Source organism: Mchenga conophoros, linkage group LG7, assembly GCF_057382185.1.
Source record: "Mchenga conophoros isolate Kocher_MC1m ecotype Shallow Benthic linkage group LG7, M_conophoros_male_GT1.1, whole genome shotgun sequence".
NCBI classification, from domain to species: domain Eukaryota; kingdom Metazoa; phylum Chordata; class Actinopteri; order Cichliformes; family Cichlidae; genus Mchenga; species Mchenga conophoros.
In genome coordinates this window covers 44416437-44538366 of record NC_140532.1, presented here as the reverse complement: position 1 = coordinate 44538366, position 121930 = coordinate 44416437, and the positions used below count along the sequence as shown (strand labels likewise).

Below are 121930 nucleotides of genomic sequence, written 5' to 3'. Positions count from 1 at the left end.
GAAACAGTTTTATGCATCCTGATGTGCCAGAATCTTGAACCACAGTTCACAGACAGACAGTTTTATAGTACAGTGGTCCCTCGTTTATCGCGAGAGTTACGTTCTAAAAAAATAACCCGCGATAGGTGAAATCCGCGAAGTAGCCAACTTTATTTTTTACAATTATTATAGATGTTTTAAGGCTGTAAAACCCCTCACTACACACTTTATGCACTTTTCTCAGACAGACATGAACATTTTCACGCTTTTCCCTCTTGTTTAAACACTCTCAAAGTTCAAACCTTTGTAGAAAATTAAGTCCAGTATTATAGAATGAAACCAAAAACACCCGCAGGTGCCTTTGACGGTGCAAAAATGTTTCATCGACATTGTTGTGTTTGTTGGGGAGAAAACTTACAAACACACAGTACAGCACTTCAGAGTCACACTGCTAGCGATCAAAGATTTATGTAAATTTGACAAGCTGAACGCGCTCTGTACTGTGCAGGAGACACGCACGAGATTGATTGACAGTGGTCTACAGCCAATCAGGACGCAGAACACAAAGCGCTGTAAAATAAGGAAAGAAAGGGAAAGAAAAAGCATGAAAAATTGCGCACAAAATATCCGCGAAACAGCGAGGCCGCGAAAGGTGAACCGCGCTATAGCGAGGGACCACTATAAACGCAGTAGCTGTAAAACTGCTGTAGGGTCATGAGTCCTCCAGTAGAGGGAGCTCCGGCCTTTGGAGTTATCACACTGACGCACATTAATGACCAGGAAGTCAAGCTGGTCCAGTGGCCTCCTAGACTTCTTCAGTCTGCGTGATGTTATCATTGTGTTGATAATAAGTTATTATCAAAGCTGCCTGACCAATGTTTTTTAGCAATTTAGCAAAGTTGATGGTGGTGGTGTGTCTGTGTGAGTGAAAGACGGAGAGGGAGAGCGAGCGACAGAATTTCTGTTATAACCTTCATTTTATGGACGCACAGTGTGAGCACTCAGGTCGCATCAGAGCATCGGGCCGTATAGTGTGAGACCCTGCATCGTGACCTATGAACTTCTAACCCCTGCGAGTCAATCGTACAGTTTGAGCAGGAGCTGAATCGCGCGACTGAAAAAATCGCACAGTGTAAGCCCAGCATAATACGGCGGGGTCCCTGTCGGCTGGTAGCCGAAAAATAGCTCTACTTTGTTGTGTGGGTCAACTTTTCTTGCGACAGACAGAGAGAGGCGTTGAAAGGCTGCTCCAACGGAACTTGTTGTTTTCGGAGGAAAACACGAACACAGTGTACAGTCGAGTCTTAATAGCTTACTTACAACTGGGCTCGTCAGGCACTCTTCTTGGCTGCAGTGGTTATTATTATATTTACATGCTTCCAGCTCCCGTTTTTGCTCGATGACTGCTCGTACCTTTCCACTCCCCTTTTTCTCCCTCCTAGCGCTCACAGACACATAACGTGTATGGCAGTCCATTCTCCCAGCAGCACGGACTACACTGCCCATGATGCTACATTCTTTAGAGCTATGCTTGTAGCATTCTGCCTGTTAGCTTAGCACAACAACAACAACAACAACGAAAAGGCGCTCTCTCACCCAGGAAACACACAGTCGCAGAGAGAGAGAGCGTCGCCCTGTAACCATGGCAACCGTAACGCTGCCGCCTGGAGCAAAAGAACGTAGCTGTCAAACAAAACCGAAACAGTCCTGACCCGCGACAAAATGAAACAGGAAAGTACCCCAGTGTATTCCATTTATTTCAACAAAGTAACTGTATTCTGAATACCACCTTTTTAAACGGTAACTGTAACGGAATACAGTTACTCATATTTTGTATTCTAAATACGTAACGGCGGTACATGTATTCCGTTACTCCCCAACACTGATAATAACATATCTAAGAAAAACAGGTTAGAGAGTGGCTTAATTCGTATCTGAGACTGTATTGACTGAGTTAGCGTGCTGTAAATGTACTTCAGAACTGCGTAATAGCAGCATGTACTACATAAACATAATCTGCACAATTCATTGGAGTTTCCTCTGCTAGACTAAACCATAATCTGACAATATTGCCACAACAAGGATGTTTTAATATAAAGGTACAACATGACTGAGGTATTATAAATGTTACAGTCATGGCTTTGCACACATATATTTCTTTACTGTTATCAAGTAATTCTATGAATATTTTGTATATATAATACAGTGTACATACATGAATCTGTTTGTTTACATAGAGATTATTTCAAATCCAAATATCATGAACACGGAGAGCTGCTGACATTGTAAGTAAGAACTTTCTACAGCTAAGTTATTGGCAGCATTTGGGTAATAACAGAATATACTTCATTGTATAACATTTTAATGAAGATGCAAAAGTATAAAGTTGCCTTTAATAATGTAAATAGCCACTGAGCAGGATTACAGGGTAAGCATGGCTGTTGCAACTCTGAGGCTTAAGGAGCACCATTAATCCCACAGCACTGGCATCTTCATCTTGACTTGGTTTTTGTTGACTCCTAAAAACACAAAGAGCTCAGTCAGTTGCTCGTGTTTTCAGTAATAAGTTGTCATTGTCTGAATTACAGACTCACCACCATCAGATGGCCGTTCTTTGCCCTGTAGACCATCGACTCCTGGCCACTCTTGAAGTCGACAAACCCCTCTCTGCCCGGCTGAATGTCAAACCGCACGCTGCATTTTAAAAAATATATATATATAATTATTTATGATTATTTATGATTTTTATTATTTATGATTTTTACCACTTTCATATTTCAAATTCAAATATTGCCACACACGATGCAGACTCTGTACCTGCCCTGCACCACGTGGATGCAGTTCTGCTTGTTAACAATAACACTCAGCTTAGTCAAGGCTTCAAACAGGAAGTCACACTGCAGAACCAGATCACCCTGAAAGGACAAATCAGTGCTCTGTTAAACGTTGTGACTTTTCCTCTGGAATCTAAATGGCAGACATGAACTGCTTTAATTTATGGTCTCTCCAACAGTTTCTTTAGACATATTTGACGTACGCTATATGGACTAAAGTACCGGGCCACACCTTTTAATCTTTGAATTCAGGTGTTTTCAGTTCCTTTACCACAGTCAGCTTTTACAAACATTTGTGAAATAACAGGTTGTTTTAAAGAGCTAACTGAATTCAAGTGTGACACTTGTGTGATAATAGGACCCAACCATTGTAACAAGTCAGGTAGTGAAATTTCTTTCTTCCTAGATATCCCAAGATCAGCTTTATTAAGTATTTAAACAAAAGTGGAAGCATTTAGGAAATATGAATGTTTGTTTTTGTCACTGAAAAGTCCAAATTTCAGATTGTTATTTTAAGATTTTGACTTACCAATTCAAATTTAGGCTGAGTGTTGGGCTGAGAATTACTAACTCAAACTACTGAGAAATTTTTTTTAAACTGACCCCAAAAAACAGACAAAAACCATAAAAATTTGGGTTCTTACATTAAAATTATGAGATAGTAATACAAAATTATGACTTACTGGTAGGAAAAATGTTTTTTGAGTCAAAGAAAAAAATTCAGATGCAGAAACAAGCTTCCATAAGGATCAACAGTGACTCATCCATGACAGACTGTATTAAGTTACAGAGCAGGTTTGCTGGGGCTCGTGTTCCATAAAATTTGCCATTGTTCTCCTGACTCAGTAACTGCAACGCTCCAAACCTCCTCTGGGATTAGCATCAGCACAAAAACTGCACTGGGAGCTTCATGGTGAGGGTTTCCATGGCTCCTCAAGCTGTAATGTGTAGTTAGCCCAGTACTTTTGTACATATACTGGATATTTTTCATCTTAAATTTAAAGACCTGAAAGTGATTATTATAAGAAAAACACTCCAAAATGTTTTTAAATGTCCTTGGTGTTTTAATAATGGTGCCAGCGGTTGTGAAGTCCAGACACTAAATGATTCACATCATTTTCATATTTATTAAGCTATTTAGCGAACTCTTGTGTCCTACTGATTGAAGGCATTATCACGCTGGAAGAGACCACTGCTTTAGTACAGAAATGTTTGACCAAAGGGTAACAGTGACCACTTAGAACAACTTTGTACTGATTTGTGGTAATCCTTCCCTGGCCCTCCCTACAGCATGATCTTCCACATCCACTCACTTTAGGGTTTAACATTTGAGTTTTGTTTTTCATTTTATTGGTTGCCTATCTGTAGAGTATAAACGGTATAATGTTAAAACTTTTAAGATGGCTGTGGACAGCGGTGTGCAGGTACCTTTTGCTTGCTGTCATCACACGTGACATGAAGAATCAGGAAGTTGTCACTGAGGTTGCTGACTGACACACCTTGCAAAAACAAGGTTAACCTTAAAATACTGATAAAATAACTGTATGTTTATATACTGCAGATAACAATGTTTTCTTTGTTTTATCTCCTCACTTGTTACCTTTCAGTGAGCTGTAATCTATCCGCTGTTTGATCTTAGCCTCTTCCACCAGGTAGGCAGCTTCCTGGGTGAAGATGAGCTGCCGGAGTCGAGGTCTGAACCCGTTCCTGTCGTACTTCACCACAGGTACGCTGTACTGTGGAGGTCCCGCTCAAAGATCAGAGAAGGTGAAAAAACAAACAAACAGACAACCACACACACGTCAAAGACAGTGTGCTGACTAAATACTAATATTATAATTTACCTTGACTTTCTCATGTTGAATCATCTGAAGCACCTTGATGCTTATATCTTTTGCACCTTAACAAAGTGAGAACAGTGAGAACAGCAATCGCTCAGTCCATCATATATTTAGCAGCAGGAGAGGGTTTGCAGAAACAACAATAATTGCCAGTAAACAAGTCCATGCATTCGTCAAACTGTAGCAGATTAGTGTTATATATTCTGTCTTCCATTTCAAATCACATAAACTACTGTAGTCTTATCTATTTTATGCATGTAAGTCCACTTTAATGGTACTGTAGTCTTACAGATCCTGGTGTCTGCGAATGGTCTGCACACACTGAAGGGATAGTTTTCTTTTTTCCCTTTGAACAAGGCGCTGGTCTGTGCTTTTAACAGCAGCTGCAAAGAAGATGTTTAACAGAGAGTATTTTAAGATCAACCTTGGAAATCTGTTGCACAAACTGCTTCCAGAAATAACACATCATGTCATGATGTAAAGAAACCCAAGAAGAAATGAGAAACAAAGTCATTGACATGTATCAGTTTGGAAAGAATTACAAAGCGATATTTTTGGCTTTGGGACTTCACTGAACCACAGTGAGAGCCACTGCCTAACATGTCAACCTCTGGGTGGCTCAGAAAAGTAACCAAGATAAAGGTTTTGGAGTGGTCTAGTCAAAGCCTGAACCTTAATCCAACCAGTTTTAGGTTTGGGAGCAATGTCACATAGAGACAGGTGGATTTGGAGAGATTTTTTGCCCTAATAAATGAAAAAAAAAATGTATTTACTCAAGTTATGCTTGTCTAATACTAGGATTTCTTTGATAATCTGAAACATTTAAGTGTGACAAATATGTAGAAAATCAAGAAATCAAGAATGTAGGTATAAAAAACACTGGTGACAGGCAGAGCAAGTTTAGGTTATGTTATACATTTATTGAACTTCCTGCTCACGTACGACGGATTGTACCTGTGCTTTCCTTTGGGGAGTGATCCCTCGAACGTACTTCCTCACCATGTGGCGAATGTAGATCTTCTTCAAGACCTGGGAAACCTGGAGGATGAACAGGAGTGTTGAACGGGCTCTGTTATGTGATATTACAAAAAATGCAGCCTGACATTTAAATATCACTCACTTCCTGCAATATAGGAGGAGGAGTGAGCCAAGAGTCTTTTTCCAGGATGGTTTTGGGAAGGTTTTCCTTGAGCCGCGTGAGGTAGCTGTGCCTCACAAAGGCCAGGTACTCGCTGTTGTCAGTGCAGGCCGGTTGATGTCTATTCATGAAACCTTTAATGAACCTGGAACAAATCAATAGATCGGTAACCTCACTTAATAAAAGTTCCCAAATGGCTCTCTCACAGCCATTACACCGTCTTGCAAGCATCAGCAGCCATTTAACTGTCAAACATGTTAACTTACTTCTTGATGACCTTGACAGCCCATGCTCTCCTCTGACGTTCCCTCCTAGCCATCATCCCTCTCCAGCAGGTCTCAATCTTTGTGGCTATTTTGATTAGACAAGACATTGTTTGTTTAACGTGTTTTAAGTGTAGTAGGAGCTGATAAATCAAGATGGTTCTGGACCATTAACTAATAGGTTATAAACAAATGTCATGGCCTACCAGCCTCTCTCTGTTTTAGATAGTCTCCTTTCACCTTGTAGCCTTTGTACTTTGCCTGAATCCTTGTTGCTGCAGTAAAGGTTAAAAGGTTGAAAAGGTTGTTGATGTTTACTATAGAAACAAAAATACATTTTCAGCGCAATATCTCACCCAGCTTGTGTTTGCAGACTTGAAAAGCATCTTCTGTTGCAAACAGAGTTCTCGGGTGGCGGATAAAAATCTTTGTCCTTGCGATGAAGGCAAACAGAGAGATTTCCAAAAATGTCTTTTTCCAGGTTAGTCAGCAGTACCCATCTGAAATATGATACTCATCCGTTCTGCCTACCTTCCCATCTTGTACTCATCAGATTTATAGCCCAGGTGTTTGATCAGACACCTCACACCTTCTGCTGCAGTTCCTTTCCAGTTGGGCCAAGTGTCAGGACACAGAGGTTTATACCTGAGCACAGAAGGTTAGCAGAAGACAAAAGAATCCTGATTTTTGTTTTTGTTTTTCATTTTGCATGAAAAAGATTAACGTAACTAACTGAAGGTTAGAGGAGTGCCAGCGTGCTACCTCTGGAGAAAGATTTCATATTTGCGACGATAAGCAAAACCAGCACGCCTGACTCTCAGGTGTTCCATCAGTCCCAGGTATTTCACCTGATGCCTTACCAACACGTCATCAAAGTGTCCTGCAGGAGACACCACAACACTAAGAGGTCAGCAGCAGCATGTGCTGATTAAATCTAGACTGACTAGGATGTCTCTTTATTGAAATACCAGATTTTTGATACTCAAGGCCTCACCTGGCTGCTTGGCTTCATTGGGTTTAATGCAGCGGACGTACCAGGGTTCTTTCATCATTAGGATCTCAGTCAGACCCACCAGGCTATTCTTAAACTGAGTCACTACCTGAGGAGTCACAGGAAAGTGGCCGATTACTCCTAAATTCACTGACATTGGTGAGACACCGAGTTTCTATATCTTGTATTGCTCTTACAGTTTCAGGTCTCCTCTTGCTATCTGGTTCAGTAGAAGGAAAACAGTGTTTGATGATGGCGTTCTTGGACTGCCGCATAACCTAAGGAGAACAGGAAAACTGTGAGCATCTAAAAGGTTAGGCAGTTACACATTTGTAGGCATCATTTCAGTTCCTGTTTGCATTATTTAATAGGGTTACTAGAAGTCACGTTTTTTGTAATGAGGAATCACCATCCACCAAACTGTCATCTTTACTGGGTTAAATTACATAACAGTTAAATTACCTCTTTCCCATTTCGATACAAAAGATCATTGTTTTTGTCCAAGAATCCTGAAAGTTTAAAGAACAAAAAGAAGCTTCAAGAGTGAAGCTATTTGCTCTGTAGTACGTCTGTAAACATGTAGTCAGTTTGCCGGGTTTATGACACTATTGACGCATTTCAGCATTTTTCTGTTGTTACACTGACTAATTCAGTGGCATTATAACAGAAAAAAAATATCAATAGTATTTAACGTCTTACCAACAACACAGTATGTAACTTCCCCAGCGTAGTGGAGGAGGCGGAAGTCTCCTCTTTTCAGAGTTTTCCTCGTCTTTTGGTCTGCAAGTTTGTGTCTGCAGGAAATGTAGTTAGTGTAGATTTGTATTATACTTGTAGTTTGATTGTTTGTTGACAACATTAATTCACCACATGTCACCTGTAAAAACTCACGTGACAAAATGAGGGTGGCCACCAATCTTGTCCTCCATCTTTTCCAGGAAGGTGAGATCTGTGGCCTCTCCAGGCCGTAAACATTCCTCATCCTATGAGAGGACAGCGGGAATTATGGCATGTTTTGGTTCATCAGCACAGTATTTGATGTGATGCCTTTTTTTTACCAGTAAAGAAATGATTCCTCTGAATTTCTCCTCCACAAGATCACAGATGATCTTGTTGTTGAAATATGGCACAGGCTCCCACTGTGTAAAAGAGAGAAAAAAACAGAAGAACATTATTTTCTTCTTGTAAATCAGCTGTTCTTGAGCCCACATATGTGAAGCAAATTGACTGAATAATCGTATTACTTCGATTCCTTCCATCTCGTACTCCTCCTGCTCTGATTTCAGGGTCAGCTCGATAAAAAGCTGCTGCAGCTTCTCATTGCAGTAGTTGATGCAAAACTGTTCAAAGCTATAAAACAGAAATTAGTCATTGTCACTGTCTTTAATTTGACACCTTTTCTACTGAAGAATCAGTCTCTCTGTGCATGATCTCACCTGTTTACACTGAAAACCTCAAACCCATAGATGTCCAGAAGGCCAATCACGGTTTTCCTGGAGGAGTCCTTTATATAGAAGTGCACATATAATAGGACAGGGTTTTAACACTGAGATCAGACATGCTGTAGACAAGCACTTCTAAAGCATTTCAAGCTCATGTGCTGACTTTACTTTGAGCCAATAAAATTACACTGTGCCCAAAAAGACTGCCAGATATTCAAATCAGATGTTTGCAGATTCAAAATCTGTCAGTAGACTACCTCAGGACTGCTTCCTAACCTTGTTAGCCCAAATCACTCCCTCTTTCTGTGAGAACAATAAGTTGGGTTGCTTTGTTGCTCACCATGTTAGCTAACGACTCATTGATCTTGTTGACTAGCCAGCTGAAAGTGCGGCCGTAGATGGCTTTGGCAAGGGCGTCCCTGGCATACACTGCATGGTCCACAGAGAAAGGACTAAATACCTTTAAGATCAGAATAATGTCAATTAAGGTAATTTAGCATTTCAAGCAAGTTAAAATTATTTTATAAGTTAATGTATATGCTACCTCCTCTGATTTGGCTTCGATCTTTCTGTGGGTTAAGCCCTGTTGTAGCACCTGGTTAGGAATCCCCAGCAACTGCAACCAGAATAGAAAACCAAATCATGTGGCATCAAATTTCTTCGCGGTATCATCAGTAAGTTGCATGAAGGGGGACAAATTGTTTATACTACGTGCTGTTTTCTTGGATTTTACCTTTGACACCCATTGCATCTCCTGGTTGTTGTTAAGCATGGCGTATCCTCGAGCATCTGCCTCGAACTTTATATTTCCCATGTGGAGCACGCTGGCAATTATTCCAAAGAGGTTCTGTATGAAATCCAGAGATAAATGGTTTTAAATTAATCTCCAACACAAAGACTGTACAAAGACTTAATGTGCATCCTCACCTCAATGTCACTTTCGCTTAAGTCTATAACAGACAGGGCCTTCCGTACCGTCTTCCAGTCACTTTTATCATTGATAGAGCTGACTTTGGCACAATTCCCCTGAAAAAATCAATTAAAAAGTTCAGTAAAGATGTCAGCTTTTTTGGGGGGGGGGGGGTTATAAGCAGCATGAATGTAGTGCATTATTTCCCTGACCTGCACCAAGTAGCGGTAGTGCTTGCAGTTTCTCTCTAGACCAAGCCAGCGGAGCAGATCTTCTTCTCCTCCTTCCAGCAGCTGGTAGAATATATGGAAGTTTCTTTCTCCGTGGTTCTGGTGGACCACGCGGGACTTCTCCAGCAGGTAACTGAGAATGTGACCCCCAACTGCACCACCCTGAAAGTGAAAAGGTAATCTTTAACATGTAGTAAATGCCTAAGGTTTTAGACACGAGTTTTATTTTTTTTGTTTTGTTTTTGTTTTTTATAATTTGGAAGACTAAATACCTAAGGTTTCACCTTAGGCATTGCAACATGATTTAGATTTGTCTACCTGGTGGTCAAACTGGATGTCCATATATTTTCCAAAGCGGCTTGAGTTGTCATTCTTCAAGGTTTTGGCATTTCCAAAAGCCTGAAATTTGAAAACAAAACAAGGAAGAAATTGTGTTTTAAAAAAACTGCACAGGATCTTGCATAGCAGAAGCTTTACCACGCACATCCAGGACACTGACCTCAAGCACGGGATTGGAAAGAAGCAGTCTGTCACGGACATTGTTGAGGACTTTGGTACTTGGACAGCTGACAGCATAGAACTGAAGGATTTTCTTTGAGGCCTCTGTTTTTCCGGCCCCACTCTCCCCTGAGATGAGGATGAAGTGGTTGTTGAACTCAGACATCATTGTGCGGAAGGCATTGTCTGCCAGCGCATAACTGAAAGCACAGCGAGAGGTCAGAGGCTAACAAAATCACATTTTTTTATTTTTAAGATGAGGCAATCCATCAAGTCAAAGAGTTCTTTGAAGCTGAGCTATAATGCTTTTGTGATTGTCAGCATATTCACAGTCATATTGCTAACATGGTATTTCTACCAGTTACATGTTAACAGTGCTCAAGATTTCATTTTACCGTACTTGTATTTACTAATCACCAGAAAATGCAATAACTGAGGCTGATTTAGTCATATTGTATCTCACATTAATGTATTACAATCATCCAGTTCAGTCTTCTGGGGACCATCAATGTCCATTCGGTAATTGTCAAGATGGTTAAAGTCTATCAACCAAATGTCAACTTTGCGTGATCTACAGGTAGGTCAGGGATTTGCAAAGACAGTAGGATTCATTCATTTGCTAGGAATCATAAATCCATTTGTTCTTTTATTTGCTGAGATATTTTAATATGGAATAAAGGCATGCCAAATAAATCTGATCATTAAGAAACTGAATTTTCACACGAAGCTTTAGAACAGAATTAAACACATTTACAGCCTGGAACAAAAAATGGTTTGGGTTTCTTTCTTGTGGCCAGGAAGAGGGAGGTCTGGACTCTGTTTATACTGCTAGGCCTAGACAAGTGGCAGAAAATGGATGGATGGATGAACAGATGGATGGATGAACAGATGGATGGATGAACAGATGGATGGATGATGGTGGATGTCAGCACAAGTGACTAGCTGTTGCCTTCAGCTAAATGGAGCCACTTTACTGAAGCACAGCAGTGTTTGTGGTTTTGTGATAACTTTTTGAATACACAGTACCAGGGTGGATGAGTCCAAACTGTAACCTTAACTATGTGATAAATAGTATGGATTGCAGTTTGAAATGTCTGTGCTCCTTTTTTGTCATGAAGGAAACAATATCAGTTTACGACCCAGTCTACAGAAGCGCCTTGCTAACCAAACTAGGTAGCGTTAGCTGATCCCTTAAACACCACCCTGTTCTCTAAAACATGATCAAGTCAAAGTTATCAAAGGTCAAAAGGCCAATCTGAAGTTTCAGAGTGCTAATCCACAAACCACTGACGTCACGGTAGCTAAGTACATCTTTTATGTACAGTCTACACAAATGACATGCCAGAAACAACTCTTACATGTGAGGCGGCAGCTCAAAGAAGTTGACTCCCATGTAGGTATCCATTTGCTTCTTGCTGTAGATGTCTAACTCTTTATATGGGTTGACTGAGACGAGAAGAGTCCCGATGTAAGTCTGTGGAGAAAGACAAGGAAAATAACTTATGGTCTGCAACTCTTGCTTTTGATGATTGTTTTCCTTGAACATTACGTGACATTATGAGAAGATTTCCGGCAATGTGCTGTCCATGTAGCTTAACAATGATAAGTAATTTTAGCAAAAGAAATAAGTTCAGTTAATCACTTGTCATGACCCAGTGGGTAGCACTGACCTTTATAGTGCTCACTCTGCAAATGAAAAGAACCAGAGCTGCTGACTCAGCAACACGCAGAGCCCGATTCAGCAGAAGACAACGCAGCATTAGGGCGTTGTGGGGTTGAAGGTTGAGGGCATAATGTTTAATTAGAGTAAGCGAAAGTGAAAGGCTACCCAAAATGACACCACACAGGAAAGACTCACGTAAATTAGATTCTCGTGGAACCGTTTCCTCAGGTTGTCCAGGCAGGCAGTCTCACTCGTGTAGGTGTCCAGGAGAACAAAATCCTGGATGCCAACGCGATCCCGGGCTGTCAGGGAGGCCTCCATGTTTCTCAGGATACGATTACACCGTTCCTCCAGGCTCTAGGCCAAAGAAGCAACCCATCAGTGAAATTAGATACAAAAGGGGTATCATGCTCATTTTAGTTTAGTTTAATGTGAGCAAAAGCACCAATGCCAGTATTATCAAACCATTAATTTACAAAACAAATGAAAAACCATCTGCAATGTTTATCAGTCAGTTTACTGGCGCTTAGTTTCATGGCTTTTACTTGGTAGAAAGATGATGAGACAGGTGGTTAATGTCTTTATCAGTAAGAAGGCTATAAAACCGATGAAGATTCCCACATCTGGCTGTTTAAATTGACAGCGACCACAACCACTCTAATGACTGATCCATCTTTAATTTACAACAGAATGTTTCCTCATGCAAAATCGTGCAAAATCTCCCCCCTCGGGCACTGCACCTCTCACGCTTTGCAAATCCATCCAGCTGTCCTGACTGGCAGTGGCGTGTCCAGCGGGGTGGCCTGGGGGGGCACAGGCCACCCCCCCAACCAGACTGGCCACCCCAAAGGCAAAACAATAAAATTCAATCAAATATCAAATGTCCGATTATGTTTTCACGGTGAAGCTGAGATATCCGAGTGTAAGTGAATGCAGCATCGGCTTCTGCGCTACGTTCATCACGTTAGCAAAGGTAGGAGAGCCAAGCACGAAAGACGGCACTGCAGGAAACAATTTTTCGGTGAAAGAAAATGAGGACAGAATCAATGTCCCGGTAAGTAATATTAAGTTTGTTGAGTTTAGTAAACTTCGGTGAAATTAGAATACCAAGGAAAAAATAACACTTAAAGAATTATTGCAGCCGTCGAATATTTCAGACAGTATGCTACTGAGGGCAGCTAACATAAGAGTTATGCGTTATAAGATATAATCTAAGTCGTAACATTGCTGTATGGAGCTGCAGATTTGGTTGCAGGTTAACATAGCTGGACTGGCCATCGGGCATACCGGGGATATGCCCGGTGACTTATTTTTATTTATTTTTTGTAATGGCATGAACAATGAGAGGTGGTGGATTGGCCAGATGCAGGTCGATGTGTAAAAATAACTCAGTTGTTTGGTGGTGGCTATGACGGAGCTTCCACAGAGGCCAGCAGGTGGATGAGGGAAGGGGAGGCAGGAGGAGAGACCCGAGGCCGAGTGTCAGGTGAACTGAACTCCAGGTAAGAAGTTATGACCTGCAGTCTATCTGGGTCAGATATAAACCAAGTTTAGGTGGAGTTTATTTTCGTTGTGCTGACTTTTTACCGTCAGTTACAATAACTCGTACTGCGATCTAGCCAGCTTGACGGAGTTTTTATACAGCTGGGTGGGTGCTATGATGTTACTGATAGTGAACTTTATTTTATTCATAAGGTTAGTTAGTAGAGTTGCCAACGGCTCCTTAAAAAATGGAATGGTCCCTCATTCAGAGAAAATATTACACGTTTCGTATTGAGCTGAGAAGAGACGCAGTTTGTCCCGGACTTTCGCTATAATGAAAAAAAGACACAAAGGAGTTATTCTGTCGTTATGCTGCACAGCTGCCTCTTCTTCTCTCATTCTCTCCCCCTGCCTCCCCTGTTGCTACTTCAATCATTAAACTGATCAATGATCAGCTGATCAGCTCTCTTGTTTATTTATCGCCCACTTTGCGCCAGAAAGAGGAAACCAGCAGATGTCGCTCTAAACAACAGCAGCACGTTTAAGCTTGATCGGCTGTTGTTAGAATTTATTTAATATTAATTTCTAGTATCAGCTGATGTTTGCTGGAGCCACAGCTGTAAAGCTGCTGGTCATGATATCGGTTTGGTTATGTGATGAGAGGGAAACATGAAGATGAAACCAGGAGATGTCCTTACTGGATCATCAGAGCTGAACAGGTGATGGAGAAACAGGTTTACCTTTTAGGTGACATGGATGAGTTGAAGGGAAGTTGTGAACTGTTTCTGAGAGACAAATAACACCAGGATCCTTTTTTAAGCAGCTGACAGCTGGTAACTCTAAATCTTACAACCAAAGTTTTTATCTGACGTAAAATGTATAGAAATCATACATATACCAACAAGACTGTACATCACTGTCACAACAGCATTTGTTTTCATTCAAAGGCTTTATGGCTTTAATACCTGGTGGGCCGGTCTGTAGTCAAAATGCCCGATAAGGCAGCATAGAAAGTATTTACTTGCTTTCAGGTTTTATTCAAATGTTAGTCTTTTCATTTGTTTCTCCACTTTTTTCCTGTTTCAAAATCAAACACCAGTTTGTGAGAAGATTATCTTCTTTTTTTAACAGGCAGATAAAGTTTTACATTGGAATTGGCTAATTTGTCAATTGTTTGTTACAAATGTTCATATTTTAATATTAAAAATGTTTTTGCCCAAAACATATGTGCACTATATGTCAGTAAAAATACTATGCAAATATTGCTGTCCTTGAATGCTGAGTAAACACTGACAAAGCACTGATTGTATCTCTTGTACTTTATCAACGCAGTATCTAAAAACTTTGCACCGTAGTGGTTAAAATCTCATTCTAATAAGAGTTAAAAGCGCATTCAGTTATTAGGTTTACAGGATTATTGAATTATGGTTAACGGTTGGTAGAATTTATTTTTAAACATTATCTGCCAATTACATCTGCCACCTCTCTCCAAATCTGTGCCCCTACCTGGCCCCCCCAACAAAAATTTTCTAGACACGCCACTGCTGACTGGACAGTTCTGGCTTGTTGGCCAGTTGTGATCCACAGGCTGTATATTTGACGCAGCTGAAGTCAAACAACATTACAAAAGCTACTCTAATGTGTTATTATTATCCCTGCTGTTTGGATGGGATGGATGGAACATGTGCCCCACCTTTTTCCTTTGTGTCTTCAAAAATTATCCTGTTTTTGTTGAGGTTTTCATCAGTGAGGAGCACATGCACACACACATACTTACAGTCTTGTCAGCCTAGGATATATGGTAAATGTCCCAATGGGCACCTAATTTCCTGAATGTTTGTCCCTATATCTGTGACTTCCAGTCAGAGCCATTTCTGGCCTTGGCCACATCCTCTGTGCTCATGATAAATCTAAATTCAGCCACCACTATCTAATCTGCTGCTGTTTCTTTTTAAGAGCCATTAATCTTGTTCATGACAGGGATATATTGAGCACCAAAAAATCCATGTATCCTAAATAGTAAGCTGATAGTAATGCTAAATGCCTCTTTAAAAACACAAGACAAAATAAAAGAAAAAAGGTATTAAGCAAAAGTTGACACAAATATAAATCTGATCAACTTCAAAAGCCCACGGGTAGTAACATTTATTTTAGTATGCATAAATACAGGATATGTTCCGCTACTTAATACACAACGAATTTTATGCGAGGTAAAACGATCAGCAATGCACTTTAATTACGGTGCTGCGATGTTATGAAAGAGCCGTCCAGCACTGCGCTTCAGTAGTTCAGCTCTCATCACTGCCAAGTTGACCTGTCACTAAGTCAAAGTAACTGACACTGACAGTCTCCAGTGAAACAAGCTGCTGATCTACTGACCCAGCAGAAATTCACATCAAAATAAAATGAATTATGTAATTATGAGATCATTAAAACAGAGAAAAGATTGTTCGCATAAAGCTGCTTACCACTAAGATCCTCAGTGTGCGTGCCTCCAGGTACCTTTTCTGAACTGAGCTGAACATCTGGGTTTTATTGAAGGGAACACAGGAAACTCTGATAGATTACAGTCTCTGCTTCCTTCAATAGGAAACCATCAATAATATAGTGAGTGCGCAACAAAGGAAGCTTCGCTCCAAATATGTATCTGTGTGCGGGGGCATGTGTAGATAGATGCAACATGGGTGACAAATTAAAGGAAAGACTGAAACCCTTGACCCCGACAGTGTCAGGACCCAGTGTTTCTGTTATGGGGTATTTTGGTGATGTACTTCAGGTACACTTGTTCCCTTGAAGGGAAGTGTTACATCTTATTTTTGTTTTGTTTTTTTAATTTGTAGTCTCCTTCAGGATTAAAATGCCACATCTCTCCAGCAATCCATTGGGTAGATGCATCAAAATCAACCCAATTCAACAACTATGTGAGACTTTAAACTAACGTGTTACATACAACATTCCTGTAAAATCTTCCTTTAATTAGTCCCTCAGTTTTCTTGTACTACAAACTTGATTATTGCGTCCATCCTTTAAAAGAAATGGGGAAAAAAACTGCACAAGGGTATACTTCAGCAAAAATGAGGAGATACTAATCACAGTAAACAACATCCATTTAGCCATCCAGCTGCTTGTCCAGTTTTAAGGTGGCAGTGGTGCCAGAGCCTATTCTTGACGTCATAGGGTGAAAGGCTGAGTCATCACAATAACACAGGCCTAACTCAGAGTGACTATTAGAATCACCAATCAATCTAGCATGCATTTCACTGGACAGTAAGAAGAAGAATGAGTAACCAGAGAGAATCCACCTTAAGCAAAATAATGAATTTAAACTTAACCAAAGTCAGCTATATGGTTTAATGACTGCAAAGCATGTAGAAGAGGTTTTTTTAAATAGAGATTGACAAAATTAAGATAGCTGAAAAAATGTCTGCAAAACAGTTTCCAGTTTTAAAAATATATATATTTTTTTATCAGAAACATTTGTAAATATGCTTCTGTTTAGTTTCTATCAGACTCTGATTTAAGACAGTAGACTGAAATATAACAGCAGTAGTAGTAAAACCAGAAACTGCAAGGGCAGTCTCCTGTTGTTGGCACTCTGTAGGCATCTGTTATTGGATGTTTCACTGGGCAGCGAGTGCAGGGCAGGGATTTTCTGCCACTCAAAGGAAATCTGACCTTTGCTGAACACAAATCAGGCAGGAAAACCGAACTATGCTGCGAGAGGATGGAGAAAAAGCAAAGAGGCGATAGATAACAGGTTGGCTTTCTTGGCACACTGTCATCTGATTCAAACTGGACACTAAAAAAACAAAACAAAAAATGTGTAAACAAACAAAACACAGCAAGCTTGTATGAAATATGAAATGAGCACCTATTGTAAACATCACATTTGAACAGGAAAGTTTATCTGACTGGTTGACCATCACCCGAGAGGGCGCTCCATTGTCCCTATTTATCCAGTATGGTGCAGGATCCTGTTACCCAGCCACAAAGTGGCAGTTAGGGTCCTGAAAGAGATAGCACTCCTCGTGGGCCATTGACTGACACCGTGCATCACCCAGGGCAACACACATTTAAGGGGCTCCAGGTGTCTAAAGAAACCTGACCTTGAACAGGCCTCCACCACACCGGTCAAGTACTGTACCTCCTCTGTTGGTACTGTTTCACACAAGCAGCCGTAACAAGCCACAAAGCCACAGCGCTATCTTTGGAAACGTTCTTGCATTTCTGGCAAATAAAGATTTTACTAAAAATGCATTACTCATGGGGACAGTAAGCAAACCTTTTGTTTATGGCGGAACAAGTGAATACACAATTCACAGCCTTTTAGCCAACTGTTCACCTTGTCCTCTAACAGAGGAGATACTCTGTTATATTGATACGGATTAGCATATAGTGTCCAGTATTTACTGCCCGTATTGGTAGAGAGAAGAGCAAGCAAGTACTGCGTAGCTTTGATGCCTCTGATATTATACAACATATACAGCATATGGTTACAGTTGCACAGCATCATATTTAGTAATAATTTCTGGATTCTGTTCAAAACTGCATTAAGTTTTCTTTTCATCCTGTAACTTTAACTTTAAAACATGTCTTTACCCTTAGATGATTTATGTCTCGACACCATGAGAAATGCAAATGCATGAACACAAACACACACACACACATCCACCACATCTTACTTGAAACCTATTTTAGTCTTTTTCTACACTCCTGGGGGAAGTATCGGCCTCTCAAGGCACTAAATGTGCCACTTTGCTGAGGAAGTCTTATGAGGCGTGTTTAGAGCTTTTTTGCCAAAAAACAAAAAAATATTAGAAAAAAAACTGTGAACTGCTCCATCAGCTGAAAAGAAGATTAATACAGGCTGTGTGAGGGGGGGGAACAAAAAAACAGGGATAGCTATTACACCACCATATTCTGTGCCAATAAAATATTTGATATTACACAGTCGTCTTTTATTATGCTGGAGTGATCATAATAATCATAACACATCTTTAACCCTTAGAGAGAGACCATTTTTTTCTCATTTTGTCTAATTTTACTGCTCCAGTCATACAAACACTGCATGACTGTGGCTTTGACACAACTGCATCCAAGTTTAGTTACCTCCTTTACTTCCAAAGGCTTGTGCGTCATTGTTGGGTCAGTCTTTTGTGATGAACTTGATAAATCCAAATGTCACTGAACTTCAGTCCACATGTATGTAAGTCGGGCAGACACAGCCCAGGACAGCAGTTTTAGTAATTGAAGATTTCTTCCATAGTGCAGTTTCTTCAAGTCAGCACAGGTACGTAACCAGTAATAGATTCTCTGCTTTGATGCTCATTGGTCTCTAATCCACATACTGGCTTGGAGCTGTCCTGTTAACACAACTAGGGACAGACTGGCTTAAGAGGAGGAGGAGGTGGAGGTGGAGGAGGGTGGCACTGCTGCTTCCTGCAGGGCTGGAGTCCCTGCATTGTTGGTAATGAGGCCGTAATGAGCTGCCTGGCTATGGAAGGACTGGTCTACTTAAACTTTCATGGAGCAGGCAGCAAACACTCATTCAGCGCTTCACCTGAGTGTTGAACAGCTATGCTGTGTGTTTAAGGAAGATAGCGCATGCATGTAGATGCGTGTGTGCATGACTGTGTGTGCATGACTGTGTGTGCGTGTGCAGCTATGTAATACAAGGATGCAGTAACTTTATCCACCCAAAGACCCCTTCTCACCCTCCTCCCCACAAAATTACAGTGCAGGTATTCGATTACTGATCTTTGATTAGGCAGATGCATTTCAAACTAATTACTTGGTGCTCTATAGAGAGCGGATGATCACACCAGTTTGGAAAAAAGTTTTTAAGTTACACTTAAAAATTCTAAACTGATTTCACGTGATTATGTAAAGCAACGGCACTGATTTAATAAAGTTCCAATTACTTTTTGTTAGCTGTTGAAAAAATAAGGAGCCGAGAGCTGCAAAACATATCTGTAGTTAAATCTTAAACAAATATTTTAATGTGTTTGACCACTTTTTGTTTATGATTAAATTGACATTCACCGCATGTGGCTAACACACCGCTCCACCCTAAACAAGCCGGCAGGAAGGAGGTGTATGTGTATTTAATTTAATTTAATTTGTGCAGCACCAGGCTGACTGGAGAGAGATGATGCTGGAACTTGCACCAGTGAACATCCCCAAACTTTCCGATACACTGAGCAGTTTTATCATAATAGATCACATCTGCTGCTTCGGCGTCTTCTTTTTCCTTTGGGTCAGCTGGCTCGGTTGTGACACGTGTAACGTTGCCCTCTCATTCATTCTCTTTAAAATTTAACATTGCTTCCTCCAACCATCAACAAAGGCATCTTGCATTACTACCTGAAGATCGGAAGAATCGCACGGTGACATAAGAGAGCATTCTGGTAAAATGGCCATTAACATAATGTAATCCATTATGCAACAACTGAGAGATTTCTTTGAAGAGGATTCCTTATACACTATGCCACAGAGGCCATGTCTTATGGAAAAATGACAACTCCTTTGCCATTTTATTCCTGAAGTGATTAATTTTGTCTCACACACAATTATGGTTGAAAATATTTCTTTCAAATACTTTTTTTTTAGCATTAAATCAATAAAGAAGTGAGAATATGTGTTTGTTTTAAATTGGATGCCTGACATTTAAAGAGCAGTTTTACACCTTACAACAAGAAAACAGAGATTTTACACTATCTATCATATGTTGTACAAGCAGGAGCAGTTCTTGTTATTTAAAGTTGCTTACTGTTATTGCCAGTGTCATAGCTGAGTTATAAAGCAAGCCTTGTTGATAAGATTCATTGCATCTCTTCAGCAACTGAACCAAGGTGATAATTCAGAATGACTCAGATCTGGTTTCTAAAGATTTGAAGGATGAGTGACCTCAGGTATCCTCAAAACACTGTTTGTTCAAATAAATGCTCACACACTATTAAACATTCAGATAATTCCTTATTCGTGTAAACAGATTGCTGTGACCAGGGCAGGACTCTGAAGGCCAAAACCAGCTGTGAGGTTATCAGTTTTAGAAGAGTTGCCTTCAGTGACACAATAAGTGAGCAGCAGCAAACTGTTTAAGGTATTTAAACACGACTGACTCTGCTAAACTAAGCGCTCATAGATCTGAAATGTTTTGTCTTTTTCGTAGATTTCAAAGCTTACCTTTTGCTCCATGCTGCAGTTCGCTGTGCAAGTCAGAGAATCTCAGATGAGATTTTGTACTGCTCTGCGTGAGCCCGAGCACCCAGCTGACGAGGGGACAGTGTGGCACACTGTATATTCTACCTATACACTGTATTTACGGCCGTCCCATAATGCAGCAGCCTCAGCATGTCCTCACAGCGTCCTACTTTTCAACAGCTTTTATTTTCAGGTTGGCCTTATTAACTTACAAGGGTACTGAGAACTGAAGGAGTCAGCTACTCCCAACAGTCCGAACTATTCAAGAAGGTACTCTTTTACTTTTTAACCCAGCAGCTGTTCAAGTTTCACAACTAGTGTAATGTTTTCTATGTATGCATTTACATTTCAGCACTGTTATTTCAATCAAAGGTGATGAATAGTCTACTTAAACCTGTACTCAAAATGCAACCCTGAGCCCAGAGTCAGAGGAGCAGGGGGCCTGAGAAGTAGTCAAAGCTTCAAAAGCCCTTAGCAAGCCCCACAAGAAGATGAAGAAGAAGTCATAATTGGGTTTCTTCTCAGTGAGCTTCTGAAAATAAGCAGCATTATTTGACATGATGACAATGTGAGTGAACAGACAGCAGCATCCTTTCTATAGCATGACTGGCTTTTGGGTAGAGGGTGGACAGCACAACCTACTGTCGGCCACAGGTTATGACAGATACTCAGCTGCTAATGACTGAAGCGCAGTGCTGGTATAAATAAAGTTACTGTTGTAGGCTATATGATGTCACCTTCCTCTTGCTGAATCAAAGAAAGTCTTTGCCTGGCTTTTAGCTCCTATTCTTTCATAATAATAATAATAATATTAATACTTAAATACCACAAATTTAAATTTTGATGACCACATTAAAATCTATAAGTAGGCTATATGAGCTTTATTTTTCAAGTTTATGTGTTTGATTGATTGCAGTGCACTGTAATTATTTGCAGTAACAGGAAAAAGCCTGGCTCGGTGGTTTTATTTTTCTTTATATTATTACTTATAAGAAAATTTGCCGTTTGAACGAACTCCTGAGAACCGAGCTCTTGTCTGGGATGCACTTTTTAATTTCTCTGGTATAAATCTGAGATTAGCTGGATCTAATCCAAGCAGGAAATCGTTGCTTTGTCTTAAGTGTTTCCCAAAATGTGTTTATTTTACCTCACAATACAATAACATCAGCATTTCTTTCAACATTACAAATTGTATTGCATATAATCACTTGTTATTTATTTAAAGAAAACCTATCATTAATATATAATGTCATAAAGAACTAAGTGCTCTTTTTGCTATCTGTCCATAAACGGTCTGTACCACCGAGTGAGATTAGCATCAAACTAACCTGCTCTCAGGTTAACCAGCTCAGTTTAGACCAATCAGGAAACTTGGAGTCAAGCTCCTAGGGGATCAGTTTACACTAGAGTAAAAAACAAATAAAACAAAACAAATAGAAACTTTAAAAAAAACAAACAAACAACCACATAATGATGATATAGCATCAACTTGAAATGCAAAAAGATACTTTCATTTCCTAGATATGTTCTGGTCGATACCTTTTCTTTTTTTTTTAAATAAATTCTGCTTAGAACAACAAATAAGACTTCGTGGTGACATTAAAGTCTTGGAATATTTCTTCCGGTTCCTTTGACAATCTATTTAAAGATATTGATCAATTATGTGATAGTACTTCATTTTAATCCAATGGGGTCGCTTCTTTGACCCGAAGCCAGTTTGACAACACGGCACTTCTGCTTCCTGCTCTAACCCCTCCCCTCTCCGCCCTGCGGGTGTTGTTCTCTGATTGGGTGTCTCCTTGAAAACTTGAAGTGACTGCTCCAGCAGGTTTGTCCGCAAATCACCTGTGCGCTATGAGCTGGAACTCACAGCTCTCCGTGACGACAAAATGGACAACTGGCCCAAAACAGCTAAGATCTCTTACAAGCGCTGGAGAAACTCTGAACAGTGGTAAAGAGAAAAACACGAAAAATATGAGCGTTCTTGCTTTTGTAACCTCATCAAAGTTGTCTTGGCTGTTTCAAGGAAGGACCTGCTATGTTTACATACCGGAGTGTGAGCCACAGGGCTAAGTGCAAATGTATTTAACGACAAACTTTGGTATGTCTGAAAGACAAACTTTTTTTTCATGTCTTCTTCTTGTGTGATGGCACTTAGGGGTGATGCAGATTTTGTGGGTCAAACGGATGAGGACCAGGGCACAGACGCTGAGATTTGCACCATAGCTTCAAATTTTGACGCAGAGGCTACGCAGTCTTCATCCGCCTCTGGGTCTAATAAACCCGAAGGTGTGTACAATATAATTGTTATTTTGTTTTAATTGTTGTGTGTGGAACTGTGGCGGCGGTAAAGTAAGAAGGGCATTAGAAAGTATTAACATAGAAAGACCCTATGTAGCAGTGTTGATCAGCTGGATTGGATTTTGATAAATGTAAATGTGGATATGGGTTAATTACACATGAAAGTAGACTCATCTTATATTGGCCATGTCCTGTTTATAACTGGCCTAAAACATAAAAACAGAAGAACTGCTTTGTTTTAATCTGTTATGCATCAAATTTGATTTCTTTATTATATATTTTCACAAGGCAATGAAGTGTTAACGGTGCTGAAAAAACCTTGTGAATTTAGCACACTGTCCAAGATGTAAAATGACCTTTGAGTGTGTTATACTGAATAACATGCTAATGCCAGGTTTTGTTTCTGAGACTGATCATGCAGTGACCGATGTGTTTTATTAACAGAAACCTTTACAGTGGATGATGCATTGGAGGCAATCGGATTTGGAAAGTTTCAGTGGAAAATCTCTTTCCTCACTGGACTGTCATGGGTAATAAATCTTAAAATAAGTCCAAACAGCTTCATCAACGTGCAGATACTGCACATCTCTAACTGGATGCTGTCCCTCAGGTAGCAGATGCCATGGAGATGATGATCCTCAGCATCTTGGGGCCTCAGCTGCACTGTGAGTGGAGGCTCCCCAGCTATAAAGTGGCACTCATAACATCGGTAAAGTCTGTTTACCTTTTATTGCTTCACTAGAGATTTTTGATTATATAACATAGTCAATGACCTATTTATTTATTTATTTATTTATTTTTGTTGGAACAGGTGGTTTTTATCGGGATGGGGATCAGTTCACCGATTTGGGGAAATGTCGCCGACAAGTACGGCAGAAAAGTAGTGAGTCTCACATCTATGATTCTCATACATGATTTCATGAGGTTTGTAAATGATCTCATGTATTTCCTGTATATGTGTCTGTGCTAAACAGGGTCTGCAAGTTTGTATGTGCTGGACTTTGTACTACGGCCTGCTGAGTGCCTTTGCTCCAGCGTATGGCTGGCTCTTGTTCCTGCGCAGCCTTGTGGGCTTTGGTATTGGAGGAGCTCCTCAGTCGTAAGTTTGATTCTTCCTTCATGCATAACAAGATACATCAGTAGTTCCTCAATGAGCAATATCCAAGAAAACAATATGAACATAAATAAAGATTTAATCTTGTTTTAGGGTCACGCTGTACTCAGAATTCCTTCCCATGAAGGCGAGAGGCATCTGCATTATGCTGATTGCGGTACTGCGGTCATTGTCTTATAAACTCTCTTTTGACAATATTAGCTGCACTGCACTATATCATCCTAACTGTTTGTCTGCATCAGGCATTCTGGGCAATCGGTGCTGTGTTTGAGGTCCTCCTGGCCTTGATGGTAATGCCTGATCTGGGTTGGAGGTGGCTGCTCGGCTTATCCACAGTACCATTGGCAATCTTTGTTTGCTTCTGCTTTGTAAGTATGGCTGCGATGGGTAGAGGTCCGCCAAAATAGAAAAAAAGTTGAAAGTAACTCAGCTCAGTTTTCTGTGTTGCAAAGTGGTTGCCGGAGAGTCCTCGTTTTGATGTGCTGTCGGGAAGACGAGAAAAAGCCATGGCAACCTTAACGCGCATTGCTAAAGAGAATGGGAAGACCCTGCCTCAAGGCAGGCTGATCGCTTATAATCAGGTGGGGATGAGATTTTATTTTTTCTGGATATGAATCTAAATATATACACTGCTTAAATGTTCAAAATAAAATGTCTACTTTCTATTTTTGTCTTTAATTACTCAGAATGAACGTGGACGGTTCAAAGATCTCTTTGCTCCTCAGTACTGGAAGACCACGCTGCTCCTGTGGTTTATATGGTTAGCTTAAGTGACACACTCTCTAAGATAAGCCTTCTCTATTTAAAGGGAGTCATTTTTAAATCAGTGGTTACCAGCTCGGCATCGTGGCCTTATTTTATCAAGTTTTCGATTTTTGTTGTTGTTGTGGCAGTTATAGCTTTACCATTACCACAGTGACTTGTATACAGGTAACCAGGAACGATACTTAAAATCCTGTGATGGACTGTGATGTGATTCCTAATGCAAGGGGGAGTAACAGTAGTACCTGATTGACATATTAAATGCTTTATTTTCAACTTCTCACAGAACTAATGTTCTAAAAAAAATGATCTTTTTACTTTTGTCAATAGGTTTTCCAATGCCTTCTCCTATTACGGGATTATCCTGCTGACAACTGAGCTGTTCCAAGCTGGAGATTTGTGCGCGAGTATGTTTACAGCTTCCTTTGTGCAGAGCTGCTTTTAATGTTTTCAATTGTTGAATTACAACAAATCCCAAATGCTTCCTTATAGTGACCCAAGGAGCCAAGATTGAGCCAGACTGCAGTCTTGAATGTAGATATTTAACGTCAGCCGACTACAAAGACCTTTTATGGACGACCTTGGCTGAGTTCCCAGGTAAAATACTCGCTGCTTGCAGTCTGTCAGAGGCGTGGTGTGCAGTTAAGTTGAAAGTCTGACAGCTGACATAGAGAAAATGTCCAATTTGTTTTTGGTAATTTCCCATCAACTTAATAGTAGTTATACTGTGAAAAAGTGGCAAAAAAAAAGTGAATTTGAAAACTATTACTGGTTTTCAAAATGTCCCTGTAATACTCTTTTCTTTTAAACTTTGATAAAGAAATGTATGTTTTTTAATCCGTGTTTAATTGTGGGCGTGCACCTTTCCTTTTGTTCATGTCCAGATCAACATGCAGTGTATTGATTAGTGGCTCTGAGCTGCAAGAGCTTAACAGTTAATCAGCTGGAAGCATGAGCATTTATTACAGAAGTGATTTTAGACTTCAGGTACAAATTAAAAAAATAAAAAAAAGACAGCTGAAATTTAGGAGCAGCTGAATTGTGTGGCTTCATAAATAATTATAGTTAGAAATGAGACACAACACGACACCCTCAAGAGTGATGGGGATGGGCATGCATACGCGCTTCACTATATTTACTGGGCATAACATCAGTTTAGGCAGGTTGTGAAGTCTAGTTCGGCCACACAAAATAATAATTTTGTCTTTTTGAAAAAGACTGTTGCACTGTTATGTTCATTGTGAGGACTTAGACAGAGACAGCGATTATTCTCGCTTCCAGACACCACATGGGAGTGGTTCATCCTTATTCTACTTTTTCTAAATCCACAAGAGTATGTATTAAAGATAGATGAACCTACTATGACATCACTCATTTCTTAGGGAAGTCCCATTGTGAAGCTTCAAGATGGGCATTTTCTCTGTCCCCGTATTGGTGTTTTGAAACTGAATGTGAAGAGAGGAGTGAGAAACTGAGGAACACTGAACACTGGGCAATCTTTTCAAACGGCTGCAACATCTCCCTCTGTATAATCTGTGAATCTCTGAGATCCTGGACTGATATATCATAAAAATGGCGGTAAAAGCCGTCTCGACCGTACCCTGTAGTCTTCAACGGCAACGTCGCTGTTAGGCACCGCCCACATAAAAAAAGTATCCTGTATGATTAAAAGACGTGAAGCTAGCGTTTGAGCCCACAAAGTCATCAGGAAAGTGTTGACTGTGGATACAGTAAGAGTCCCTTGCCCTGATTCCCTCTAGATTTCCATGCAACTAGAAGTCTGTTTGCAACTACAGGAGGCATCCCCTGCTGGCCATTATACAGAATGCATGCTTAAACAATTCAATATCACTTTTCAGACCTCAAAGACAATCTTCAATACGCAGTCTACATACTGATAAAGCCTACTAAAGACAATGCTTTGACGTTTTTCAGTGATTTGAAGGTGGGCAGAGTATAGCATACAAACATGTACATTCTCAGAATAAAGAGAACGAGATACAAAAAAAGTGCTCTTTAAGAGAATGACTCCATCTTTCAGTGTTGAGTGCAGTCGTTGATCTTTTTTTTTTTTTTTTTTGATGTTGCTTTTAGGTTTTTTAGTCGTCCTTCTACTAGTGGACTATATCGGCAGGAAGAAAAGCATGGCACTGTGTTTCCTCATGTTTTCCTTGTGTATTCTACCGTTATACGCTTGCATTGGGAGGTACGTTTGTTTTTTAATATCATAGTACGACAGCAGCTAACCCAAACATGCTTGACATTAAAACACCCAGGCTGATTTGTAACTCTTTTTTTTTTTTTTTTTTAATTAATCCAGGATAGCCCTTACCATCTTCATCTTCATTGCCAGAGCCTTCATCTCTGGTGGATACCAAGTTGTTTTTGTTTACACACCAGAAGTACGTATCACTTTTCAATTTAGCAGATTTTGTTTGTTTGTTTCTTTTTTCAGACAGGTCAAATTGGACAAACTGTACTCACTGACTTTTCTTTCTTTTGTTTAGGTGTTCCCTACAGAAAACAGAGCTTTAGCAATGGGAACGTCAAGTGCCATGGCCAGGTTGGGTGCCCTGATTACACCCTTTGTGGCACAGGTATGAAGCAGTCTCCTGTTTTTGTGTTTTTGAACAAGCTAATAAAATGTTTTCGGTAAATTTTGTCCAAATCTATCTCCTAAATGAAATTCTTTTTTTTTTTTTAAGGTCTAAGATGTTAGGTTCTCTATTACATGTAACAGCAATAGTACAATGCATACATACAATGGCCATGTTGTTAAGTAAACCTATTCAACTATTTATTGGCATAAATGTCTAATCAGCTAATCATGTGACATGTAGGCATGTAGACATGGTCCAGATGGCCTGTTAAAGTTCAAACCAAGCTTCACAATGGAGAAGAAACATGATTTAAGTGACTTGACCGTGGCATAGTTGTTGGTGCTGTCTGTATAAGAGGAACCTACTTGTTTTATCTTCTTGTGTTGTGGTTTGTTTGATTAAGTGTGTAATAGCTATGGACGAGGTTGATGCAAATGGGTGTTCTTGTTTAACAAACAGAACAAACCATTTGTTACAACTGACCATTTCCATCCCTTTATGACCACACTGCCGTCTTCTGATAGCTCCTTCCAGCTGGGTAATGTCACCACCATGTTACAAAGCTCATCATCTCAAACTGGCTCCTTAAACATGACATTGAGTGCAATGTACTCAAATGACCTCAGCACCTTTTTGGATGTGAGATTCACATTATGGATGTAGATGCTGCCAAATCTGCAGCAACTGCGTCATGCACGTGCCAAAATCTCTGAAGAATGTTAAAGCAAAAGAAGGTCAAACCCAGTACAAGCAAGTGTATGTCCGGTTATTCTAAATTTTGAATCAGTGTGACCCGTTTTCAACTCGGCTGAATAATATTATTTGGCATCCAGCGTGGCAGCGATAATTTCCATACCTCATATTGGATATTAAAAGCATTACAATAGGCCTCTTAAATTAAACTGTGAATTGAAATGTCTGCTCTTACTGTTACTCACCAAAAGACAGTATCTATATCACTGAGGGCTAAAAACAAGTATCCAAGAAAAATAATCAGTGAAACTGTGTGAGGTGGGATTACGTAATGCATTGCTTACATGTTTGTGAATCTGCATCTGTGTCATTTCGACACACCCAAGTTTTGGAATTTTCTCCATGGTTTTACTAGAGTTCAAAAACCAACATTGTTGTCAATGATTATTTAAAGAATGTCATAAACTATATGATAGTTTGACAATATTGTGACTTGTGGTAGATTTAAATTAGTCCAGTCAGGCTCTTTATTATTTATGAGGTGTGTTTTTCTCTGTTTGGCCTCTCACTTTTTGTGTTTTGGTTCTAGGTGTTGCTCAGGACGTCTGTGTATTTGACTCTGTCGGTGTATTGCAGCTGCTCTCTGCTGGCTGGCGTTGCATCTTGGCTCCTGCCCATCGAGACATTGGGAAGGAATCTGCAGGAGTCCAGTCTCGACCAGGAGACTGCAGGGCAGACGACCTCCACCACCAGAGAGTCAGATAATACAACGGGCTCAGCGGACCAGTGACGGATGAGGCAGGAATATAATAAAAAAGAAAGTGTAAAACCTGTTCTCCCACCTTCCGGTCTCCTGCAGTTACGTTGGTTGTCAGTTTATGGGTAGACTCATCTGCGCAACGATGGGTGAAGAACAGCAGGGGGGACTCTCGTTACAGACGGGGAGTGACAATTGAGGCTTGGCCTAATGAGAGCGGAAGAACACTTGTTGGACTGGTTTGTTTACTCAGTCTTCCACTCAGGCCATAAGAGGCAACAGAGGGACATTCTGGAAATATTAATGGCTTGTCCCCATGCTGCCGATACAGGAGGTCTATGGCTTTACTCAGTGTGGGTTCAGATTTGCTCTTTGTATTTATTTGTGTGTAAAGTAGAATGTAAAAGGATGCTTTCTTCCTCACAAGTTCTAGTTGCTCACAGTTGTGATCTTTATAAAAGATTAATTATTTAAAGGAGGCACATTGAGCAAATTTAAAAACGTGTATGTCAGCAGTCTTAGATATAGGATTGTCTTTAAAAAAAAAAAATAATTAAATCGGCAGTGAAAATAATCGTGTTGCAACTCTAATTAGTTAACAATTATTCTAAAAAGTAAAATTCTTTTGAGCCCATTTTTAGTTGTAGTCTGGGGTGATGTGGAGGACAAAAACAGCTAAAAATAAATCTACATAAACAACTCCATAAATGGGTAATATGACATTGTATGTATAAAAAGCCATACATTTCATTTGTACCTAGTATCTGTTTCAAGTTTATATTTAATTGATTCATATTTAAATGTATTTATTTAGACATACTTTATCCTTTACTTCCCGCTTTCTAAAACCTAGCATCTACATTTTTTTCTTATAGATTTTTTTTTTATACTTTTGTTGCATCAGTATGCAAATGAGGGAAATACACTTCATTATTTGCAGTGAGAAATGGGGGGGAATAAAAATGTATACATATTTGTAGTTTTTAAAAAATAAATGGTAAACATGTGCATTTTTTTGACAAAAATTATGAAAAATTAAGCATTAATTTACTTGACATTTTATAAAATTAATATTCATTTTTATGTATTATTTTGGTACATTTTCTTACCAATGAATGCAGAAAGGTTTTCTGTAATATTTTCATCTATAAATATTATATAATAAATATAAAATTAATCGGTTTTTGTTGTCTTAAAAACGTCCTCTCACAAACACTATGTTTCATAACGTGAGCACATTTTTATAATTATCATTAAATATCGTGAATATTTGTTTTTGGGAGTTCCTAGTCTGGCCTGTCACCTTGACAACATTGGCCCAATGACAGCGCACACGCGAACTAGGCCAGCCAATCACAGGCATCCGGCAAAGCTGCATGTCATTTCTGCCCCGCTTGCAACCTGCGCTGTGTTTTTGTTTGTCTGTCTGCACACCAGCGAAGAAATCACAGAGTCTGCTGCTGCTGGCGCGGAACGAAAACCCAGGAACTCTCTCTTCTCTCACTTTCCGCCCATGAGGACTCCGGTAACCGCAGAGGACGCACGGAGCAGGACCGAAAGGGAGCACGGCCGGGGCAGTGGAGTCAGGTGCTGCTGCTGGATGAGAGTCTGACTAGGCATTTTCTCCCCGGTGACAGCGACAATCTCAGCGGCGCATCTTCCCGGATAGGCGCTCCTCCTCCCCTCCCCTCCCTTCCCTTCTCCTCTCCTCTCCTGCAGCTCACTGACCATGGCTCTGGTGACACTGCAGCGCTCTCCCACCCCCAGTGCTGCATCGTCGGCTAGCACGACCAACAGCAGTGCGGGGGAGGTGAGTGGAAATGCCGGGGGGCTGGGTCTTTGTGTGTGTGAGGGGGAAGACGCCAAGAATGCGCCCACGGGAGTGTGTAAAACAGGTTGGGTGGCGTTTGCGTTTGATATCCTGCAGGAAAGGGTTAACCTGGTTTCCGTCATAGTGCGTGTGTCCAAATGTGTGCGCTTGTGTGCTGCAAACTTGATATATTGTTACAACAGGGAGTTGTTTGTGGCTACTGTGGCAGGGGATTTGTAAACAAAAATCCTGCAGAGGGGGAGGGGACGGAGGGGGAAACGGAGGGGGGCTGTCGGATTTAGCTGTCAAGACACAAAGTGCTCGTTTTGCTGCTGCACAAACATTCGCAGGTCTCGGTGTTGCCGAGGTTTTTATTTGCGAGTAGTGCGGTCACCAATTTGGGAAGGAGGTCCTTAAATGTGGGGAGAGCGAGCCAAGTGTTTTTGCGAACTTCTAGAAATTTCAGAATAGCTCAGATCCATAACTGCACCGTGAAAATGCGCTTGGCCCTCACCGAGACGTCAAATCCCGCGCAGCACCACGCAGACAAACCGATAAGCTCCGTGCTCCTTGTTTCCAAGTTACATAGCAGGAAGAAGGGTTGTTGGTTCTAGTCGGGTTGCGTGGAGAAGTGATGCTGACTTAGTGGAGTTGGAGGCATTAAACCTCCACCTGTGAAAGCAGGGGCGTCGGTTAGAGATGGAGCACTGTTGGACGTTTTTATCCACGTGAAATCCTAACATCTGTGCTCGTGCGCCACTTTCTGGGTTTTCAGGAAAGTGGATTATGCGCTCAGAAGTAGGCTGAGGCACAAAAATAAGCAGTGACAAGCCTTGCTTTGAAGATAGGTGGGTGCTTCATCTCACCATCACTATTCTGCTAGAGTCAGCCGGCAGGAAGGAGGTGTGTGTGTGTGTGTGTGTGTGTGTGTGTGTGTGTGTGTGTGTGTGCGCGAGCGATGTCTGAATTAGTTTTTCGTTTTTTATTCCTGAAATTTGAAGGTGTCCTAAGGAGTGAGCTGTCAGCTCTTTGCAACTTCATAACAGATTAGTTCACCAGGCTGCAGAGAGTTGGCCAGCAGGTGGCGCAGGCATTCTTTCGTCCATCTCTGCATGGTCCTTGAGACGTTCAACTTATTTAAGAGCAACTGCAGCCAAAAATTCAGAAATTTCGAACAAAAAATGTAAAATCCTCTCAGTTGTAGTTGTGTGATATGTTTAGCAGGATACTCAAGCGTGTGGTCCATGTGTGTTTGGTGCCTGCATTTCTATTAATGCGAAGCACTCTTAACTTTATCCTTGTTATGAAATAGTTCTGTTCCTTTCCCACTGTTCCACTGTTCATGATCATCACAGTTTTTATTTTTTTTAGTATAAATATATTGTATGCTGTTTCAGATTCGCTCTTTTTACTTGTCTTTCAGGATTTCGGAAGCGATGATGAGAGGAAAAATAATCAGAGGTAAGACACTTTTTTTAGGTTTTTTTAACATATTTGAAGCTCTCTAGAGACGACATTTATAGCAGAATACAAAAGTATTGCGTTTCTTATAGTGGTCTTGTTTTCTGAACAACAATGCATATGGTAAATGGTAAATGGCCTGTATTTATATAGCGCTTTTCTAGTCCCTAAGGACCCCAAAGCGCTTTACATATCCAGTCATCCACCCATTCACACACACATTCACACACTGGTGATGGCAAGCTACATTGTAGCCACAGCTGCCCTGGGGCGCACTGACAGAGGCGAGGCTGCCGGACACTGGCGCCACTGGGCCCTCTGACCACCACCAGTAGGCAACGGGTGAAGTGTCTTGCCCAAGGACACAACGACCGAGACTGTCCAAGCCGGGGCTCGAACCGGCAACCTTCCGATTACAAGGCGAACTCCCAACTCTTGAGCCACGATCATCCCCATATCATACTGTTGTTATAATGAGATCTGAAATTGTAATACAGCACATAATTTTCTTTGTTTTTGGACCAATTAAAGGAGAATCGGGCTCAGGATAGTTCACTTCAGATGCATTTGCACTACGTGAAATAGAGTACATACAAGGCAGCAAACCTGACACTGACTTAACAGCTGTAATGATGGAAGTCAGCATCTCAGCTTTGTCCCAGGAAGCTGACAGGATAAAGAGTGGCTAACGTTCAGCTTCATTATGTACTTGCATTCGTACATTCACCTCCACTGCCTGAAACAAGCTGCTCTAGCACCTCTCCCTTTAAGGTCACCTTGTCCTTAAGCCAGCTTTTTTCCTATTGGCTCCCTCTCACAAACAGAAGGTATGAAGTGGGTGGATGGGGTTTCTGTGTACAAGCCAGGCTATTTGTCTGATATGGCCATATAAGGAAGTCCCGTTTGACATCATAAAGAGCCAGGAGTGTTTACTTGCATATACGCTGACCTTTGGTGACATGAGCAGCCTCCACCATGGCGATTATATTACTGTAAAAGATGTAAGGAGAAGCATTATAGGTGCACTTTAGTCACATGTGAAATACTTTGTATGCCTGTTTTGAAAAATATTTTAGAGATCAAAATTGGACTGCACAGAAACGCAGGAAGTAAACAGGTCTGATCGGAATTTGGGTATGTTTAGTGTATCTTTAGTTTTTTTTAATAGGTGCCTGCTGAATTTGACTATTTCTGCCAAATGCTTCTGTGCAATAGATAATATACTAGATGTCAGGAAGGGTTTGTCGGTATGGATAGTAAACATTAAAAAAAACATGTATACTTTCAAAAAAGAGAGTGAAAAAGGAAGGTTTTAAAAGATGAATGATAATTATTGTATTTAATAGTATTTTCATCAGGCCTGCAGTGGGAATATCTGCAGTAAGCGCAATGCAAAAGCGTTCCTGAAGATGAATTAATAAAAAGAGGGAGGAAAGAATTCCCACATGCCATGCATACTCAGCGTGTGACTTATGACCTTACTGAATAATTTGTTAACAAGCTGAAAATCCTTTTTTCTACGTATTTCAATTGTATATCACAGATTTTCCATCCATCATGGCGAACTATTTAAACACAAAAAAGTATCACTGCAGCGGCAAGATGATGCAGTAATGCATGAATACATTAGTGGCAAAATGAATGCATCTAATAGTTTTTTTGTGTGTGTCTTTAATGGAAACGATTTAAATAAAAGTAAATAAGCTGAACCAGGAAAATTAATGCTATTAAATTTTATACATTAATGTCTTTATTTGATTTTTTTTTCCCTGGTGGCCTGTGAGTCATAATGAGTCACATACTTATGTTTGATTTTTGGCCCCGGTTTCTCAGAGCTGTCAAGGAGAAAAATCTGCTGGACGAACAGTTGATTTAACTTGACAAGGCTTTAAAAAATGTTTCTCGCACTCCGTTGCATAACAGAGCGCATAAACCGCTGTCCCCGCTCAGTCACGAGGCTTTTCTTTAATCAACTTGACGTCACAAAAATCATGACTTGTGTCAGCAAAGCTTCGGCACAGACTGCCTTTGTGCTCGTGTTTGTGCGTGTGGGTTTGTCAGAGTTGAAACGGTCGTATCATGCTTTGAGCTTCTCCGCGGTTCGCAGATTCATCAGCGTGTAGTCTTAATTTAGAATTCTGCATGTCAAACTTGAGACTGACGCCAAGTAACAACCCCCCCCCCCCCCCACCCCCGTGCGCCCTCCCCTCCCTGGAATGAATGATGGTATTGTGGCCGGGCGTTGCATACGGAGAGCCGATTGCTGAATCACGAACTGTGAAAGAGGAGACGGGGGAGCCAAATCTGAACGGAACCCGGCGGCACAGATCCGGAGGTTTCAGGGTTTGGGATGGAAAGAAAGCTGAAAGGGGAAGAGAGGAAGGACAGGCAGGTTCAACCCAAACACGCTGTGCAGAGGTAGATGTTAATAAGAGGGAGGGGGAGTGGGGCGTTTTGACTGAGAGAAGATGCTTCTGGTCATAAAATCCTCAAATAAAGACATGCTCACCGTGCTGCCTCACTTTGTGGAGAAAGCTACTTGGACTCGGACGGAGATCTGCCGCATGTAAGTCTTCACAGCAGCACAAACAAGATCATTCTGTATACTAGATCCGTATTAGCAACAATCTGCAAACAGTGGCAGTATAGAATATGTGAGCTCTTTTACTTTAAAGTCATGAAAACATTTGTAGGAGAAGCAAGCGGCTTTAAAATCTACATCCTAAGTCTTATTCTGATGGTTGAGAATTGGGTTTTTCTTCGTGCTCAGTCCTTTACCCGGTCACGGTGTGAATTTGTTCAGGGATTCTGTTTTTTTTTTTAAAGCTAAATCCTCCGTGACTTCGTCTCATTCGTCTTCTACATACAGTTGAAGAGGATTAATGATAGCACGTTGCAGTGGAGCTGAAACAAAAGGCCTTGTGATGGCCCCACTCAGTCATACCAGGCTTTGTGTGTTTTTGGTCAAGAGAGGAATGAGACCGTGGTCGAACAAAGCTACACACTGTTCTGTGTGAGAAAATACGCTGAAGCTCTCCTCCTGCTTAGTGCAGCCTTCATAACAAAGTCATGACCCAGGAGTGCTTCATTCAGCACAGGTGGGCCGAGCAGAGGAAGTCTGAACGTTTGAGTGCATGTAGATAGCTGAGTGTGTGTGTGTATGTGTGAGGTGCATAAAGGTCAACAAACCCAATCAAGTGGAGTCTGGTCACCATTACTGTTAAAACTAAGGGCTGTTAAATGTGCTGGATCAGGACTCTGCTGACTTTCAGTCCCAGATGAGCCATCCGTCCTGCTCAGTGATCCAAACAGGACTAAATAAGAGAAGTACCTGCTCACGCTGTGTGCTGTGTCCCGACAGGCCTTTCATACGTTACTGGTGTGTGACTTCAGCTTAAATTTGGCCAAATGTGCAACACAATGGAGTATCTGCACTCACCTGTTTACAGGAGGTACAGCAGGTCAGTCAGTTAAAGCCAAATCATTGTTTTTTTTTTAGTAAACAGAATCACTTTGGACTTCAGGATTTTGTAATGAAATGAGGACCGTAAGGACGTCATTTCAGAGTACAGGATATTGTATAGAGCAAAAAAAGAAGTCTTTTCAGAATAATGGCTCATTGTGTGCACAGTTAGGGTTGAATTTTATGAAGTTTTATTTTTCAGCTTTAACAATTTTAGTTTAACAACCTTATCACCAAATGTTTACATTTATGTTTATATTTTGAAAGTACGCTGACAATTTTTGACATTGTCTTTTCTGATTTATAACTGCTATTTGTTATTCTTACTAAGACAAAGTTTAAAGTGTGTTTTCAAGCTGAACTGCATCGGTTTAAATCAGCTGATGGCGCCGAAGTAATGTCAGAGCTGAATTTTAGAAAATGTTTTCTTGTTTGTTTGTTTTCATTTGATTCTAAAGGCTGTTGGTTTAGTTTAGTTACATCTGCCAGTGAGGCTATGTGATTGTTTGAGGTTGTCAGTCTGTTGTTAGCAAGATTGAAACAGAGGTGGAGTTTGGCCCGGTGTGAGGGGGAATTAACTTTTGGGGTTGGTGTGTTTGCTGCTGTGAATTCAGGAAATTTTGAAAGGATTCTTTTACCATTGTAGACAAAGCCAAAAAAAAAAACTTAATTTACGCCATTTTGGACAAAGGTACTGGTCCAGCTGCTCGAACACCGTAGCCCATGCGATGAAGCTCCTGGCGCAGCACGTTTCTGTGCTGATGTTAATGCCCGAGGAGGTTTCTCTGCAGATGTTGAGTCAGCAGACTTTCATGCATCAGGACTCAGTGACCCTGCTCTTCAAGGGTTTGTGGTCTGCCACTTCATTGGCTGAGTTGCTCAACTTACAGTCAGTAGTGGATTAAAAAAAATCCACAAACTGACTTGTTGCAACAGCGGCATCGTGTTACAGTAACACGCTGGAATTCAGTGACCTCTTTAGAACAACCTTTTCTTTTACAAATGTTTGTAAAGGCAGACTGCATGGTTCGCCTGAAGATTTGTTTATATAATACATCTTCACAAATGCATATCAGAGTAAAATATGAGAAAATATATCATTTTGTAGTTCTCCAGAAAATAACTGAGTTATCCAAATCGTGACGTCCTTCTGGATCCAGGGTGGGAATTTATGCACGCTGTGGAGGGAATTCTCTTCTTCTGCTCTTATTTTGCTGTTTGAATTCACTTTCTTCACTTCGTGATTAAATCCTTCATGATAAAATACTGGAGGAGATGCCATTTTCTTTTTCTATTTCAGTCCATAATAATAATAATAATAATAATAATAATAATAATAATAATAATAATAATAATAATAAAGACTGAGAATGGAGTTAAAGTACAACAGATGTGATGTTTTTCAAGGAAGTGAGATTATTTAAACTTATTGCAGCTCAACAGATTTTCCACGAGGCAGTCCGTTCTTTGTGACTTTTAGCTTGGCATACGTGAGCTGGTTAGCTGTGAGCGCTACCATGCAGCCCAACTTGCTGCCATTTGATGAAAGTTCAGTATTTCTTGTGGTTGGATTTTAGGGTATAGAATGACAAATTTGGCTGCTTATGGCCAAAGTGTAGTTGTGTCCAGGCATCAGCATCACTGAATTCCTTTTGCACATCTACTTTTCAGCCTCAGCGAGAGCTTCTTCATGGTCAAAGGAGCCGCCCTCTTCCTCCAGCAAGGTGGCAGCACGCAAGGACCAAAGACCCCGACCCACCACAAACATGCAGGTGGGAACAGAGTCACGCAAAAACACACAAAGCTTTGTGTTTTTTCTCTTTTACCTATGTTCACTGCACAAACAAGACCCCAGACAAAAGCAAATGTGTATTTGCCGAGTCTTTTCTCCGTGTTTGTGGGTTTTGTTTGTGTTTAGTCTGAAGCATCACATAATTCGGTCTGACCCGAAGAGCCCTGCAGTTCAACGCCAGGCTTACATAGACTGTTTCATACAAGAGCACTCAGAGGGCACAACTCCCCCATAAGGCCAAGCGTTATGCTAAAACTTTGATGTTTTTATGATGACGCCAGCATTGTTACTATGGAAATCTAGTGCAGTATATTAATCTTTTTGTGTCATATAATGTTGTATGGAAAAACAACCTTATATTGTTTTAAAGAAAAAACAAAGTAAGTGCTGATGTCCCCCAATAAAAAATGAAAGTTTGGTTCAATGGAAAATGAAGCTTTTTCCCAATTCGTGTGGCCCTGACCTTTGACCTATGACCTGCTGCAAGGTCAAAGGTCAGGGCCTTTGACATTTTTCTTGGTCAAAGGCCCTAAAAATGTATTATTTTTATTATCTTTGATTGGAGCAGAATAGGCTGAAACGTTTGGCCTTTATAAACTGTAAAAACTTCAGACTTTAAGCTATAATAATGCGGTTGTGACTGAACCAGTTGCTAAACTTTATGGCGTTGTTGTAATGTTGTAGGGTGTGGTATTGAAAATATAAAAGCGGCATTGTACAGCTCTCTGCATGCTCTTTCATGAGATATATTACTCAATACAGTTCCTTTGATAGTTTTTGGGTGGGCGCCACTTTAGCTCAGTGGGTGAGCGTGTCCACATGCGGCATGACCAGAGTGTTTTCTCCCTCTCTTTCTCCCCAGTTTTCTGTCTTCACATTGCTATACTATCTAAAAGAGGCAAAAAAAATAGCCTTTAAGGATGATAAAATTTGACTGGGCACTAACAATAAGGTTGAGGGGAAATGCTTAGCTGCCTAGGTACTCATGTCCCCCAAGCTGTAGAATATTGTTGTGAAATTTGAAGACGATCCATAAAAACAATCGTGAGTGGCATAAAGTTTTTACTGATTTTCACATTTGGGGTGACCTTTACCTGCTTTAACCAAAGTTAAATCAGCTGTTGTTGGCATCTGCCATCACACAGAATTAGAAAATGATATCTTGAAAACTGTGGATGCTAGACCGCTAACAAACAGACCGACAGACAGACAAGCAAACAGTCGATTACAAACTCCGTCCCTTTGGGGGAAGAACGATCAAGTCTCAAACTGTGTGCTTGTGCTCATTTCCAGCTTCACCGTTTAATTATTAGACTCACCTAATAATGTCTGCATGCTCCATAGTTCAAAACAATCCTTTATGTAATTTATGTTTAAAATCTTTGGAAATGTGTTTAAAAACTGTTGAAATATGAACCTAACAGACTGAAACTGTGAGGTTGCCATTCAGCTCTATCAGTGACTGCCATTCGTGCTTGTCTCTCTGCCAGTCTCTTTCACTAACACTCTTTGGGTTTATTTTGTGTGTGTCTATAAAATTGTGGGCAAGGGCAGGAAAGGTCAAGTCAGTTTGTAAAAACCTCTGCTAAATATTTACTTCAGCACAGCTGGGAGGTTAAACGATTTGGATTTATCTTCATTGTGAGAAATGTGCAAAATTTTCCTCCCACTGAAGAAAACAATAGAAAAAGCTGAATGGTCAGTTTGTAGTTGACCTTCGGAAAGTCCAGAAATCACGTCTCTAAAGCTCATGTCTGATTAAAGTGTATATTATCTATATTGTTAGTGCGATCTTCAGTATGTCTGTCAGCTGATTATTGTTAGTTTCAGTTGTTATATTTTATGCAAATAAACATACAGAAGCATGAAATCCACTTCTTTGCCATGGTAACCAAGCAAAATCCTGTCCATATCAGACGACAACACTGTGACGCTGACCTTCAGCCAGTCTGGCATGCAAAACGCAGTTTAATCAGTTCCCACGTGAGGAAAAATGTGAATTATGTTAAAGGCATTGTTGTTGAATCATTTCACAGTCTGCGTTTCACTTTCAGGTGATTTGCCTCAACATCTGCAGGTCATGTTTAAGATTCTCCGGTCTGAAGATCGCATTAAGCTGGTCAGTACAAACATGTTGCCATGTGTTGCTTTGTTTTTGTTGCTGGAAGCGTTCATTTCATTTATTTGATTCAGCAAAGATGAAATCAGAGACTTAAAAGTAAAGACCTGCTCCACTAGTTAACTGAGTGTTTTTATAGTAATGTGCAAAAGTCTTGAGCCCAATAACCTGTCTTTATATTTAGCTTCAAAAGTTCTCCAGGCTTTCTGAAGGTCTTTCAAGGGTTATCTTTGGACACTGGCTGCTTTTCCATTCACTTTTAGTCCAGTCATTACACCTGATCATTTTCAGAGAAATCTTTTATAGAAAGTACATAATATGTTCCAATTTGTTTAGAATCTATGCATCTATGAAAAATGTCATGGATAACACAGTTTGACAGGCTTAAATTTGTATGTTTGTGTTAACAAGGTGATTCCCACAGAGCTATTAGCCAAAAACTTGTAGTGTCATGTACTGTTCACTACCGCCTCATTACAAATGGTCTCAGTGGTGGCTGTCAAGAAGCTATTCTTAAGGAAGAGAAACGGTAAAGAACTGGCGTGTAGATCATTGTTGTGATGGCAGATCCATCCATCCATGAAACAAAAAATAATAGAAGAGCAGGAATAGGCCAAACACCTGGGATTGCAAACATATGTAAAAACACAGATGTTGTTCCTGAGCTTGCAAAAAAGTTTCGTTTTTGAAAAGAGCTGGGGTTTTTACCCAATCAAATCTGCAGAATAAATCCAGAATGTGGCCACATTTTATTGTTATCCAGCAGTACTGCTGTAGAGTCCAGACGCAGTGTTTTGCAGTCTCTCCTTTTGTCGTGCAGGCTGTGCGGTTAGAAAGCAGCTGGACAGATCGAGTGCGCTATATGGTGGTTATCTACACCACTGGCCACCAAGATACAGAGGAAAACGTCGTCCTGGGAATGGACTTTACAGATAAGGACAGGTAATTAGTCTCTCTGCACGTGCACATTTTACCTGTTTTAATGAGATTTGTTAACCTCATGTTGTTGTGATCTACAGTAAGAATTGCTCTATTGGGATGGTGCTGCCGCTGTGGAGCGATACCAACATACATTTAGATGGAGATGGGTAAGTTTCACTTTGCCACATGCAGAGAACAAAAACACTAATGGATGTTTTCATTCTGATCACTTCAAAATATGAGACAAGGGTTTTCTAGCGAGGCTCATTTCGAGCCTATTCTTTAGGCTTTAGTGCCCACCAGTGGCAGTGGAGGGAGTTACACAGATTTTTTTTTTTCCTCTGTGTGATAACAGTTCTTGCTGACCTGTTAACATTGTCCCTGCCTCTGTAAGCTGGAGGAATGTTCCACTGTTTGGTGTCCTGAATAGACCCCATGGACGAGCCCTGTCCAGTCTGTGTTTACATCCCCCTCATTACTCTTCACCTCAGTCCAAACTAATCTCCTTCTCCGGCTTTTCTTCTTCTTCACTAGAGGCTTCAGTGTGAGCACAGCAGGGCGGTCACATGTCTTCAAGCCTGTGTCTGTGCAGGCCATGTGGTGAGTTCTTCATGTCTGTCTAGAAGTGTGGTTGTGTTAATACGCCGTTACCCAACATTTTTGCCAAAGTGATTGGGAATTGAATTTAAAATCAGTTAAAAATGTGTACATTTGTTTGTGTTAACTTGGAGGATACGGTTCGTGTCTTTGTGCAAGTTGTGAAGGTCTGTTACAGTTGTGCTCAGACATTTACATACACTCATCACAGGCATGGATGTCATGGGAATTTTGGGACTTTTAAGGATTTCTTGGAAATTAGGTGCACACATATCAACAAATATCAAATATAAGCAATGAAGAGCTTCAAAGAACTCTGTGAAGATCTAAGAAGGAAAATTGTGAATTTACACAAGTCTGTTGAAGCCATTGTTAAACATCTGCAGATTTTAGGATCATTAGTTCAAACAACTGTACATAAGTACAAGTTATTCAGATGTGGCATTGCTTTGCCGCAGTGTAGAAGAAGACCCAAACTGTCACCCTCAGATGAGAGGAAATTGATTAGGATGTTCAGGAACAACCCAGGAACCATCAAACCTCAATCTTGCCATGAACACTGCAGCTGTCAACCATGGTGGTGGCAGCATCGTGTTCTGGTCTGCCAGTGCTACTGTTATGTTGCACAGTGTGGATGAAATAATGAAGGAGGAGGACTACCTCCCAATTCCTCAACTTCATTCAAGGTTTAATCAACTTCAATCTTGAATCAGCAGCTAGACATTTGAAACTTAGACACAGTTAACTAGGTGTTATAACAGGATAATGATTCAAAACACAGCTCAAAACTGGTTTTGGAATGAAGAAAGCAGCGGATTACGCTTAAAACCGACCAATTTAAATGAACCAATTCTTGTACGTCTTGATGGTCAAATATTCACTCAGAATTATGTCAGAAGCTTTTTGATGGCTACCAAAATCTTCTGGATACATCTTGTTTAGATACTTTACCTTTTATATATTTGAGTCTGTTTTCCACTGATGACACTCCTACCACACTCTGTGTATGTGAGCGTTCACATGCCACCTTCTGGTCAGCTGACAAAATTACCAATAATGTGCAGGTTTCCCTTCTGTTCAATGGGGATCTTTAGCAGTTAAAAGTTTGCGTCATGTTCCTGCAGGTCCGCCCTGCAGGTCCTCCATAAGGCATGCGAGGTGTCCCGCCGGTTCAACTACTTCCCAGGGGGCATTGCTCTCACATGGATGGCCTTCTACGAGAGCTGCATCACCTCCGAGCAAAGCTGCATCAATGAGTGGAATGCTATGACCGACCTGGAGAGCACCCGGTCTGATTCTCCCACCATGTTCGTCGACCAGTGAGTACCCAGCATAGCAACTCACCTCATGTAATGAAGGAAAAACGGGCACATCTTTTAAGTCATGCAGTACTAATTAATTATCCTGTATTTTTCAAAGAAGATTTAAACAGATCTCATGCAGCCAAACAGATCATAGATCAAACGTGCCTGCGCCGTGTGTCTTTAGTCGTAAATTTATATGCTTTGGACACGAGCTGCTGTTCTTCTGTTTCTGGCCTTTGTCTTCATCAGTGGGAAACACTGTTATGCAAATTTTCATTCAGACCACAGCACTGATGCATTGACTCATTATGTGCAGGCCAACTGAGCGAGAGAGAACTGAATGTGCCATTAAAGCCAAACTACGCAACATCATGATGTTTCAAGACTTGGAAAACATCACCTCAAAGGAGGTACGTGCCGAATCAGTATTTGTCATTCAACGGGCAAGGAATGGTCTAAATTTTCTTTTATTTTCACGTTTTAGGAAAGAATACACTAATTAAAGATTCAAATTAGCTGTCTATAAAAGTTTAAGTGTGTTTTCCTCAATAACTAGTCACTGCCGATCTTTGTTTTTATGCATTCAGGCAAAAGGCCTTATTTTAATCTCTTCAGCACAAAACAAGTTTTTTGTTTGTTTTTTTGCATTTTTGCTAAATAAAAATTAAAAAACTATTTTCCCAGAGCAGGCAGCACTACGTGTTTTATTTGTCAGATTTTTACACTTTTACACTTTTTACACTAAGGGATTTGCCTCCTGGGATGAACCAGGGACCTTTTGTTTGTAGAACCTTTACAATATTAAATAAAGGTACCAATGCTTAACCTGTGGTTGGTAATGCATTTGGAAACCATGTTTTTAAGAAAGTGGGGGTTCATGTTAATTCCTCATCCTCAGATCCGTAACGAGCTGGAGCAGCATATGAACTGTAACCTCAAAGAATACAAGGAGTTTATAGACAACGAGATGCTTTTGATCCTGGGTCAGATGGACAAGGCTACACTTATCTTTGACCATGTCTATTTGGTGAGTTGTTTGCATCTTGTAGTATAATTTAGAATTCTGTATACCCGCCCTCCATACTGATAGCCAAATACTCTTTCACTGTGGTATATAGTTGGTTTAAATACAGTTATTCTGTGTAAGTTTCGGCCTTTCTTCCTCTCTAGGGCTCTGAGTGGAACGCTTCCAACCTGGAAGAGCTACGTGAGTGTGGGTGAGCTGAGAGCTTAACACTAACCAAAGAATCTAACCTATTTTTCTTGGTTTAATCCCACTTGTCTAATTCTCATTTATGTGTCTCTTGTTATTCCTATAGACATATAATTGCAAAGTCTGTTAAAATCAGACCAAATTTAAGTGCTTGACTTAACTTTGTGCTTGAAGTTAAGTATGAAAATATGCAGAGCTTTAGTAATAACCATAGATTGCATATAGATTATGAATATTGGCGTCATGCATTACTTAATGTAGTTTGGATTTGAGCTTTGTGGCCATGGCTGTCTTGGTGTTTAAAGACCAAACATCACAAGTGAGGCCAGGATCTGGCTGAGAAACTGAAGGAGAGTTCTCTTGTGGTAGAGATCTGTCAGTCACAAGGGTGCTATACCCTACACCTTACTGTTATTTCTCTACATTGCACCACAATTTACACAATTAACATGTTGTATTCAGTAAGAATTTAGACCCATCAGGAAAGTGTTTACTGATATCATACATTAACAGAGTAAAAGACCTCCCTTGTAGCCCATAGAAAATACAGCATGACTACTTTTTGCAACCAGAGGAGGCACCTCCTGCTGGCCATTAGCAAGTAATGCAGGTTTATAGCATTTGTATCTGACCTGAAGGCTACATCCAGTTTTTATATCCAGTCTATATGAACAATATGGTTCATGCTCAAACACCACATAGAAAAATAACTGCTCAAAGAAGAAAGTGCAAGAAGAAGAAAGAGAGAAGAGACTTTGGACACACGAAAGACTTTTTCTAAGTAGAATGGAGCCTTTTTGTCAAATCTAATCTTTGCTATTTGTCACAGCAAATCAAGACCTGGTTGTGGGTGAGCTCTTTCAGGACTCACTGATCTTTTTTGTTTTGTTTTTTCCTACTATGATAAAGGTCTGTGGGCAGAGGAGTAAATATTAACATGATGGGTTTTTTTGCAGAGTGGGTTTTATTCTGAACGTTACCAGAGAGATCGACAACTTTTTCCCAGGCTTGTTTTCTTACCACAATGTCCGAGTGTACGACGAGGATGCCACTGACCTGCTGGCCCACTGGAATGACACTTACAACTTTATCGTCAAAGCCAAGTGAGAGCAAAACAAACCAGTCATCTTGGGGGTGGGAGGGGGCTTGCTACTGTTGTCTAGATTCATAAAATGGGGTGAGAGTGATTTTTCTTTTCTCTTGATCCAATAGGAAGAATAATTCCAAGTGCCTGGTGCACTGTAAGATGGGGGTGAGCCGGTCTGCCTCTACTGTTATTGCCTATGCAATGAAGGAGTATGGCTGGTCTCTGGAGAAAGCCTACAACTTTGTCAAGCAGAAACGGAGTATAGCTCAGCCAAACGCCGGCTTCATGAGACAGCTGGCAGAGTATGAGGGAATTCTAGATGCCAGGTAAGCAGGTCTATGCTTTCATTAAGGTTTGCACTTTGCAGAGCCAACAGATGGAACCACTGTGTTTCATGAAGCTAATTAAGATATTATAACTCTGTGTGGTTTTAGTTATTCTAGTCACATTTAAAGCCTAATTCACCTTTGCAGCAAACAGCGTCACAACAAGCTATGGAGGCCTGGAGCAGATGAGGAGGGATCGGATGATTTGCAAGCCTCAGGCCATTGTGCCGGTGGAGGGGAAACACTCAGAGAAGAGGAAGCCTGGGGAGGCTGCGGGGCATCTCCCTGTAGGGGTATGGGTCTGGAGATGGAACCTCTAGACTCTCTTAACTATAATTATTACTTTAGACGTTTGTCAGACTCCGCACTTGACAGTGAGCCTTCCACTCCAGTTCGGGGACCCCCTCTGCTCGGTATGGAAAGAGTTTTTATTGAGATTGAAGATGTAGAGAGAGATGCCCTGCTGGAGGACGAGGGTTTCCCCATGGCCCATTTAGCCCTGCCTGGTGAGGGCACCGCAGCCCAGACCTGTGGACGCCTTGATCCCCTCGAGGACATGAGGCTGAGGCTCGAGTTCAGTACTTTGGAAGAAGAGGATGAAGAAGAAGCTAAGAAAGAGGAAGCTGAGATGGCAGCTTTGGCTCAAATGCCTGGAAATTCAGAGGGGAAGAAAATGGGGGAGGAGGATGAGAGGAGCGAGGAAAGCCGGTTAGGGTTAGCCAACCTGAACACCAACAACAGTAACCGCCTAGCAGCCAAGCGCAGCTGTCCTGCAGCTTTTGATGTGAGTTTAAAAAAAACAAAACATTTTTAGTTGAAAGATAAAGTCTTTAAGTTGCAATTTTAAACATCTATTTGTCGTAGAGGTAAATGTTGTAAAGTGAACATATTTAGTTTTCATGTGACTGACCATATGCTGCATTTTGTTCAATTTTTCTCCATTTAGGACAGTGGTAGCACAGGAAACCCTTTAAAAGTGAAGCCCTCCTATCAGTCCTGTAAGGACTGCATGCGTCTACCGCAAGGGCGGCGCTGTGACCGTCCAACAGGAGGCCGTCCCCACCGCCTTAACCCTTCCCGCCACTGCACTGTCCCTTCCATATGCATAGATCCGCCTGGAACGAATTTTGCTTCCACATCGAGTCTGCAGTCTCTTTCCAGCCCTGCAGTTGTACCACCTAACTTGATCCAGCCCTCTACTCAACTGTACCGCTGTTCCACCTGTGCCCCTGACGTCACAGCTGTTCCCCTAACCAACCACCAGAAACTGGCCTCACCCATGAACTGTGAGGAGGCGCCTCCTGACCGCAGCTCAGTGGAAACGGAGGACATGGATGAACCGCAGGGTGAACAAGTGTTAAGGGAGTGTACTGACGCCATCAGTGACGCTGAAGATTTAAAATTACAACCTGGTGGAGCAGTAGAGCTCCCGCAGCTGCAAATGCCAGGACTGGGGATAGAATTTGGTCTGGAACTGATGCGACAGAGGGCAGAGCAGCTTGAGAAGCTGCCAAGCATGGCCATGGAGGCCAGCTCTCAGTAGGACACCTGCCTTAACACGGTGGCTCAAGCAAAGATGAGATGGGGGGATGAGAAGTGGCTTGCCACTGTCTCAGTCTCTTTAATGGCTTTGAGAAGTTAAAACCTGCTGCTGTGGTACCACGAACAAAGCACTGTGCTGATCTCCACTCTAATGTCTCGGCTCCATTTAAACAAGCTGCAGAAGCTCAGTGCATTGACAGAGAGAGCTCCGTCGTAGACTTCCGGCATTGAGATCCAGATGAGGCCGATTGCTTTCACTATGTGCTTAAGGCCTGGATGCTTCAGATCGAGCCAGGGTGGAAGACTTTCCCGTGTGTTTGAGGCCGCCGTGGGCTATTCGAACTGCCTTTCTCACCACACGTGCAGGATCATCCCCTTTTCCCACTCCCCAGCCGAGACGAGCATTACGCCGCCATGTTGCCATCAGAAGACAAGTTTCAGTGCAGCAGTGGCAGTTCGTAACATCTAGTTGTGGTTCCTTTATGACTCCTCAGAGTGCTTTATTTAAATGTCGATGAAAAGAAAAATACAGAAGTAGCACGCTTCTGTCAGTGTACTCTGTTTCCAGTATTCATGGAGGAGCTCAATAAGTAATTATAGCTGAGCCACTGTTTCCTCATATTACTACAGATAACTGAACCATCACTGAGCTTAACTTATATTTTACCTGCTGCAGCTGCTTTTGCATCGTGAGAGAACATTTCATGTGAAAGCATACTAGTTTATATGAAAGAAAAAAGTGGATGTGACCGTAGCCTTTTTAATGCCTCTTTGTGAAGCACCGTACCTCGGGCCAGGAGCGTCTCAGACTGTTTTTGGTCAAAGACTGTTTTGTTCTTTCTGCTCAGCGGCTACTTCACCCTGACCTCCTCCAATAAAGTTAATCTAATCATGTACTGAAAGCGCTTAGTTTAGTCCACGCATGACTTTGCAGTATTACATAACATATCTCCAACACATTTACACACAAATGTATCGAACAACAACAAACTTCTACTTGAGTTTTTTAGCATTTGATTTTCTAATAATTGGTTACATTGTAAGTAACAACAAAAAAAGGTGCATTCGTTTTTCAAGTGGATGTTGAATTGATTCAGCCTAACCTGATCAATCATCTTATGCATAAGAGAATGACAGAAGATTGAAAGGCATTTAGACCCCGAGCAACAACCAGATCATTTCTGATGTAACCAAAGCTGTAACATGCACGGACACTCGGATTGCATCCACAGATATTTTTAAATTCACACAAATCACATATACAGTAGATTATGCAGTTGAGCACAACTCTAGTATCCATTCACACCATGCACAGTCATACGAAAACAGACCAGGAAATCAAAAAAATATATTTTTTAATCTCTTGAAAGTTTAAGGGATTAGTTGCGTTTGTTCGCCGTGTCAAGTGGAGCCCATCCCTGTGTAATGTATAACTTATTTGCTCTAATGATAACATTTGATCCACGTGTCAACTGGTTATGCTGTAAAAATTTGTTCATAATATACTGTGAAATTGAAAAAAGTAACTCCAGTCACTCCTATATGAAAATCAGATGATATTTATAACTTATTGTACTGGATTTCCTTTATTTTAAATGCAGAGAAGGTAATCTATGACATCAAGATGATTGCAAAGCTTAGCACATGCAGGTTTACACACATGTGTCCCAGGCAGTTATTTCAGAGCTTTTTCTAATTTTTTATTTATACTTTCTTTCTTTTTTTGTTCTTTTTTTTTTTTTACAGTGTCGCATAGCCTAAGGCTTCTTCTGGTTTGTTTGTTTTTAAAGCTGTTTCCTAAGTGGTGTGCCACAAATCCAAAGTTGCTGTGCCACAAGGTTTATTCTCTGTAAAATTCTCTGTTTGGTTGCTCTTGTGTCGATTCCCTTACTGGCGCGCTGGGTGTGCTGCTAAAGGATGCCTGTTTGTCTGCAGAGAAAGCGTGTGCACGATGTATTACTGTGTTTAGCACTTAAGAAAAATGAAAACTGTGCAAAGAACGAATGCAAATCATTTGGTTATCTTCAACTGTGCATTTATTCTTTATTTTTGTGGAAATTTGGTTTGTTTTTAATTCGATAAGTATGAACAACAGTGCAACCTCTGTTCCTTTTTCTCCCCGGACTAACTGAATCAGAGGGAGCTGCAGGTTTGCTCCACTAATTAGATTAAAATATTTTGGTGCTCAATTTAAGCTGGTCTTTTCCTTCACATGGCCATTTGAGTGTTACGTAACACAAGATGATTGAAAGAGCTTGCAACTGAACAACTTCAAACTGAAAAGAGTTTGAATTCAGAAATTGTAACAAGTGATGAACTTGCAAAGGTTTGTGAAAGACAGATTAAGGAAATATCATATGGAGCTAAAAAACTGGTATGCTTTAATGTAAGTATGAAGCTATAGCCATTATCCAGTTAGCTTAGGTTAGTGTGATGACTGGAAGCAGAAACTAAGTTTATGGGTCTCTGTGTAATCCACCAATTTATTTCACTACTTGACATATTATCTTACTTAAAAAATGTGAAAAATCTTCTTTTTTTGTTTGTTTTTGTTGTTTTTAGTTTTCATGCTACGCTAACTAGCTTCTGACTATACCAATCAAATGCCAAGGTGGTGTTGATTTTTGTCGAAGTAAGCATACTTTATCAAATTTCAAACTATTTCTTTAATGTATTAAAGGTGGGATTCCACGTTAAGCCAGTTTTTAGCATTTTAAAGCTCTTGGCACATGGACCTGATTAAGGTTGACAAAATTCCTGCATCCCTGCACCACAGCACTATGTTTGGCTGGTTTTGTCCCTTTTTTTTCTATTTAAGTGCCTTAACCTCAGCCTTAGCTCTAACATAAAGCATCACAGGCTTTGCAAATTTTCTGTGAGTGTGTTGATGGTCTGGCTTTTTGTACATTACTTAACCTCACTCCCAATAATAACCATTACCCTTTGCAATGTATAACTTAGCACATATTATAATGTATGCAAACACACTCGAGCTCATTTACAGCAGCATCTTCTCCCTCAACGCACTTGGTGGACTTCCATTTATTAATAGCCTCTAATAATGATGTAATTGTTTGATATTGTTGAGACTTGTGGTACATTGTATTGGTTCAATAGCTGAAGAACCTTATTTGCTGGAATGAGAACTATCATTTACATTAAACTGTTAGATAGGATGAATTTATCTTTGAAATTTACCAGTCTGTACATATTTTTCTCTACAATTTGCTATTTGAGTATATTAGCTTGCAGACATGGTCAATATTTAAGAAGAAAGTATTAAAAATGCTACTGTGTATTGATAAGTACTCATAATTAAGTTCTCGTGTTTGTACCACGCAAAATATTTTATATAATCTCTAATTTAGGCAGTTTTCAGGCTCTATGGAAAATGGCTGTGTTTGTTTTATTGCATTAGTCCCAGGCATCAGGCCTCAAAATGACAATCCTACTGAAGAGCCAAGCACTGAGGACGTTAAAAACACATTGTAATGTAGGGAGGGGGGGTTATTTGAGGTATTTGAGTGTATTTATAGAGCACAAGTCAGCCCCAAAGCACGTGAGCTTGAGTGGAAGATGTAAATAAGTAAAAACCTCCCTGAGAGTAAGATTTTGTTACGTTTGATGCTTTTTGTTAACTTTTGTGTACTGTACATTGCCAATGTTCATGTGTATGCACTTTTTTTACATTTTGTTAATATGTTGTCCAGTCTAATGTTTATCATGGAAATAAACTATTTCCTCTGCATTATCTGTGTAATCAGTTGGATTTTGCATGCATCCAGTGTAGACAACACACACTAGACTAAAGAACAACTCAGTTTAAAATTTTAGCAATGCGTGTCATCATTTGTGTAAACATATAGACTCAACAGCCACTTTGTTAGTTACATCCTTTCAGCTGCTTGTTAACACAAATATAATCAGCCAGTCACATGGCAGCAACTCTGCATATTTAGGTGTGAAGACATGCTTACGATTACCTGTTGCAGCTCAAACCAAGTATGAGAATAGTGGAAAAAAGGTGATTTAAGTGACTTTGGATGTGGCATGCTAGTTAGTGCCAGACAGGCTCGTCTGAATGTTTCAGAAACTGCTGATCTACTGGGATTTTCCCACATAATCATCTCCAGTGCTTACAGAGAATGGTCTGGGGGGAAAAAAAGAAAATATCCAGTGAGCAGCAGTTCTCTGGGAAAATGGAGTCTTGATTTCTGCTGTAACATTTGAGTGACAGGGTGAGAATTAGGCGTAAACAAGATGAAAGCATGGATCCATCCTGCCTTGTATTAATGATTCAGGTGGCTGTTGGTGGTGTAATGGTGTAGGGGATCATTTCTTGGCACTATTTGTACTCCTTACTATCAATTGAGTATCATTTAAGCACCATAGACTACCTGAGTATTGTTCCTGACCATTTCCATCCTTTTATGACATCTTCTGATGGCTGCTTCTAACAGGATAGCACACCCTGTCGCAGAGCTTAAATCATCTCATACTGGTTTCTTGTACAAATGGCTTCCACACCTTTGGGTGTGGTGGAACAGGAGGTCTCATCTATGATCTGCAGCATCTGTGCTATCATGTCAACATGGACCAAAATCTCTGAGGAATGTTTCCAACATCTTGTTGATTCTTTGCAATGAAAAAATAAGTCTGTTTTGATGGGAGTTCAACCTGGTACTAGTAAGGTGTACCTATAGTTAAAAATAAAAAAAAATTTCTTTAGATGCAGTCTAGTTATGTTGGTACGTTACTACTAAAGAGAATGTAAGGGAAATGAAGCAAATCTGACCAGCAAATCTTCTGGTCTTGTCTTTCTCTTTTAGTCAAATGGACAGAGCAGAAAGCACCCTTATTGAATTAGTCAAATGAAGACGGTGTGACATCACAGGGCAGGTGACTGCTGGAGGAGCAAAAAGTCCAAAGTCCTACGGGCGTGCGAAGCATCTGTTTGAAACATCACCCTCAGTAAGTAGCTTCCTCTTTCCATCTGCTTTCTGTAAACATTTTTAGTGTTTTCATGTCAGTGGTGCTTAGATAACATTCAAAACTATGGACAGTTAATTGCTCGAGGGGAATTCAGAATAGTTTCAGAAAGTATTCATTAACAGTAAAGACTACAATAGAAAGCTAGTAGAAAAATGTATGTAACTGCCTCATGACATTTAACAACATAAGAATTTTCATTCAAGCTTTGAAAAGCTCCATTGCTGTATCACCATCTACTATCATTAGATGTTTAATATGGATATGTAATTATATAATTACATATGTATGGTAGATGTTTAATGAAAATGTTTTTCAAGTTTAAGAAACACCTTATTGGAGCGTTTAGTTTATTTAAATCCATCATGCCACCTTTAAAATTGAAGGCCATTTACCTTTTTATGACCAGCCGTACAGAAAGCTATGGAAATTTTACTGTCAGACTAGATAATGCATCTGAATATCATCCCGTTGTACTGACAGTCTGAATTTGAATTTGAGCTTGTTACTTTGTGAGTTAACACTCTAAAGGAACAGTAATGTAGTTTTAACTGGAAAAACAAAGCCTATGCAGAGACCAGGCTAATAGTTTGGGTACTCCAAGTCACAAGTCTCTTATAAACCGTGTGCCTACTATTGAAAGCATGACAGACACATGAATGGGAAATGAAGAGGGGGTGGGGGTTTAAAAGTCAGTGTCACAGATGCCTCCACCGGCTGCCCTTGTAACACAGCCATCCCAAAATAACACTTTAACACTTTAGATACAGTAAAGCTGCAAGTCGAGCTGTTTTTAGCCGCATAACAGATAACCAGAGCTGGAGAAATAACAATGAATGATGAATTACATCCTACCTTCCCATCAGACACTCACAGTATTATTAAGAGCATTATTTATTTAATTTTAGATACGTATTTAAACATATTTTTGGATGAACCACCTTCCCATTGGCTATCACTTTAGCATCACTTTATTTAATAGAATAATATATTTTTACATTCAAACAAACAGAATTATTTTTTTTAATTGGTAAAGATTCGACACAATCTTTATCTTATGTGAAGGGAGCTAAAACAGGGGTCAAGGTTCAAAGATAACAGTTCTGTTTTTATCTTATTAGGTAGGTAGACAAGCTTAAAAGAAGTGATGAGCCACTTGGTGCTCCTCAGGCGTGAAATGGCTGAAGCAGAAGTACATTCATTCCAAATCCTGAAGAGGTTTGGTCAGTTTCCTCACTCCTTTTTCAGCCAGCAAAATCCGTATTACTATGGCGATTACTCAGTGAGAAAACTTCTCATGCGGCAGCTCATGATTTGGTGTTTGAAATGAAGTCTGTGTGTGCACAAAACTACCTCATGCAACAATACACTCTCCTTGCTTTGCACTTGGTTTGCCTGAAAGCTAAGAATACCAATTCCACATAACACTGAAGCCCGTTAAGCTGTTTTCCCCTTTGTAATAATGGACCTTACACCATCCATCATCATGTCTGTGGTTAAACTCTGTTCTCATCAGACCCTGGACAAACGATTCCAGCTGACCTTTCTCTAAACCCCGTCACCAAAACAATCACAAACATTTACAGACAGTCTGAAGGCAGGCACGCACAGCACAAACACGCCTTGTCTCAGAAGCAGTAATTGACAGCGCATGACGCCTCACAAAGGCACAAGCTTGACTAAAATGTATTTTCTTGCACTCACAAATTATACAAAACATGGATTAGATGCTACTGAATGCTTATTAATGTAGTGATTTAGGTGTTATGTGTTTATTCAGTGATATTAGATTTGTTCAGACTGCCTTGTCTGACCTTGGCACCTGGCAGCTGACCTCCTATATAACTCGTCGTGTTTCCTTTTTGGCCTCCTGACTCATTGGCAGCAGCCAGACCCACTTTAATTATAGCCGCCACAGCATTCCTCTTTGACAGAATAGGAAGAGAGAGAGAGAGAGGGGCCTCAGGAGGGCAGGTGTGAACAGTGCAGAAGATTATGCAAAAATAGAGAAAGACTCAAGATAGTTGATAATGGTAGCGTCTGTTGTGTGATTTCATCTCACTGGGATGGGCAGGCAAGCCATCCGCGTGACTTCATTATGCCATGCTGAATCTTGAAGTGTCCCTAACGCTCTTTTCCTAATGCTAAGACAGAGCAACAGCCATGGGCCAGAAGCTGGAGAGGCTGTCGGAAAAAGACGAAGACTCACTTGATAACTCTGACTGTTCAGAGCAAACCGGAGATACACAGCAGACAGAGGTAGCAGAACAAGACGAGGGCAAACAGCAGGATGATGGCAGCTTTGTCACCCCGCGGGGTATTGGTGAGATTAGTGGGATCAGTGGCAGCAGCCTAGCCACTGGGAAAGCATGGGAGCACACAGTCACATCTCCATGGACAGACCCTCAAAGTGGGCAGCCAATCAGGCCTCTAGGTCAGAAGGAGCACCCTCTGAACACTAGGACAGAGTGGGTGGGTGGAGTAAGTAGAAATACAGAGAAGTCAAAAACTGTCCCGAGGGCTAAGGAGACTAGACAAACGTTTGGCAAAAAGCAAGGCTCTGAGAATAAGGCTGTGGCCTGTGCTGGGACTACAGCCATGGAGAAATCAGCCACATGCAATCCAACTACTGAGGAAGACTTTGTGGTTCTTGAGAAGGATGAGACGTGGACGTCACCGGAAAGGGAAAACGATATTGTTTTGAGGCACAGGATAAACACAGAAAAGCCTGAATCACTAAATAAAAGAGGAAGTAAGGAAGACACACCAGATATCTGCAATGACGATAACTTTGTACATCCTTCCAAGAATACCCCTCGGGAAAAGGGTAATGAAAAGAAAAGCAGAGGAAACTCTGACACGCTTTTAATGGGAGCTGACACACATGCTAGGACTTCACCCACGGTCTGTTTTAAGAGGGAAATGGGTCAACGTTTGGCTGAAGTGACAGGCAGCAGGTGTCAGCTAAAAGGAGCTGGTTGTGTTGGAGCTGGAGCCCAGAGTGAGACAACTGGTAGCGGAATAGCAGAGGGGGAGCAAAACTTGAGAGACCACACCAAGGAGAAAGTTTCTACTGACATCCAGCAGGAGCACCTGTCAACGCTAAACAAATCCAAAAGTCAGGATAAGGAAAGCCACAGTTCGGGGTTTCTTGCACAAAGACAACAAGTGGATCAGTCGTACCAGAACAGATTTGCTGGGGCTGTGTATAAGAGGGCTAAAGCAGGGGTCACGGGCATTGTTTCAGCATGCACCAAGAAAGATGACAGCCAAGATGTTGGCAAAGCAGCCAACTCTATAACACTGCTACTGCAAGACAATCCCCCATTTACAGTGGAAGAATGTGATTTGATCCCTAGTCCTCCTCTGCCAGAGAATGGAGGCTGTGATGGAAAGATACAGGTCGCAAGCCTAAAGAAGGAGAGCGAGCTTGTTTGCTTCTCTGCTGTCATCACCCCTCCACCTTTAACTCATGTGATGCCCAATAGAGACACAACAATGATGAAGCAGCTTGACACAAATGCGGTCAGTTCAACAATGGCATCAGACGCCACGTCTAACAAAGGTGAATCGGTGACAAAAGAAAAGCCCAAAATCAAAGGTCCACCGCCACCGGTTCCCAAAAAGCCTAAAAATCCATTTATAAAGCTGAAAACTGCACAGTTAATGTCTACAGATGTGCAAAGACGAGGAAAGGAACACCTGCGTTCAGAGGAGAGGGTCAAGAGGAGGCACACTTTTCATTTTAACAGAGACCTTCCGTGCAGCACTCTAGCTAATCAGGACATGTGCTTACTGTGGGATGAAAAGGGCACTTACACTGTGCCAGCTAACATTCGTCGACTCTCTGCTGACCTTAGCCCTTGGGACCATCTTTCACTGAGGCACATGGATGACCGGTATGGAGATATGATTGACTTCGAGTACTGTGTGCGAATGGCAAATCTGTCTCCAGAGGAAGAGACACAAAACTTGGACATGTGGCAGAAAAGAGTATTCCCAGAGAGACGGACCAGAAGTAAATGGTCACCTCCACCCTACGCACAAAAGCCCTCGAATCCATTTGAGACACTTCCCAAACCGGAGGTCACAGCTGAGAATGAAGGTGAAAGACCAAACCCTGCGTCTTCAGGGAAAAAAGAAATAGACCCAGAGGTCCAACCTGAAACAGTCCACACACAGGTCAGCGACCATAACCACGTTAACTATGCTTACCATAGAGATATAAGTGATCGCAGCACTGAGAGAGATGCAGGGAATGGCAGTGAGATTGGTTCCTACAAGCCTGTGGCAAAAATTATCAGAGAAGCAAACCAAATGCAGAGACATCAAGCCGGACGGGGACCTGAAGGGTCCAAAGCTCCAGTTCGTGTGTCAGAGCAGAGTCCGAGCATCAAAGTATCCCAAATGAAGAACGCCTTTGATGTCCCAAAGAAATCCAAAGAAAGGCCAGCAGAAGTGCAACAGTCTCCAAAGAAAGGTAAGTTCTTACATATATTCTATCAAACCATTTATGCAAGCAATAATGTTGACTTTCACTTAAAATAGTTATCTCGTGGTATATGAAATCTACTAGAAGTGTCGTTTGATCAATTCAAACATTTATGTTCAAAGTAAGGTCATGGTTGTCTACATAACGATGGGCTGATTAAGACTGATGTGCTTGAGTGCCAGTTATTTGGAGGGAAAGTGTTTCCATAATATATTTTCATTTGATAACCCAGAGAAGAATTCGCTGCAGTTTCCTGCAGCTCTAAGAAGTGTCCTTTTGGCCTCTTTAAGTAGTTTGTTTTGGTTTTAAGTCTGACCTTTAACGTCATAACTCTTGTGGACAGGAGTAAACAGTTGACAGATAGAGTTAGCAGGAGGCTGATGAGTAGTGGAGCTAGATATTTCTTTGAAGAGGTAAAAGCAATAACCAAAAACAGCTCCATTTCTATTTACAGCTCTATTTACAGCAAGCCTTTTACTCATGCTGAGTGAAACAGAAGTCTACAATAAGGTCTAGGTAATGAACAGCAGTCACAAACCGCATACTCTAGTTTTAACCCTGAGGTGTTAATGTGAATATTAATATAACAGACCACCTTATAATCCCAGTGGCAGTCTTGGAAACTGTCCATGATTTTCCCCCAACTTCTGTTGACACATACTGGGATAGGCTCCAAAGCCCTTGTCCTTATGTAACAAGCGGGAAAAGAAATTGGAAATGCAGCATTAGAAATTAATGAGAAGTCAGTGTTGACCTTTATGAAGACATGATGATGGGAATGAAAGGCCTGAAATAGGCCTGTTACTTTCTTATCTGTCCCAAAGGTCAATAACAACTTTAAAAAAAATTTGAATCAGACATGTAATTACTAGACTGCATAAAAACAACTGAACCCTTTATTTTAGGCATCAACTAGCAATAAGGGAAACTGGTTCTATCACAAACATCTACAGATGAGGACAAGTCAAACACACATCTCCTCAGCAAATCCAGCCCATTCTTCTTTGGCAAATCACTCAAGCTCGTCCAGATTTGATCGTCTTGTGGCATGAACCTCGCTCTTTAGTTCATGCCACAGATTTTTCTCATTTGTGCAATACATCAGTAATGTGGAGGTAGTTCTTCACGTGAAGCGGCGTATGTTTTGGGTCGTTGTCGTGTTGGAAGACAAAGCGACAACTTAGATCCAGTTTTGCTGCTGACTGCTTGAGTTTTTCTTTCAAAATCTTCACACATACTTTTTCTTCATGAGTGCTCCCACCTTAATGAGCTGTCCAGTTCCAGACACACTGAAGAATGCCCACTTCTACCACCATGATCCACTATAGGGACGGTGTTCTTTGGGTTGTATGATTCTCCCTTCTCTGTGGCCAAAGTTTGGTTTGGTCTCATCTCACCAAAGAACACATTTACATTATTCATAATCTTTCTCCAGGTTGTCCTTGGCATACTTAACTCTGGTTTGAAGGAGTCTCTTCTGCAGAAGTGGAATTTTTCTTGCTCTGCAACCTCACGGTCCCTACCTGTGCAGGGTTCAAGTGGTTGTCTTCTTTGAGACTACAATTTTCAACCTTGCTAAGTCATTCACTGATGTCCTGGCAGTTGTTCTGGGGTCTTTATTCGTGTCTTTTTCTAATTTTCTTTCCAGAGTCTTTGACATATTGTGCTTCCCACCTTAGCTCCCATTCCAGCTTGGCAACACTGTGATAACTTTGTATATCCATCTCCTGCTTTGAGAGAATCTTTTTTTTTTCTCAAGCCCAAACTGATTTCTTTTGTTTTTGGCACAATGTTTTCTCAAGTGACAGGTCAAACCCTTGCCGGTGTTTTTATACTGTGTGTAAACTGGAAGATAACCCTCAGTTTTAACTTGATTTTACAACCTATAACATTAAAGCACATCATTGCATACCAGTGGTTTGTGCTGTGGCTCAATAAAAAGGTCAGTTTTTGTTTAGAAAATTTTGACAAAAACTTTCAATCTCATGGGGGAGGAGATGATACTTGTGTCCTCATCTGTACTTAGCTCATCTGTACTTTGCTTTAACCTCCTAGGACCTGCCGTCCACATATGTGGACATCACATTTTGGGTTATTTAGACCAAAATACTAAATTTTGCTCTACATGGGCCTGATATCCACTTACAAGGACATTATACTGCTACTGTTCTATCAAAATTTTAAATGAATATCCTCATATGTGGCTCTCATTTTTCTTAAAAACAAAAATTCTTTGTTTCTACATTCATCAGGCCCCAATATGCCCAAATATCAAAGAGAAATTAAAAATGCATGTCGTGGAAGAGTTCAGGTCTTAGGAGGTTAAATATGTTCAGTGAAAATATAGTCACTTAATTCAACAAAGGCAGCATTTAATGGCTGATTCCCCTTGTTAGACTGGGTGCGAGAGGTCGGCGGATCAATCCAAATATCGATAGTATCCATACCAACACTGGTATGGGATGGATACTAACGCGATAGGATGAAACCAATACACCTTAAACATCCACTGTGAAAAATGTCCGAACCTTTTGTGCCGACTGTCACGTCTATTTTATTTATGGCCTATAGTACCTATAGCATAACAGAAACAACGAAGGTTGTCCGAAAGTGCTTTAAAGAAAGGCATATTTACATTCCTGGTCTCCAAAAAAAAAAAAAAAAATCAAAAAAAAAAAATCAAAAATCCCCTTTCAAACTACATAAAAAATTGAAAGGCATTGTGGAAAGTAAAAAATCACAGTGATTTAATAATTATTAAACATAAGGTGTCCGCATAGGTTTAAAGCATTGGTATCGGTAATACTGGCCCTGTATTTACTTGATAGTGGATCAATACCAAAAGTACAGAACAGTACAAATGAGCGCTCGTCCTTTCTTTTTCATGTTTTTGGACAGGACAAGCTGGTAGGTGGGAGGAATGGGACGGAGGGGGAGGGGAGGGACCCTCACACAAAAGATGCTCCTGTTTTTCCACATTTTTTTGCGCTAAACGAATATTTTCAGAATGTCTCCTTAAACAGAAACACGCGGATACAGCGAAGACACCCAGTTTTCCAGCAAACCCCATCCCATTTAATCAGAAGCAAAGAAAAAAATCCGACTTTTCATTTGCGCATGTGCCGTAGCCAGTCGTCAGCGTATTCTATTGAATTCAATAACGAGATGAGAATAGACGAATACTAGACTTCCGCAGGTGAGGACCGAGCTGGAGATGCTCTGTTTGCCATCTGGCATCCTGAAATACCACTAGATTTTTTTAAATTGCCTCTGGCTACCCATCTGCAGTGAAGAAAGGGGAATAAGAGCATTGCGGCTGGGCTTCTTTTTTTTTCTTTTTTTTTGGTGGTGAAGTCAAGGGATACTAGCAACGTCCTGCAGGATAAGGGCCCGCCTAAACTACCACATTCATGAGTTGTGATTGATTTGCCCCCCCTCCCCTTCCCCGTGCGTACGAAAAATCTTGCATAGATTTAGGAGGTAAGAAAGAGTGACATTGTGCATTTTGCGTGTTATATATCAGTGGTTTGTTGTGCAGCATCTGTGTAGCTCGTTGGATGGGTTTGAGAATGGGAGCAGCCAAAAAAGAAGGGGGGAAAAAAACCTTTGGGTGGAAATATCTGCACTTGCGTCAGCTGGCAGAGCTCCACCGCAGCTAACTGTTAGCAGCTAGCCGTTAGGATGCAAAACGCGCTGCCCTGCTAGAGCAGCGGTAGTTCGTCCCCGGTAAACGCTGAGTGAACCACACACAAACCCCGCATGTGTGAGGAAAAACACTCCCCGCCCGTCGCCTCCTACTCGCTGGCGGTGAAACGCTTGCGTGCCCGCCGCTGCTGGTGACCCAGCCCCGGCCCACCGGCACAGCTGCCGAGCTCCCCCCCCCTCCCCGGCAGTGCGGCGGAACAGTGTCTGCGGTTATCACCTTCCCCTGAACCGTATAATTTTTAGTCTGTTACACCGTATTTGGTTAAAGCTTAGATTAAACTTCGCTTAGTGCTGTGTTTCTTGGATATCTCTGGGGAATGCTCCCCCAAAACCCTATACTGACCAAAACACACATGTCCACCCCCCATCCTCTTTTTCTTCTTCTTTAAAGCCGGTTTGCTAATGGCACGTAAAGCTTTTAAATAACGGTAACTATCTACTTTTAAGAGTCTGAAGAGGTCATCTAAAATCACAAGTGAACATTGACTGCTAAATAAAATTATTAATATAACTGATTTAAAGAGGAGAGCGGGGGGCGGAGGGGACATGCGGAGCTTTGTGGTTGTGTCGGCTAACGTTAGCCAGCAACCTTTGTTTAACGCTAGCACAGAGCCTCCAATGAATACGACGTACATGAAATACTCAGCCTTTAATTTTAAAATATATATCCCATGTATGTGGCCATTATTATAAACAAAAGCTGAATTGGATTTAAAGTGGCAGTATCGCACACACCCATTTAATCACAGTTGCCCAGACTGTGAGTATAGCAGCCAGGGAGGCCACACACCTTGGGGGGCTGCTGACTGAGTCTTTTTAGCATCACACACCAAACTGTCCCCCTTCTGACTCTCGGACCACAAAATGTTAGCACTAGTCTTTACCTGCAGCGTCAAGGCTAAATACTGTGTGCTCTGCTGTCTGTAAGGCCACCATCATGACGCTCAGTGATGTGTGTGCTGGGGTTGGGTGGTGGAGGGCAGAGAGCATCATTTTAAATAAGTAGCATCAACTAAAGCCTGCGGGGTTGTGAGGCATCTCATCTCGTCAGGTGAATATGTGGAGTGACGGTGACTGCTGCTGAATGGAGATCTAATATTGACTGAGGGAACATGCTGTTCCGATGGGCTGTAAACAGCAGCGCTTTGCTGTTCAAGCATTATGCAGCCCTGCAGCAATGTGGTCAGTGTTTGCAGCTTTGGGAATTGCCATGGGAATTTCCAGAGCAAGCATTGTATTTCTAGGAAGAGCAATTCACCACTTCCTTATATTGCACAAAGGTGTGATAATATTTGCAGATAGAAGTGCTTTTAAGGCATTATCAGTGCTCTCCATATGGGCAGTATAAACTGTGGCTGGTGAGGTAGTTATTTACACACTAAATATGAATTAAAAAGCAGCCACATTATTATACGTGATGCAGCAAAACTACAGAAGAGTGTCAGTCAGTCCTGATCTGTACACATGCGCACAGTCCTGAAGTCTAACCAGCCTGAATAATCAAAGACATCTATTCAGTGTGGGTGTATAATGGGCTTTACAGCGTCAATCTTATCTTGACACATTGAGATTGGTGAGACTGGAGCAGCTCATTCTGCTTTAAATGTCTTTAAAATCAGTAAAATTCTGGAAAACTTATTTGCAAAGCTGTTTTGTTTTTTGTTTTTTTTAACTAAACTGCCAAAAAATGATGGTAGTCAAAAATAATGCGTGATTCAGCTTTCCATTTTCAGAATCTGTGGCTCGACGTGTGAAAGCAGGTGGGTTTGGTGTGTTGACAGACCTGTGGATGTCAAGAGGGAAAAAAGAAAGCCTGCAGCTTGTGTAACGCTCAGTCGGTTCAGACTGGCACCTTAATTACTGTCCTGAGACAGGATGTTTCCCACATAATTATACAATAAAGCCTGTCACTAAAACGGAATAAAAGTCCTGAATACCGAGAGTTTAGGAATTACAATAGACTGTGCCTAAGACAAGCCAGGGTTAACTTCATGAGATGTCTGCACTTACTACCTGATGACTTGGGCTGAATTCAATAAGACACGGGGGTAATGTGCTTAAAGACACACAGAGCTCCAGCGTGCATCAACAATTCAGATCATAGCCAGAATCTTGGAGCAACAACAGGCCATCTGTGGTGTGCTCACAGGAACTGATGCAGCACTTTAAAAATATAACATCCGCGATGACGGGGCTGAACTTTCGTTGCTGCATCTGAATCAATAGACCCAAAATACATTTTGTATGTACATGTTTAAGACTTGAAATGAACCGCCTTGGGTTGTTTTTAATATACCCATCTAATGTGTACGTGTCACACTCGGCATGCAAGATGCGTCTTCTTCTATGGTTTAACTTCATAGCATTTGCCAGTAGGTAGAGCCGACTTGTTTCCTCTGCATGCACAGGACCAAATTTAGTCACTGTTAATGAGCATAATGTGAGATGAGAGTCTGTGCTGGCACTAAACCAAAGTTACCCCGAGGTAACTTTGGTTTAGTGCGTTTACCAGTCTGCACAAATCTGAGGTAATTGTCAGATTTGTGCAGACCAAGAGGCCACTTGGTTTTCACTTGTGTAGCAAACTGTCGTCATTTAATTAGAACATTTGCCTGCAAAATGCACAAAACCCTGACATCCTCTCTGCAGATATGATGCGGCGAGTTGTGCGACAGAGCAAGTTCCGTCACGTGTTCGGCCAGGCCGTGAGGAACGACCAGTGCTACGATGACATCCGCGTGTCCAGGGTCACGTGGGATAGCTCCTTCTGTGCCGTCAACCCCAAGTTTGTCGCCATCATCATAGAGGCCAGCGGGGGAGGTGCTTTTCTTGTACTTCCTCTCCAAAAGGTGAGATGCCTTGCTTCCATCGGTGTCAAAGAGTTGTGATGGCAGATCCATTTAAATGATATAAGAGAGAATAGAAGTGTGCAGTCGTGTGATGTGATCTGTGATGTTCTTTCTTCCGCTGTGGTGGGAAATCATTTTGTTACAAAATGTCCCTCAAATGATGTTCATGTGATATGATAGTGCAGCGTTTTTTCACTTTAAATGCAGCTCACAGTATCCAAGTGGTAATTCATATTCAGAACTGGCCAAACAAGCTAACACCACGACAACACTGAATAGATAGAAACAGCTACTGAACAACAGTGTGAAAGCTGTTATACTTTACGCACCTCATGAATAAGAATATATGTAATTGTTACATTTCGGAGTTCACCAATAATAATTGCAAGAAAAACAAGATTGGGGGGGATCTCAGTGACCACCAATTAGTTGATCTACTGAGAGAATGTTTGCATATAAGCAGCACCTGTCTGGGCGCAACATCAAAGACATTCTAAGTTCTATAACTAGATATGCTCACCGGCCTCTTTATTAGGTACTAGTAATAATAATAATGCATTGCATTTATATAGCGCTTTTCGAGACCCCCAAAGCGTTTTACAATTCCACTATTCATTCACTTTCACATTCACACACTGGTGGAGGCAGCTACAGTTGTAGCCACAGCTGCCCTGGGACAGACTGACAGAAGCGAGGCTGCCATATCGCGCCATCGGCCCCTCTGGCCAACACCAGTAGGCGTGATGGCCACCATGTTGTTTAGATTGAATTTTAACTCTATCACCTGAACTGAGACTCATCAGAGCAAGAAGTGTTTTTCCACTCTGTTGTCCAACTTTGTGGAAGCTGTGTAAATTGGGTTCATTTTGTTTTAGTTTAGTTTTGAGCTGACAGGAGTGACACCTGGTTTGGTCTTCTGCTGGTGTAGCACATCTGCTTCAAGGTTTGATCTGTTATATATTAACAGATTATTTTTAAATTGATTTTTTAACTGCTGACATCACCAAAATATTTCCACCCAAAGAAATTCTGCTCACTGGATAGTTTCCCATTGTCTGCAAACCCAAGAGATAGTTGTACAGGGAAAATCCTAGTAGACCAGCAGTTTCTTAAATACTCAGACCAGCGCAGCTGGGAACTCGGCTGAAGGCCCATTTGAACTTATGGATATGATGTGATTGGGGTGTTTCATAATGACATTGCAAATGTTTTTGATCTTAATATCAAAGGCAAAAATTGTGGCTTTAAATGTCAGGTTGGAAAAAAAATCTTTTAGAAAACTGTTCCTGGTTCAAAAATTGGACACTGATAGTGTAAAGCTTACCCAGAGGCACAGGGGGTGTTGCAGCACACTCTGTCATTCAGAAAATGGTGAATTAACCATGAATACCGGCTCTTCAGTGCGCCCCTGCTGTTGGCCCATAGATAATCAATGTTTAAATTCGCACGATTCTAAAGGCATTCAGTTTGTGTCATGTTACAGCTGTATCAGTCAACACATAATCCACACAGAGGACAGCTGCTCTGACATTATTTTAGGCTGCTTGGATGATTAGGTTATAGTTGCTGCTCAGTGTCCTACATCTGGAGTAAAGTGCTTTTACTTTGAGTCATGTGGAAAAGACAGAAATGATACTTGGATATCAGATTTTAAGTAAATACCCAAAAAGCATTAAACTGATCTCCCGTCTGCAGCAAGTTGTTTTGCAGCTGAATATCAAAGTTCACCACCTCCACTTCGGCCACAAATGAATTCAGTCTTTGGAAAACATCGTGAAATGTTAGGTGCTCTTTTTACGGGTTGTAATGGACTAAATGTGATTAAACAGACTTTTGTGAATGAACATGTGTTTTCTACTAAAATTCAACAGGACTGAATCGCTTCTGTTGGCAATTTTTGCCTATTTTTAACTCCTATCAGCTAGCTAGACTTGACTGCGCTGCCTTAGCTTACACTTTTTGACCTCTTTATAATAAGCTTGTGCTGTGTGTTGTAGACTGGCCGTATAGACAAGGCCTACCCGACAGTATGTGGTCACACAGGCCCAGTGTTGGACATCGAGTGGTGTCCTCATAATGACCATGTCATTGCTAGCAGCTCGGAGGACTGCACAGTCATGGTAAGAACATGACATTTGATTTTTCTTGGGGTTTTTATGGTTTATGCTTTAGTATTTAACAGAGCAGTACTTTAAGTGCAGTTGCCCTTTACAGTTTATGTATTGTGAACTATGTGCTGTATAATATAAGAGAAAATAGGATGTTGTTATAAACTAGAATGGAGTTAATGTACCGCTGTAAAACTTGCACTACTTTCTGTGTAATATTTATTTAAAAAGATCTTTATTCAGCAGATTTTCTCTAACTTTCTTTGTCCGGTGTAGGTCTGGCAGATACCTGAGAACGGACTGGAATCTCCCCTTTCAGAGCCTGTGGTTGTGTTAGAGGGCCATTCTAAAAGGGTTGGCATTGTGTCTTGGCACCCCACCGCACGCAATGTTCTTCTCAGCGCAGGTAACCTTTACCTGAAGCTTTGGAACAATCCATTCCCTCCAAGTGCAGTAATGCTGCCTGCATGGGTAACTCATCCTCTGCACACAGCTGAACTCCAGATCTGACCGATTATCTCGACCCCCTACCGTCGTTGCATTGCTCCGTGTGGTGTAAAGTGCTGAAAATAAACTCGGACAAAGAGGCGTGTGCACTCACACTGTGCGTGTCCATTTTAGGGTGTGACAATCAGATCATCATCTGGAATGTGGGCACAGGAGAGGCTATGATAAACCTGGAGGACATGCACCCTGATGTTATCTTTAGTGTCAGCTGGAGCCGCAACGGCAGCCTGCTCTGCACCGCCTGCAAGGACAAGAAGGTCCGCGTCATTGACCCTCGTAAAAAAAAGATTGTGGCGGTAAGTGAAAGCCCTGAGGGATTCGGGGGCCGTAGCGCTTCACTTCAAAGCATTGATCGCCAAACCTGACCAGTGTGTTTCTGTTTTAAGGAGAAGGACAAAGCTCACGAGGGAGCTCGGCCAATGAGAGCAATCTTTTTAGCAGATGGAAACATTTTCACCACTGGATTCAGCCGCATGAGCGAGCGCCAGCTAGCCCTCTGGAAAACTGTATGTCACTGAAGTCATTTAATACTGAACACACTGATACGTCACATTACACTGTTATCCTCACGACACTCCTGTCTTTTAAAGTAATGTTAAGGTTAGGGAATTTTGCTTTCTGTCCAATAATACAAGTCAAAATATCAGGGGCATCGTCAGTTTCTCCTGTCCTGATTGGTACAGGAGGAGCATTTATCTGTACTCTGAGGCTATGACACCTCATCTCCAGCTGGGGGCAGTCAAATCAAAGTCTAACAGGGGCAGATCTATTAGATCTGTAAATGTTATCCGACACTATGCTGTCACTACATGGGAGGAATTTTATGTTTCCAGGATAGCATGGATGAACCAATATGTGTTCAAGAGATGGACACCAGTAATGGAGTCCTGCTGCCCTTCTATGACCCCGACACCAACATAGTTTACCTGTGTGGAAAGGTACATCAACCTCTTATTTACAAATGCTTTTCTTTTTATTTGAATTACCCTTTATCACTCTTTTCACAAACTTAACTTTAAGCTGTGAATGTGTCCTCAGGGTGACAGCAGCATTCGGTACTTTGAGATAACTGATGAGGCACCATTCGTTCACTACCTCAACACCTTTTCCACCAAGGAGCCCCAGAGGGGCATGGGGTACATGCCGAAAAGAGGTCTGGATGTCAACAAATGTGAAATAGCAAGGTACAGTAATAATATTTCTACTCGATGTCCAAGGTTAACTAGAAATAAACTAAAAACTACGATTCAATGTGAAAACCCATTTTAGTTCATTAAAAGGAATATGAGACATGTTAAAAAAGTAAGCTAAATTAAATTCTTTTTTTGAAATTGGAAAAATGAACTAAAATAAAAATATAAAGGAAATATCATTAGTTTTATTTTCTGTCAAAAATTTACTACAGCTTGCCTGATGAGTCTTTGATGGACGTGTTTATTGAGACGAGCAAGTCTGTGAGTCGACTGAGCACTCAAAGGACCTTCTTTCTACATATTCACCCATATGCATAGAAGGGCTTTTTTTTCTTCTAAGGCTAATCCCGTTTCACCCAACATTTACGCACTTGCGCTCCAATGCGTGTATCAGGGGCAGCTTGGGGTTCCTCGACATGTAGACATGTGATCGAATCGCCGACCTTCTGATTGGTAGGCGACCTGCTCTACCTCCAGAGCCGCAGCCTCCCCAAATTAGATTTACCAGTAATTCTCAAAGTGGAAAGTCCCCAAGGAGATGTGACTCACAGTTGAGGGAATCACAGAATATTTTTTTTATAAATAATGTAGTTGTGGTATACCATAGAAAATGTGTGTGTGTGTATGTAGATGTGGTGGTTATTTATGCCAGCAAAACAAGTGTGTTAAGTTCATAACTCTATTTTTAGCTTAATCCAAACTTCACTCTAAGCCCAAAGCAGCAAAATCTGTGCTTAAGATAATATTTTATGTGACCAACAATCCACAGATGTTCAGTATCAAAATATTCACACTTTAGACTTCATGTAAAACTCATTTAACATAATGGAAAGTTTTTGTTTTGTTTTTACTGTAAAGCCATAAGGGGGGAAAAAACTTCTATAATAGTGACATCTTTTTATTCAAATGTTTAAATGTCTATTGCTTTGGCATTCATTCATATTACATCAATGCGCGAAGGCTTTTATCAGTTGGAAAAGCTGTAAAACTTATGAAAATGCAGTTAAAAGTCCCAAGCTTATGTCCCCCTTTATATTTTCTAAAGCTGTCCAATTGTCCGGATTGGAGTCTTTGTCAGGCCAATTTTAGTCCCTGGCCCTGCTTTAGAAACTAGAAGTAGGACTTCTTTTGATATTTTTGCTCCTCTGACAGCTCGTATTCTTGTCTAATATTAACTTTCTCTGTAGGTTTTACAAATTACACGAGAGAAAATGCGAACCAATCATCATGACAGTCCCACGTAAGGTAAGTCTGTTTATATAGCTTTACCTGCCTGCTGTGCTTCCTTTGCTGCTCTAAAGACCAGGTCCTCTAACTTTTACACCTCAACATTTGTTTTTGTTTTTTTTCTCTCCCTGTATCATCTGCACCTGCCCAGTCGGATCTGTTCCAGGACGACCTGTACCCAGACACGGCCGGCCCTGATCCCTCCCTGGAGGCGGAGGAGTGGTTTGCGGGCAAGAACGGTGGGCCCATCCTGATCTCACTGAAAGATGGCTACGTCTCCACAAAGAACCGGGACCTGAAAGTGGTCAAGACGAATGTTCTGGAGAGCAAGCCGGCCACAAAAGTGGAAAATGTCCCGACTGTCCAGAAGCACGCTTCTCCACAATCCTCAGTAGTGAGTGTCGGGACTGAAAAGCCGAATCTGTGTTGTGTAACGTCGTCTCATTACTGCTCCCTCTTTTAGCTGACTTTTCAATTCTCCGATCCCAGTAATTATTATGGTTGGAACAATTCACTAAAATTATGGATCAGCACATACTCGGGTGTTGGAGTCACAATTGAGTGTGACAGCAAAGGAAAATGTTAACTGCTTGCAGGGTCTCTAAGTCAAGAAATAAATAAAAAAATCACTGTTTCCAAAAAGTTGTTTAAATGTTTAAAATGATAAACGACGTTTTTAAATGGCTTCATGGAGCTAACTCACTCTGTGTTTTTTGACCAGAAAATGGAAGACAAGCTGGAAGAGGTGCTCCGAGAGTTCAAGTCGCTCAGGGACCGCGTCATCCTTCAGGACCGTCGCATCGCCAGACTGGAAGAGCAGGTCGCAAAGGTCGCCATGTAAGACGCGGCCCCTTCCCAGGACCACTCGTCGTTTTTAGGGAGAGAACCGACCAGATGGGGTCAGCCACGGCCAAATTCAACAGATTCGGCTTCATCGAGCTTGGCATCGTCCCCGTGACGATTCCAAGCCCACATTCCAAGATGAACTTTTTATCTTTCCTCATCAAAGCCTTCTGTCTCACATTTCGCCCCGACAGCACGGCGGGAAAAGGAAAAACTCTCGCAGCCCGTGTTCACATCTGAAGCAAAGACATTTTTGTTGAAGGAACAGTCTTAATTTCTTTTATTTTCTTTGTTTTTTTTGTTTGTTTTGTTTTTTTCAAATTGTGGTTCTTATGTAACGTTTGTACTCTACAACTGTATGTAGCATCAGTATTTCCATTGTTCATTTTTGTGTTGCCAAATATGGATTGTGTGCCATTTCATGCACTGCTTTTACATTTTGTTTTCTTTCTCCTGTTGTACATTCCAGTCACAGCCTGGTAGAATGACAAACAACCTGGATTGTTTTTTGTTTTTTTTTAAACAGTATATGCTTCTTCCTCCCATCAGTTTGCTCAATGATAATCCATCAGATTTATGAATGTGAAAGAATCCCTTCTTAAAAAAACATTTTATTCCTGATCTTCTGGGCTTTAAATTTAACTGGGGTTTTAATCGAGGGAGAGGGGTGGGAGGGGTGCATCTCTCTGGTGTAAATGTTGTGCAAATGTAGTGGTGCCTCTCGTCACTGTCAAGGGTCAAAGGTTGCCCTCTCCAGTGTATATTGGTGTTGGGAAGGGACCACTCACCCAGCTCGTGTTTCACTCAAACCCCTCCCCCTGACGAACAGTTCTGTGCACATAATAAAGATTTTACACATGGGAACCCTCCACCTGCCTCCGTTTATTCTGATCCTTTTGGTGCGTCAATCCAAACCCATCATGCTGTCTCATTCAAGTTCTCACACTGAAAAATTAAGCGTAGCATTTCAGGCTAGTTTTACAGGCCTCATCTGGAGACGCACTGCGCATCAGTCACTGTTGGCAAGAAGGACATTTGATGACTGCTGTAAGTGTGATACTATTTAGCATTTCTACCACTTTCTTACATCTCAGGTTTACAAGATCAAGGTAATCTCACAAGGTTGCCAGATTCCATTTTGCTTATGACAGCTGTAGTTATTTCACAACATTTAGCATTCAAATGTGTTGTTACTTGGCTGAAATCATCTTCCTTTGGCTGCTTCCATCTGTTCCCCCTCGCTCCAGTCCTCTACATGTCGTCCTTCACCATGTACATGAATCTTTTCTGTGGTCTTCCTCTCCTCCTGCCTGGCGGATCTATATTCTGTGTCGTTTGTAGTCCCTACATTTCAAATCACTCTCGCCTCCACACTCCTGTCTTCCCTCCTCTCTCGCTGCCTCCATGCATACCTTCTTCCTCTCCTCCTTTGTTTTTAGTCAACAGTAGCACAGCTTCCACTAGCACAGCAGTATCATTGGTGGTCATTGTTATTGTAGGCCTCAGCTGATAGTCAATGGAAGTCTAATGGAGGATGCCCTTCCTATTTATCCAGGCTTGGTACCAGTGCTAGCACTACAATGGCCTGTGGGCCCCCGTGATCATCAAGATCATTTAACCTGTACTCTGAGCTGACCAGCACCTTTATTACAATTCTCTAATGTGTAAATAGACCAATAATGATAATCCAGGAGGCCCCTTGGCACTGTGATGCTTTAAAGAAAAGGTCAGGCTATGTTTTTTCTAAATCTAAAGTAACCTGTGAAGTGGTCTGAGGAGGGACTAGATTCCTGCTCCAACTTTGGGCTCTGCTTTCAGAACAGAGGTTCTCAAACTATGAGGGCAGAGCACAGAGCCTACACAGGGGAGAAGTGGAGGACTAACCTATGCTAAGCTGAGCTAAAATGATTTTTTTAAAGGGAAAATGAACAAGAATTTGGTTTTGCTGTAGTGTTGACTTTAAATACCTTGACCCTTGTAAAGATGGGGAACGTCAGAAAAAATGTTTGCGATCAACTGTTTTAGTATAAAGGGGCAGGGACAGTTATGGGTTAGTTCTGTGCAGAGCCAACACGCAGCTCTGTGGACCGTTGTCAACATGTTTACTGTCAGCAGGGGGCAAAAAAAGTGAGGTGGACCAACTGGACTGTGAGCTATTTGTGTTTGTGCTGTTGTTGGTCCATCACTCAGACGACTGAAGTTCAAACTTGCAAAGAGCTCAAGTGAAACTGAGTGTTAAAGATAACTGAATGTGTCCACTGCAGGCCCTGTATGGTCTTTTCTTCGTCTTTTTTTAAATGGTTTTTGTGCCTCTCCTCAGTGGTTAACTCCAGTGGTTCTCCCTTAACTGTTCAGGCCCAATTTTCAACCAATCAGCATTAGCTCTGTGCACAACATCATCCACAAAGAGCCATTGTGAGCTACTTAATGTTGGGTTTTTGCACATCTGCGGATGTTGTATACCTGGAGTCCTTCACTCTGCATGGCCAAATATCTATGCACATAGACAAGCTTGAATTGCGACTTTGGAGGTGATCCGCAGTTTCTTTAATGGCCATTTGTGGCTCACTTCAAAAGCGAGTCATTCCTCACATATTTGCACGTAAAACCGCTGTCTGTGAGTCACTGAACCTCTGACTGTGCTGGTGGTGCCATTACTGGAGTTATAGTTGTAATATTATGGCCTGCTGTGTGGTTTAGACTGTGAGTGAGTGAGTGAAATTCTTGTGGTTAATCAGTCTATTACTTTGAGTTAATTAATTGTTAATTAATTGAGCTTTTGGATGGTGCTTGCTTTATTTAGCATCCACCCTATGTCTAAATATGCGGTGTGATTAAAAAGTTCTGGAAATGAGAATAATTCTCATACAAATCAGAAACCTTAACTGATTTCAATTTGAAGGTCATTTCTCTAGACGGCAACAAACTTGTTTATTTCAAACTGACCCCAGTTTCTCCAACTGTAACTTTGAAGAGTCCAGCATTTCCAGGAACAAGGAGTAAGGTCAAGAGCGTACGCATCATCTTTTAATACAATTAACAGGGTCATGCACTGTGAATTTCAACACTGGCTGTCAGTGCGCCCTGAGTGGAGGGCAGGGCATTCAGAAGGAAACAACCTTAGTTGTTGTGCAGACCAGCCCACCATTGTGCCCAGGAAGTGAGCTTTTTTCATCCACAACAAAACCACCTTAAACCTACTTTCCAAATCTGCCTCTCTGCGGCTTTGGCCACTTCTTGTTAGTAAAGCTGGAGGCTTACCATTATGAAGAGGCACGGGTACAAGAGGCCCATAACGTATGCATAGTGGCAAAAACAGTACGAACACTTAAAATGGTCCAGAGGTGACTATTAAGGAGGTATCAGCCAGATAAAAAACTAGGGGTTTTTTTTAGTTTTTTTGGACTGATTTCCAGGATTTTCTTTTTTTTTCTTTAAACACACCTGGTATGATCACTGTTGGCTCCAGAAAAAAATTTATAAATAAAATAAAGCACTGGTTAAAAGCATGGTGCTACACTTCAGACAGCTGCTGCTCAGGCGTTGGAGCAGCTGATCAGAAGGCTCCCACAGTGTGCATGTCGAAGTTTCCTCAGCAATTAGACGTGTTTGTATTAAGTCGAAAAGGCACTACACAAGTACAGTGTATGGCCATGATTGGACAATTTTGAGTCTGATCTAGAAGATACAGCTGCACAGCTTTAGTCTTAATATTTCTTCCAAAAAATCCAACAAGAAAAAAGTCTGTATGCAGTTACAGTTTTACTCAGTGAATTTTCTCATCTAAAGCAGGTTAACAATATCTGACAGCACTGGCACCTAGCTATAAATATCCACTATACAATAATAGAAGACAAACTGTAGATATTGACAGTGAGATTTAGCCAATATTGATGGATTATTTTAAGCCACATGTAATCATCTAACTGCTCAATGTTTTAGATAAAGAGCTTCGTTGCATGATCTGTATAGATCTATGTTGTCAGTTTTTCAATTTGGTAGTTGTGTGTGTGTGTGTGTGTGTGTGTGTGTGTGTGTGTGTGTGTGTGTGTGTGTGTGTGTGTGTGTGTGTTTGTTTGTTTTGTTCACTTCTTGGCAACGGAACAAAAAAAAATCTCATTTTTGTGTCACTGTCTTTTAAAGCTTGCGTTTTGCTTTTTTTGTAGCCACATCTCAGTGTGACTCACCAGTACAGGAAGTGACAGTTATCATTTCCACAGAAGATGAGCATTTCAGTTTCCCCAGCGTGCAAATGTGGGTGTCCAAGCTTCTTGTGAGGTGACTGTTACAAGGTGACAGGCTTTCAAATCATAAGACACCAAATCAGGTATCCGTCTATTACACACGATCCATCCATCGTATATACGTTTATATGTAACTTTGTGTCCTGTCGCTGTGGTTAACCATGATATGCGCATGACATGTAGCTTTAAATCTTAGACAGAAATGTGACCATAGGGTGACATGCGGGAAGCATCTGAGCAGTTTGCAGAACTGAGTACTTCCTGTTACGTTAGATGAAGTAGTAATCAGACTGGCCAAAGAGCAACAACTGATCCATTCTGAGCTTTCCATCAGAAAGGTAAGACAGATCTTCTGCTACATACCCGATTATAGCTGACAGGACTTGGTTATGTCTTCAAATGTTATTTTTTATAAAAATGATAAAAACGAAACAAGGTTGTGAAACGGTTTGCCTCCTGGCTGATGCAAGCTTAAGCTGTGTGCTTCAAAAGGAACTGTCTGTATCTGAAAACATTACATAGTGCCGTGTTGGGTTTTTCAAAAAAAAAAAAAAGTGTGAACATTTCCTGTTTTCTTTTATTCTCTTCTTTCTGTCAAGCACCTACAGTCAGTACTGCGAGACTGTCCTCTGAGAGTGGCTGAAATGAGCTGAACTTTTATCACTTTTCGTCCTCACCCGTGCTCTGTTCCACCTGCAGACAGGTAAGACACGTCCACTGCTGTGGTTAAACTTTTCTGACTTAAGGATCTACCGCTTATCTCGTTATGTTTAATGGTGCCAGATAAGTTCTGGCACAGGAGTCCGATTTATCAGATTTTATTTCTCTCTACATATTTTACATTTTGGTTTGTTTTTTTGTTTTTGTTTTTTAAAGATTAGAATTTTCTCTGACTGAAAATACAAAATGTGAATCCTCTGTCAGTCTGCTTAAAAGTTTTCACATTTAATATTCAGTGCTATACTTTTGAGTTTTGGTGTGAACGTAAAGCAAAGGGTGTGGTGACAGACACATGATTGCCTCATCACACGATGTAACTGGTACACTTGACACAATGATTTTTCCTCCCATGTATCTTTTTTCCATGTATCTTTTTTTTTTTTTAACTTTTAACTTATTCTGCAATTTCAGATTTGGTTTAACGCAGCTATGACACTCCTCGCCATGAAGACATTTCCAGCCTTTTTATGGGGAATATTCATCGTGGCTGCTTCCACCCCAGAAACCAGTGGTTCTACCTACACTGTTGAGCCCAACAAGACAAGCGCCCAGCTGACAACTGCTCTTGCGTTTCACAATAAAACAGATTCACACCCTGCAGTGTGGGGAACAACTCACAGACCTGCAGCTACTACCGTTTCTGCAGCGGCACAGAGCACAGTGGTAACCACAGTGGAAACTAGCGCGGCAGCTATCAGTAACAAAACTAAAAGCTCCATTGACAGTGTAGTCACTTTGATTCCTACAAGCCCTGCAGCAGCAGTCCCAAGCAGCTCCGCTCCGCAGTTACTTCATACCTCCACAGCTTTGATTGAAACTCAACCCACCCACCAAGTGACCATGAAAGAAACAACAACACATGCAGAGGACGGGTCCCATCCACAGTCAACCACAGCGCCAGACACCACTGCTCCTGCAACATTCTCATCAACAGCAGCTGTGTCTTCTCCACAGCCCACATCCATCACTGAGTCTGCAATGACATCAGTGTTATCATCCACTTTCTCTTCTGAGAAATCTACTGCAGCTCCAGGCACTCAGAACCTCAGCAGCCTTTCAGTTTCTACTGCACGCCCATTGACGGCAGAGTCGATCTCAGAGACAACACGTGTGCCACAGGTGTCCACCTCTTTGCCCCCCACAACAGCCAAGACACTGAAAACCAGCCCTGAGATTTCATCTGCAACTCAGTCCGTTTCTGCCTCGAGTTCTTCTATCTCCACACAGTCAAATGCTAACTCTACGTCAACTGAATCTCCCAACTCCACCATTGCAATAATCCCGTTCCCCCGTAGGCCCACGGTGTTACCACATCCAATAACTAAGCCAGCCCCAGCTACTAAATCGCCACACGGTGAAATCTCAAAATCAACCCCCAGCACCGAGGTTCAACCCTGCTTGACCCAGAACGTGGTGAAGCAGTGCCTCATTGTCATCGCCTGCCTGGCTTTGGTGTGCACAATCTTTATCTTTACTACCATTGTCCTCTGCGCCAAACTGTCATCGAGGAAGCGCAAGCGCAAACCTCAAAAGGAAACGGAAATGATGTGCATTTCTGCTCTGCTGCCCGAGAGGAGCTACAACTATACGAGACAGCACAATCCGGTGCCCAATGGTGTCCTGGTGATGCCAAGGGCTGAAGACAGCGATGACGAGGTGGGAGATAATCTGACTCTCAGCAGCTTCCTTCCAGAGAATGATCGCTACGTGTAGATGGATTTTACTATGCTTTCATCTGTTTGCTATCAGTCAGCATGGAAATAGCTGCTTTTTTAATAAACTCCTGCTTCCCCTTTGATATTACTGGTTTTGCTTCAGTACCTGCCGTATTTCAGTGGAGGAAGAGAGAAACCACAAACAGACAAACATTCACGGTTTCATGTGCAAGTGCCTGTAACTGCATGTGGTATTTGACAAGGTCTGTGCTTTTTGCATGACTTTAGCCTCCACAGGATGAAGAGTGATCAAAGTTTGTTTTTTGTTTTTTTTCATCCGGAGTTGAGCCCTGCTGGTATTTCACTTTACGACAGGGGACAGGAAGACTTGCTGTGCAAAGGGATATTATTGCTCTGTTCAGACACTGTTCAGTTTACAAGAACTATCCAGGTGGCTGAACGCTTAAAGGGACAGTTCAGCCTCAAGTCAAATTTACATGTTGTTCTGCTGGCCTGTAGTGCTATTTGTCCACCTGATGTGCCGGTGTTTGCAGATATTTACTGTAGAGTTGCCTTCCTTGTCTTGAATATACCAGAACCAGGTTACAACTGACTTCTGCTACTCATTGCAAATTTCCTTTTTCAAGAAATCATCCTCAAATGGTGTTGTGAGCAGTTTTATGCAGGAACTATGTCTTTTCGACCTAACTGCATCAGCCAGTCAAAAGCTAATATCACACCTCAGCTAAGGGGGGAAACAATCGGTGTTTACATCCTGTCACAACGTCGTTGTGCAGGGGCACACTTCCTTCTGCAAAGTGATGCAATTGGCTGGTGCACTTTAGAAAAAAGAAAATGTAACCACACAAAACTGCTCGTTATGGTGGATTTATTTTCCATAAGTGGGTTGTTATGATTGATAAGAGCCAGGGAGGTTTCAAAGACAGTTTTTGAAGCTGTGAGCACCATAATTTTAATATCTAACACCATTATATTAAATATAAAAAGTGAGATAAGAGAAAAAACAAGAGATGGATGGATGGATATCACCAATTTTGTGCAATTCACACCAAAAGATGAGCAGATACATAGATGGTTGAACGCTTGATGATGTAATGACCCTCTTGTCAGTTTGTCTTGGTAGGTCATGTGACCCTGGCATGGAGCTAACATGGCTTAGTTGTAGGGTTTTCATTCATCAGGGGCTGATTGTGGCATATAAGGAGCAGTCCTGGTGACTCTTTGTGTCCTGTCCTCTCCTCTTCTGTATGGACTCCCTGCAAGCCTGTAAGAAAATAGGATCACCCGACTAGGCCACCTTCGGTCCACATGTATCACATGACCTATAAAAACAAACCAACATGGGGGTCGTCACAATGCACAAAACTAATTTCATGTTGTTTAAGTGTGTGTGTGAAGAGATCTACTTTCTGATAATTTATTAAATAAATGTCTTTGTTAACTTTAACATTTTAGTAACTCTTCAGGTTAAGAGTCATAATGAAAAAAAGAATAAAACATTTCTGCAAACTTAGAACTGATCACTTCTCAGTGTAGAAGTTAAACATATTCTGTGGTTCTCTCATGACAACAAAAGTTTGAGGAACTTATCTGAAAGATTTCCTCAAAACGATTATGCCTTGCAATCCATATTGTGCTTAGTGTTATGAATATTTTCAACATTAAAAGTAGCCTTTTTAATAAAAAAAAAAACTGTCTGTAAATTTCTAAACAGTCAAAATAGAAATAAACTTTCTGTGATCTCCGTCAGTGCCCTCGTTTATGAAAGCCCTCACAAAAAAAGCTTTTTTCCTGCTCCTGACTGGATCTCAATTTCACTTCCTTTCCTGAGAAAAGAAAACAATTCCCTGAATACATATTAGGGCCATGAGACCACATTTTTTTTCTCTCTCTTTTTAAATTTTCCCCCGACATTTACAGACGTCGGTGACTATCAACAGAGCTGAGGCAAATGTAAACCTGGAGGATGCAGGAACCCATCGCACGCTCCTCATGACCATATAAAGCTACGTTTGTCGTGAGCGATCAAAAGCAAAACAGACATGCAAGAAAAATGCAATCACTCAAACAAAGTCACACTCTCTCCCTTAAGTGGTCTCACACACATACATACACACACACACGCTTTAATTGCTCGTCTCTGGATAAAATGCTCCACATTGTTTCTAACAGTCTCCAGCGTGTGGCCTTTACCTTCCCCCTTCTCTTTGCTGTCCACACAGGAACCATTAACCTTTTCCTGCATTGGCAGATCACTCATACAAGCTGCTCTCTGACTCTTTTTTTAGCCCCAGAGGTTTGCTGTTATTCATCAGTGTGAGGGACTAAGGGGGTAAAACGAAGGAAAGGCTGTCAGTCAGAGGCTCTGTTTTATTTTTAGAGGGTTTATTTATTTGTGATGCTTTTATAGCTCTTAAGAATTAATTTTGTTTTGTGGAATTGGCTTTCCACATCCACTGAGCCAAACATCAGAGTGGAGAAGAGGTCCCTGCCCCCACAGCACATTATAAACTCCCACATAACAAGAACAATCTGTGTGCAGGCCGGAGAGCTCAGACACTCTCGGGGGAAACTGGAGGGGGAGGAGAACAGTGGATAGGCAGAAGGAGGGATTTCTCCTCATGGTAAACTGCTTTTTTTTTTTAAATACCCAGACAAACCTCCACACTGAAACCTGAAACTCGCGGAGGGGGCGTGCTTCACCGAGCATTCGCCGCTCTTTGCTGTGCTAAGTTCACTTTTTTCCAGTCTCATCCTCCTCATTCTGAGGGCTTTTCAGCAGACAGCTCTTCTTCTGCAGTGGATGGTGAGTCAAATGTGTCATTTCATAAGGTTTTGTCCTTAAAATTCAATAACAGCATCTTGACACCTTGTTTGACAGCATCATGATAGAAGGATTCAAACTCAGGAATTAGGAACATGATAATAAAAAAGTAAAGACAAGGTTCAGATTTAGACATTAAAAGTTTTCGACATTACGTTTGCAAATAAAATAGTCGCACTTGTTAAATCTGCTGAGTGAAGATTTGTGTGTGCTTGTGACCTCCTTCTGTGCGTGTTACTGTGTCAGTGTATATTAGGTCCAGGGTGAGCAGGGTGATTGATTTGGGAAAAAAGAAAGAAACAACAACATCAGAACCTGTTTCCCAGACTTTCATGTCTCGCAGCTTGCACACAGATGGCGCAGAAAGATTTGGGAGACAGACTGAGCACGTAGCTTAGTGTGATCAAAGTTCTGGTTGAATTCTGGTTGTTCGGTTAAATTAATCAAGTTGCAAACACACATACTATTTATACTTCTTGTTGTAGAAAGCCATGTAAGATACTTTTGGTTATATCTGAGCAGGAAGTTTTCCTGCTAAATCAACACCTCTCGGGTTAATGATACGCTCAATATAATTTATTCTAATATGTAAAAAGGTGTAGTAAAAATTGTAATTTGTAGAGATTTGGTTAATTTGCTTGAGATATAATTCTATGGTCACTTCTTTAGATACACATTGCTAGTACTGGGTTGGATGCACTTCAGGGTTTTCATGGCAGAGATTCAAAAAGGTGCTGGGAACATTCCTCAGAGATTTTAGTCCATATTACCATGACAGCACACAGTTGCTGCAGCTGTGTCTCATCCGTGATGTGAATCTTCCATTCCACCACATCCCATCGAGATCAAGATCTGGTGACTGTGGAGGGTATTTGAGTGCAGGGAACTCAATCTCATGTTTAAGAAACCAATTTGAGATGATCTGAGCTGTGCGTTATCCTCCTGGGAGCATGTGGGCATAAAAGGGATGGAGATAATCAGCAACAAAAGTCAGGTAGGCTGTTGCATTTAAACGATTCTCAGTTGGAACTATTAGGTCCAATGTGTGCCAAGAAGCCGTCAGCCTAAGCCATTGATGCAAGGCAGGATGGATCCATGCTTTCATGTAGTTTATGCTAAATTCTGACCTTAACACCTGGATTTCATCAGACTAAACAATGTTTTCCACGCTTGTCTTCTTGTCTGGTGTCGTCCTCTGCTGCTGTAGTCAGTCTGCTTCAAGAGAGATGCTCTTCTGCATACCTCGGTTGTGGTGATTTTAGTTTATTGTTGCCGTCTTATCTGTTTGAAGCAGTCTGGCCATTCTCCTTTGACTTCTGGGATTAACGAGGCATTTTCACCCAGAGAACTGCTCACTGGATAGCTTTGCTTTATTGGACCGCTCTCTGTAAACCCTAGAGAAGATCAAGACCAGCCTGTCTGACACAAGCAACAAAGTCTCTTAAATCACTTTTCTTTTTTATTCTGATGCTCGGTTTGAACTGTAACAGATCAATGCACTAAGTTGCTGCCATGTGACTGATTAGAAATTTGCATTGATAAGCAGTTGAAAGTGTATGCCTAATACAGTGGCAATAAGCGTATAAGGCATAAGTATAAGTTTACATGTATTTCTTTCAAAGTGCAATTTCAACTAACCCAGAGCTGGGAGCCTTTTCTACTCTAACTTTTACTCATGACATTTAAAACAGTGCAACCAAGTGAACATTAAGATAGACAAATATAACTAATAAAACATGATCTTCTCGTACTTTGTAAACTGTGGAATTTCAGTCATCCATCTTTGTTTTTGTTGTAAAGCAGACTGAATGTCTCAAGAGCAGCACTAGTAATTTTACTTTTCTGAAAAAAAGATGTTAAGCAAATACACACAAAGCACATATTCTCTTGACGTGTGTCACTGATGTTAAGTGTTATTTACAGATTCCGAGGGGAAATGCCGCTCCTGATGGCCCTTCATCACATTGGTCTGTGCGTGGTGCTTTGCATCAGTAGCAGCCTCTCCACACCTCTGCCTTACTCAGATACTCTGGAGGGAAGCATAGATGAGGAAGACAACAACTACTTCACTTTCTATCTGCCTATTACCAATGTCTCCACAGAGTACCAGACCGCACCTGCCAACACAGCCCAGGAGGAAACTGACTTTCTGAATCAGCTTGTGAACTTTCTTAATGAGAACATGCTCCTCATCCTCGTTGCAGCCAGTCTCATCCTTCTCGTCTTCCTTATCATCTGCGGGGCAGTTTTCATGAGCCACAGACGCAAAGTCAACACTTACTATCCTTCCTCCTTCCCCTCAAAGATGTATGTGGATGACAGGGACAAAAGTGGAGGTGCTAAACCCTTTAACGAAGTTCAAGAAAAAGCTTCCCCGGGGCAGGAAAGCGAGCCAGTGGACTCTCACAAGCAGCTCCAGGCTGACATTATGAGGGCTGCCAAGAGCCTGCGCGCTCCAAATAAATCTGTTGATGCTGCAGAGAGAAGCGATCCCAGTCAGAAAGTAGCAGACCACAGTCCCGAGGACAGCTCAAAAGCAGATGACAGCATCCTAGACCATCAGCTCCCAAGTCTCCCAGAGGAAAATGAGCCGAGCGAGCTTTCCGACAGTGAGGCCACCACCACAGAGGGCAGCTCAGAGCCGAATCCTCCTGAGCTGCCTCGGTCAGAGGAAGTTGATTCACAAGAGCCTTTGACGGGCAGGAGTCCGCGGCCCTCCTCTCTGCACATTCACAATGACTCTGCTACACTTCAGCTCATCGCAGGAGAGAAAACTGCCTTCTAAGAAATCACATTTTTGCAGAAAACCAAAGATTTCTGCAGGATTTTATTTGAGGAAATGCAGAGAAGTTACTAAAGATACAGCAGGCAGAGTTGAAGATGATACATGATACTCTCTTTATGCACCTTTGTACAAGTTTCACAGTACACAAATAGTGTTAGTATTTTTTGTGTTCCTGTGTTTGAATTTAAACATCTCTGCTGGTAACAGTAGGTGGTGTGGTCCCAATTACTCTGCGCTTCTATGCAGAGGTGTGGACTCGAGTCACATGACTTGGACTCGAGTCAGACTCGAGTCATTAATTTTATGACTTTAGACTTGACTTGAAAAAATGTTCTAAGACTTGTGACTTGACTTGGACTTTTACACCAATGACTTGGGACTTGAATTGGACTTGAACCGGTTTACTTGAAAAGACTTGATATTTTACCCCAAATATAAAATTTAACATGCATATTATATAGAGATTGAAAATGTGACGTCATTCACGGGTAGAACCGCAAAGGATTCTGGGAACTCGTGGCAAGCGGTACTAGCGCACGCAGGCTTTCAATTAAAATCAGTCACACAGCGATAAAAAGAAACACAAAAATGTCAAGAAGCCGTTGTATTATTAACTGCAATAGCCGGTCGCATGACAGCCACGGGAAGCTGACGGGTAAAGAGATCGGTTGTTATCGGATTACGTCGTTGAAGAGAAATTGTTCGAGCCATGTTTCCGAAGTAACAAAGAGGCGACTGGATTGCAGCCATTCAAAGACCAAATATAACGTCCCAGAACACTCCAGCTCACAGGTTAGTCTGCTCCAAGCATTTACACGAAGGTCAGTGTTTTTTAGTAGTTAATACGTCATTTTCATAACATAATTGGTGATATAGGTTACAAGCAAGTCTGGCGCTGAACAGAAATTGTCGCGCTATGCTCCTTTATTTATTGTGCATAAATAGTGAATTGTCCTGACACAATATTGCGTTTCGCTTCTGTTATTATGGTACATTGACAAAAACATATACTTTTATTCACAGGATAAAACAGGTTTTTTGTATCACTAATTGCCCAGTACGATTACAGCATACAATATTATTGTCACTGCTACATTTCTGTGATGGGTACCAGAAATTATTTCCACTACTAATTAATTACCGTTGAGCTCAAAGGTCCTATTAATAAACGGTTAACGAATGTGTATTCATGAAGACGATTTGTGAGACTGGTAAACTTATGATACGTACGATGGTCTTTCGTTCTACACGGTGCATTTCAAGGTCCTGCACCCATCCGGCGGTAAACTGTACCTGGGCTTGTTGCAGTGACCGGAAGTTACTAAACTTCATGAGTGTGTGCACTCACTCCAAGAACCGTATAATTATAAATATGCATATAAATATGCTACGATGAGATAGCTGACTTCATCTAACTAGCAAATGTTTTCCAGGCTACGTTGGTGATACAGTTTTTTTTAATGTGTATGATATTTTTGTCATGCGATTTTAAAGCCGGTCCTACAACCGCATCCAAGAATAACATGCAGCTTATCTCAGAACTGTCGGTGAAAATTATTCTTGGAGCTAGGTTTAATTGAGCTGCATTTTAAAGAGGTGCAATTTCACAATTTGTGTATATTTTCTAAGTTCACTATTTTGTCATGTGTTGAGAAAAACACAGATTTTAAAATTACATGGTCTAATATTTACATTAACTGCAACATGCTTTTTTCATATTTTTTTTAAAGATTCGAAAGGACTTGAAATTCAAAGTTTCAGACTTGTGACTTTACTTGGACTTTTACACCAGTGACTTGAGACTCGACTCTGACTTGCCTGACATTACTTGAGACTTGACTTGAGACTTGAGGATAAAGACTTGAGACTTACTTGAGACTTGCAAAACAATGACTTGGTCCCACCTCTGCTTCTATGCAAAAAAAACAAAAACAAAATTGAACAACTAGGACTCAGTTCCGTTTTTGAATTTTTAATATGAACCTGTTATGCTTTTCCCCATTTTCTGTCATATATACACTGCTACAGTAGGGTGGACTTTTATATTAAACATGTCCGGAGTTTCAAATAAAAAGTTCTCTGTGACATCACCAGGGTACACATTCCTGATAATGGCTTGTTTCAGGAAGTAGATGCATTGAGGCAATGCTCTTTAAAAAAAAAAACAAAAAAAAAAAACAGCATGATGCTTTTTGACCTGCGAGTCATGTAAAGCTACTCCAGCAGACTCCAAGAGTAAAACTGTGGAGTTTTAAATTTTTCTCTTTTTAGGGTGCACGCTTAGGATTCCATACTTTTACGGAGCCCGTCTGACTGGTTTTATCACTGCACATCACACGCTGGACCGCTTAAACATGTGGGCTCGTACACATCTCAGTGGGACTCCAACGCAGCCGCCTCTGTGAAAAGCCTCCAAATTAATCAAAACGGCAATCGGACGGCATGTCGGGTCTTCATGTAACAGCCCAATAAAGCTAGTGAGTGCAGATGATGTTGAACGTCGCTGTGTTCTGCAAAGGCGCTTTTCAAAATTGTGTGCACGTAAGTCAGAGAAATAGAAAGCGGGTGTGAGGGAGAGAGAAGCTGAGACACTGAGATAAAGCGAAGCAGTCAGGATTTGTCAAGTGTATAAAACCACAATCTGGTGTGTTTTGGCTGCAGCGGATCTCAGCTGCAGAGCTTTTTTAGGTGCGTTATTGTAGCAGGAAGTGCATGGGCGTATTTGCAGGCTCTGTGTCTATGTGCAGCTTACTCAAATGGATCACAAGGATGACTTATTTAAAGAGAATTAAGAATAACCTCATTAGTTATGCCTGTATTTTTCTGTAGCTGGAGGGTCAAATGTTTAAATAATAAACAGGATTCAAAAAGTACAATTAGGGATAATTTTATTACAGACTTTTAAAGAAGCATTTGTAAATATAAGTCGCATTTGAAACTACTGGACCCCCTTTCTTTGGTTCAAGCCACTTTGCTTAATCAACAGGTCAGTGCGTTTAGAGTGCAGAGGGTATAAACAGCTTTTAGCTTTCATCCATACCTCCATCACACCTTTCAAAATAAAAAACACTCCACCTGTACAAAGCAATTTCCAAAATAAGGCTCATCTCTGTACCAACAACCCAAAACAGTGCTTATATTGTGCGTTTACGTGACAGGCTAAAAGATACAGTATACACGGTTAGAGGATCGCAGACTAATAAAAACAGCCTGGTGTAACACTGCTACAGAGGGTTGAAAGGTGGTGGGCTCGTCATCATTGCCGCAGGAAAGTGAGGTGTTGACGCTGGACTATTTCTCTTCTTGGCAGCAGGGAGCCAAACCGGGCCCAGCACAAAGCGTGAGCGCTCCATTTAATTGCTGGCTCCGACTGCCTCCTGCTGGTCATCTTGTTGCTTGAGACGATAGTCAGCAAGGGCTGCCTTGATGGCATCTTCGGCAAGCACTGAACAGGAAATAATTGGAGGTTAAATGTGCACATGTGCAGAGAAGTTTGGAAAAAAGAAAAAGAAGAGCCTTGACGTATTAAAAGAAAACTTACTGGAGCAGTGAAGCTTAACAGGAGGAAGACTGAGCTCCTTGGCGATGTCTGTGTTCTTTATCTTCAAAGCTTCGTCCACCTGAAAATAAAAGCCCACACACAGCCATGAGCGGAGCAGAACACGCTAAATATTTAATAGATTAAACATTCAAAGGAGCTGAGATGCAGGTCTGTAATGTGTTCACTCACAGATTTGCCTTTCACCCACTCGGTGGCCAGAGAGCTTGAGGCGATGGCAGAACCACAGCCAAAAGTTTTGAACCTGGCATTCACAATCTTCCCCAGGTCATCCACCTCAATCTGAGAAAAGTTTTGACTGTTACTCATGTGACCAAAAAAAAAAAAAAAACCCCCCCAAACAATCCTGATCTCTCCCATTCTTTAAAATGTATCCCTACTAAACTAACAAAAATAAACGCCTTTAAGTCACACACACTTTGTAACAAACATACCTGAAGCTTCATTACATCCCCACAGGCCGGGGCACCCACCAAACCAGTTCCAACATTCTTGGAGTTTTTGTCCAGCGAGCCCACATTTCTGGGGTTCTCATAATGATCCACCACCTTCAGACAACAGAGAGGGGAAAAGGAGCATCAGGCCAAATGCACTCTTCCTGTTGCTGTCAGAATTCAACAATCACATATTTGCAGGAAGGAAATGCCATCTATATTCAGATACAATGGTAAAAAGAATGTGTACAAGTCTTGGCATCCTTGTTACACAACTACAACTTGACTCACTTGCATAACTGACACTGGCATGAGCAGATTAGGACTGGATTTCATGGTCTACACAGTGCAAACTCTGTCCTTCAGCCCTCCTACTCTATTTCTTGCTGAGTCACTCTGACCAAGACAGTGTGAAGTGGCCGAGCATCGCAAAACCTTTTGCATTTTTCATCAGAAATTAAAGGTTTAAAGCCAGATTCCTCAGCTGATGGCTAAAACATGACCTCTTATCCAAGAAATAATTTTAATAAAAGGCATATAATGTCTAAACCTCCACAATCACCCAAAAACATCCAGCTAAACATAAATACATCACAGTTATGGCTGCCATGACCCGGTTAACCTGCTGTTGCGTCAGTACACCTTCACAGGTATCACATAACATTTACCTGACTCTAGCACAACATACTGCCACCCTTTAAAGCGCATCAATCGGATATGGTTAAAACTGTGGCAGTGGACAGCTGGTTGCAGATTAGTGACGTTATTCCAGCCTTCAGTAAGCTAAATAGCTACAATGAAACAATACATTTGTTCATTTTAACGGGCTAGCATCATGGAGGTGAAGGGTTTGAGATAACCAGCGTAAAGGCAGTCTGATGTAACTTGAAACATTTGTGCAGCCAGCTAAATATAAGCCACCGTCCTATGGTCGTCAACAAAATGCCCGAGCAGAAAGATCTTACAGAGTCGTGGTTGCCCGTGTTTAGTAGATCAGTTAGCTGATATACTCCAGGATGCTTTCAGTAGGAGTAAACATGAACCAACAAGCAGCTGCGACGCTGTAAGCCGAGCTCCCCGTTAAAGAGAAGCTACAGACTGGACCACTTACCTTCTTGTGATAGCAACACTGAGTGATGAACTCGGGAGCGGAGAGCCTCCTAGTGAGGAAAGCCAGAGGACTGAGACACTTGTTCGCCACGGTGCTCGCCATGTTGATCCAATGTCGCAGTTAAGAAAGCTCGCAGCTTAAGAGAATGGAACTACACGTCACTGACAGGAGGAGGAGCTACAATAATCACATCTGCGCATGTCTGGTTTATGCAATTTACAAAAAACGCTCTTTTGCTAATACAATACAATTAGACTTTCATTTGTTTATTTTTTTTCTCTTTGTATTTTAATTGATCAAATTATCTCTCTTTACGAGTCTTTATCAAGCATTTAGTAGAGGTGGGTAGATTAAGCCAAATATGGAGTGCCACAGGATTCATACTTTAGTTTATTTCTGTCCTCTAAGGTTCATCAAAAAAGAAACATGCCTGTGCAATCGCTGCTCCACTCATGCAGTCACTTTGACATTAACTAATTATAAAAATAAAGTGTTATTGGTCGTCTTGGCTGTTAGGTTTGCTAACTGATTAACAATAGACTATATTCAGACATTCAAATAATATATTCAGCCCACTGAATTGTGTTAAATACTTTATTTTATTGGAAATGAAAAACTACACCTCAGACATGAATTCTGAAAAATTCCTGAGCCCTTTTGTGTTGACTGTTAGGTCCATTTTATTTATAGCCTAAGAAGCATTTAAATGGCAGGCGTTGACCCAAAATAGGAGACAGTCACGTTAAAAAACAAAAAACAAGTTTCAAAATACACGAAAAAGCTGAAAGGTGGGTTTTGTTCTGTTAACTAATTAATCTGTGAAGTTGAAAGAAAATGACAATGATTTAGTAGGGAGTAAAATGTGTTCAGAATTTGCTAATTGATGATGATTCATGTCATAAATCAAGACACACTGCTCTCCACTACATAAGCTGCATCAGCAATACTGGCCCTGTATTTACTTGGTATCAGATCGATACTGATATTTGCATCGCACTAGTATTTAAAGAAAACCTTTATGTTCTCCAGAGTCAAAAGATTACATTCAACTTATATGTGGGTTTTTCTTCTTGCTGCTGTTCCCTTGAGGGGTTGGCGCAACAGATCTTCCTGCATTTCACCCTATCTCTAGCATCCACCTCTGTCGTACAGCCCTCTGCATGTCTTCCTTCACTACAGCCCTGAATTTCCTCTGTGGTCTTCCTCTTTTGCTCCTGCCTGGCAGCTCCATATTCATAGAGTCCCGATCAAAAATTTAAGTCCACTTGAAAAATGGCAAAAAAAATCATATTGTGCATGGTTGGACCTTAACAAGGTTCCAAGTCAAGCTTCAACGTGCAACAAGAAGAAATGGGAGTGAGACGAAACTTTTTTATTTATTTTTTTGAGATATTCAGAGCTCTTCTTTGGATGTTTGCTGCCTTTTCTTCTGTTCTCTGTCAGATAGATCTCACACTGCTTCAGTGATGTTGAGGTCTGGGCTCTGGAGAGGCTGAGTGATATCCATGCTTTTACTGCATTGCCAGTTTGTTTGTGTATCACTGTTATGATGAAATATGAATATTTCTAATCAGTAGTTTTTGAGATGTTACTGCTTGGTGGATTAAAATCTGAGGGTACTTTTCAGTGTTCACAGTTTTATCAATTCTTTTGACAAGATGCCCAACTGGACTGTCTCCACCGCGACAGAGCCTCCACCGTGTTTGACAGATAGACACTTACTGTTGTACCTCTCTCCTGAACTCCTCCATACATGCTTTCGTTGTATTATTGTAATGTCTTTAACTTTAGGGAGTGAATGAGCCAACTGCAAAACTACAGGCCTTCAGCTTTTGGGAACAACCAACTGCTCACCAACTTTGCTACGACGATACAGTCGTTCGTTCTTTACAATGAATACTTCCCGTACTCTGTCTGTAATCTGTGTTGATTCTTGGATGCTCTTAGTAAACAAGGGTGCTAAAGAGGGGTCCTCCCTTTGGAGTTGGACAATATTGCTCGGGACAACCAGGAGCTCCTCAATCTCTGGTTCAGGGAGTGACTCAGCAATTTCTGTCCCCCTCACTTTTTCCTGTCTTCTCTGCATTCTACTTTTCTTTAAATGTGGCCTATTTGGTCCATCAACATCCGGAATTTCACTGACTGAAAAGGGCAACTCACTCAAACCTAGCTCTGACTGAGACACTCTATTACCAGACCTAGTGACGACTAGCAGACCTTCACATGCAACATGCAGATTCTTCTCTTCTCTGTCTTTGCTAATAACTCTCCAAGAATTGGCATGTCCGGGTCCAAGACAATCTGGTACTGTAAGTACGTACTCCTTTTCATTAACTTGAAGGCAAACATTGGCAATAGGATAATCAACATTATCACCATGAACACACCAGACTTTAACAAAATGCGGTGTCGCTAGGGAGACAATCTTGCCTGACAAGTGTGCGGCTACTGCCTGAATCCAAGAGGGCAACACACGGCTTTCCCTCAATGAAAACACAGATGGTGTGCTCCTGATCACTGGAGGGTACGAGAGACTCAGTTTCCTCCTCTAGCAAGTCAAAACACTGTGGTGAAAGACACATGTAAGTCTTACTGACTTGCTGACCTGGGCAATCTGCCTTAAAGTGACCTGCTTGACCACAAGCATGACATACCAATGGGCCTCTCTGCTTTACTTCTCTAGCGTGGCTACTGCTAGTGATTGGAGAACTTTGTTTAGGGCCTTTAGCTCTGGACCCATTCCCACCCCCTGACTTACCCACAAATACAAGGGCTGAACTGGGTTTTCCTACCATGTACCCTTTTTGTGGGCATCCAGCTGCAAGAAAAGCCTCTGCCATCTCTGCAGCTTCTTTTGAAGTGGTGGAGTTGCACTCTTTCACCCAGGTCCTCAGCTCTGGGTTAAGAACTCTGAGAAACTGCTCCATCACTATGACATCTCCTATTTGGTCCTGTGTCTTCTCCTTTGGAAGCATCCACTTTTCATATAGGTCTTTAAAGCGCGTTCTCAGCTCTTTGGGTGTCTCATCGTCCTTCACTGTCATGTCGTGGAATCTGATTCGGTAAGTCTCAGCACTTATTTCAAATTTTTCAAGAACGGCGGTTTTTACTTTATCATAGTCCATCAGTGTCCATAGCAACATATGCCGCACGTGCTTTAACACTAAGAAGTGGAGCCAGATGCAGTGCCCATTCTTCTTGTGGACATCCTGTTGCAATCCTCTCAAAAGTGGTTAAGTAATGTTCAATATCTTCATCCTCACCATAGGGCTGCATCTTCGGGCCTTTCCAACCGCTTACTCTGCCCAGATTGGATGAATGTGGTGCTGCGAAAGATTCAGGGGGGTTTCCTCGCTGTTGAACAGGCTGTTGCACCTTTTGCCGAACTGAGGGTCTCAGTGGCACTCCGGAATCAGCTACTGCACCTTCCCACAGCACCTGATGCTCCCGGCGCTCCGACTGGACCTCCTGCTGCAGTTGGCTGAACTGGTGTTGCATTCTACGCCACCGTTAATCCTGGCGTTGTCTGTCCTGCTCCCATTTTGCCTCACGGTCAGCATGCTGTTGCATCAGGCCTTTCAATAAAGTTGAGAGCTCAGAGAGACTTTGTGCTTTGGTGCTGTGCTCACCCGTAGTTTCTGGCAGGTTGCCATCATCTGGGGCCTCCTCTGGGGGAAAATCTGTTGGCCCTTGAGGTTTCCTTGACTTGGTTGATTTCTGTATTGCTATCACCTATTGGCCTGGAGCCACTGCTGCCACCATTTGTGAAGTAGCGTAACATAAGCAGCATGGAAAGTGATAGGAAGACAGCATCTGCAGACTGTTCAAGTTTCTTTTAAGTGTTCTTTATTTTCTGGCGTAGGCTTTCAACAATTGTTTCACAAAAACATAAGAACCTTTCAGTCTTCTTCTTTTTCCTTTTACGTATTATTGGCGGTTGGCAAACAACTGCATGGTGCATTACCGCCACCACTGGTATGGAGTATGGACAGAAATCACGCTAAAAAAAAACAAACAAAAAACAAAAAAACAAAAACAAAACACTTCATATCCTCCCAAACAACTTTCCTTCTCTCAAAAACTGAAACAATGCCTGATAACATTTATCCCCCGACTCCTTCTGTAGTAACCCTACAAGATCAAGGTTCATATCAATGCTACTGAGATTTCGGACCAACCGTCTCCTCTCTACCATATATTTCCGACACTGCAAAATAACATGCTCCAAAGTTTCATCCGCTCAACAATAATCACATTTCCCTGAGGCATGCTTCCCTATCAAGAACAGTGTGGAATTCAAACCCGTATGCCCAAATCTCAGTCTTGACACCACCGCCTCCTCTCGCCTACTCCTTCTTGTGGATCGCCTCACTCCCACCCCCCTTTGAATTTTATATAACCACCTTCCCCTCCTGTCTTCGTCCCACTGTTTCTGCCATCTTCCCCTGATTTCTAGCTTAATAATACTCTTTACTTCCTCCTGACCAAAATTCACCGCCAGATCAACTATCTCATGATTAGTGGCTGCTTTTGCTAACCTGTCCGCTGCTTCATTCCCCCTTACCCCATAGTGAGCAGGGACCCATACAAACACTACCGATAGACCCATCATATGTATCCTGTAAAGGGTTTGTTGAACCTCTAATAAAATATCTGACCTACCTTTCGAATGACCATTCTGTAGACTAACCAAGGCTGCACTGGAATCTGAACAAATAATTGTGTTCAATGACCTCAAATCTTCCACCCACTGCACTGCTAATAGAATCGCTATCATTTCTCCTGTAAACACAGACAAACCATTATTAATCCTCATCCCAATTTTTACCATAAAGTCCAGAATTACCACTGCCACCCCCACTTGACTAGCTGGATTCTTCGAAGCGTCCGTATATACCTGCACATACCCATAATACTGATCTCTGAAACCCTGAACTATATTAGAGTCTAGACCGCCTGCCCCGTCCTTACTCTTCTGGCGCAACAAAGAAAAATCTACAGCTGCTTCAGGAAGTATCCATGGAGGGATTGCAGGCCTAGGCACTCGCCGACATATGTCTAAGTGGTCCAATTTAAGTTCCCTAGCTCTTCCCCCCACCACCCATCCAAAGCTCTTTAACTCCCTCCTGCCCTTCTCCCAGCAAGGTCTAAGTACATCTAATGCAGGGTGATCTGTCCCCTGACCCTGTAGGTTTGCCCATTATGTCAATGTAAGCTGTTCCCTCCTCAACCCTAGTGGCATTTCCCCCATCTCCACCTGCAAGGCTACAGTGGGAGTCGCCCCTGTACAAAGTCTCAACACCTGATACTGAATCAAATCTAGCTTTCTAAGAGAAGTGTCTGCTGCCGAATTATATGCCACACAACCATAATCTAACGTTGACCTCACCAATCCAATGTATATAGCCCTCAGGGACTCCCTATCTGCTCCCCAATCCTTCCCAAACACCTCAAAATGTTCAAAACTTTTTTACACTTATCCACCAATTCCTGAACGTGTGCACCCCAAGTTAACCTCTCATCAAACCACAACCCCAGAAACTCAAATTTCCTCACTCTTTCTAATCCTATGCCATATAGCTTCAGCTTAATTTCCTCATTAACCCTCTTACTTGTAAAAAACATTGTCTTAGTCTTATCAACTGAAAACTTGAATCCCCACGACCATTCTTCCACTTTACCAACCGCTTCCTGTAACTTCTTTACAACAAAACCAACATTCCTCCCTCTCCTCCATCATCAGCAAAAAGTGAACACCCCACCCTCTATGTCATTAAACACATCATTAATCATTGAACCTGTCAGTCTTCTTCTTCTTCAGTCAAGTTTAACGGCAGCTTGCATCCAAAACTGTTGCATTACTGCCATCTCCTGGCTGTTAACCGTCCGTCACTCCTGAATCCTCAGATCCTCTTGATGAGACCAGTACTTCTCAAAAACAAAAAACCACCACTTTCCCTTCACCATGACTTAACTTATCAAGCACTTGTCCAAATGTAAGTTCCCTTCCACCACTCAGTTCACCCCACATCACCCTCCTGTGTACCTGTCAGTCAAAAGCTCTCCTGCTTTATATAGAATTCCACTCACACCTGGATCTCATTAACCTCTACAATTGGGAAAACAGGGTAGACTAAATAACACAGTCTAGACAAAGAAACAGGAATAAAATCATTTTTCCACTTAACAAACTCATTCACCCAACGAAACAGTTTGAAAAGTCAATCTCTTCACGTAATCTGACTCATGAGGTTATTTTAAATGAAATAAACAATTTTACACAAAAGAAACACCCCTTCATTTGGTTACACCCAATTGACATGATCAGGAAGTACTGGGGTGGCCCTTCCCACATACCTGTTTTACACATAGGACCTGCTCAAAGGAACACACAATGGTAAGTATAACCAAACTACATAAACAAATGAAAGATCCAAATCAATTAATGATGAAGTGACATTTAGCTTTAAGTACATTTGCACAGATGAAATGAATATAACCAATGCTACCACAAACAGACCCAGGATAGTATGTAGAGCCAAGGTTACATGTGTTGTGTTTACATTAAAGCATTATGATAGACTATACAGGATAACAGAACACAAAATAACAATATATGCAAGTGACAAATGGCAAATGAATTCTGTCCTAGCCACTTTGTCACAGGCTTGTGTATTTTTGCTGCTAGGTTAAAGCCACACCCTTGAGCTTTACTAATAAGAAACAGAGAGGAGCTGTATAAATGTACCAATATTGATCTAAAATGTGTCGTGAGTGAGATTTATTTACTGCTTCCTTGTCTTGTGATTCCTGAAATGAAAGTTGTTTATTAATCTTTTTTCCCCACTTGGTTTGTTGCATAACAGCTTGGTATTTGATTTTGGGGAACTGCAAAAGGAACATTAGCACAGAACTCAGAATGTCCTGTACACGTGAGCTAATTGAGCCATAACTGATTCTACCTAATAATGTTGTGTAAACTGGTTTTTACAATGTGGGAATTCAATTTTTTTAGATGCCATGTGTAATATTTGTGGTATTGTATGTCTCCCATCTGCAGTAAACCAGTTTAATTATTTCTTATGAGGTCTAATGCGAGCTCAACCACAGATTACAGTTTTACACAATAACTTCCATTCCACTAAAATGATCTGTAGGCACAATCCTGGTCAAGAAATGTGATATTTTTTGCCTAAGTTTTGGAGGATATCTCTTTTTGGATATTACAGCAGTTTTTTCCCTTTCTCTTCTAGTTTCCTGTTGCAAAATACCTACGTCAGTACTTACTGAGTACTACTGCCCAAGAAACAGAAGTGAGAAAGTCCACCCAACGGCACAAGCAACTTTAAACTCTCTATTTTCACACGAGACATAAAATCCCTATGTAAGTATCTTTTTCTCTATAAAAAAACTTTGTGTTATTTATAACCTATAATTTTAAAGCTTATATGTGTAAATGTTTGTATTTTTAAAAGTCGTGGTTCCATATATTTCAGGAACAATCATGGACGTGGAGTATTTTGATTATGATAACTACACCGCAGACATCGATAGCAACCTCACCACTGAAGGAACCCTAAATTTATATAGCGCCTCGTCCTCTTCAACTTATGCTCTGGTGGCAGTCAACATCATCATATGCGTTTTGGGGCTTGCAGGAAATTCCCTGGTGATTTGGATTTGTGGATGGAAAATGAAAACCACAGTCATCACCATCTGGTACATCAGCCTGGCCATTTCAAACTTTTTGTTCTGTGCCTTGTTGCCTTTCGAAGTTGTGTACATGATAACTTCACACTGGCCCTTTGGAGAAGGCTTGTGCAAGCTCGCCTCATCTGCCCTGTTTCTCAACATGCACAGCAGTGTGTTCCTGTTGGTTCTCATCAGCACTGACCGCTGTATCATGGTCTTATTTCCTGTGTGGTCGCACAACCACCGCAAAGTAGGAAAAGCCTTTGGAGCCGTCATCCTCATGTGGGTTCTTTCTGCATTCTTAACAGTGCCCTCACTTATGTACAGGAAAACCACGGTCCACGGCTCGGTCATTCAGTGCCACACGGACTATGGGGTCAGACATAAAGCGGTGGTACTGACCCGTTTCATTTGTGGGTTCCTGATTCCTATCCTAATGATTGTCTTCTGTTGCTCTGTGCTTGCCATAAAGCTCAGAAGTCTGACCCACAAGTCAACAAAGCCGTACAAAATCATGGCTGCGCTCATTTTGTCTTTCTTCGCCTGCTGGGTCCCCTACCACACCTTTGTCCTGCTGGAGATAGACTTTAAGAAACACAACCTGGAGGTCATTAAAACTGGACTAAAAGTTGGGGCCACCTTGGCTGCAGCAAACAGCTTCCTATCTCCAGTTCTCTATGTGTTCATCGGCAATGACTTTAAGAAAACCCTAAGGCGGTCTTTATCATCAAGGATTGAGGATGCTCTGGCAGAGGATATTCGTACAGGTGGTCTCAATCACTCAAGGTCCAAAACAATGGAAACTGGCCTAAATTAGAGTTTTTACTAAGGAGTACATCACAGTGCATAAATATGATTACCGTTCTCAATGACACTGATAATATTGAATGTTGAACTAACAGGTTATTATGGTAACTTTAATAGATTTTTGCACAATATCACATTTCAAGACAAAGTGATCACAATCGGTTATTCAGACAAGCAGAAATCTGGGAAATTGCTATTAATTCTTAATCCATTCAGGTTAAACAAAGCATATCTTTGCTCAGGTATTTTTGTGTGTGTGAATGACTGTCTTGTCTTATTGATTATTGTCATGTTTCCTTGGAATTTTATATTTTAAGTTTACTTATTGTACTGCATTGTTAGCTCTGCGATAGATGGGTGACCTGGCCTGGGTGTACCTGCGCCTCTCGCTCCCTGGCAGCTTGGAAAGGCTTCAGGCCTGAAATGGATAAGCACAAGAAAATGGGAAGATGGATGAACTGTGAGGAGCAAAGTGATGCATGTAAATATTAATATGAATATTAATATGAGTGCCAAAAACTGTGGACTCACTAATGAATGTAATAAAATACTGAAAAAAAGATACACACTCAGTCTCCCTTAAAGGGAACTTGACAAATAGTAGTATTTTATTGTCACTTTCTTCTGTCAAAGTTCTTACATTTCAAACTTACACCCGACCTGCACCCATTTTCACACCTTAGCTCGTGTGATTAGTCCAGACGCTTTTCTTTCCAAGCTACTTAGACTTACATTTCAAAGTACAGTCAAGGAAGTCTGCTCTAAATTACTGTATTACTTATATTTGTACTTTTAATTAATAAATATTAAGTGTACCTGTATTCATTTTTCCAGTAAAAATCAAACTATCACCTGACTTTGAAGTTCCTGCAGATTATTTTTCTTTGTAGATAGTTTTTACCTCTGCCAAGAAGGTTATGTCTTTGGTAGCGGTTGTGTGCGTGCGTGTCATTCAGTTCATTCAAGAGCTCGAATTTTTTTTAATTATTCTGATCAAACTTTGTAGGGGTCCAGAGTGAGGTCATGTTAACTATCCATTAAAATTTGACTTTCATCCACTAGGGTCTTCAAGGTCAAGCAAATGATTTATTGGTCAAAAATTGATAAAATGCCTTTTAACTTACAAACTATGATTCTTACATGTGTGGTGTATATAGAGAGTACTGCATGAAGATTTTAAATATCAGGTCACATTTGAACTCTGACTTCTCCTTCAAGGTCTATAGACTGATTTGAAGGTCAAAGTGATAATAATGCCATATGGAGCTATTTGCTGTTTTTTTTTTACTGCCATTGTATGTTGATTGACAACATAGGCATGCAGCAAATGATATATGGGGATTTTAAATATCACGTTACTTTAGACCTCTGACCTCTTCTTCACAGTTAAATGAGACCAAACTTTCACAAAATGTCCACATCTTGGGGCGATCGTGGCTCAAGAGTTGGGAGGTCGCCTTGTAATCGGAAGGTTGCCGGTTCAAGCCCCGGCTTGGACAGTCTCGGTCGTTGTGTCCTTGGGCAAGACACTTCACCCGTTGCCTACTGGTGGTGGTCAGAGGGCCCGGTGGCGCCAGTGTCAGGCAGCCTCGCCTCTGTCAGTGCGCCCCAGGGCAGCTGTGGCTACAATGTAGCTTGCCATCACCAGTGTGTGTGAATGGGTGGATGACTGGATATGTAAAGCGCTTTGGGGTCCTTAGGGACTAGTAAAGCGCTATATAAATACAGGCCATTTACCAGAGGTGTGGACTCGAGTCACATGACTTGGACTCGAGTCATTAATTTTATGACTTTAGACTTGACTTGAAAAAATGTTGTAAGACTTGTGACTTGACTTGGACTTTTACACCAATGACTTGGGACTTGAATTGGACTTGAACCGGTTTACTTGAAAAGACTTGATATTTTACCCCAAATATAAAATTTAACATGCATATTATATAGAGATTGAAAATGTGACGTCATTCACGGGTAGAACCGCAAAGGATTCTGGGAACTCGTGGCAAGCGGTACTAGCGCACGCAGGCTTTCAATTGAAATCAGTTATACAGCAATAAAAAGAAACACAAAAATGTCAAGAAGCCGTTGTATTATTAACTGCAATAGCCGGTCGCATGACAGCCACGAGAAGCTGACGGGTAAAGAGATCGGTTGTTATCGGATTACGTCATTGAAGAGAAATTGTTCGAGCCATGTTTCCGAAGTAACAAAGAGGCGACGGATGGCCTGGATCACAGCCATTCAAAGATCAAATATAACGTCCCAGAACACTCCAGCTCACAGGTTAGTCTGCTCCAAGCATTTACACGAAGGTCAGTGTTTTTTAGTAGTTAATACGTCATTTTCATAACATAATTAGTGATATAGGTTACAAGCAAGTCTGGCGCTGAACAGAAATTGTCGCGCTATGCTCCTTTATTTATTGTGCATAAATAGTGAATTGTCCTGACACAATATTGCGTTTCGCTTCTGTTATTATGGTACATTGACAAAAACATATACTTTTATTCACAGGATAAAACAGTTGTTTTGTATCACTAATTGCCCAGTACGATTACAGCATACAATATTATTGTCACTGCTACATTTCTGTGATGGGTACCAGAAATTATTTCCACTACTAATTAATTACCGTTGAGCTCAAAGGTCCTATTAATAAACGGTTAACGAATGTGTATTTATGACGACAATTTGTGAGACTGGTAAACTTATGATACATACGATGGTCTTTACTTTCTACACGGTGCATTTCAAGGTCCTGCACCCATCCGTCGGTAAACTGTACCTGGGCTTGTTGCAGTGACCTGAAGTTACTAAACTTCATGAGTGTATGCACTCACTCCAAGAACCGTATGATTATAAATATGCATATAAATATGCTAAGATGAGATAGCTGACTTCATCTAACTAGCAAATGTTGTCCAGGCTACGTTGGTGATACAGTTTTTTTTAATGTGTATGATATTTTTGTCATGCGATTTTAAAGCTGGTCCTACAACCGCATCCAAGAATAACATGCAGCTTATCTCAGAACTGTCGGTGAAAATTATTCTTGGAGCTAGGTTTAATTGAGCTGCATTTTATAGAGGTGCAATTTCACAATTTGTGTATATTTTCTAAGTTCACTATTTTGTCATGTGTTGAGAAAAACACAGATTTTAAAATTACATGGTCTAATATTTACATTTAGCATATAACTGCAACATGCTTTTTTCTTTTCTTTTTTTTTAAAGATTCGAAAGGACTTGAAATTCAAAGTTTCAGACTTGTGACTTGACTCGGACTTTTACACCAGTGACTTGAGACTCGACTCTGACTTGCCTGACATTACTTGAGACTTGACTTGAGACTTGAGGATAAAGACTTGAGACTTACTTGAGACTTGCAAAACAATGACTTGGTCCCACCTCTGCCATTTACCATTTAAAGCTCTGCTTAAAAGTGGTGGAACCTTTTGTCAGGTTCACCTGAAAGGCCTAACTGAGGGCCACAAAATCCCACGGATTCAGTCTTAGCCACGCCCCCTCCAGGGATCTACTACCGGTTAAGTGGCGTTGCTGAAAGAGTGATGCAAAGGTCTGTAAGGCTATTTTCTAGACTCCTCACAACAAATTATGAGTGTCACTCACCATCCAATCATTTTCTGAGTGACACCGTTTAACATCTGTCGCTCAGCTGTTGGTTAATCTCTGTGAAACTGTCGTTTTGTGCTTAGTTTTCCTTGTTTGCTAACGTTAGCGTAAATGTTCGACATGGACGTTTCTTCCAGCAGGGTATTTTTGTTTGTTTTCACTCCTTTCTCCTCTCGTTAGCCCCACTTCCTGGCCACTGGACCTCTTTATGTGTATGTATTGAGACCCCGGATGCCATTGTAGTCACCCCAGCTACTTGTTTAGAGGATTTAAGCTGTGTGACAAATGGCCAACGCTGCTCCTCCGACTCCGGGCGTTGAAAACGCAAGTCCCGGATCTAGTAGCTCGGCTGCCGCTGACAGTGGCAACCAGGACAGCACCTTTGAATGTAACATATGCCTGGACACCGCCAAGGACGCCGTGATTAGTTTATGTGGACACCTCTTCTGGTAAGAAGCGTGCTGCTGTCTGTGACACATGTTTATATTTTTAATTGTGAGCCACAGGTGAGTCGGGGACACATCAGCATAGCTCCTAAAGACCAATATCGGTTTGTAACTGGCAGACATGACGAGATCGTTTCCAAGCATGCATAACTTATCACATCATACTTGGCAAACACTGAACGGAAATGCTAAGTTTTGGTAGAAGTTAATAGTAGTAGTTAATGTTGCCTGTTTATTAGTAAATTGTGAGGCAGGTCCTACAAAATTTCAGATGTGCAGTGTGACATCCAACATGTAAACAGGGATGGTTTGAGTTCACCTCCACTTCTGAGCCTCTGCGAATGTAATACAGGCCAACCTCGGTCCACACAGAATAGCCAAGGGGTGTGCTATAAAGTGAAGTGTCTCAGATGTGGCTCGATCACTTTGGTAACTTACGCTGAACACACAACCTGGTTCATAACAGGTTATATTCAGAGTTTTGCTTTAAATAAGTATCACATTTGCCCTAATTGTGGTCCTTCACCTTACTAACACTGTCAAATGAAGAAAACCATGCATCATGCATTCAGTTGGTGAAACGTGCTTTGATTCTTAGTTCTGATTAGTTGCCAAGCCTGTTTTAGAAAATTCATCAGTGTATTTGTGGGCTATTAAGTGGCTTTACAGTGTGTGAAGTTTCTCTCTGATATGAGACGGGGAGGAGGCACAAACCGAGCCCTGGGGGTTCACAAGCTCGTGCACTCCCACGAATATTAGGACGGTTGAGCCAGGGTTGGCCGTTGTTATGAAATCTGTGCAAAATCAAATATGCATGGTGAACTCCTGAAAAACAAGAACAGTCAGAAGGACATTTTATTTGTAAGCTCTTTATCACAGAGAATATTAAATCAGTCAAATATACTTCCCTTTGATTAGGCCACAAACTGAGTGATTACCAGATCTTCTTCATGAGGCTTTGTGACACTGACCTGACCTGACAACACCAAGGGCTCTGAAAGCAATGTGCAGCTGTCCTGTCACAAATAAGCAGCAGCTCCAGGAGTGCTAAAAGAAATAAATCAACTTGTGAATTCACAACAACTCTGTCATCTGACACTTTTGCAGCTCCAGCGTTCCTTTCTGCAGTTTTATTATGTTTGATATATCTTTATTCCTGTAGTATACACAGTGTACCTGTTGTGTACACAGACAGCTGGAGACCTGCTGGTTGAGTAGTCGTTCCTGTTATACTACTTTGAAGCCACCTGGAATGCCTGTGTAGTTGGTGCACTGGGGTGTAAATTCTCACTGGATGAGTCTTTTGTGTTCACAAAAAATACCCAAGCATGCAAGATGAACTTTACATTACTAGGATCCAAGCAAACCCCAGCAGACTTACAGACACAGAAAGCATAATCCCGGCCTAAAGCAAAGAAAGCCTGACCCTGTAGAACATGCTTTGTAGTACACCCCTTCTGGGCAAAATTAAGTTAAATTTTCAAATTTAAGTTCCTGCTTTGTGACTCATAGGTGCTCAAGGACATTTAATATCTAACTAATCAAGCTTCTCCCATCTTCATTTGCATCTCCTCCTGATTAGCTGGCCTTGTTTGCATCAGGTAAGCTGAAACCGTTGTTTCCTCTTGTTTTTGCACTCCACCAGAAGCAGCACATCGTTACAGATAAAGGAAGCGATTAGCTTCTTCACTTTTTTTTTTTTTTTTTTTAATTTTGTAGTGGCTGGAGACTCGACCCAACAGACAAGTGTGTCCAGTATGCAAAGCTGGTATCAGCCGAGATAAAGTAATCCCCATATATGGGCGCGGAAGTACAGGTCAACAGGATCCAAGGTGGGTAAAATTGGTGACTGTGATAATTAGATAGTATTAAATATTAGTGATTTGGAGTCATTTTGGGTAATTCTGGTTATGTTTTACAGAGAAAAAACACCCCCACGACCACAAGGACAAAGGCCCGAGCCAGAAAACCGTGGGGTAAGTACTATAGATCAGTATACAGGGCTCTAGAGTGCGACCAAAGTGTACTTCAAGAACAGTTTCCCATCTCAAATCTCTGTTTTCTGCATTATTCATTCGCTTATTATTACCCGCCAGTCTACTGTTGTTTACAGCGCTGTCGGCTGCTGTCTGTCAAGAAAGCCTAATTTCTGCTGTTCAATACTGAAGAAGTTTAGACTTTTTAAAATTGTGCAAAATTGCAGAATATTTTTAAGGTTATCTGCTATAAAAAGCCAGGCCAGGAAAATCTTCATGTTTTTCTGTGTTTTATTCTCAGTTACTTTGACACAAAGGCATCTGCAGTGATGCTTACACACCACACAGAAAAGATCAAAAGAACGATTGATAACCTTTTTGTTAAGTTAAGGCCTGATCCGTCTGAAATTCATAGCCAGTGCTCTGACACGGAGCCATCAATCTCTGAACTCTGAAAAAGCACAGTGTACCCAGGAAACACATATGCTGTGATAAATGCACTGCCCAAGTGTCCCCTCTCCCCCCCTCTGCCTTTCAGCAGCAGGCAGCAGCAAACAGGTAAAACTTTAGTGTTAAGCGATGCAGTTGAAAAATTTGGGTGTGCCTAAGAAAAAAAGTTAGGTGCACCAGTGCAACCGTGGCAAAAAGTTAGTCTAGAGCCCTAATATATTTTTATTATCATCCTGAAGTATGCCAAATTTTAAGCTCTTTTTAAAAAAGAATTTAGACATAGTGTAGTGTTTTATAGCCCTGTAAGCTGCCCAGCAATATTATGAATTCATGATGAAACCATTGCATACAGTGATGTAGGTTTGCTGTATCCATTAACAGACTGACATTCCCCACCAGGATCTGTTGGATAATAAGTGTGGAGAGCCAGCGCGTCTCCAGAGAATGATATCATTTGGCACTTGCTGTTGCGTCACGTCTCACTTGCTGTACATTAAACTGTACCTCAGATATTGCAAAGACACGTCTGCTCATTAAGGCAACTCAGACTTTCGTAACTTTTGATGATACGTATTACAGGGTTTTCAGGGATTTGGCTTTGGAGATGGAGGCTTCCAAATGTCGTTTGGGATCGGTGCCTTTCCGTTTGGTATTTTTGCAACAGCTTTTAACATCAATGATGGAAGACCTCCTCCAGGTATTTGTTTGTCACACATCACTATGACCGCTCCAAGCATTTAGCATGTCAAATAACCTCCTGTAAAACAATTTCCCAAGCAGCGGCTCCGGGGACACCGCAGCACACGGACGAGCAGTTTCTGTCTCGACTCTTCCTCTTTGTGGCTCTCGTGATCATGTTTTGGCTGCTAATTGCATAAAACTCAAGAGATCTGACACATCTGTGATTCTGCTTTCATACTTCTCCCCCCCCCCTCTTGCAATAAATGTGATTATACATAAACAAATGACACATAACTGAACTTTTGTCATTTTCATGCTATAAATAATAAAAAGCAAAATGATCCTACTTATAAAAGCAGTTCAAAGTTTTATACAAACATTCTTTAGGGACTGATGAGTGAAATGTACAGTGTTTAAATTTATTGAAGTGTATGTTGTTATTGTTGCCATCTAAATCTAAAGATCTCCAGATTATTTGGAATTGTATTTAATTTTTTTTTCCTGGGTCTGGTCACTGAAACAAGGTCAACCTCAGTGCTGATCATTTGTTGCAAAAAAAGTTTTCAGAAACCCCAAAGTTTCATCACACAATTAGTGGTTTAGTCTTGCTAGTGATGGCGACATAGTGTATGGGTCTACAGCCAGAAAGAGAAAACAGAACTTTATTCTGCATGGAAGGCATGCTGGGAAAAGACAAGAAAAAACAGTTTGCCAAACAGGACTTTTGGCTTGATGCACTTTGCAGTTAAAGTTATTTGGCTACAGTAACAATGAGCATGTCCTTTGGGACATACTTTGGGGATCCAGTGATTATTTTAACTGAGTTTTGCAACATAACAAAATTACTTAAATGTAATCTGAAGCTGTTGAACTGTGTGTCGACCTTTACAGATAGTAGTGACCTTAAAAAAAAAAAAAACAAATCTGTCCAGGAACTGCTCGAAATGAAATTACCCGATCAGAGCATAAATCCCACTAAATAGCTGAGGGTGACTTCAAACGGACACTTTTTCAGAATACAAGAATCTTTATTTTAGATTTAAAAAGAAGCATGTAAGCAGAAAGAGTCATTCATTAAACAGTGTTCACCTACGCATTTATTCTCATCAGTTTACTGTATGCAATTGTAATTACATGTAAAATACTGTAATTATTAGAGTAAAAATTAAGACTGACTAAGAAACAGCTTTTTTGAAATATGTTTGAAATCTATTGATAAAGTTATGTAAATAAAGATTAACTGTCTGTTTATGGTGTAAATCTAATGACCTCATTGCCTCTAAGTCTTTATTGCCTAATAAATACACTAATCAGGGGGAAACAAACTACTTCACATAAAAAATTTCTTCAATATCTACCACTTTTACTAATTCTGTGGCAGAAGTTTATATAAAAGAAATACAATAAAGTATTTTTTTAAAAGTTTAAATGTAATCAGTGCTGTGTTTCTGTCTCCACCTTCTTTTCTTGAGACGCTGAATGTGTAACGTTGAACTCTGCCTCGTACATAATCTGCTGGATCTTTATTTTCGTCTCGCACCTCTTCTGTGGAGCGAGTCTCTTCATAGCGGGAACAAAGCTCAGCAGGAACAGTTCATCCTCGTCCCGCGGCTTAGTGGGAAAAGAGGGGACATTGTCTTTGACCAACCATTTTGTCGGCATGGGCGTACTTTGGGAGGAAGGTGCAGACGGTGGCTCTTGGGCCGGTTTCCGTTTCTGTCCAGTAACGCCAGTGACAGGCGAGACCTGTGGGGGTGATGGTATCTTGGCCAGAACAGCCAGCTGAGCCACCTGTGTGTCCTGAGTCGCTGGAGGAAGCTGCGTTACAAATGTCACCTGTTGTTTGAGGTCGGGCAGACTCGCGGGGACCTTTACAGCACTCTGTGGTGTTTTGATTGCCTCTGACAAAGCGGTTTCTCCATCCATGTTGCTAGAGTCTTCAGGGTTGTCGTGGTCCTCATCATTGTTGGCAGAGATTTCCTGCAGTCCACTTCTTGACCCAGTGAACGGCGCAATGAAGTTCATAAGTTGTCTGTATTTCCATTTGCTTTGAACGTTTTCTCCCTGCTTCTTGCTTTTAAGCTCCATTCGGACCTCCTTCAGGTACCTGTCTCTCATGTTCTTCCATCTTCTTTTGCAATCCTCGGCTTGAAAAGTAGAACATCAGAACGTAAGAAGCAAGAAGCCACAGGATCATTTCTTAATGAGCAATAATAAATATTCAGAAGAGTAAAACAATGGTCTTTTGAAATGAACTGCTCATTGCTGTCCATTTTAGAAATATTTAAAAACTGAATACAACATCTGTCAAAACAACAACTAAAACCTTTAATTGTATTGACGTGTAATACAGTGTTTCTGTTTAAAACTGGGGGCTGTGTGGGCTTAATGTTGTCAAACTTTTTATTCACATGCTCCTAAATCTGTTTGCATTGCAGGTCTATTCTTAGCTGCAAATGTGGGTGAAATGCTCGCGTTTACATCGTTTAGCCCATCTGCGTGCTACAAAGCCGTGCCTTAATATCTGTCGAGAATTTTTTTTATAATTAAATTATCTGAAATGATGCAGACCTACTGTATTGAACTGATTTTTTTCCCCTCATCTCTAGAGTAAAGCCTACCACTGCTGACTTGATCAGTCAAGTCATTTTGCATCGAGGGGCACATACAGCCCACTTTGATCTTAAGTGGCCCAGTAAAACTATTTTTGTCAGTGTAAAGACATTTAATTGCACATTTAATCCTTAAGATATCTTACTATGAAATAAAGAAGTGTCATTTCAACACCACATTTCAGTTTTTCAACATGATAAATGTGTGTGTATATATATATATATATATATATATATATATATATATATATATATATATATATATATATATATATATATAAAAAGTTTTGGCAGTTTTTCGCAATTGATGAAAATTTTGTTTTAACCAACATTTTTATAGTAGACAGTAAAAAACAGGACCTTTTCTGTCATATATAATTCATTATCTGCTTTAATGTAGCATGAATGGCTGTTGGCAGTTTGCCTTGTAATCGGAAGGTTGCCAGTTCGAGCCCCGGCTTGGACAGTCTCGGTCGTTGTGTCCTTGGGCAAGACACTTCACCCGTAGCCTACTGGTGGTGGTCAGAGGGCCCGGTGGCGCCAGTGTCCGGCAGCCTCGCCTCTGTCAGTGTGCCCCAGGGTGGCTGTGGCTACAATGTAGCTTACCATCACCAGTGTGTGAATGGGTGGATGACTGGATATGTAAAGCGCTTTGGGGTCCTTAGGGACTAGTAAAGCGCTATATAAATACAGGCCATTTACCATGTAACATTGCTCAGGTGATACCAAGGGGCTCAAAGTGCGCCAAGAAAACATCTCCCACCTCATTACAGCACCATCAGCCTGAAGTGTTGGTACAAGGTGGCATGGATCCATACTTTCATGTCTGTACCTAACAACACTGGTGAGTGTGTGTTTTTATACTAGACCAGAGTTTTACCTGGCCCAGAAATGGCCTTTTTAGGTGGTTTGTTGTTTTTTGTTTGTTTGTTTGTTTTTATATCCATGCTTAGTTGTGCTTTTATTTAAGACAGTGAACCTGAAGTAACATATTTACAGCCATTTAATAAACAAAAGGAATTATATTTATCTCATGCGGTTTAGTCTAGGGGAGGGCCAAATTTCTCACCAGGCACTCCAGGTTAACTCTTTGCCTCTTATTTCTTTCTTCTTCCTTTTTAAATTTTGTATTCTTTACTTTTGAGTGACTTTCCATGTCTGTCACTTTGCTACTGGAACACCTGAATTTGCCCAATGAGGGAGAATAAAGGTCGTTTCTTTTTTTCTTTTTTTTAGAATTTTTCTTTATAAAGAAAAGTGACGCGCTTTGACGATACTTTCATCTCTTTGTACAATTTTTATTTGTGCTCCTTTTTCCTTGCAAAGTCTGGAGGTCATGAGTTCACCCCTTGGCCGCGAAGCAGTGCACCTGCTTGTATTTGAGGCTGGGGGCTCTCCCTGCCCACGAGCTTTCGAAAGAGGCACGCGGCTCTACGACTCCGTACCGGAGCGCAAATATCTTCTTTCCTCCGCCGCGCGGTGCTGAGCACGCGGCGGGGAGCGCGGAGGAGCGGGACCGTGCGGTTCGGTGCAGCGCGGCCTGCGCACCTCGGGCCCACGACGGCGGCGTGCGAGCGAGCCGCTACCGCTAGCACGGTGCGCGCGACTGCATCCACACCGCAGGTCAGCCGTGCAGAGAAACACAAAAACCATTACAGATGCCCCCAGGTCAGTGTGAGAAACAGCCGCAGCTCTCAGAAAAGCGCAGTTAACATTTCGCGTCCTTTCAGCCCTCCGCGCCGAAAACAGCTGAACAAATAATAACTGCCATTAAAGTTGTAGCGAACAGAAAAAACAAGCGGCACACTCACTCGGAAGTCCCAGCTCCATGCTGATGCTTCTCCAGGAATTTGTCCGACTTTCTGTGCAGCGGTAATTCGGCAGTGTAACGTTGTAAAGCTCCGGGTAATTAAATACAGCCGATATTAACTTATCGTCCATTTTGCCCCAGCGTCGTCTGTGCTGCGCGGACGCGGAAGCGGCAGTCTTCTCCCGCCTTTTCCGCCCAGCAGCTGCTGCTAGCGCGTGTTATCGCGAGTGGCGGGCCGCCTGCCGCGCCGTGCCGTGCCGCTCTGCTGTCAACACTGCAGGCTTCCGCCACACGGGGGCGCACGTCACCTGTCAGCCCTGAACTATTGAGCGGGGAAGCTTTAATATGTATGCTTAATAATAACAATAATAAATTTCAAAAAATGTGTCTTTCTTTTTGAAACCTCTTTTTAAATATAAACTTTTATCAGAAAGTCTGTTATTTGAATTTTTTTATGATTATTGAATCAGAATCAGAAAGGGTTTTATTGCCAAATGTTGAGTGGGTTTACAACATTAGGAATTGCTGCGGTGCTTCAGTGCAAACATACTGTTATAAATACTGTTATAAATTAAGCTTAAATAGACATGAAAATAAAAATGAGAATAAGAATTAAAAGTGCTAAGTAGACAGATAGATATATACATGATATATACATGAGTGCAGGTGGTGATCAGTGCCAAACATGGAATGATGCAGTGAACACAGCGTAGGGTCATGTGTTAGTGGTGGGAACATTGTACAGCTTTAATGTCTTGTGACATAGGATGCTTTGAAGGGAGCCATTGAGTTTTCTTCCTGTTAGAGATGTTACAGAATAGTAGCTGTTGCAGTTTACCAGTGTCATCTTTGTCACATTTCTTTATTATATATATATATATATATATATATATATATATATATATATATATATATATATATATATATATATATTAGGGGTGCAACGATACACAAAATTCACGGTTCGGAATCACTCATCTTTGGAAAAGAGAGTTTATTACAGAGAAATGGTTCTTTCCAAAATAAAAGCTATACTATACGCTTCTTCTGGGCTATATTCTCAGCAGCATATTAAACATATCAGGTCCCCATAAGGAGAATCATGTGCTAACGGCTGTCTAAATGACTCGGGTAAAGTTTGTCGTTGCACCCCTAATAAATATATATACATATATATATTAGGGGTGCAACGATATTCGTATCGATATTGAACCGTTCGATACAGTGCTTTCGGTTCGGTACGCATATGTATCGAACAATACAACATTTGTAATTTATTTTATCAACTTTCCTTCTGACGATGCTGTCTGTGTGGAGCGCTCAGTGAATCTGCATTCGACTACTCCGCCTAGGCTGCACTGTCGAGCGCAGATCCACTGAGCGCTCCACACAGACAGCATAGTCAGAAGGAAGAGCGCAGGGCAAGCTAGCGTGACAAAAGTTAAGCTCTCGTTGCAACATGGACCTCCCCCACCCTCATTCAGATCTGGCGTTTGGAATTATTTTGGTTTTCATGTGACGTATTACCCTGAAGGTAAGCGCTCATGGACTAAAGTAAAACAGTATGTTGGATGTGCCACGCAATGCTCAATTACATTGGTGGGAGCTAGTGCGTTAGCGCAGTTAGCTCGTTAACGTGTTGGCCGTCCAGCCCCACGCACTGGGCGATCCGCAGTAGCTCGTTAATGGAGATTTGCCGTGTTGTGGCGTTAAAATCATTTCAGATTAACGCTGACAGCACTAGTGGGAACAAAACGAATGTGACTGCACATTTACTCTGACATCATCCTAGTGCAAAGACAAAAACAACAAGCATGCTACAAACTTTACCCGAGTCATTTAGACAGCCGTTAGCACACGATTCTCCTTATGGGGACCTGATATGTTTAATATGCTGCTGAGAATATAGCCCAGAAGAAGTGTATAGTATAGCTTTTATTTTGGAAAGAACCATTTCTCTGTAATAAACTCTCTTTTCCAAAGATGAGTGATTCCTCAATCAGATAGATTTATTTTTTTTATTACTTTGTTGTTTCAGCAACATTAAATTTAAAAACTGTACTTTTGAGTTAAAATATATATTTATAATTTTAATAAATGACAAATTAAAAAGGCATGAACATTTTTTTTTGTATCGAAAAAATATCGAACCGTGAATCTTGTGTATCGTTGCACCCCTTATATATATATATATATATATATATATATATATATATATATATATATATATATATATATATATATATATATATATATATATATAAAAAATTGTCGTTATTATTATTACTTGGTTAATGTGTATTATAACAATATCAAAGCTGGCACATTGGGGGAAAGTCTGGAAGAAAAAAGAAAAGGGAAGAGAATATAATAAAATGATAGAACATAATTAGAAAAGCACAACACCTGGAAGAGAAAAATATGCAAAACCACAGATACACAAATCAACAATCTAGTTAAGACAGTTTACCACATGAAGACTACCTCTAGTATTCAGAAGTCAACACTGCAGGGCACACACTTTTCTAAAGTGGTTATGAAGAAAGCACAAAAGACTGCCATTGTGGGTCAAGTGCATGTTAACATTCGCCACTTTTCCTGCACCTAAACAGCTCCCAAGAGAGGAAATGTTGACACAGTACAAAGCAACAAGCTACTTCCACAAAGAAAAGAAAATGCAGCTACAATAAAGGCAGGAAAGATGCCGGCTGACTCTGTGGGAAGGCAGTCCTCGGAGCTTTTGTTAGCTTAATTTCTGGCTTACAATATTTACCTAGCTGGAAAAGTTGCATTCAAATATACTGTAAAACTGTACATGTAGGATTTATGTGTATTTATGTTTTAAGTCATACATACACGGATTTCAGATTAGCGTGGGAGATTAGAAGTGCTCTTTGTTTAGTTTGTTGGGAGCTAATCACCTAATATTTTATTAATTAAAGACACATTTCATTCATTATTTAATGATGTACTTACTTAAGTTATTTTGGCACCCTAGGCTTTCCTTAATGTCATCACCATACTGAGGCATCTCTATAGGTTAACCTGTGATTGGGGGTCTCAAGTAGACTTTATTTCATTTTAAGGAGTCAAAAGTCCAAAAGGTAAGGAAACCCTGGCATATAACCTACAGGATTTCTGCATTTATTACTGAACGTTGTCAGATCTTCATCTAAGTCACAGTTATAGACAAACACAATCAATAAGGTACTCAGTGCTTTTATTCTCATGTCTTTATTGAGTACACGAGTAATCAATTAAGGTGCAGGGATAAAAAAAAATATTAAGTGAACCAAAACCCCTGTGCTACAGATTTCTCCAACTGCTGAAGTCAAGTGTCCCAAATGTAAGAGGTGAAACTGGAAGCATGGGCTGGAGGGGCGTCCCTCCCCCTACATGAACGCACACAGAGTATGATTAAATTCAAAGTGCACATCTAACACAACAGCTTTCACAGGTCCTCAGAGGTGACTGGAAAAAGCTTGAAAAGGCCTTTTAAGGGCCTGTGTCGATCAATCCACAGTGAAGTGTGCACTCCTTTAAAAAAAAATTTAAAAGGTGATAAAGAGCAGAACATCTGCACAAACCTCTTGAAGTCTTTGTTTATGTGTGCATTTGAGCTGTCAGTGAAATGAAATGAAAATGATACAAATCGAATCTTTAATTTGTTTAATGTGTTTTTTGTCTGTTTAGCTGTTATTTATTTTTTGGGAAATGAATAAAATTGTAAATATGAGTGTGAAGAGGAAGCGAGTCTCTATAACCTGAGCTGCAGAATGAAAAAAGCAGACCAAAAAAAGAAATTGCGCAATTTTTCCCTGTTACTCCCTTTTTGATTCCATCTTTTTCTTGCAAGCTCAGTCTTGCGCCATGATTTTGAAGCAAAACAAACTAAACACCAGATCCCACTTCAGGTCCTTGAGGGGATATAATATATATATTTTAAAAACACAATAAAGAAAAACATTGTGCAATGCAATTAAAAAATACTTTATGCAACAATGGAGTGGTACTCCAGATTCCTCCTCCCTGTTGGTGCATTATGTCTACAGTTTTTTTTTTTCTGCACAAGTTCAGGAGGAAACAGAAAGAGTAGGAGGGTGTGATCCCCCGGTCGCCCTGATTCAATCTCTGTTTCTGCAGGAGGTATTGGGCCTGGGTCCAAACACCAAGCACCAAGCAGAGAAGCTGAGCATTTTCACACGTCAGCGTTCTGCTGCCTTGCACAGCTCCCTGCTCGTTTATCAACAGTCCGTGTGTGGGTGTATTTATAATCCAGTGTCTCCTGTCTGATGTGCACTGATTTGATTTGTGTCCTTTAATCTTCTCATTTTTTCCACCCACGCGCTTTCTGTCTGAATAGCCATTTAAAATATAAGACTGTGACACGTAACCCTAAAGAGCGCACACGCTCAGAAGCATCCAAGCAAATCAACATTCTGTGTGGCAACTAATATTTTCCAGGCTCTGTCTTTCAAATGCAGTGTCACACAACAAAAAAGAAGTTATTATAATGATTACAGTGTCTCATTCACCCTCCGCCTCATTTAGTTTATTTATTCAGTCTTCTCATAAAACACAGACAGTGTCGTCTTCTTCTCTTCTTTCAGCTGCTCCCTTTAGGGTTCATCTGCCTTCATCTCATCGTCTCCCCAGCCTCCTCCTCTGTCACACCAACCCCCTGCATGTCCTGCTTCACTACATCCATGAATCTGCTCTATGGTTTTCCTCTTTTCCTCTATCTCTCCTCTCCAAATCTCCAAACCATCTCAACCTTGCCTCTATAACTCCCACTGACAATCTTAGCATCCAGCTCTTCCACCTTCAGATCCACCTCCCGTCTTATTGTTAGTGCCATCGTCTCCGAACCATACATCACAGCAGGTCTCACTGTCGTCTAATCATCCTTTCATTATTGCTGTTATCCTTCCGTCACAAATCACCCCTAACACTCGTGTCCTCTCGGTCCACCCTCCTGCGCTCTTATCTTCACCTCTGTTGTGCTCTGTCCACTGGTTTGGATGACTGAGCCCAGGTACAGCCTGATATTTCACCTTCACTACCTCTCTTCCTTGCATCTTCACTGTTACACCCATCTTCCTCTCACTGACACACATATTATGTTTTGCTTCTTCACCTTCACTCTCTTCACTTTTTTGTGTATTTCCATCTCTGTCCTTAATCACCCTGACCATCAGTTCAATCTCTCATGAGTCCTTTTCTTCTTCCTTAGCGTCCAGCCTCAAATATAACTCTTTGAAAGCCTTTTTCTTGTCTCTTTGCTGCTATACGCCTAGCCTCCTGGTACCCCTGCCTCCTCTCTTCATCTCTTCGATTATCCCACTTTTTCTTTGCCAACTCCTTCCTTTAAATACTTTCCTGTATTTTCACAACCAAGTCTCTTGCTTTTCTGCCCAGAGGATACAGCAAAAGCCTTCTTGCCAGTTTCCTTCAGCACTTTAACAGTTATCTGTTATCTGCACAACATTCTACTTTTTTCAACCTCCACTATTTAATCCTTGCCTCTGCCTTCACGCGCTTCCTCTTGTTGATTTCCATCCTACAGACTACTATCTGATGCTGTGTAGATACATCCTCCCCAGACTTCTGCAGACCTTCTGCACTGGAGATAGTCAACCTGTCCACCTGTGTATTGTAGAGGCAGCCAATCAGAAGAATGTTGACAGAGGTGCTGAGCCAAGGTCCATTTTAATGATTATGATTATGAAATTATTATTTTGAACAGTTATTCATTCACAACTACCTTATAATACCATACCAACATACTTTATTTATAAAGCACTTTTAAAAATACATTGTACAATTCATGTGATATTCAGTGTAATAAATTCCAGCATATCAAGCAAGATTTTTCCTTAAGACAAAGAGTTTTATACTATTTTTGAATCTCCTAAAAATGCGGAAAAGAATTCATCTGCCACCCATCGGCTGTGGTTCTTTTCTCTTTTACTCCTTGTACCAAATATTGCTTACAACAATAAAATGGATCTTTATTGTTGTAATCCCCAGTAATGAATTTTGAACTGTTTGAACCAACATGGATATAGTACAATTCCTTCTATTGAGAACCACAATAACTGCAGATAAGGATCTCACTTTCTGCGCAAACTATACATCAACAATCTGGATGCTATTAAACCCGAGTGAAAAGGATGAGATGGTGTTTATTGTTATCTGTTTTCAAAAAGCGCTTATAAAGGGAGCTTAGGACAGATTGTGGAAATCCATTAATTCTCTGGGAGGGGGAAAAAAAAGGTGTATTGCCTTGTATGAAATCACAGGATTTGTCGGGGTTGGAGGTGGTGGTGGTGGGGGGGCTGAATTTAACCTGTAATAGCTTTACCTCAGCTGCGCACATTGTCAGAAAAGTCAGACTGAAAAGACTGCAGCACAAAGATAAGACACATGATGCACGATCGTGAATACAAACGACTGGGATGGATCCATATCTCTGAATTTTCTCTCTCTGTGTGCAAACATACACGGGCCAAATGAGTCACCCCATCATCTGCAGCGCCCTAATCACTTTGTAATCACTTTAAGTCTGCATTGTTGTTGACAGTGTAGCCCCAGCTTGTGTAAATAAATATACCAATTTATGCAGGATCGTTTGTTGACAGAGCTATACGTGGAAGCGACATTATGAAGTGAATTTGAAGAACTAATCCTCAGACTCAGCATACACAAGTCTGTGGCCACACCAAGAACGCTCATCTTTAAATCCAGGTTTCTAATACCAAGAAATCCCCTTTCCTCTAAAACCTTAACAATAAGGATCTTAGGAGCTCTCCACTTCTCATTTTATGCAGCGAAATCTGATTTCTTTTGAAGAAAGGAATGAGGCGAGATTAACTGAATCTGCCATCCTCCCTAACCTCTTCACAAAACTGCCCAGATTAGCAAGGAATTAAGTTTCAACCGTTTTTATGTGTCTGGTCCATAGGGGGGGATTATGGTTTTACTTCTTTTTTTTTGGCCTCCCAATTTCACTATAAGGGCTTGACACGCTGCTGTAAAGAGAAGAAGGAGAAGGAGAAGAGCAACTGAGGCTCGAAAAGTCCTCTGTGTGTGTGTCACGATAACCTGTGATCACCACTGCTTTTGAGCTTTCACTGAAACCTCTTTGGAGGTGGACTGATCAGGATGGAGAGGCAGACGTTCCCCTTTACTATTGAGAACATCCTGAAGTATCCGAGCAGGAGTGGAGATAAACGGTCCTACGGAGCGAGTGGTCTTGGCTTAAAAGAGAAGACAGTGAGTCCTGCTGGAGGCCAAACAGAGGCGGTTCATCATGCCTGCCTGTGCTGCTGCTACTGCTCCCACTGTGCTGACATACTCCAGCCTGACTTCATCCACGAAGGTAGGACCATACCTTCCGCTTTTGTCTGTGGTTGAGCTTGATTCTGCTCCCCCAACCTTAAATCAGACCTCCTCCCTGCAGCTTGTCAGTATGGCTGGAACCCAGCAATCCTCTCAGATTCGTGCAGGCTGGGAGACACTCACAGGGAGGAGCAGTCACCCAGTCAACAGAGGCGAACCCGGCGTCACCGGACCATTTTCACTGAGGAACAGCTGGACGCACTGGAGGAGCTGTTCCTGCAGAACCAGTACCCAGATGTGAACACAAGAGAGAAACTCGCACAGCGCACTCACTTAAGAGAAGAGAGAGTGGAGGTAACACTGCAGCATCACATAATTGTTTTTATTAAATATGATGGTCTGCTAATAATGTAAATGTGAATAAAGACTACTGTAGATACTGAATTTAATAAAATGACAGCTCAACAATGTTGCCTCTTTTCTGTCAATCAGGTTTGGTTTAAAAACAGAAGAGCCAAGTGGAGACGTCAGAAAAGACTTTCATTTGTTGTGGGAAACACAGAAAAAAAGTGAAAAAAAAAGAAGTTTGCATGGCTCTGTGTGATCCAATCAAAATAGTTTGCATATACCTATGTAACATATAATTCTTATATGTAACCATATATGTAAAATCCTGGCATGTATTGATACTATTACTGTAAGTAAAACCTTGAATTTGTAAATGGGTTGTTGTAGTTTGCACAGACTGTTAAAAAAAACGTGTCCTTGAGAAAAAATACAGTTGTCTGGGGATTTTTTTAAGAAAAGAAGAAATGCCTTTTTTGTGCCACCAATAGAAAACGCAGCTAACTTATTATTATTACGGTATTATTATTATTATTTTTTATTTTTTTTAATAGAATTTTAACGCCTTACTTTATCGATTTCTTTAGCATTTCTTTGTCAAACAAACGACCAGGGGGTCAGAACTAGCCCGCCAAAGAGTCCAACATGGCTCAGTGGATGGTTTGCTATATCTGAAAATTACAATGAAGTCATTAATATGTTTAGTATGTCTAATATAAATTTTCCCACAAAATGTTGTTCGTTTCTGGTGATGACAGGCATGAAAATGTTTCAAAAGTTTAAATCACTTCTGACTAATTGTTTACACTGTAAATAAATATATAAAAAAATTATTAAATTGTTAGGCACTAAAAACTCCACATGTGAAGGTCTTGTGCTTTTGTAAAGCCACTGTGAGACATGACACTAGAGTTTGTCTTCTGTACTGTAAATGGAGTGTAAGTGTATTTCATGAAACAAAAACTATATAAAGCCTTTTTAAAAATTATATATATAAATATTTTTATTATTATTATTATTTTTTTATTTAAGTTAAGGTCTGCGAACTATCAAACCGCTGTTGGCTTTCAGGGTTTATTTTGGAAAATTCTAGCGAAGCCGTAAATTTCCGGTGACGTAATTGTTCGGCTGTGCGTTGTTTGTACGCTGGTGGCTAAAAGTCAGCTAATGTGTTAGAGTTGGTGGCGTTGGGCATTTTTAAGTATCGGGTTTTTACGTTGTTGGTTAACTATTTAAACGGTGTTAACCCACTGAAAGAAACACCCTCTAATAGCTTAATTTTCGTCGCTATTTGTAGTAGAAGATTATTTAGCCATCTGGCTAGGAGGCTAACAGGGACCACAATGGAGGGCAGCGCCAGCGTGAGGAAAGCACTGTCCGGGACTCTCGTCCCTTTGGCGGTCTCAACAGTGGCTCTTCAACAGCAACCAGAGGATGAGGAGAAGGGAACGCTGAAGAGAAACGTCCTGGATGAGGAGGAATACATTGAGGTAAATAATAGCAGACATAGACAGGCGCGACTGTGTTAGCTAACAACTGTAAGTTAGCAGGCAGGTAATGTACAACACAGCTACATTTCTTTAGACTAAATACTTTATTGTACTAGTCTGGACAGACATAGAAGTGTATAACAGCTCCAAATATTATGCAGTCAGTGTGGAAAACGTGTTTACTTATCAAATCTACGTATAGGTTTAAAGTAAGGTGCTTGTTATGACAGTACTTCACGATATGAAAGTGCAATAGCAAATTGCTCAAGTAAGGATTAAGTTACTAAATTTACATGAATAGCATGGTAATGGCATGCTTATACCCCGAAAATATTTGGTTAAAAATTGTTTAACCAGTTGCACCACGACGAGACACTTAAGTAGCTATCAAAAAGCCCTAAATAAATCTAGCTGGATATTGGATCACTCTTCTTAGAAGAATTGTTAGAGTTCATTTAAACTGATTTGGTTCCTGGCACAGACGTGGCTTTAACCGCAGTCCACAAGTTTTACAAATTTTCTTGTGTTGGAGCACACAGCCCATTGCCACAATGCCATCCAGAGGGTCTTTTAATAATGCTACTGTTTCACACAGTGGGGCAGTCAGACCACAGGGTCTCTTGATAGGACCTAGATGGCCATCAAGGATCTGGTTCTCCACACTCCTCAGTCTGGTGAGTGGGGTCCTGTGTGTCTGTATACTGTGGCAACTCAGAGTTTAAGCTCAGAGCAGGGCTATATGTTATATTTGTAAGAAAAAGGGAAAAGCTCTGCCAAAACAGCTTTCCCACCAGATTGTTGATACAGTAAAACAGATGTACAAAAAGTCTCTTCAGATATTAGTTGCCACACTACCAGGAACATTGCCTGGGCAGTAATTCGAGGTGTTCCATGAGGGGAAATCTGTGCAGCAGAATCCTTGGCAGTGCCTTACACGGTTGCTAGGGTCACCTGACTTAATCTGGTCTCAGGACCCACTCAAGCTTCAACTATTCTGCCATTGGCTGACCAGTAAGTTTTTCCTCACGACACTGCAAGTATAAGTCATCTTCATTGTTTACTGCAACTTCTGTAGGCAGGAGGGAAAGAAACCTAATTAAAGTTACAAAAGTTACCACGGTTCTGTGAACTCCCAGATAACTGCCAGTCATGCAGTTCACTTGGAGCATCTCAGTGCAAGAACATTTATAGAGATCGGATGTAGGGTACCGGGGGGTTTTTATGGTGTACACGCGTAGGTAGCCTACAGGTCACACAGTTGACTTTGTTTATATGAAATCTCAACCTGCACTGAGCACAAGAAGACATAGCTGCATTGTTTATTGTCACTGGCAGTCTTCTGGGAATTCACAGAACCATAATTACCTTCGTAACTTCTGTTTGGAAACCTCACCTTTAATCCTCCAAATGTAACTCTTGACATTGTGGCCAATGAGCTCAAACTTTGTCACTTCTGACCATAAAACCTTTCTCCAGAAGGCATTTGGCTTCTCCATGTGGGCAGCAACAAGTTTAAGTCGAGTTTTTAAAGGTATCGATTTTAGAGCAGAGGCTTCTTTCTTGGTCAGCTCCCAGTTGGTCCACAGTGAGTGGAAAAACTTTTTTTTTCTTCAGCAGTTTTCAGTTCATGGCAGGTTTTATGCCTTGGTGGTTACAGGGTTGTTCCTGAACAGCCTAACCAATTTCCTGTCATCTGAGGTTGACAGTTTGGATTTTCTTTAAGACCTCTGCAAAGTGGTGACACATCTGTTAATCTTTTACGTACAGTTATTTGAAATGATGATCTTGTAATCTGCAGTTGTTTAGAAATGGATTCAAGAGATCTTTGCAACTTGTGTAAATCTAAACTTCTCATTCTTAGATCTTCATTGTGTTCACTGGACCTTCCCATTGTTCTGAGTATTGGTCAATCCAGTGACTACAGTCAAACAAATCCTTTCTATGCTGGTGAAGAGAAAATACCAGTTGTAGTCAGTCGTGATCAGTTACACAAAGTTTTGTCCTTGTTGTGTCCTTGCCCTTGTTTTGGCTTTGTTAAACCTTTAGCAACACTCAAAAGATTTTAGTGTGTGTATATATTGAACCTGTTTACATATATCTAACCCTGTTTGAATTAGAGAAAATCCAAAGTGAATTCAAATGTGTACACTCTTGTTTTTTTGTTGTTGTTAATTTTTTAATTGATTAAAGTCATGTACTGTGCAGTAATTGCACCATGGAAACAAACTATTCAAAAAAAAAATTAAGACTAAAATTACCATGACATCCATGCCCATGATGAGTGTATGTAAACATCTGAACACATCTCTATGTGCCATAAGCCCATATTTCCTGGTAATATGTCCTCTGTATTAACCTTCTGCTTGTGTTTTGTTTTTGTTGACAGAGCTTAGAGAAAATTATCCAGAGGGACTTTTTCCCAGATGTGACAAAGCTGCAGGCACAGAAGGAATATCTTGAAGCAGAGGAAAATGGAGACCTGGAGAGGATGAGAGAAATTTCCATCCGATACGGATCTTCGTTGACAAAATCTACACCGCAGTCTTCTGCACCATGTGAGTGAAGTGGAATTAAATAAGACATTATGTGTTCTCCAAGTAAAATACTTGTTAATGATAAAATACTTGAATTCAACAGGTGTTTTTTTTCTCATTCAAATTTTTTCTTTCTCTTCTGTTTGTGTAAGATGTGACGCCTGCTAGCTTTGAAACACCAGTGGGCCAGTTGGGATCCCCTGCTTCCACTTATTCTGCTAAAGCTGTAGATGGAGGTAAGTAAGCAGGGTGATGAACACATAACGACATGCAGTAAATGTGTAATTTGTTAAAGCTTCACATCCACGTCTCGCTGTTAATCCTTCTTTTGACATTTACATGCTTTCCCATATTGTATACCATTCTGTTTCTCATTAGTGGTTAACATGTTTGGCACTAAATTGATCGACTATGAGAAATTATTGGTATTTTTTCTTTTTTTCTAGAGAAGAGGGCTGACGACACAGAAGAACAAAATCTGCCCAGCCTGGACCGCTTCCTCGCTAAGAATACCAGTGAGGATAATGCATCCTTTGAACAGATAATGGATCTGGCAAAAGACAAGGAGAAACTGAAGCATGCCTGGTTGTATGAGGCTGAAGCTGAATTCAAACAGGTATGGATGGTTAGCTGTGTAAATGCAGGTGTGCTGATCTGTTTTCTGGGGCTTTCATATGTTCACGAGTGTCAATTTATCGCAAAAACTTGTAAAAGTATTTAAATCATTGCATTAGTTTCCCACAGACTTAAACTCATAATTTGTGGCGATGTGGAGCACGTATGTTAGGGATGACCATTTAAACTAGAATTGTTATTCACCAAAAACTAGAAACAGTTTTTTTGAGATTGCTCACTCTAGCTTTACCTGGTGGAGTTTGCGGTGAACCAGATTTTTTTGTTTTGTTTTTCAGGCTGTAGTCCTCTTTGGCTCTGCATGTTTCCCCTGTTTTATATAGTAGCATCGCATCTGAATGTGCCACACGCCTTTTATCTGCCAGCAAATGGAAGCTAATGTGTTGCTTCTTCTATTTGCTCATCGCATGGTGGTCAGCGAACAGTTTGTAGGACCATTAATACCACTTCCTTCTGGTAGAGGTGCATTATATATTCACTTAGTATATATACTAACTAATTATATACTAACTAATTAAATTATACTCAGGATTTATTCCCCCCTTTAATAGCAGTTACATTGCTTAAAAAAATACTTTGTGCAGCTGTTTCTTGTCTTAAAGGATAAACAGCATTTTCCATTCTTTTTAAAACAAGAAAAAAGAAACTCATGTCTGGTATGACGTAATAGACTTGTGCCACCAGAAGGTGACATTAGTGCACCCAGAAGCTTTGTCAGCTGCCAATAAACAAGAACACGAAGCTATTTCCCAGATGCTACTGTACAAACAGAAGATTGCTTTTATAAAGATTTTTACCAAGACAGTCTTGTGCAGAACTCCTTAAAAAAAAAAACCAAAAGACAAAATAAATGTAAATAAACTTTAGTCACTCCACCAGGTAAAGCTAGTGTGACGTAGTGTAACTTCTGAGAAGAGTTTGGAGTTGAAGAGGATGAGTATGAGTCCCTTATTCTAAAGATAGACTCCTAACAGGAGTCTTTGTTTCACAGTCTTTCAAAATAAGAGCAACAGGCTTGTCGAGTAAAGTAAAAGTGTAAAGTGTGCGTGTTAGTCCCCATAGGGAAATAGTTCCTCTGCATTTAACCCATTCACCCAGTGAAGCAGTGGGCAGCCACCAGTGCAGCGCCCGGGGAGCAGTGTGTAGGGACGGTACCTTGCTCAGGGGTACCTCAGGGTAGCCGTTCAGTGGAGTCGAACCCCCGACCTTCCGATCATGGGGCCACCACTCTACCTACTGAGCTATCCCTGCCCCTGAGTAGTAAACCACTCACCTAAAACATGCTAAACTGAGTCACCAAATAGACTTAGGTGAGTGTTAATAGATCCTACCTCTTGGCTGCATTCAAATCATTTATAAAAGCTTGTGATTGTTTTCCAGCGTCATGAGCAGAACCTTGCCTTACCATCAGTAGAGAAGGCAGCACTCGAATGCACCAAAGCTGGACTGGAGACCTGGGAGTACAAAGCCAAGAATGCCTTGATGTATTATCCAGAGGGTAGGAGGCTTGAGCGTCGGTAGTTGTGTGAATTTGCAAAATTGGCTAAATTCACTTGTGTGTGTCAGTGAGTGAGGTTTTTATTTTGTTCTACAATTATTATTATTTTCTTCCTTTTTTAAAATCAGGTGTTAAAGATGATGATGCCATCTTCAAGAAACCAAGGGAGGTGGTTCACAAGAACACTCGCTTTGTTGGAGACCCATTCAGCAAAGCTCTCAACAAGAGCCAGATTCAGCAGGCAGCAGCTCTCAATGCACAGGTAGGTGTTGTTAATGTGATACTGTATTTAAAACAATGACTGTCGTTGCCTTTATGTGCCACTTATTTCTGAATGAAGTGCTTGCACTGCCTGCCAGTCTGTTCAAATGGAGGTAGGGGAGGCAAAAAAGTGGATTTCTTGATGATGCAGAACATATGTTGTGTTGTTTCTGTAGTTCAAACAGGGTAAAGTAGGTCCTGATGGGAAAGAGCTTATCCCACATGAATCCCCATCAATGAATGGATATGGTTACGTAAAAACTCCTTCACCTGCACCTGGTGAGTAATCTTATTATTGTGCAGATAAAACATGAATACCAAAGTATCTGTTTCCACAATCAGCTTGGAGCTGCTTTGGCACTAGATCTCTTAATGCATTTGTCCTTTCAGGTGTAGCTGAGTCACCTCTGATGACCTGGGGTGAGATCGAGAGCACACCATTTCGTCTGGATGGATCAGACACCCCGTATGTTGAGAGGAATCATGGACCTTCTTTTAAGGTGCTGAGAATTTACAGGTGGATTGATGGTTAATTTGTAATTGTTTAAATAAAATAGTTGACTTTAATTACCTTTTGTTAAAGATCCCAGAACCAGGGAGACGAGAAAGGCTTGGTTTAAAGATGGCCAACGAGGCTGCCGCTAAGAACCGTGCAAAGAAACAGGAAGCGTTACGAAAAGTCACAGAGAACCTTGCAAGGTATTGATGCTCACTGCGTCTGTCATTTCATTTCTACCAGAATTAAAGTTGTGAAGTCTTGAAGAAATGAAACTAACATTATATTCTTTGTCTTGCAGCCTGACGCCTAAAGGTTTGAGCCCGGCCCTTTCGCCTGCCCTGCAACGGCTCGTAAATCGGACTTCCAGCAAATACACAGACAAAGCACTGCGAGCAAGTTACACCCCATCACCCTCACACAGACTCGCTGCATGCAAGTCTCCCTTCGGGGGCCCGGCGACTCCTTCGGGAACGCCAACGCCAAACAAAGCAAAGACTCCAAATTCTCAGGACGTCACGTCGCTCACAGACAATCTGCTGCAGCTTCCCAAAAGACGGAAAGCATCGGACTTTTTCTAAGAGCAGCACCTCTCTGCTTGGATTGTACAAAAAAAAGACTTAACATATACATTAAAGAGCACATCATTTTGCTGGAGGACTGGAAAAAGAAATAAATGGTGGAGTAGAGACTATAAAAACTTTATGCACTAAAATGCAACAAAGGTCATTGTAGGTCCAAGAGAAATAATTTGAATGTCTGAATTCTATTTTGATTTTATTGTCTTTATCTCGCATACAAGGGTTTTTGTTTGTTGTTTTTTTTGGGGTTTTTTTAAACAGCTCCTGCTACTCTAACAGACTGACATTCTCAACAGACAATATTTGCATATTTTAAATCATTTGTATTGTCATTGAACGTTTTTCCCAAAAAATTCACAGATAAATGAGATGACATTTCAGAGTTTCTCTGCTTCACAGGAATTAATCAGGACAGGAACAGGAATCTCCGGCTGCCGTGTTTCCAAATGGGAGAAGAAAATGTGTTTTATTAAAGCTTGAGCCTGCTCTCACCATCATAAAGATGTAGAACCCTTTCCTAAACTTTCTAAATGTAAAATATACCTTTTGGGGCTAAAATCTGTGTTTGCAATCAGATAATGAATTGTCAGCCGTATAGTTTTGTTCTCCCATCTGTTGGTGCTAAAGGAGTTGGGTCAGGGTCCAAATAAAAAGACCTGTCATGCTTTTATGTTTTCAAATGCTCCAGTTTGCCTTCAGTCTGGTTTGCTGTGAGAACTGATGGTAAAGAGGCCCCTTTTTTTTTTTTTTTTTTTTTTTTTTTTTTTAACTTGCCACAGATTTAAAGTGTCACCCTGTCAGTTGTGTGCATCCTAGTTAAAGTTAACATTTTATTTGATCTAAGTATGTTTTATCTCAAAGAAAAAGGTGCTTGTGTAGAGTTGCCACACACTTTTCATGTCCATATGTCCATTTAAAGAATGATTGGCCTGACTAAAAAAATATATATTTTTCCAATGTTAGAGATTCCTTTCTTGTGCAGGACAGCACTAAGACATGGCAGAGACAATATTTACATTTAAAATAAATAAAGCCAATACGAA

The 121930-nt window shown here is 41.1% G+C and overlaps 12 protein-coding genes across 20 annotated transcripts; 9 read left to right on the top strand and 3 right to left on the bottom strand.

Annotated features, from left to right (window-relative positions):
• Positions 1-1722: 1722 nt before the first annotated feature.
• myo1hb (myosin IHb) lies at positions 1723-15796 on the bottom strand. The gene is made up of 32 exons (XM_085279553.1): positions 15740-15796; positions 11985-12146; positions 11485-11600; positions 10128-10326; positions 9947-10027; positions 9611-9790; positions 9416-9514; positions 9222-9335; positions 9033-9104; positions 8829-8948; positions 8483-8550; positions 8291-8396; positions 8105-8185; positions 7938-8029; positions 7746-7840; positions 7509-7555; positions 7244-7324; positions 7050-7155; positions 6818-6935; positions 6587-6700; positions 6412-6488; positions 6262-6330; positions 6059-6143; positions 5775-5937; positions 5609-5692; positions 4944-5037; positions 4658-4713; positions 4414-4549; positions 4242-4312; positions 2797-2894; positions 2574-2673; positions 1723-2498 (listed from the first exon to the last, which is right to left on the bottom strand). The coding sequence occupies exons 1-32, from the start codon at positions 15794-15796 to the stop codon at positions 2472-2474; spliced, it is 3168 nt and encodes a 1055-aa protein (XP_085135679.1). The 3' UTR covers positions 1723-2471.
• A 6499-nt stretch (positions 15797-22295) lies between these two features.
• svopb (SV2 related protein b) lies at positions 22296-29721 on the top strand. 4 transcript variants are annotated; one of them, XM_085279550.1, is made up of 16 exons: positions 22296-22425; positions 22633-22763; positions 23220-23305; positions 23386-23484; positions 23587-23658; positions 23750-23874; positions 23983-24046; positions 24132-24257; positions 24342-24470; positions 24576-24649; positions 24982-25058; positions 25144-25248; positions 26746-26857; positions 26972-27053; positions 27159-27248; positions 28581-29721. In XM_085279550.1, exons 1-16 carry the CDS (start codon positions 22364-22366, stop codon positions 28707-28709), a joined length of 1563 nt encoding a protein of 520 aa, XP_085135676.1. In that variant the 5' UTR covers positions 22296-22363; the 3' UTR covers positions 28710-29721. The 4 variants fall into 4 exon arrangements, with proteins under 4 accessions (XP_085135676.1, XP_085135675.1, XP_085135677.1 ...); XM_085279549.1 differs by having other exon boundaries at positions 28534-29718; XM_085279551.1 differs by lacking the exons at positions 22296-22425; positions 22633-22763 and adding an exon at positions 22454-22575 and having other exon boundaries at positions 28534-29720.
• Positions 29722-30135: 414 nt separating this feature from the next.
• Positions 30136-50084, top strand: ssh1b (slingshot protein phosphatase 1b). Of its 3 annotated transcripts, none has more exons than XM_085279546.1 (15): positions 30136-30511; positions 31935-31972; positions 37107-37207; positions 39282-39346; positions 40167-40288; positions 40366-40434; positions 40802-40867; positions 41989-42183; positions 42485-42578; positions 43067-43195; positions 43339-43385; positions 44338-44484; positions 44594-44794; positions 44942-45578; positions 45741-50084. In XM_085279546.1, exons 1-15 carry the CDS (start codon positions 30431-30433, stop codon positions 46335-46337), a joined length of 2589 nt encoding a protein of 862 aa, XP_085135672.1. In that variant the 5' UTR covers positions 30136-30430; the 3' UTR covers positions 46338-50084. The 3 variants fall into 3 exon arrangements, with proteins under 3 accessions (XP_085135672.1, XP_085135674.1, XP_085135673.1); XM_085279548.1 differs by lacking the exon at positions 30136-30511 and adding an exon at positions 31309-31359; XM_085279547.1 differs by lacking the exons at positions 30136-30511; positions 31935-31972 and adding an exon at positions 34467-34538.
• A 3600-nt stretch (positions 50085-53684) lies between these two features.
• On the top strand, positions 53685-69118 carry coro1cb (coronin, actin binding protein, 1Cb). Of its 2 annotated transcripts, none has more exons than XM_085279543.1 (11): positions 53685-55805; positions 62172-62371; positions 64369-64491; positions 64756-64885; positions 65101-65282; positions 65373-65492; positions 65820-65924; positions 66025-66170; positions 67367-67424; positions 67558-67800; positions 68128-69118. In XM_085279543.1, the coding sequence occupies exons 1-11, from the start codon at positions 53924-53926 to the stop codon at positions 68245-68247; spliced, it is 3309 nt and encodes a 1102-aa protein (XP_085135669.1). In that variant the 5' UTR covers positions 53685-53923; the 3' UTR covers positions 68248-69118. The 2 variants fall into 2 exon arrangements, with proteins under 2 accessions (XP_085135669.1, XP_085135670.1); XM_085279544.1 differs by lacking the exon at positions 53685-55805 and adding an exon at positions 58904-59297.
• A 3571-nt stretch (positions 69119-72689) lies between these two features.
• LOC146570832 (uncharacterized) lies at positions 72690-76631 on the top strand. Its single transcript, XM_085279542.1, has 3 exons — positions 72690-72831; positions 73093-73196; positions 73625-76631. Exon 3 carries the CDS (start codon positions 73643-73645, stop codon positions 74924-74926), a length of 1284 nt encoding a protein of 427 aa, XP_085135668.1. The 5' UTR covers positions 72690-72831; positions 73093-73196; positions 73625-73642; the 3' UTR covers positions 74927-76631.
• An 838-nt stretch (positions 76632-77469) lies between these two features.
• tmem119b (transmembrane protein 119b) lies at positions 77470-80704 on the top strand. Its single transcript, XM_085279540.1, has 2 exons — positions 77470-77695; positions 79637-80704. Exon 2 carries the CDS (start codon positions 79650-79652, stop codon positions 80496-80498), a length of 849 nt encoding a protein of 282 aa, XP_085135666.1. The 5' UTR covers positions 77470-77695; positions 79637-79649; the 3' UTR covers positions 80499-80704.
• A 2665-nt stretch (positions 80705-83369) lies between these two features.
• On the bottom strand, positions 83370-85759 carry LOC146570830 (uncharacterized). The gene is made up of 5 exons (XM_085279541.1): positions 85603-85759; positions 84492-84605; positions 84229-84339; positions 84040-84118; positions 83370-83943 (listed from the first exon to the last, which is right to left on the bottom strand). The coding sequence occupies exons 1-5, from the start codon at positions 85702-85704 to the stop codon at positions 83852-83854; spliced, it is 498 nt and encodes a 165-aa protein (XP_085135667.1). The 5' UTR covers positions 85705-85759; the 3' UTR covers positions 83370-83851.
• A 6199-nt stretch (positions 85760-91958) lies between these two features.
• Positions 91959-94948, top strand: LOC146570829 (chemerin-like receptor 1). Of its 2 annotated transcripts, XM_085281233.1 has the most exons (4): positions 91959-91999; positions 92856-92986; positions 93099-94061; positions 94444-94948. In XM_085281233.1, exons 3-4 carry the CDS (start codon positions 93107-93109, stop codon positions 94452-94454), a joined length of 966 nt encoding a protein of 321 aa, XP_085137359.1. In that variant the 5' UTR covers positions 91959-91999; positions 92856-92986; positions 93099-93106; the 3' UTR covers positions 94455-94948. The 2 variants fall into 2 exon arrangements, with proteins under 2 accessions (XP_085137359.1, XP_085137358.1); XM_085281232.1 differs by having other exon boundaries at positions 93099-94948.
• A 2596-nt stretch (positions 94949-97544) lies between these two features.
• Positions 97545-102551, top strand: rnf185 (ring finger protein 185). 2 transcript variants are annotated; one of them, XM_085279537.1, is made up of 7 exons: positions 97545-97677; positions 97914-98182; positions 99762-99780; positions 99899-100011; positions 100101-100155; positions 101185-101302; positions 101383-102551. In XM_085279537.1, exons 2-7 carry the CDS (start codon positions 98019-98021, stop codon positions 101481-101483), a joined length of 570 nt encoding a protein of 189 aa, XP_085135663.1. In that variant the 5' UTR covers positions 97545-97677; positions 97914-98018; the 3' UTR covers positions 101484-102551. The 2 variants fall into 2 exon arrangements, with proteins under 2 accessions (XP_085135663.1, XP_085135664.1); XM_085279538.1 differs by having other exon boundaries at positions 97546-97677; positions 101386-102551.
• A 169-nt stretch (positions 102552-102720) lies between these two features.
• Positions 102721-105936, bottom strand: LOC146570827 (uncharacterized). The gene is made up of 2 exons (XM_085279536.1): positions 105710-105936; positions 102721-103433 (listed from the first exon to the last, which is right to left on the bottom strand). Exons 1-2 carry the CDS (start codon positions 105837-105839, stop codon positions 102721-102723), a joined length of 843 nt encoding a protein of 280 aa, XP_085135662.1. The 5' UTR covers positions 105840-105936.
• Positions 105937-112177: 6241 nt separating this feature from the next.
• On the top strand, positions 112178-114169 carry LOC146570826 (visual system homeobox 1). Its single transcript, XM_085281231.1, has 3 exons — positions 112178-113089; positions 113171-113403; positions 113542-114169. The coding sequence occupies exons 1-3, from the start codon at positions 112873-112875 to the stop codon at positions 113620-113622; spliced, it is 531 nt and encodes a 176-aa protein (XP_085137357.1). The 5' UTR covers positions 112178-112872; the 3' UTR covers positions 113623-114169.
• Positions 114170-114481: 312 nt separating this feature from the next.
• Positions 114482-121553, top strand: ess2 (ess-2 spliceosome associated protein). The gene is made up of 10 exons (XM_085279534.1): positions 114482-114884; positions 117271-117439; positions 117571-117654; positions 117865-118034; positions 119432-119549; positions 119678-119811; positions 119987-120089; positions 120201-120310; positions 120394-120509; positions 120608-121553. Exons 1-10 carry the CDS (start codon positions 114738-114740, stop codon positions 120885-120887), a joined length of 1431 nt encoding a protein of 476 aa, XP_085135660.1. The 5' UTR covers positions 114482-114737; the 3' UTR covers positions 120888-121553.
• The last annotated feature ends 377 nt before the right edge of the window (positions 121554-121930 follow it).

Excerpts from the sequence above, each read along its gene's own strand:
- myo1hb (XM_085279553.1), bottom strand. The coding sequence starts at position 15,796 with ATGTTCAGCTCAGTTCAGAAAAGGTACCTGGAGGCACGCACACTGAGG. Across the intron at positions 11,601-11,984 it reads TCCACGAGAATCTAATTTAC|ACTTACATCGGGACTCTTCT; the intron begins GTGAGTCTTTCC and ends CTTTCTCCACAG. Across the intron at positions 4,313-4,413 it reads AGATTACAGCTCACTGAAAG|GTGTGTCAGTCAGCAACCTC; the intron begins GTAACAAGTGAG and ends TGTTTTTGCAAG.
- svopb (XM_085279549.1), top strand. The coding sequence starts at position 22,364 with ATGGACAACTGGCCCAAAACAGCTAAGATCTCTTACAAGCGCTGGAGA. Across the intron at positions 22,764-23,219 it reads TGGGTCTAATAAACCCGAAG|AAACCTTTACAGTGGATGAT; the intron begins GTGTGTACAATA and ends TTTTATTAACAG. Across the intron at positions 26,858-26,971 it reads TTATACGCTTGCATTGGGAG|GATAGCCCTTACCATCTTCA; the intron begins GTACGTTTGTTT and ends TAATTAATCCAG.
- ssh1b (XM_085279546.1), top strand. The coding sequence starts at position 30,431 with ATGGCTCTGGTGACACTGCAGCGCTCTCCCACCCCCAGTGCTGCATCG. Across the intron at positions 42,184-42,484 it reads CCCACCATGTTCGTCGACCA|GCCAACTGAGCGAGAGAGAA; the intron begins GTGAGTACCCAG and ends CATTATGTGCAG. Across the intron at positions 44,795-44,941 it reads GAGGGAATTCTAGATGCCAG|CAAACAGCGTCACAACAAGC; the intron begins GTAAGCAGGTCT and ends TCACCTTTGCAG.
- coro1cb (XM_085279543.1), top strand. The coding sequence starts at position 53,924 with ATGGAGAAATCAGCCACATGCAATCCAACTACTGAGGAAGACTTTGTG. Across the intron at positions 55,806-62,171 it reads GCAACAGTCTCCAAAGAAAG|ATATGATGCGGCGAGTTGTG; the intron begins GTAAGTTCTTAC and ends TCCTCTCTGCAG. Across the intron at positions 65,283-65,372 it reads GTAAAAAAAAGATTGTGGCG|GAGAAGGACAAAGCTCACGA; the intron begins GTAAGTGAAAGC and ends TTCTGTTTTAAG.
- LOC146570832 (XM_085279542.1), top strand. The coding sequence starts at position 73,643 with ATGACACTCCTCGCCATGAAGACATTTCCAGCCTTTTTATGGGGAATA.
- tmem119b (XM_085279540.1), top strand. The coding sequence starts at position 79,650 with ATGCCGCTCCTGATGGCCCTTCATCACATTGGTCTGTGCGTGGTGCTT.
- LOC146570830 (XM_085279541.1), bottom strand. The coding sequence starts at position 85,704 with ATGGCGAGCACCGTGGCGAACAAGTGTCTCAGTCCTCTGGCTTTCCTC. Across the intron at positions 84,340-84,491 it reads GGGATGTAATGAAGCTTCAG|ATTGAGGTGGATGACCTGGG; the intron begins GTATGTTTGTTA and ends AACTTTTCTCAG. Across the intron at positions 83,944-84,039 it reads TGTTAAGCTTCACTGCTCCA|TGCTTGCCGAAGATGCCATC; the intron begins GTAAGTTTTCTT and ends TTTCCTGTTCAG.
- LOC146570829 (XM_085281232.1), top strand. The coding sequence starts at position 93,107 with ATGGACGTGGAGTATTTTGATTATGATAACTACACCGCAGACATCGAT.
- rnf185 (XM_085279537.1), top strand. The coding sequence starts at position 98,019 with ATGGCCAACGCTGCTCCTCCGACTCCGGGCGTTGAAAACGCAAGTCCC. Across the intron at positions 100,012-100,100 it reads ACAGGTCAACAGGATCCAAG|AGAAAAAACACCCCCACGAC; the intron begins GTGGGTAAAATT and ends TATGTTTTACAG. Across the intron at positions 101,303-101,382 it reads TGATGGAAGACCTCCTCCAG|CAGCGGCTCCGGGGACACCG; the intron begins GTATTTGTTTGT and ends CAATTTCCCAAG.
- LOC146570827 (XM_085279536.1), bottom strand. The coding sequence starts at position 105,839 with ATGGACGATAAGTTAATATCGGCTGTATTTAATTACCCGGAGCTTTAC. Across the intron at positions 103,434-105,709 it reads CATGGAGCTGGGACTTCCGA|CCGAGGATTGCAAAAGAAGA; the intron begins GTGAGTGTGCCG and ends CTACTTTTCAAG.
- LOC146570826 (XM_085281231.1), top strand. The coding sequence starts at position 112,873 with ATGGAGAGGCAGACGTTCCCCTTTACTATTGAGAACATCCTGAAGTAT. Across the intron at positions 113,090-113,170 it reads GCCTGACTTCATCCACGAAG|CTTGTCAGTATGGCTGGAAC; the intron begins GTAGGACCATAC and ends TCCTCCCTGCAG. Across the intron at positions 113,404-113,541 it reads TAAGAGAAGAGAGAGTGGAG|GTTTGGTTTAAAAACAGAAG; the intron begins GTAACACTGCAG and ends TCTGTCAATCAG.
- ess2 (XM_085279534.1), top strand. The coding sequence starts at position 114,738 with ATGGAGGGCAGCGCCAGCGTGAGGAAAGCACTGTCCGGGACTCTCGTC. Across the intron at positions 114,885-117,270 it reads ATGAGGAGGAATACATTGAG|AGCTTAGAGAAAATTATCCA; the intron begins GTAAATAATAGC and ends TTTTGTTGACAG. Across the intron at positions 120,311-120,393 it reads ATCATGGACCTTCTTTTAAG|ATCCCAGAACCAGGGAGACG; the intron begins GTGCTGAGAATT and ends CTTTTGTTAAAG.